The sequence below is a fragment of the Canis lupus genome, chromosome 3, assembly GCF_003254725.2.
Source record: "Canis lupus dingo isolate Sandy chromosome 3, ASM325472v2, whole genome shotgun sequence".
Classification (NCBI taxonomy): Eukaryota; Metazoa; Chordata; class Mammalia; order Carnivora; family Canidae; genus Canis; species Canis lupus.
The window spans coordinates 85062722-85206132 of record NC_064245.1 but is presented as its reverse complement, the minus strand read 5'-3'; the positions used below and the strand labels follow the sequence as shown (position 1 = coordinate 85206132).

At 41.1% G+C, this 143411-nt stretch overlaps 3 protein-coding genes and 1 long non-coding RNA gene across 10 annotated transcripts; 3 read left to right on the top strand and 1 right to left on the bottom strand.

Annotated features, from left to right (window-relative positions):
• The first annotated feature begins 7713 nt into the window (after positions 1–7713).
• On the top strand, positions 7714–33893 carry PI4K2B (phosphatidylinositol 4-kinase type 2 beta). 3 transcript variants are annotated; one of them, XM_049108728.1, is made up of 10 exons: positions 7714–8172; positions 16528–16664; positions 18773–18973; positions 19610–19741; positions 20355–20508; positions 21823–21884; positions 23880–23979; positions 26903–27036; positions 27602–27661; positions 31166–31483. In XM_049108728.1, exons 1-10 carry the CDS (start codon positions 7893–7895, stop codon positions 31241–31243), a joined length of 1338 nt encoding a protein of 445 aa, XP_048964685.1. In that variant the 5' UTR covers positions 7714–7892; the 3' UTR covers positions 31244–31483. The 3 variants fall into 3 exon arrangements, with proteins under 3 accessions (XP_048964685.1, XP_025293265.1, XP_025293264.1); XM_025437479.3 differs by lacking the exon at positions 31166–31483 and adding an exon at positions 31556–33893 and having other exon boundaries at positions 7716–8172; XM_025437480.3 differs by lacking the exon at positions 31166–31483 and having other exon boundaries at positions 27481–27619.
• Positions 33894–48876: 14983 nt separating this feature from the next.
• On the top strand, positions 48877–93619 carry ZCCHC4 (zinc finger CCHC-type containing 4). 5 transcript variants are annotated; one of them, XM_035714447.2, is made up of 14 exons: positions 48877–49026; positions 50546–50664; positions 51420–51502; positions 63005–63280; positions 63720–63800; positions 73215–73287; positions 77013–77163; positions 78688–78788; positions 86001–86122; positions 86351–86426; positions 88100–88151; positions 88672–88816; positions 91808–91964; positions 92632–92772. In XM_035714447.2, exons 1-13 carry the CDS (start codon positions 48900–48902, stop codon positions 91821–91823), a joined length of 1422 nt encoding a protein of 473 aa, XP_035570340.1. In that variant the 5' UTR covers positions 48877–48899; the 3' UTR covers positions 91824–91964; positions 92632–92772. The 5 variants fall into 5 exon arrangements, with proteins under 5 accessions (XP_035570340.1, XP_025293516.2, XP_048964683.1 ...); XM_025437731.3 differs by lacking the exon at positions 91808–91964 and having other exon boundaries at positions 92632–93619; XM_049108726.1 differs by lacking the exons at positions 51420–51502; positions 91808–91964 and having other exon boundaries at positions 48893–49026; positions 92632–93619.
• Positions 93620–96534: 2915 nt separating this feature from the next.
• Positions 96535–99274, bottom strand: LOC112653946 (uncharacterized). Its single transcript, XR_003132649.2, has 3 exons — positions 99177–99274; positions 98372–98628; positions 96535–97323 (listed from the first exon to the last, which is right to left on the bottom strand). It is a non-coding gene; the product is annotated as an uncharacterized LOC112653946 (long non-coding RNA).
• Positions 99275–99704: 430 nt separating this feature from the next.
• On the top strand, positions 99705–136127 carry ANAPC4 (anaphase promoting complex subunit 4). The gene is made up of 28 exons (XM_025437226.3): positions 99705–99974; positions 103052–103157; positions 105066–105198; positions 106616–106690; positions 106829–106855; positions 106947–106991; positions 107682–107766; positions 108630–108734; positions 110633–110716; positions 112263–112349; positions 112772–112836; positions 113576–113618; positions 113750–113826; positions 115245–115345; positions 115426–115477; positions 121373–121428; positions 123687–123733; positions 124955–125011; positions 125546–125602; positions 127480–127573; positions 131414–131511; positions 132080–132141; positions 132227–132265; positions 132366–132467; positions 133253–133327; positions 134180–134353; positions 135026–135149; positions 135768–136127. Exons 1-28 carry the CDS (start codon positions 99846–99848, stop codon positions 135993–135995), a joined length of 2427 nt encoding a protein of 808 aa, XP_025293011.1. The 5' UTR covers positions 99705–99845; the 3' UTR covers positions 135996–136127.
• The last annotated feature ends 7284 nt before the right edge of the window (positions 136128–143411 follow it).

Genomic DNA, 143411 nt, shown 5'->3' with positions numbered 1-143411 from the left:
TGGCCACATCACTCCAATCTGTGCCTCATCTTCACATCTGTCCCCATTTGTCTTCTCTCTCAAACCACCCTCTGCCTTTCTTTTATAATACACTTGTCATTGGATTTAGAGCCAACCATGATCATCTGGGATGATCACATCCCAAGATTCTTAATCACATTTGCAAAGACCCTTTTTCCAAATAAAATATTAACAGGTTCCAGGGATTTGATGTGGATATATCTTTGGGGGGAACCATGACTCAATCCACTGCAACCACATTATTCAAAATAGCACCTACTCATTCACACCACCGTTGTTCTGTATTCCTCACCTGGCATTGCCCTTTTTCATAACATTTGTTATCATTGTACATGCTAATCTTCTCTTCATTACTTGTTATTGCTTGTTTCCCCCATGAGAATGGAAGCTTCTTGAGAACAAAGATGAGTTCCCTCTTTTCACTCTAGCATTAGACTAACATCTGTCACACAGAAGGGGAATAAGTTTTTGTTGAATGAGTGAATGGAAGAACTAAGACATTTTGAATCTGTGTTTGTTTAGTAAGTATGGTTTTGTACTTAGATTAGGGTGCCTTGGAGGAAAGAGGGTTGCCAATGGAGCCTCACCAGTACCAACGAGCACCCATGGTCCTGTCACTTTATAGAGGGAAAGCAGATCTCCTGCCCACCCTAATCTCTAATCTCACATTCCTTTCCAGAGGCAACTATACACTTCTCTGTTATATTTCCAAAAGCATTCAATGCATGTATATGTACCTAAGATTAATCTTCAACAGTATTATAGAGTTATGTGTTGAGTTCACTTATTAGAAGAATCAAACTTTTGCTTTAAATCCCTTAAGCTGAGGCACCTGGATGGTTCAGTGGTTGAGCACCTGCCTTTGGCTCAGGTCATGATCCTGGAATCCTGGGATCAAGTCTCACCTCAGGCTCCCAGGAGGGAGCCTGCTTTTCCCTCTGCCTATGTCTCTGCCTCTCTCTCGCTTTAAAAATCTTTAAAAAAATAAAAATAAAAATAAAATAAAATCCTTTAAGCTATCTTAAATTACATTTAAGCAAAAGTTCTTATCTTTTGAAGAGGGCTATGGACTCACTGAATTTCCAATTCAGTCCAAACTCTACTCAGACTCACAAAGCCCAGCTTCAGAAATGCCCTAAATTCTAATCTCATTCCCCACTCTGTGGGTTCTAGCCAGAGAGCAGAGGAGTGGTCAGGATCTTCAGCAAGATCTCAGCATGAGATTTGTATTGAAAGCAACACAATGAAGCCCTAGACAACCTTTTAAACCTAATGTCTTTCTTCTCTCTCTCTCCTCCACTCTGCTCATTCTTTGGTGCCTGATCTTTGCCCTTCTTACATGCCCTCATAATACCCTGTTCTCCTTCCACATAGCATTTAGCATACCATATCATAATTGCCTGTTTGTCTGTAAATTCCATGTCCTCATAATCTCCACGAGGGCAAGACCTTGAGCTCTTTTGCAGAGCTCAGTGTGTTGTTCTACAAATTACAGAACCTGAGGGAGTTGTGGGATCCACCTCCCCCCTCTGGAATTTGTAGACAGTAGGTCATAATTCCAAGTGGCCTAGGGGCCCTGAAATGTGGCTGGCATCTGAAGTGAAGGTTGTTTTATGGAGGACCGACCCCCTTAATTCATGAATCTGTGCTAACCCTGATAGTTAGTGCCAGAATTGAACTGTGGTATACCAGTTGGTTTAGGAATATCTATGTTGAATCATCCGAGGCTCTTTGCTTCAGGGAGTAAAAAACCTGAGGCTCCCAACAAAGATTGGATTTGAAATACACATTTTGGAAAAGCCTCCTTAAACAAAGGGCCCATAAAATGGCAGCAGTGTTTCCTATATTTTATTAAAGGAGCATTATTTCAAAGGTGATGATGACATTAGACATGGTGCATTTAGGTCTGTTAGGATGTTCTGAGTGCATAGATATGGTAAAATGGGATTGTGGGAGTGGAGACAGGTTTCATTTACGGATCTTGTCTCTTCTAAACCCTGACTATTAAAAAATGCACTCCTAAGGGAATATTCCATGGGAAAAAGGAACTATCTGTGAGAAACACTGGGAGAAGGTAGCAGAGCCTTCAAAACTGAGATGTTGACACAAGGACATATTCTACATTGTTTATGTGAATTTTTAAAAGTCTGCTTTGACTGATCGATTTGATAATAAAGCCTGGCTTTACCAATGACCTTTTAAGTTAGATGTTTTACATACATTGAATGAGTCAAACCTATAGTTTCAAGGTTTTGATAAGACAAAAGCATCTCAGCAAACAATATCATATTGGGAAAAGTCTATAAAAATGATAATATTCTTATTTTCTCAATTCTGAGTTAAAAAATAAAGTGTCTTGAAATGAAGGAGTTATAGTACAATTATAAATAATTGGATAAGTCTTTAAAAACCTTTTCAATATGCTTCCTAGAAATAGAGAAAGTGGAAAACTCAAAGGAGGACCTAAACGAGGTACCGATGGCTGATCATAAAAATAATTTTTGGTAATAAGATAAAATACTCTGTGATTTTTAGCACGTCTTGAAAGAAGATCAAAGATTTGAGTGACATTGCTACTATAAAATATTTCCCATGTTCATCTATTTATTTGAACAGGTTTTCTCAATGTTTATGTCTATGAAAACTAAAACTACAAATAGAACTGATGCTGAATCCTGCCTTAACAAGCAATAAATAATAGTCTTGTACTAACATGTAAACCACTGACAAAAATACAGTACCATTTATCTCATTAAAGGATACATTTCCTTTTTTTTTTTGTATATTTTTATTGGAGTTCGATTTGCCAACATATAGTATAACACCCAGTGCTCATCCCATCTAGTGCCCCCCTCAGTGCCCATCACCCAGTCACCCCAACCCCCTGCCCACCTCCCCTTCTACTACCCCTTGTTCGTGTCCCAGAGTTAGGAGTCTCTCATGTTCTGTCTCCCTTTCAGATATTTCCCACTCATTTTCTCTCCTTTCCCCTTTATTCCCTTTCACTATATTTTATATTCCCCAAGTGAATGAGACCATATAATGTTTGTCCTTCTCCGATTGACTTTCTTCACTCAGCATAATACCCTCCAGTTCCATCCATGTTGAAGCAAATGGTGGGTATTTGTCACTTCTAATGGCTGAGTAATATTTCATTGTATATATAGACCACATCTTCTTTATCCATTCATCTTTCAGTGGACACCGAGACTCCTTCCACAGTTTGGCTATTGTGGACATTGCTGCTATAAACTTTGGGGTGCAGGTGTCTCAGTTTTTCACTGCATCTGTATCTTTGGGGTAAATCCCCAGTAGTGCAATTGCTGGGTCATAGGGTAGGTCTATTTTTAACTCTTTGAGGAATCTCCACACAGTTTTCCAGAGTGGCTGCACCAGTTCACATTCCCACCAACAGCGCAAGAGGATTCCCCTTTCTCCACATCCTCTCCAAAATTTGTTGTTTCCTGTCTTGTTAATTTTCACCATTCTCACTGGTGTGAGGTAGTATCTCATTGTGATTTTGATTTGTAAAGGATACATTTCCAATAAAATATGCCATAGGAGGTTATATCGGACTAACCCTTTTATGGACACAAATGATAAACTTTGGGGAAAATATGAAAAAAAAATTATTTGAAGGTACTGGAAAGCAACCAAAAAGCAGGCAGTAGCAATTGAAGGGATGGTCAATCTTCAAAGAACTGAAATATAACAAGTGTGATTTATGCTTATACATCTTTTCATGTGAGGGCACTACTCCATCTGTACTGTGAAAAGCACCTGGAAGTCAATCAGAAAGCCACAGTCTTAGTGGCTTAAGGATGGAATCTGGGGCTGCCAGAACAGCTGGAAATTGAGGAGGGAAATTCTGAAAAGGAAGGAGTAACAGAGGGAGAGAGCTCTAAAATCTATACATACACTACCCAAATCCTTGGTTGGCTAATGAACTCAGTGCACGAGGGAGACTCCAATGAGCCCAGCAAAAAAAGCAACATCAGGATTGCTGAAAGAAATGATCAAAAATTCCAGGTAGAACTTGACTCTAGCTGACTTAACTACTTAGGAGAACATATTAACACTCATCAGAGGAGGATAATTGAATCTAGAGACTCTACAATATATCATCCACAAAATCCAATATGTAATTTTAAAAATACTAAATATGTAAAGAAATGGAAAAATTGGACTCACAGTCAAGAAAAAAGTAATCAATAGAAAATGACTCTAAGATAACTCAGATGTAAGAATTAGCAAAAACTTTTAAACACTTATTATGCATATATTCAAGGTCTTAAAATATATATCATAATGAATTAACAGATGGAAGATGTTAACAGATATATAGAAACTCTTTTAAAAAAAGAGCCACATGGAAATTCCAGAATTGAAAAGTACAAAATTTGAAATGCACCTACTGGGTGGGTTTAACAGTTAATTAGAAATGGCTGAAGTGTTGGAGAATTTAAAAACAGATTAAGAAGGGAACCTGGGTGGCTCAGTAGGTTAAGCTTCTGCCTTCAGCTCAGGTCATGATCCCAGCGTCCTGGGATTGGGCCCCACATGCTCAGATGGAAATCTGCTTCTCCCTCTCCCACTGCCCCTCCATCCTGCTCAGGTGCTCTCTCTCTCTCTCTCCTTCTCTCTCTTAAATAAATAAATAAAATCTTTTTTTTTAATAAATAAAATTAAAAAAACAGATTAAGAGAAATTATATAATTTGAAAAACAGAGGTAAAAACTATTGAAAAAATTAATAGAGCCCTACTGACCTTTAGGACAATATCAAAGAGTTTTACACATATATATATAGTAGGAATCTCAGCATAGGACAGAAAGAAAGGTTTGAAAAAATAATGGCTGAAATTTTTCTAAACGCTGGAATACATAAACTTACAGATCCAAGAAACACAGCAAAGCTCAAGTAGGATATATATAAAGAAATGTATATCAAGAGCATCATGGTCAAGCTATTGAAAAAGCAAGGATAAAGAAAAAAATCTTAAAGGCAGCTAGAGAAAATGACAGTGCTAACTGGGCAGGTGGGTGGATGGACATAACTCAGAAACAATGAAAGGTAGAGGACAATGAAATTACATTTTTTTGACTTGAACTTGGAGGGGGAGCAGAGGGACAAGATAATTCAGAATTCTACTTCTAGAGAAAATAGCATTTTTTAAAATTATGGTGAAATAAAGATAATTTCAGATAAATAAAAACTCAGAATTTCTCACCAGCAGATCTCTATTACAAGAAATGCTTTAAAAAATTCTTCAGAGGGAAAGGAAATTATCCAAGTTGGAAACGTGGATCTTCAGAAAGGAATGAAGGGCACTGGAAATGGTTAATATGTGGGTAAACATAAGAAACTATACATTGTTTTCTTAATTTTCTTATAAAACATGTAATTGTTTAAGACAAAAATTCACTATGTTTAAACATATGTGGCTCTAATATATATATGACAATAATAACATAAAGGATGAGGGGATAAGTCGAACAATACTTTTGCGAGGTTCTTACACTTTACATCAGGTACTACAATATAAACTCTATGTACACTGAGATAATTTAAGGATATATACAGTAAGTGCTAGAATAAGCACTCAGAATTAATGTAAAGAGGTTTAGTAGGTCAATAGAATATTTAAGATGAAATATTAAGAAATATTGAGTAACCCAAAAGAAAGGAGGAACAAAAGAACAAAAAAGGATGAAAAAATAGAATATGAATTTCAAATGACAGTAAATCTACATCCAACCAAATTAATATTACATTAAATATAAGTAGACTAAAAACTCCAATTAAAAGGCAGAAATTATCAGACTAAATGTAAATAATAAAATCAAGAACTAACTATAAGCTATTTACAGGAGATACATATTTACAAACATGCATACATAAAGACAAAAATAGATTCAAAAGAAAAGGATGGAGAAAGATTTATCAGGCAAACAGTAAGCCTAAGAAAAGTGGAGTGGTTATATTACTATCAGACAGTATAGACTTCAAGGCAGGAGTAGAAAAGGAGGAACAGTTCAGGAAAATGAAAGAGAAGAAAGAAAGAAAGAAAGAAAGAAAGAAAGAAAGAAAGAAAGAAAGAAAGAAAGAAAGAAGGAGGAAGGAAGGAAGAAGGAGGAAGGAAGGAAGGAAGAAGGAAGAAGAAAGGAAGGAAGGAGGGAAGGAAGATCGGTCAAATCAAATCATCAGGAGGAAATAAAAACCCATCCGAAGACATAAAAATCCTGTGCATGCACCTAATAACACAACCTCAAAAACATATAAAGCAAAACCTCACCAAACTAAAAGAAGAAATAGACCAATCTACAATCATAGAGTGTAACCCTCATCTCTAGTGAGTGATAGAATAATTAAATGTAAAAGTCCGTAAAGATAGGGGCACCTGGGTGGCTCAATGAAGCACCTGACTTTTGATTTTGGCTCAGGTCATGATCTCAGAGTCCTAGGATTGAGCACCAAGTGGGGTTCTGGTTTGGCATAGAGTCTGATTGTCCCTCTTCCTCTGTTCCTTCTCCTGCTCTTTTCTCTCTCAAATAAATAATTTCTAAAAAATCCATAAGAATAATACTGATGGGAATAACACTATCAATACTGAATTGATAGTTATAGAACAATTGATAGTTATAGAACCACTCGACTGCAGAATACACATTCTTTTTCAAGAGGACATAGACCATTCACTGCGGTAGGTGATATGCTGGGTTATGAAGTAAGTCTCAATAAATTTCACAAAAGGTTGAAATCTTAGTGTATCTTCTCTGGCCACAACAGAATTAAATTAGAAATTAATACTAATTTCTAGAAAAGCCTCTAAACATTTGGAAATTGGGACGTTTGGGTGGTTCAGTGGTTTAGCGCCTGCCTTTGGCCCAGGGCGTGATCCTGGAGACCCGGGATCGAGTCCGCATTGGGCTCCCTGCAGGGACCTGCTTCTCCCTCTGCCTGTGTCTCTGCGTCTCTCTCTCTCATGAATAAATAAAATCTTTAAAAAAAACTTTCATTTAAAAAAATTGGAAATTACACACACACTTCAAAGAAGGGAGTCAAAGAAGGGAAATAAAAAACTATTGTGAAATGATGAAAATGAAAGCAGAAACAGCAAAAACTGTGAATGCAGATAAAGCAGCGCATAGAGGGAAAGGCATAGCTTTAAATACATATATTTTTTTAAAAAAATAGAAGGGTCCAGAATCAATAATACGGTCATCTACTCTAAGCAGCTAGAAAAAGGAGAGAAAAATCAAACCCAAATTCAGTAGCAAGAAGGAAATGAACAAAGCGCAAAATCAATGAAGTAGGAAACAAAATCAATGGAACCAAAAGACGGCTTTTTGGAAATATTTTTTAAAATGATGAACTTCTCGCTCTGTTAGTTGGAAAAAATAGAGACAAAATGCAAACAACCAAAGTCCTGAATGTCTGAACGAAAGACAAGGCCCCTTACTGCGGCGGGCCTGTAGGGGGGTAAATAGACGTACAGGTTGAGGATGCTGCGGTGAAGGGAGGCTGATCCAGGTGGGATGGGGGCTCCCCCCGCGCGCCTCGACGGCATCCAGCCCACCCCGCAGCTTCCCGCGTCCGGAGCTGCAGGTGGCGGCCCCGCCCCTCGGCCCTCGCCCCGCCCACCGCCGCCCTCGCCCCGCCCACCGCCGCCCCGCCCTTCCGCGCAGGCGCAGAGCAGGCGCGCGGCGGGGCGCGGCTTGGCGGCTGCGCGGGGCCAACCGGCCGGCGGGCGAGTCCGTGCGGTGTGCCCGGCCGGCCCCCGCCGCTCCGGTGCCCCGCGATGCCGAGGCCAGAGCCGGGCAGCTCGCCTGTGTGAGCCGGTCTGGACGCGGAGGGCGCCGAGGGAGGCCATGGCGGAGTCCCCCGAGCCCGGCCGGCCGGCGTCCGCGGGCGGCGGCGGGAGCCTGCCGGAGGAGGACGACGAGGAGCGGGAGCCGCTGCTGCCGCGGCTCGCCTGGGCCCAGCCACCCAAGGGTGCCCCGGGGAGCGCCGTCAGGCTCGCGGAGGCGGCGGGCGAGGAGGGCGCGGCCTCCCCTGCCGCGGCCGGAGACGACGAGCAGCTGCTCGCGGCCGGCGGCGCCCCCGGGAGCTCGCCCGCCCGCCCGGGCCGGAGACGCCCCCGCGCTGCAGGTGCGACCCGCGGCCCTCCCTGCGCGTGCGCGTCGGCGGCCCTCGCGGGGGTCGCGCCCCGGCCCCAGCAGCCCTCGCGGCGGGGACGGCGGGGGGGGCGGGGACCGCGGCCCTCGCGCCTCCCCTACGGGGAAGCCTAAACTTTTGGAACCCGGCGGCGTCGTGACGTCGTAGGCTGCGTGCTCCGGCGGGGGCTTGCAGCGTCGGGCCGCGAACCCGGAGCCGCCGGGACAGCTGTCGGAGCCGCGGGGGGCGAGGCAGGTGCGGGGCGGCGGGGAGATGCTCCGCGTGCGGGTGCGGGTGCCGGTGCCCCTGGGCGCGTTTCTAGCCCTTCTGGTTCCTGTGGTTATTGTGACGTCGGCCCGTCGGGTTTCTCCAGCTGCTGCCTCTTGTTTCTTGGGTCATTTCTGCGCTCGGGGTGGGGGTGGGATGGGGGTGGGGGGCACTTTTCCCCCACCAAGTGGAGCGGTGGCCTCAGGTGGGAAAGAGGGTGGTCGATATCGAGGTTGAAAACTAGTAAAAGCAAAGGCGTGGTCCTGCAGGCGTGGGTGTTTGTTGATAAAGTAAGGTTCTGGGGGCAAGTGGAGTGGAGGCGGCCACCCTGATGGTAAGTAAGGTAGGCTGGTGTGGATCGCAGCTAGAGGCGAGGGGGCTGCTTTGTGCAATTAGGATAACCTCTCCCTGTGGGTGGTTGGGACGGTTTCCTGGCCTGTGGTGGGACCCCCTACGGGATGGCTTAAAGAAAGGCCACAGGAAATGCAGTTTTGATGGATACTGCTTTGTTTTTCTGGAGTTTTTAGAGTTTAGGTGTCCTGCTGCCGGGGACTCTAACGGGGGCCTCCTGCAACGTCAGGAACTTTGGGTAGAATCGGTTCCGGAATTGGTGCCGCAGCTGAACTCAATCCAGACGTCCTCTCAGGCAGGTAGATTGGAGAGGCCCAGGAGAACCCGACTTTGCCATTCAGGCGTTTCACGAATAAAGCTTTGGCACACTGGTGTGACATGCAGGCCAGCTGCCATGGTGTTAGCTAACGGGTGCTTTGCAGTACAACATTGAGCAGAGCAAACATGGTGATCGCACGTGGGCCCGCATTCACCTACCTACACAGTTTGTTTCCGTATTACCTGGAATCCTCTCTGTAAAGTCACTAAGATCTGTGTGGCTAGCTTGTTGTTGTTGTTGTTTTCTGCCCTAAAGTTACCTTGGTAGCTAGATTTTAAAAAGAGCCTAAAACCTGGAGTGTGTTTATTCTTTGAAAGTGAGGTTTTGTTTAAAAAAAAAAAAAAAAGTAATTAAGGCTAGAAAAAGTAACAGTGGGGGCAGCCCCGGGTGGCTCAGCGGTTTAGCGTCCTGTTTGGCCGGGGGGCGTGATCCTGGAGACCCGGGATCGAGTTCTGTGTCGGGCGCCCTGCATGGAGCCTGCTTCTCCCTCTGCCTGTGTCTCTGCCTCTCTCTCTCATGAATGAATACATAAAATCTTAAAAAAAAAAAGTAACAGTGGGATAGACTATAGTAGTCAAATACGAATGGATTACAAAAGAGAATTCCTCCCTTTTTAAATGGCAATGATTTATTTATATCACAGTTTATAGTTTGCTAAGATCCTTTTTTGTATAGTTCATTAATTTTCACAACAGCAGGACAAGTTGTTACCCTCGTCCTTGTTGTGAGATTGAAAATGAATAAAACTGTAATGACTAGTAGTTCATAGAACTTAAGCGGTAAGCCAAAGTCAAGTATACAGGAAGTGGTAAAGCCACAACTGAGCCTCGTTCTTCTCTTTATATCCTGCACTTTTTCCATTTTGCCATAGATCCCAAATATTATAACTGTTACCTGTGGTTATTAATGGAGGTCTTATTTTTAATGGATTTAAAAATAGTTTTAAGTTGTAAAAAGTATTTTAATATTTCAAACCAGTATCCTAAAAAGTTTGTCAGAGTAATATAACTACATTTTTAAGTTATTTTTTAATAAGTCCATTAACTTCCTTTGTCCTTTACCACTCAATTTCCATGAAGCTACCTCTCTAGTTCTAAGAAATTCCTACCTTTAGATTGATATTAACATCTTTATCTTATGCTTAATGCATAAACATTTGTGCTTCACTATCTTATTTATGTAAATAGGAGCTTTATGTACTTTAGCCAGTGGAAGAATGTCTGTAGCCTTTACTTGATTGAGCAAGATGATGAGAGCCTAGAACTAGCATAAATATAGTGTTGTCAGGTCAGTGTCAAAGTAGAAAGATTAGTGGCATTCCTTGTTCTCGTTGTCATTTTAATCAGTGAGTTGGAGAGTAATAAAGATGATAATAGTCCATACCTAGGTAACAGTACGTGTAGGGCATAGTTCTGTGCACTTCACTAACCCCATGAAGTGACTACTATTTGTTATTCTCATTTTAAGGAGGCACAGAGAGATGAAGTGACTTCTCCATGGTGCCAGTTAATACAAACCGGGAGCACTTACCGGTTTTGTTGGAGAGCTTACAATTAGAGGCTGGTGTTAGAACACACAAAGAACTACCAAAGTGAAAGGAAGTGTGTATGTATAAGCCTTGTAATGATTCATGGTGGCTTATAAATATATGAACAAGATAACATCATTTAAGTGTAAAGAAGAAAGATTCGGATGGGACAAGGTGATGAAATAAGTAAGAGGGAGGCTAGAATAGGAGTACGCAGAATGCACGTTAAAAGCTTGGTGGAGGCTGCCCACAAATCTGATCTTTAAAGTTACTGAGAAGTCAACTTGAGAGGAGCGCAATCAATGTGCCCATGAAGTTAAACTAGTTTTTTTAAATCAAAACAGAACTGACAAAGGAAAACCTGTCATGTATCTTTTGGAGAAGAGACTGTATGATGAATAGTATCTTTGTAAAGAAGTGATGAGTTTCATAGGAGTAGTTCCTATAACTTCGCTGAAGCCCATTTTAATAGAAGAAATTGTAATGGGTGATGCTATCATCCAGCATCCAGCATTGCTGGATCGATCCTCTAGACACTGATAATCTGGCTGAATGTAGAGGAAGATACTAGAAGAGTAGGTGCCCTACGTGTCTTGACAATCCTCCATAACTGAGCTTTTGAAAGGTGGTGAGGAGATTATTCCTGAACCAGTGATTAGAAGAAGCCTATTCTTTGTTTTCCATTTATTGCCGAGATACATCATTCTCAAATGCTTGAGTACCTGCTGGGTGCCAGTGGATATTGAGGTTTTGGGGAGCCAGTGGTGACCAGATATCAAAAAGCATGTTCAGTCACCAGCCTTCTCCCCATATAGCTTTGTAGCCTAATGATGGAAATGGTCAATTAAGACAGTTCCAACGGCCCGTATATTTGGATAGGGAAAACTGGACCCTGGATTTAGGGGCCGGGAACATTCAGCAGAGGAAATAGTATCCAATTTGAGACCTGAAAAATGGACCAGCCCTGGAATCCCCCCAGGCAGGGTTCAGATCACCAAACTAGTGAGCTAACTACTATTCTTTTTAGAAAATATGGCAGTTGTGGTTTTGTAAAACAGAATCTCAATCCCTCAAGTGAGGAGCGATTCATTTTGGTTTAGTTATTTAAGATGAGAAATTGGGGCAGCCCCGGTGGCGCAGCGGTTTAGCGCCGCCTGCAGCCCGGGGTGTGATCCTGGAGACCGGTGATCGAGTCCCACGTTGGGCTTCCTGCATGGAGCCTGCTTCTCTCTCTGCCTCTCTGTGTCTCTGCCTCTCTCTCACTCTCTCTGAATGAATAAATAAATAAATCTTTAAAAAGAATAAAATGAGAAGTTGATCATTACCATGCGTACTTACATAAAAGGTTTATTAAATGGGTTCTCTTAACTCTTTTCATTTCTGGTTACTAAAGGACCAGTGATAACTCTTAAGTGTGGTCAAGGGGATCGTTTCTTAATAAATAATTGTCAGATTTATCGAGGGCCTGCTATGTACCAGGCACTGTTTTTAAGCACTGGAATATATCAGAGTAAAACGAAGATGTCTGCTGTTCTGGAACTTAGATCATTTTGATAAAGGGTTACAAGTAATCAGATGGAATTGAAGGATCATTTAGAATTAGCCCTAGGAAGGAAGCTTGGAATATACATGAGAAATAGCATGGGCAAATGTTGAGAGGGTGTGCTGGATATCTTGTGAAAAGTGAGGAGCTCAGATAGGACTGGAACTTGACTAGAAGGTCCCCACTTCTTAGAGAAGACCCAAAGGAAGTACACAGAGGTAGAATTGAGATTTTCCTCAGAAAAGTCTTTGATACACAAGCAAATCAAAACCTATAGTTTATTCCTTGAAAGGGATAGCCGTAATTTTACCTGGAAAAAAAGTTCTTTTAAAGAAAATGTAGTGTGACCAAATTCCTAAACAACAAATGCAATACTAGAGTGCTTCTTATTTTGGTGTACAGCCAGACACTGACAGGTGTTTGTGTTCTCTGCAATGGGCTGCTGGCTCGATTCTGGAGACAATATTTTAATGGGGCACCTTGAAAACCTGAGGCATGAAACAAGAAAACAACTTGCATGCTGAAACGACCGAAAACACTTCCATATGGAAGGAGGTAGAGAGTAGATGAGACTTAAGGGAACATGAAGTGATCTTCAGCTATGTGAAGGATTATCCCTGAGAACAAAGGAGTAAGTGGACTTTTGTTTTGCTCCAGATAGCAGGTCTAGGATATTGGGCAAAACTACAGGAGACTTATTTCCAGAAAAGGAAGGAGTTTATATTTGTTTCCAAATAAATGGAGCATGAAAAAAAGCAATGGTGTCTCATTGAAAGTGTTGAGATATTTGCCCAAAGGCCCCCTCCAGTGATTATATTATAAAAAGTATACTAGTGCTAGATTCTTGTTGAGAGTCTTGGCCTAGAAGAAATACCACTTGACTATTGATAATTATTACTAGCATATTCTAGCACATAATACTTCATTTATTCAATTAAACATTTATTAAGTACCCGCTAAATATTGATCCCTCATCCAGGTACCAGGGATATACAGTGAATAAAGAAAAAAGTTCCTCCATTCTTAACTACTTTCATGGGGTAAATGAGAATGATGAGGAATTAGCATGTCAATTGTATTGACATGACTAAAATACTTGCATTATTTATTCTTCTTTTAAGTAAGTTAAATATGCCTAATAGCTCTTTTTGTAGTATTTTTCTTAGTACATACTTTTAAAAATTAATAAATAACAGTTTTGTTTCTGTCTGAATTAAGGCAAATTTTAAATTAAGGTAAATTTATGTTTTGAATGTTCATGATGTTGAATGCATGTAATAGCATTTAAATACCTTCCAAAGTAAAGTATGAATAATTTTCTCCTTGTCTATCACTTTAAATGATTAATTGTTCATTCATTCTGCAAGTGTTTATTGAGTGCCTGTTATGTTCCAGGAACTATCAAAGTTCTGGGCATACAGCAGTAAAAGAAATCCTTGTCTTCTTATAGCTCACGAAATAAATAAATTTTATATTAGGTGATAAGTACTATAAACACAAAAATAAAGTGGAGGATAGGGAGGATTGTATAGGGCCTTGGGGCCATTATAAGGACTTGGATTTTTTCTTTTAGTGAGATGGGAAACAGTTGGGTTATTTTATTCAAGAGTGCCATGATCTGACATCATTTTTTATTTTTTGTTTTGTAAGATTTTATTTATTTGAGAGGGAGAGCAAGCATGAGCAATGGAACAGGAAGGAGGGCAGAGGGAAAGGGAGAAGCAGATTCCCCGCTGAACAGGAATCCCCATGTGGGGCTCGATCCCAGGATCCTGAGATCATAACCTGAGCCGAAGGGAGGTGCTTAACCAACTGAGCCACCCAGGCACCCCAGATCTGACACATTTTAAAGGAATTACTGCTATAGCTTCTGTGTTTAGTATAGAGAAGGCATGGGTGAAAGATGGAGAGCAGTTAGGAGACCCTTATAATAATCTAGGTGAGAGTTGATAGTCCCTTGAATCACATTGAGGGAATGGAGATGGTGAGAGGTGGTGGGACTCTGGGTGTTTATGTAAGGTAGAGCCATGCAACCTGCTGATGGCTTGGCTCTTGGGGTGAGAGTATAAGGTCATGGATGATTCCAAGGTTGTTGGCCTGAGCAACTGAAAGATTGGAATTGCCAGCAACAAATAGAGAAATCTGGAAGGGAAGCAGTCAAGAGGGTTGGCAAAGATATGAATTGAGTTTGGGGAAGTAAAGTTTGAGCTGTCCGTTAAACATCCAAGTAGAGATGTTGAGTATGGTAGTTTAGAGTTTAGGGCAGAAGTCAGGACTTGAAATAGAAATTTGAGAGTCGTCAATGTTGATGAAGAAGAAAAGAGGATCATAAACTGAATCTGAGGCATCCCAAAGAAAACCTGTGAGGGAAATATAAAGGGGAGCCAATGAAGTAGGAAAACCTAGAGAAGAGGGATCCTGGAAACCAAATGAAGGAGAAGGGAGTGGACAACAAGGTCATATGGTGGGGTTGGCCAAGAAGATGAGTTCTGACGTCAGATTTAGCAACTACGTACCCCCAACAAAAGTTGTATCAATGGAGTGGTTGAAACAGAAGCCTAATTTAAGTGAGTTCAAAGAACATGAGAGATGCCTAACTCTGGGAAACGAACAGGGGTGGTGGAAAGAGAGGTGGGCGAGGGGTAGGGGTGACTGGGTGACGGGCACTGAGGGGGGCACTTGATGGGATGAGCACTGGGTGTTATGCTATATGTTGGCAAATTGAACTCCAGTAAAAAAATAAAAATAAAAATAATAAATAAAATGAGTTCAAAGAGAAAATCGAAGGAAAATTGGAGATGGTAAATATAAATAACTGTAGAGGCCTGCTATACTGGGCGTCAGAGAAATGAGGGGGCATCCGGGAGTATCATGGGTTAGATTTAGGATGAGAAAAACTATAGCATGCTTCATTTGGCGATGGAAATGATCTAATAAAGAGGGAAATATTGATGCAGGAAAAAATTGCTGAAGAAATGCCCTAGAATCATAAGAGATAGAGTCTGGTACACCAAGTGGTTGAGTTGATCTTTGAGCTTAGTTGGTTCATCTATAGTAATAGGTGGAAGGCAGAGGATGTCGTAGGCAGATGTGGTGCAGAGGGCTGATGATTGGTTTTTCTGATTGCATCTCTTTTCTTTAGGATCATCTGAGAGAGAGGAGGCATTGGAAATTTGAGAAGAGAATAGGGTATGAGAGAGTTGCCCAGAATAGTGGGACAGACTATGCACTGGGAGTTGTGCTAGTTCAAGCTGTTAGAACAAAATACCATAGACCGAGTGGTATAAACAACACATTTATTTCTAAAGGTTCTGGAGAGTGGGAAGTCCAAGATGAAAGTGCTGGTATGATCAGGGCTGTCTGTCTGGCTTACAGATGGCCACCTTCTCACTGTGTCCTGGTGTGATACAGGGAGAGAGAGAGCATGCTCTCAGCACTGATCCTATTGTGGAGCCCTATCCTCATGACTTCATCTAAATGTAATTGTGTCCCAAAGACTCCATCTCTCAGTACAATTCCTTTTGGAGTAAAGGCTTCAACATATTTTGGGAGGACACAGTCCATAACAGGAAGGTAGTAGCTTCCCAGGCATCATGAAGGGCTCACCTGAGGTTTCTGGTGATGAATTTAAATTAAAGTGAGATATCAGGCACTGTGTTTGTGTATGTTTGTCCAGTCATGTTTAGCTGTCCCAGCCTAGGCATACTCAGCAGTTGAGTTTAACCAGGACTGGGATTTTTCTAGGCGACTAATGAGGGAAAGGAGGAAAGGAAGAGTGATTATATGATGATTGACCATAATTTAAGCTGGCCGAGGAGGGACATAAGGACACAAAGATCAGTGACAACGTGATAGATCAGTGCTTTGTAGGCCCTAGCAGGATGGAAGAATTGTTGGACTCAGGGTGCCAGAAGGAATGAACTAGAAGAATAGAAGGTGCTTGAAATTGAAAGATAGGGAGAGGTTGCAGGTATTGGTAATGACAGATCTGAAGTATGACTGTGCAATTGGAAGTTGAGATAGGATGAAGAACAAAATCACTGCAAGAGAGGAATTCAGAGTAATGTGTGGTAATAGTGTGATTATATCAACAAATAGGGATTTTGTTTTTCATGTGTCATTATTTGAAGTTTAAGGAGAAGAGGGGTTAGGGGGAAAAAAGGAAGGATCCAAGCAGCCCAATGCTTGATTACACTTATTTTTCTGTACCTTAATGTCCTAATGCTAATAACCTAACCCAGTATTACAGGTCCCTGTCATAAGCATTCTTTTAGCTGGGCTTTTTCTTCATGTTCTATATTAATATTGTTTTTTTTAATACAATAATTGTTGGTTCTTCAGCCTTGAATACATTCTTGGATGATCCTGCATTTGCTGATGTTGTGTTGAAAGCCGAGCAAGCAATAGAATTTGGAGTTTTTCCAGAAAGAATCTCTCAAGGTTCAAGTGGAAGTTATTTTGTGAAGGATCCTAAAAGGGTGAGAATTTCACAGATCTAGTATACATAGTAGAAATTTTGGAAAACACTAATGTGAGGTTCTGAAGGTATTTTCCTAATAAATGTGATTGCACCCTTTTAAAAAATAAAGGTCAGGGGGTTTTGTGGTTTTTAACGAAAGTGCTCTATATTTAGATATAGACCTATTCATTTTAAGGCATAGTTTACTGTCCTACTATTTTAATACTTGGTTTCAAGTATTTATGGAATACTCGTATTCAGCAATAAGTTTGTTCAGTTTGTTATTCGTAAGTTCTTACTTTACAGTAACTATATTAGCCAAGCAAAGTAGAAATTTAAACTTTCAAGATGTATTTAATGTCATTTTCAGATCTTTTTCATAGGCTTATTTTGCCTAGGAGTATTTTTTCCAGCAGAGGAGCCTGAGCAATCTGAAGATTGAAGGCATTGGAATGTGACATAGTGAAATGACCCAAAGTATAATTCTAGGGTACAAAAGAGAAGTTGATATGGGACTTTGTTTCACTTAGTCTAGAATTTTTCAGAAATCTCTATTACTATCTCTAAAAGCTTTCTGAATGATACATAGCCAGCAGTTCTTTTTTTAGGAGTAAAAAAGATTATTATTTTATCCAAATATTTTTGCAAAGATTAAAATTGTATTTTAAGACATAGTCTTTTTTGAGTTTTAAATATATATGTAGGTAATGTCCATGTATTTATTCTAAGTTTGATTTTGTAATTTGTTCGTGTTGACTTTTTTTACTGCTGACTTAGACTTTATTGCACTATAAAGCAATTATATACTTAAAATTATAGTAAGATTTTTATTTCTTGTCTAAGGATAATTCACTCTCTAAATTTAATATGAATATATTTTATCAGACTAGTAATAAAGATTATAAACTATAGACATCCATGAGCAATTTTAAGAGGAGAGGATTTATTTAAAATTGATTCATTTGGGGAATATAAAAAATGGTGAAAGGGAATAAAGGGGAAAGGAGAAAAAATGAGTGGGAAATATCAGAAAGGGAGACAGAACATTAGAGACTCCTAACTCTGGGAAATGAACTAGGGGTGGTAGAAAGGGAGGTGGGTGGGGGGTGGGGGTGACTGGGTGACGGGCACTGAGGGGGGCACTTGATGGGATGAGCACTGGGTGTTATTCTATATGTTGGCAAATTGAACACCAATAAAAAATTTATTAAAAAGATAGATAGATAGATAGATAGATAGATAGATAGATAGATAGATAGATGTATGTTAGCGCCACCTTTGGTCCAGGGCGTGATCCTGGAGACCGGGGATCTAGTCCTACGTCAGGCTCCCTGCATGGAGCCTGCTTCTCCCTCTGCCTGTGTCTCTGCCTCTCTCTCTCTCTCTCTCTCTCTCTCTCTCTGTCTCTCATGAATAAATAAATAAAATCTTTTTAAAAAAATAAATAAATTTGATTTGTTAAAAAAAAAAACAACTGGAAAAAGATTTGGGTAGGAGAATCTGACAACACAGATGTCACTGTACCTATCAATACCTTTGTATTGGAGACTACTTTTTGTCATTGTACTTATTAGTGTATTTAAGAAATGCTTGAATGCCTACTGTGTACCAAGCACTGTTCTGAGTACTTGGGATACAGCCCTAACAAGCAGAGTCTCTGCCCTTTAGAATGTACATCTAATGAGAAAGTAGATGATAAACAAACATATCATATTGATATTTAATAGATACTGAATAATAATATCGTTTGACCTAGAACAGTAGCTTTCAGGCATTGTAAAATCAGTGGAATCCTTTCATAACTTGGAAGTACGGTAATAAAACAGGTGAAGTCAGGGTTGATCTAGATAAGTGGCATGGAGTCTTAGAGCCCTACCTTCATCTCCATTCTCACCTTCCCTAGTGTTTCTTAGAGCACAGTTTGAAAACTACTAGCCCAAAGGATTACTGATTTTTGTTGTTGTTGTTGAATGAGGATGAATATAAAAATATAACTGGAACTTAACCTCTTAATATGTAAGGGTAATGTCCAAATCTGGTGGGAAGAAATACAAAATGATTTCTCAAAATGCATTTTATGGATTGTCTCTATCAAAATCTAACAACATTTCTACTTCTTTTATATAGAAAATTATTGGTGTGTTTAAACCCAGAACAGAAGAGCCTTATGGTCAACTGAATCCAAAATGGACCAAATATGTTCATAAGGTCTGCTGCCCTTGCTGCTTTGGTAGAGGCTGTCTGCTTCCTAATCAGGGATACCTTTCTGAAGCTGGTGCCTCCCTTGTGGATGAAAAGCTTCATCTGGGCATTGTACCTAAAACAAAGGTAAGGGAGAAATTGTTTTTAATTATGTACTTGTAATTGATAGCTTACTTCCCTGTGAACACTTTTTTTTTTTTTTCCCCTGTGAACACTTTAGTAATATTTCACATGAAAGAACCTAAAGTCGAGCCCTTGTTTTGGTAATTCAGAGTCATGAGTGACTAATAAATTGATTTTAGTGGAGATCCACAAAGCTTCCCAAAGGAATATCCCTTGCTCAGATGGTGCTGACAAGAAGAAAAAGAACTAATGTTTAAAAAGCAGAAAAATATCTAGGTTCTAGAAATTCTCTTGAAGGTAGAGATAACTAATGTGTTCAAAAAGACTACTGTTTTCTTTCTTTTTATTAGCCTTTTTAAATTTTTACTTGAAGACTTCCTCAGAATATTCATTCCTAATTCTACATTTCCAGACAATTCTTTCTTGCTTCCACTGGCCAGTTTTAGGCTGTCCCTCCCAGAAACATTTGCCATTTAACTGAGTTTGCAAAATCTCTGTGCCTTTCTATTTTGGATTCTGAGGCATTTCATATAGGGTTAAACTCTGCTAATTTACATTTTTAGAGTACATGAAGTATATGAGTAGAAATACTATAATGCAAATTCTAATAACCATTTTTCTAAAACTGTATGTTTCTAGGTGGTTTGGCTTGTCAGTGAGACATTTAACTACAGTGCAATTGACCGTGCAAAATCTAGAGGCAAAAAGTATGCTTTAGAGAAAGTGCCAAAAGTAGGTAGAAAATTCCACCGGATAGGACTCCCTCCTAAGGTAAATTACTGTAATAAGCTTTATTTGGGGGGGGAGATGGGGGCAATTCAACATATATGACCTGAGCACCGTGTGCTGTAGGCTGTGGATATAGTGGTAAAGAAAACGGGTTTTTCATCCTCAAAGAGCTTATAGTAGTGAACAGGCCATCTGAGTGCACTATGATAAGCTGTTAGGATGGTTAAATGTAGGAAGGTTGGAGAAGATTGGGGAGGAGTGTTCGTCCCAGTGGGATGACTAGGGAGTGTTTCCAAGAGGAGTTTGCATCTATGGCTTTATAAATGAAGGGTTAAACGCACAGGTCAAGAACCAGACCTGGTTTCCCTCGTAGCCTCTCCACCAGTTAGCTCAAACCTTGGGCAAGTCCTCTGCTTTCTAAGCCCTAGTCTCTAAAATGGGGGTGAGAAAAACCATCTCCTGGTGCTGTGAGATTAAATGAAGAAATACATAGTATTTCTTAAAAATAGTTTTGATAAATGTGGTTTATTTAAATTAGTATTAACTCTTGTTTTTCTTATGTTTATATAACATTTTATGATACTGCTGAGAAATTGAAGAAGTAATCCCTTTGTTCTTGTACTTTCTTTTCTAACTGTAGTTCTTAAAATTATAGATTGGTTCCTTTCAGTTATTTGTTGAAGGTTACAAGGAGGCTGAATACTGGCTTAGGAAATTTGAAGCTGACCCATTGCCTGAGAATATTAGAAAACAATTTCAGTCACAATTTGAAAAATTAGTTATTTTGGATTACATCATCAGAAATACAGGTATTGAAGTTCTCTTATTTGTTCTCTCAAATCTTGTTAGCTTGCAAATTGTATACACTATTTTTTTTAAGATTTTATTTATTTGAGAGAGACAGAAACAAACCACAAGCAGAGGGAGGGGCAGAGGGAGGAGAGAAACAGACTTCCCACTGAGCAGGGAGCCCAGTTCCTGGCTGGATCCCAGGACACTTGATATTATGACCTGAGCTGAAGGTAGCTGCCTGGCCGACTGAGCCACCCAGTTGCCCCTGTATTCAATTCTTGATGCAGTAGTCTCGATGCCACTTTTTCTCTACCTGCCTTGGAAAACAGAGATGCAGTATTGACTTCCCTGGCAAAGGTAATCCTGTACTGGAGGTCCTAACTCCTAGTGGGCTCCTGTCCAGGTGATAGAGGTCAGTTCCTGTCCCATCTGGGGGAGGTTCTGGACAGTAGGACAGAGCCAGAAGCGTTACCTGCATAATATGAATAATTAAAACTTGATTATGTAAATTGTTTTAGTTGCTTATTTTGACATTTGTAACTGCTAGTATAGTCTATAAATACATTAAACTATTAATTTTTTCTGGTCTAGAAGGGAGCAATGATGTAGATAATCTAAAAGAGTGCTTCCCAAATGCGGTTTCCTGGACCAGCTGGATCAGTATTACATGGGGACTTGTTACACGTGCATCTTCTCAGAGGAGTGTACCCCAGCCCTATAAAGCAGAAACTCTGCCTCTGGGGGCCATCAGTCTATTTTAACATGTCCTCCAGGTAATTCTGGTGCACTCTGAAGTTTGAGAACCACTGGTTCAAAATGCTCATTTATATTCGTTTCTGAAGAAGCATTGTTGTACTTTTCTAGAGTTTTCCTTCTTAATTAATATGGTCCTGGATTAATGTTAAAATTGATATAGAGACTAGAGTACTTCTATATGAACATGAGGTGAGAATCTACCCAGAAATTTGCCTGGTAATAGTAGTAGATGTTTTTTCTTCCTAAGGTGAAGATAAGTTACCTTTGATTTTAATAACCTTGATTTAATAGTTCTTGATAATAATTATACATACCTTACAGAGTGGTTATAAGGATTAAATGAATTAGTACTTACAACAATGCCAGAAACAGAGCAAACTCTAAAAAAGTACTAACATTTGTAAGTATTTTTTAGTTTTTATGTGTTAAAGTTGGAACTCTTAATATGTAAACATATGCCACAGATAACAATCAAGGTCTTGAAAATCAAAAGGTGACTAGATTTTTCCCTTTGATATTAAACTATGATACCCATAAAAAATGAAGTAACACGTTTGTTTTGTTTGTTTTGAAAGACAGGGGAAATGATAATTGGTTAATCAAATATGAAAAGCAGAAACAGGGAAAGGAAATTAAGGTAAGGAAATTTCAAAATTATCCACATACACAATTTCTATAAAAGGTCCCTTAAATTTATGTTATTCTTCATCTTTTTCCTTTACTTCTTCTATTTACATTGCATTTTTTAATTCTATTTTTCTAAATCTCTTTGTAGCTTTTTTTTTTTTTTAATGTTGTATTAGAATAGAAGAATGATACCAGCTTGGTACTTTTTTTTTTTTTTATTTTTATAGAACTTATGAAATTTGTTGTGGAACCACTAGATTTATTTTGCTTTTATGTAATAAAAATAAAGGCTTCTGGTATCTTGGGTCAACATGTTTATACTTTAGTAATTCACTTCTATCTGAGTCTTATGACTCAATAATGTGGATGAATCTCAAACTCCTGCTGAGTGAGGACCAAAGGGACCACACTGTCTGATTGTACTATATGAAAATCTAGAAAAGTACAAATAATCCCTGGTGACAGAAAGCAGACCATGATTGTCTGCAGGTGGGGCAGAGGGAGGGAGGCCTGCAAAGGATACCAGGAAATTTGGTGAAAATTTCATATCTGCAAATGCTTATCATATTTGTAAACTTTAATATGTAAAGTTTATTGTATTTAAATTATACCTCAGTAAAGTTGTGAATAGAAAAAAAGAAATAAAAATAAATGGTAGTTATAGCAGAAATAGGTTTAAAATACACACATAAATATACATATTCATAATAGTTTCTAAATACGTTTTATTGGTATACATTAAGCAATTAGATTTTACTGAAAACTTTATTCTTGGGGTGCCTGGGTGGCTCAGTCGGTTAAGCATCTGCCTTCAGGTCATGACCCCAGTCCTGGGATCAAGTTCCGAATCGGGCTCTATGCTCAATGAAGAGCCTGCTTCTCCCTCTCCCTCTGCCTGCCACTCTGCCTACTTGTGCACTCATTCTCTCTGTCAAGTAAATAAATAAAATATTTTTTTTCCCTTTCCTTTTAAAGATTTTATTTATTTATTCATGGGAGACAGAGAGAGAGAGAGAGAGGCAGAGACCAGGCAGAGGGAGAAGCAGGCTCCACACAGGGAGCCCAATATGGGACTCGATCCTGGGTCTCCAGGATCAGGCCCTGGGCTGAAGGCAGGCACTAAACCGCTGAGCCACCAAGGCTGCCCCAATAAATAAATTCTTAAAAAAAAAAATTTCATTCTTTTAAGTATTTTGTGCATTTTCATTGAGGTAAGATATTTGATATAAACCAAAAGAAACAAATCAGATATGTATCAAACAGCCCTTCATGTTAACACTTTTAATTTTACAATTATCGTTTTCACCTTTTGTTTTTATATAGGCCACTTAATAATGGCAGCTGTCTATCTTTGCATAATAAGTACTCTTTTAACATGAGAACTCTCTTGCTGGCAAGGTCTTTGTTTCAGCTATGCAAGAATGGAGAAGTTAGGAATGGCCTGCACTCTGTAATTAATAGTATCTTGAGATTCCTTCTACTGAAGCTTATTATATTTGTTCTTTGAGGAGTTTTATTTAGAAAATAAACTTTGGGAAGTTTTATTTAGAAAATCGTATTTTAGTCTAGGGGACCCTGGGAAAGACTAAATTTTTCATAAGGTAGTTTTGTTACATTCTCTTTAAAATATTCATATTTTGCATATGTCATATATTTAAGCAGTGCAACTAGCAATAAATTATCTGGAACAACATATTTTTAAGTTTAAAAATTCCAGGTGCTCTTCCCCAAAGAGAAAAAAAATGAAACTATTACTATCTAAATTTATAACAACAAATTTTAAAAACGATGATTATGAAATTCTTACTGATTTATAATTATAAGACAGTTTCTTCCTTTCATGGGTAAAAACTTGTATTTTCTGGCAACTTTTTATTTTTATAGGCTCTTCAAATAAAATGTCTTTAAACCTCAGTAGTTTTTTAAAATTTATTTAATACTTGATCTTTTGGAAATATTCATATAAATTTTTTTATCAGCAGACCATTTTTTTTTTCTTCTTTAGGAAACAAAATGGATTGATGATAAAGAATCACTTATTAAAATAGCTGCAATTGATAATGGTCTGGCATTTCCCTTTAAGCATCCTGATGAGTGGAGAACATGTGAGTATTTAGAACCACCAATCAATTCCATAATTACCCTTTTCCAGAATAGGAAGGGAACAAAACTTACAGATATCAGAAAAGGAGAAGAAAAACTGGGCAAAGGAGAACCATTGATTACGGCTCTCACCTAGATGTTGGGAATGCAGAGATGTGTACTGCATGGGCCTTGCCATGTATTGTTTGCTTAGCTTTGAATGACTGCATCTGGTTTGTTTTTGTTTTTTTCGGCTTGTGTTAGTCTTGTAGAGTAAGTTTTTAAATATTTACAATATGGAAATCATATCTATTTTAATATTGGGCTAGAATTTAACTTTTATGTTTTGGGTAGTATTCACTTACAAAACATTTTGGGCCTACCTCCTTCCTTCTAAGTGAGTAGTCTTTTAATTGCCTTACCAGTCTCTCTGGTTAATAGTCTGGCTTGCTGCATCTTCTGGAGCTAGTTTTAGATATTTTTATTTTGCTTAAAATTGTTCATGACATCTTGAGTTCTATATTTATGGGTGTATAATTTTTTATAGAATTCTCTTATAATTAAAAAAAGTCTTGGGATCCCTGGGTGGCGCAGCGGTTTGGCGCCTGCCTTTGGCCCAGGGCGCGATCCTGGAGATCCGGGATCGAATCCCACGTCGGGCTCCTGGTGCATGGAGCCTGCTTCTCCCTCTGCCTGTGTCTCTGCCTCTCTCTCTCTCTCTCTCTCTCTCTCTGTGACTATCATAAATAAATAAAAAAAAAAATTAAAAAAAAAAAGTCTCTATGCATATTAAGTATGTAGGGGTGAAAGGAAATGATATCATCTAATTTGCCTTAAAATATTTAGGGGGAGGAAAAGTAGAGATAGGTGACACGTTTTGCAACAATTTGGGAATTAGATTATTCAAAATATAGGAGTTCATTGTACTAGTTCTTAATTGTTTTTATATGGTTGAAATATATGTCAATATAAATAAATATAAATAATTATTTATATGTTAAATAATCTCTGTATCGGGATGCCTGGATGGCTCAGTCAATTAAGTGTCCAGCTCTTGCTCTCAGCTCAGGTCTTAATCTCAGGGTCATGAGTTTGAGTGGAGCTTACTTTAAAAATACATAAATAAATAATGTCTGTATCTATGACTATGCCTTTCTATTTTTATTTTTTAAGATTTTATTTATTTATTCATGAGAGACACAGAGGCAGAGAGAGAAGCGGGCTCCCATGGGGAGCCTGATGTGGGACTCGATCCCAGGACCCCAGGATCTCAATCTGAGCCAAAGGCAGCCGCTCAACCACTGAGCACCCTGGTGTCCCATGACTATGACTTTTTAAATTTCTACTGTTTTTAGTGGGCTTTTTTTTTTTTTTAATTATTAAGCTTGCCACAGACTTGTTGATTACAAAGCATTGACCTTTTTATATTTATTTATTTTCTGCTTTTTTAAAAAAATATAATTGACCTTTTATTGATCAGGTTTTCATCTTGTTTATTTGCTTTTTCCCTTTCACTGATTTGTGTTTTCCATCGTTATTCTTTTCCTCTGATTGTGTTCATACTGTTTTGCTCTCCTATATGTTTTTCTGTAGGTATCCTTTTGGCTAAACCATAGATTAGATAGGGGCTGCTCTGTTCTGCTCTGCATGTTCATGCTATCAGATTTTTCCCTTTGATGGGAGTAACTTAGGAAGATTTTGTTTGGTTTTAAAATTTCTCTCAGTTGATTTTTTTTTTTAATGCCCATTGTCATTTTGAATTTTACTGCGTTGTGATCTGTGAATGTGGCTGGGTGAATTCTGTTTGAAATTTGTTAGTAATTCCTTTATAATCTGTTAGATGGCCAGTTTGAAAGTACTTGAAAAGAATGTGAACACAAAGTTTTGCATCTGTCTGTTGATTAAAGTTTGTTGTTAGTCAAATCATATTATTTTTTTGGTCTGATAATTTTTGAGTTGAAGTTCATTGTAATTGTGATTTTGGCAATTTCTTTCTCCATTTCTATACCTTTTTTTGCTGTGTGTTTCACGTAAAGGCTCGGCATTTTATTTTGCTGGTGGCTTATTCTTTTATTAGTGTGAAATATATCCCATTTTATTCTTCTTGATGGTTTTTACTTATTTTATCTATTGTAACATTGCTACACCTCATTTCTTTTTATTAGCATTTACCTGGTATTATTCTATACTTTTATTTTTGACTTCCATCATTTTGTTTTAAGTATATGACTTATAAACAACACTTAACTGGATTTTTTTTTTCACCCAATTTGAGATTCTTTTAATAGGTACACTTAGCTGTCCTATAATTTCCAAACTGAGGAACCAGAGATTCAGATATATTTTTTGATGTAGGGCTGTTTGAGATAGACTCATTATCAAGATTCTTACTCTTTGCTATCTAAAACTCAGGAACTGGGGATCCCTGGGTGGCTCAGCAGTTTAGTGCCTGCCTTCGGCCCAGGGCATGATCCTGGAGTCCCGGGATCGAGTCCCACAGTCCCACGTCAGGCTCCCTGCGTGGAGCCTGCTTCTCCCTCTGCCGGTGTCTCTGTCTCTGTCTGTGTGTGTGTGTGTGTCTCTCTCTCTGTGTGTCTCTCATGAATAAATAAATATTAAAAAAAAAAAAACAAAACTCAGGAACCTAATTAGTTTTAGTAGTATCTTACTATGCTTTACCATCTAAATTGACCATCCAGGGGATGCCTGAGTGGCTCAGCGGTTGAGCGTCTGCCTTTGGCTCAGGGCATGATCCCGGATCGCGTCCCACACTGGGCTTCCCCGCGAGGAGCCTGCTGCTCCCGCTGCCTGTGTCTCTGCCTCTCTCTGTGTGTCTCATGAATAAATAAATGAATATTTTTAAAAAAATAAATTGACCATCCAAACTTGGAATCAGGATGATCATCCTCTGATAACTTCTTCCTCTCTTTCTCTCTCTTTTGTTAGATCCATTTCACTGGGCTTGGCTTCCTCAAGCAAAAGTTCCTTTTTCTGAAGAAATAAGAAATTTAATTCTACCATATATTTCTGACATGAATTTTGTGCAAGATTTATGTGAAGATCTTCATGAACTTTTTAAGGTAAATAAAATTTTAGTTAATTATTGCAGAAAATGAAATAAATCTTAGAGGAGATTTTCTTAATAGAGCTAATTTACAATTTACTGCTTCTGGTATCACTACTTACAGTAGAACCTAACCTAAAAAGGAATTAACAGTTTTACTTTACAGGAGCATAAATTTGTGAACTGATTATGAGTGCTCTCTGAAGTGAGACTATATTAAAACTTCACAAGTTGTTTTCTTCAAAAGTTGAATTTTTACAAAAGTACTCTATGAATTATAATAAATGCTAGGTGAGCTGCTCTGATTTAATCCTCTTTAAAAAGCCTGAACCGTTGGCTAGAAGTTCATTTTAAATCCTTTTGGAACCAGTTGTAGTATAGCTAAACTATTCTTGTATTCTAGAGGCATCCAAAAATAAATCAAGTAAAAATGCTCTTTAAACGTTATTTTATCTATTAGGAAGGCTTTGACATGGCCTTACGTGCTAAGTTGAAGAGTTCATTTATTCTCAAGTATTTGCTTCAAAGATCTTGATTTTTGGAATTAAAATAATGTGAGGTTTTTTTCCATTCCATGAAAGACCGACAGAAGATTTAACAAAGCCACTTTTGAAAGTCAGATGTCTGTGATGAGAGGTCAGGTAAGTTAACCTTCTTATGATCTTATTCATTAAGAAAAAAGATCTCTCTTTGAAACAGTTGTTAACTTTTTTTCTCCATAGTGACCCAAAAATGCAATTCTATCTTTTATGCCGAACCAGGGCTCATATGATTAAAAATGAAGTGGATTTCAATATCATCTTTCCTCTTGTTCTAAATTAGATATTTTTGGCCTTTTTGTATATTGTTTGTTAGCCTGTTCCACACACCACCCCACCCCCATGAATTCTTTGTCCTCATTTTGATAACTGTTTTCCTGAGTGTTACTATATTTTTCATCCTCAAACATCTACTTGGATGTTTCAGTACCAAATTCTGTTTCCTGTTGATGGTTTTTCTCATAGAATGTGTTTGGTCTTTGCTGGAGCAGTGAGTCACCATGCCACCCAGGTTGAGCACTGATTGGGGCATAAAAGTACTAACTGTAACTCAGTGGCCTTCTATTCAGTGATTTATAAACCAGAAGCTCATTTGCAGAATCAGTAATAATTGATGTTGAAGAAAATAAAACTAATGCTTTAGTACCTCCTGAATACTCTACCCTTGACTAGATATTGTGATGTTTGGTATCACTTGTCTTCACAGCAGCTCTCCATAGTTACCTGCATTTCATATGGAGGCAATTTGGCTCAAAGGGGTTAAGTAACACTTAATCTGTACATTTCTATTATCTATTTATATTAATCTATACACTTCTATGCACTATTAACATTTAATCTATAAAAGTAGGGGCTCTTCGTCTGGCCCATCAGCTACATTTAGACGTTGCCTCTGCCTGAGACCCCTCTCATCTCTTCTCTGCACTTAATCATTTATAAGTGGTGTCCTGACCTCTTTTCCTATCTCTTTGACATTAAACCAGAACCATCTCTCTAATAGCAAATCTGATCATGTCTCCTGCAGCTTACCATGTTCATGACCCCTGGGTGTGCATAGGCTCCAGTGCCGACTTAGAGCACGGTCCACAGGACCTTTTGCACTCTTCTTTCGTTCCTCCTATGCACCTGCCTTATCGCTTGTCAGTGGTGGCTTCCCCTCAGCCTGGCCACTCCTAAGTCCTTCCCTCCTGTTTCCCATTTCCCAGGGACGCCCTTATGTGCATTGCTGCCACTCTTCAGTGCCTTTTCCTCCTCCTCTGGGGGACGGTTTTCCTTCAAACTCCAGTCTTGTCTTCCCAGGCTCCTCCTGGCACTCAGAGTTCTGTTGTCTGCAGCATCCCTGGAAATACACTGATGTTGCAGCCAACTCAAAAATTAGATGTTAAAACAGTATGTTGGGCATGTTACTGTTGCTTGCTACAGCTTAAAGTCAAGCATGAAGTGAGTGTGTGTGGTTTTAGATAGTGCAGTAATTTCTTAAACCCACTAAAATTTGAGGACCAGGGAACTAGTCTAAAGGAAAGCAAAGTCTGTATGTGGAAGTGTGGAAGTCTGTGAGTTTATACCACCTGCCTTTGGCTTAACCATCACATCCCTACCCAGGTCTCAGATGTGGCATCGATGGAGACTAAATGTTTCTCCTTGTCTGCAGTGCTTAGTCTGTTTCTAAAGGTAGCCTTCTCTGAATTAAACATATAATAATAGATTCGTTTGTTCTTTCAGGAAGGAAAAAATGGGTGATCTCTGGGGAGGGGCTGGTTAAGATTATGAGTCAGGGCACAGATCCACTGTTGTTCAAATATTTATCACTTTTTATTCCAGTTGTTTGTTCACATGGCTCTTTGTTTCTGGGATGTGTGTACTTTAAGGGCTCACATGGCTTTTTTTCCCCTCACTCAGTCTTCTCTCCTCCCCAACACAGTGCATGTTCCATAGATGTTTCTTTAATAAATAAATGCAAGATCATCAAGTGTTTACTCAGCTTTCAAAGAAACATTAATATTTAGGATAGTTTTAGGATTGAGTAATTTTTGCTTATACATATATATGTATAAGCAAATTATATATAAATAAAAATTCTTAAACATGTAGAATGAGTTTAATTTTCTTTGTACTATTCTGTTTTCCAGATTCTCTACAACAATCACATCTTTAGAGTCAGGAAAACATTAGATATTACTTAAATTAGTGTGTTTAGACTTACATTTTTAGAGTAGAATTCTTTAAACCAGAAGAAAAAACTAACCAGAACATTTCTTTCCTTAACCATGCTGGTGCCCACATGGATTTTCATGATAAAAACAATACTTATAAATGTGAATTTCAGGAATTCTTTGTGTAATTATCCAGATATAGCCAGCCTAGAAGATTTTAAGGGAAGAACTTAAAAGGGATCCTAAAATGTAAATTCAATGAGTTACTACTGTAGCTGGTAAAGATTTATTTCCCTGAGGTGTTAAATACTTAGCATTTGCTAGGACCTAAGCCATCCAGTTTATACTATTCGAAGTATTATGAATTTTATTTATTAGTATGGCTTTATGTTGAAACCTTTATGCTATGACTATTAAATAGTCTTTACAAGAACCACTAAAATGTGTACTATTTCTATATCAGATATCTTCAAATACCTGAAGGAGACATCTTTATTTCTAAAGTACATAACAAAGGAAGTTTTTTACCTGATGTGCAGGAAAAAAAGAAAATGAATTATTAAAATTTTATTTTATCTGAAACTATGCATTGTTTCATAACCTTATTTATGCACTCAAAGTAGCAATTCTGAGAGGGTGTTTAAACATGGAATGTACTATATTTATGTACTCTTCCTAGTTTTATTTTTTCTATTTAAGAGTAAACTCTTAAATGGAACTTTATTTTAAATGGCAACTTCCCCAAATCTCTAACCTCCTTGCCTTGCATCATGCTTTCCCATGGCACTTTTACCCTAAAATACATGGTATAATTTACTGAATCATACTTATTGACTCCTCCCCCTGCTAAAATGCAAGCTGTGTGGAAGCAGGGCTTTTTGTTATTTTTGTTGCTCCAGCACTTAGAGCCTACCACTACCAGGTAGTAGGCATGCAAAAAAAATTTTTTTGTAGAATGAGTGGATAAGGCAAGTATGTGGTTAAAAGCACACTATTTTAAGTTTTCATTAAATTCCAGTTAACATACAGTGTATATTAGTTTTGGATGTACAATTTAGTGATTCAGCACTTCCATACAACACCTGGTGCCCATCACAGCAGGTGCCCTCCTGTTTCCTTCATCCCTGTTTCCCTCATCCCCTCACCCACCTCCCCTCTGGTAACTGTCAATTTGTTCTCTATAGTTAAAAGTCTGTTTCTTGGTTTACTTCTCTTTTTTTCCCCTATGATCATTTGTTTTGTTTCTTAAATTCCACATAATGAATGCAATCATGGTATTCATCTTTCTCTGACCGATTTATTTCACTTAGCATAATACCCTCTAGCTCCATCCATGTCATTACAAATGGCAAGGTTTCATTTTTTCTTACGGCTGAGTAACAATTCCATTGTATCTATGTTCCATGTCTTCTTTACCCATTCATCAGTTGATGGCTATTTGGTCTCCTTCCAGACACTGTTGGTGGGAATGCAAGCTGGTTGCAGTCACTCTGGAAAACAGTATGGAGGTTCCTCAAGAAGTTCAAAATAGAGCTACCCTATGACCCAGCAATTTACACAAAGAACACAAAAATTCTGATTCAGAGGGATACATGCACATTGATGTTTATAGCAGCACTATCAACAATAGCCAAATTATGGAAAAAGCAGACTGTTTAGACCAGTCTTTGTTTAGCTTCTATGTCAAATGGAGAATATGAAACCATTCACTTTATTCAGTCTAATGGGCATAAATGAATGAAATAAAAATTATAATCATGAATAAATGGTTAAAATTAGGTCGGTGAACTGAACAAAGGTTTTATCTTATTTGAACTGGTGAAGATATCTCTTCTTTCCACAGATCTTAAATCTTACTCAGGCACTGAAAGACGGGAAGAGTCCTGTGCAGCTGGTACAAATGCCTTGTGTGATTGTGGAGCGCAGTCAAGGTGGAAATCAGGGGCGAATTGTCCATCTGAGCAATTCATTCACCCAGACTGTCCACTGCAGGAAGCCATTCTTTTCCTCCTGGTAGCAGATGTACTTTTACAACCCTTTTGGCATTATTATGTTATTAAAACAATACAGTAATGCAAATCTGTTAAGCGCTCCAGTTACAAAACCTCAAATAATGTAAGTCTTTAAAAGGTTATCTCTTGAATGTAATCAGAAGTTTACAGTTTTTTTTGTCCAAATATTAAATTTCTATTTCAGGGAAGAAGCAATATATCTCCTATATTGTATTTTTGTAGAAAAATTGTATTTTATGTTGTCAATGTTAGTATAAGAGGTAATTTCGTGGTTTACATATTCTGAAATGACTGTAATTACTTTAGAATTCCCAATAGAAAAATAAGTGTTGACTTTGAATAACTTTTTATATTCTTTTTAAACATTGAGAAGGATGTTCATATTCACTGTTCTTGCATCATAAAAGGCCTTAGAGGATGAAACTGCTCTTGTGAGCTTTAATAAGTGGTTAATAGAAAAACAGGTAAGAATAGAGCAATGTTGCCTTAATTGAAAAAGCTGCTATTTTAGAACTTGAAGAAGTGCCCCCAAAGTGACTGTGGTTAGGGACCAGAAAGTTATATTTTGGTTGAGTAAAAGGTGACCATTTTATTTTCTGTACTTCAGAATATTTTCTGTCAATTATTTTGTTACAGTAAAGAAATACGATGAAGATATTCCCCCTTTTTTAAAAAATGGAAACACTGAACTGAGATGGAGGGGACTAACATGAAATTAAGGCAGATCCCCAATATTTTGAAATTCCAAAGTCACAGTAAAAGTCCCTTTTATTTCTTGCATGGGATCAGTTACTTAATCAATTAGTACTTTAGTATTGATCATACTCAGTTTAGTGCTTCAGTTAGTATTAACTTCACTGAAAAATAAACCATACCTCAGAGTGTATGTTGGATTGCATTTTGGGGTCCTAGGGCAATAAGCCCTTAAAAATAACAGATTATAGGGGACTTGAAATTACCGGTGTTACTATAATTAACAATCAACTTTAGAATATCAGCCCTAACTAAAGGGGAACGTGACAGAGATAACCATAAAGTCATTTATATTTGATTTTGAAAATCCGTATGCCTTGCACCCTAGGACTTCATAGCACTTGTAACTCACCAAATGATTTAAGTTGAGATGAGCCCAGTATGAATATGTGATTACAAGGAACCAGAAGCTTCGTTCTCTTCTTCAGGCCCCAAACAAGTAATAACATCACCACTCAAACTAAACTGGCAGTTTGTGGTCTGGGCCTTTCGGTTTTTTAGCTTTCTTTCTTGTGATTCTTTTTTTAATTAGATATTTTTGTGTAAAAAATGTTCACGAAGGTTAAATTAGGATGGGAGACAGATCTGCAGATCCCCCTTCCTTCACCTCTTTCTCATGGTCTCCGTGGATGTGGCAAGTGAGAACACTGCTGCCTTAGTACCAGCTCCCTGGATACGTGTGTTCTCCTGCCTTCCCTGACCTTCCGTGATCTTCCTGCTGAGATCATGGGAAATTGACTGGAAGTTCAAAACTCAACTACTATCTTTAGATAAATACTAGTAATTAAAATGTGCCTTTTGAAGATGGGTTCTTAAAGAAAATAAGTTGTTTTGATATGGGTACTGCTTTCATAAAACAGTTTTTTCAGTATTTTGAGAAATTGCTAAATTAATTTTTATAATGGAAAACTTAGTAAATTCCTACTGTTTTATATCCTGAAGTTAAAATAGTGTGGAAATATTTTTAAATGGCCTGACCAGGCTAGAAGAGTAAAGTTGAAATATTTAAAATATGATCATAAGTCAGAATACATTGGTTATATTTTGTAAATTTTCATGAACTTGTTTCTTATTTAAATATAGTGTTAATTTTTTCAGTGAGTATATTTATAGTGTCAAACTTGGTAGAGTAAAGGTAATAAAAATCATTGTCTTAAGGTCACAGTTCTCCTGAAGTATGTATATTGAATATTTAGAATGTTTGTGAACACATTTATGTTTATAAATGATGCCAAACCACCGTTTCCCTCCTATGTTAGTGGTATAGTTTAATTCTTTAAAATTCCAAAAGCCACTGAGGGGGCCACTTTATGGGATGAGTACTGGGTGTTATGCTATATGTTGGCAAATCGAACTCCAATAAAAAAATATACAAAAATAAAAAAATAAAATTCCAAAAGCCATATTTAACTGGAACCTTTGTAATTGGAGACTTTTTTTTAATTTTAATTAGAGACATTTTAATTTTGTTTAATCATATGCTTTCTAATTCTCCCCCGAATTTATCAGGAATTGGAGGCTGTGGAAAACCTGTGGAAGGTTTTTTGCAGACTTGAAAACAGTTTGAGTTACCAGTTTTTTTTTGTTTTTTTTTTTTTAATTTAAAGTCTTGTACTGATGGAATTAAAGCCTTGTTAAAGCCAGATAGTGAGTGTTATCTAATCACATTACATCTGAAATCCTCTTACAGGTACAAGGACAGGCAGGCAGCCCTATGCTTTAGAGTAGGTCTTTTCTCCCAAATTGCTTGGCCAACAGCACGGAGCTTCTCGGTGTCGCCCTGCCTTTGCCAGCCTCTGTCGTGGTTACTAGTGCCGGCCAGTCATAGACGTGGCTCCCGGGCCTGGCGAGGAAACTTCACAAGCAGTGGTCATGATTGACCACTTTTCTCTTCCTGTTTGGACATAAGCAAAGAGTTTGCAAGATGGAAAAGCCAGGACATGTCGGCCAGCGCTTGCGGGACTACCCGGAGAGCCCGCTGCCTGAGCTGAACTGTGACATGAGCAAGAAGTAAATCCCACCTGCGCCTGGGATTTATATGTGACTGTACCACAGTCTGCCCTATCCTGGGCATTATAATATAAATAGAAACATACAAATCATTTAAAAATAATCAGTCGTATAGGAGGCACAATGGTAGCAGCAGCGGGTGTTTTTTAGTCTCCCCGAGCCCCCAGGTGCTATCCTATTGCAGGAGAAAAAACTGCAGTGACACCATCTACGCTAAAATTCGGTGGTAAGAGTAACCCTGAAATCCCAGAAGCTAAGCAGTTGGGGCTAAAACCATCGATAGCAGAACAGCAGCTTTGGAGGAGCAAACAAGCAAAGCTAGGGGACCCGTGGAGTGGCACCTTCGGCGGGGGGCCCCCAAACCACAGTTGAAGTGGACAGGACTGTTGAGCATTCAGGGGCAGCTAGGAAGGGGAGCCCACAGGAAGGTCCCAGGGTGCGAGGGCAGCCCAGAAGCACCCTGGAGAGCACGGGGCCTGCCCAGAGGGAGACGATTGGGTGCGGGGCCCAGGCTGACAAGGAAAGGCCTCAAGACAATGTTGAAGGAAAAATACTGCCAAAGTATGTACCTGTCTCGTTTGTGTAAACACAGAGCCGCACCTTATGTTGTGTGCAGCCTTCCGAGGCGTAAGTACACACCAGGGTGCGTGGGAGTGCCCTTCCCCGCCCTCAGAGGAGTCCCGGCGGGGCCGGGGGGCCGAGGCTACGGCAGCAGACCTACAGGGCACCGAGCAGCCCACTTGAAGTATAAGGTTCATTTCTTGCTGACCTGGAGCAAATACACACTGTCCACATTTGTTAGATTCTGAGTGGTGAGTCCAGGTGTTTTCTTCTAATATTATTCTGTTACTTCCTGTATGTTTCAATTCTTTCATTTTTCTAAAGAAGCGTTTACATGGGAGCATATTTAAGTGAATGCTCTGTTGGCCGGCCTTTATTAGGGTGCAACGGCCACTACCACAGAACACCACTGACTGGGTGGCTTAGCCAAGCCAGCGGGAGTTTATTTTCCCACAGTTCTGGAGGCTGGGAGGCCAGGATAAAAAGGTGCTGGCAGGATCGGTTTCCGGGAGGCATGCCTCTGGTTGACAGAAAGTCACCTCTCTGTCCTCCCGGGCCTTTTTCCCTGTGCCCTCCCCCTGGGTGTTTCTTCTTCTAAGGACGACAGCCCAGTTGGATTAGGGCCCCACCCACATGGCCTCCTGTAACCTTAATTACCTCTTGAAAGACTGTCTCCAAATATAGTCACGTTTGGGGGTTCAGACTTCTGAATACGAATTTGGGAGAGGACACAATCCTGTACATAACACCACCCAAGGTAAAAAAAAAAAGAAAAAAAAAATTTCTAAGCACTTGCATTTGTTTTTCTTAACGTGGCTGGGATCAGCCTCCACCCCACTCACTCCAGCCGCCTTCTCAATCATACACCTGATAGAAGACTAAGATCATCGGGCGGGGAGGCCCAGTGGGTTACGCGTCTGCCTTCAGCTCAGGTCATGATCCATGGGTCCTGGGACTGAGTCCCAAGTCCTGCATCGGGCCCCCTGCTCAGCGCGGAACCCCTTCCTCTGCCTCTGCCCTCCCCCTCCCCCCTGCTTGTGCTCTCGCTCGCTCTCAAATAAACTTAAAAAAAAAAAAAGACTAAGATGATCATAAATACCTTCTGAAAGGCTTTCTTAGTACCGTAGAGACCTTCTCGACTTTTATAACTTCTAATAATAATTATTTTGACTACTGAGATAAAGTTCTTGCTTACTGCCAGACTCTGGGCTCTGTTCTGCAGAGTCGTGGACCACAACAGCTCATTGCTCAATCGGGGCAGTCACGTGAATTTACTTTGGCTCTTTCTCACTTCCTAAAACCCCAACTCCTGGGTGGGTGACAGTGTGCGTGGTAAGTATAAATCACTCATCAACTTCAACAAACATTTGTTGAGTACGCCGTATGTCGAATTCTCTAAAAGACAGTAGGAATGCGAAAATCCGTAAACTACATTTTCAACTCTTGGATTCAGCTTCAGGTAATGCTCAAAGGGAGAAGAAAAACCTGAAAACGGTAATAGGACTAAAATCAAATATTTTCTGGGGAATAATGTTCTAATCTTTGTGTATCTTGCACCCACCCTTTTCTACCTTTGCCTCTTAGCCTGTAAGTTCCTTACATACAAGGGAGAGAAAGTAAATGCTTTGTAGACTGAATGCTTGACTGCATTTGGCTGGAGCTCTCAACCGATTATTTCTAATAGCATGTTTGCAACGTCTAGATTTCACTTGGACTGTGGAGGGAGTGGCTTTTGTCCTACAGCTTGATATATTTGTGTTTTGCAAGTGGGGAGTAGATGGTCTCCAAGGATGGCTGTCCTTGGTTCCTTCCCGCTGTAAACATGAGCCACTCCCCCCATCAGGAAGCGCAGCCTGCCTCTCCTCCTCTTCAGTCTGCACTGGCCTTGCAACTTGCTTCGAACGTCAAAATGGTAGTGAAAGTGAAGCTATGCCAGTTTGGGGGTTTTGCCTCTGTCCCCCACCCCCGGAAGTCACCCCTGTAAGACGTCCAACTCCCCCGAGTCCATTACGCCATGAGGAAGGCCATGCCAGTTATGCCGAGAGACCACATTGAAGGAGAAAGACAACAATGTAGGCGCCTGGGTGGCTCAGTCAGTTGGGCATCTGCCTTCGGTTTGGGCGGTGGTCTCCGGGTCCTGGGGTCGAGCCCCGAGTTGGGTTCCCCGCGCAGGCAGGAGTCTGCTTCTCCCTCTCCCTCTGCCCCTCCCTGCTCCTGCTCTTTCTCTCTCGTTCATGTGTTCTCTTCCTAATCCTTAAAAGAAAGAATATGGTCATCCTATTTACCACAACATCATCTGTCTGAAAAATATCAACAAGTGTCTATATTATATCAAGAATATTCAAGTATCTTCAATGATTTGCCAACTACATAATTTTACAGCTAGATTTCCTTGGCTGGGGATACTCAGATTTTATTCACTGCATGTGTTTGTTCCGTCTTCTAACTTAGAACGATTCCTTCCCTCTCCCCATGACAGCAACTGCTGGGACATCCCCCACATCTGAATCTGCTTCCTCTTACTGTTCAGCTTGATCTTCTATCCCCTGTATTTTCTATAAACTGGAAGTGAGATCTGAAAGCTGGACTAGGTTCAGGTTAAACATTTTTGACAAGAATATTTCCAGGATGATTCTGCATACTTCATACTGCATGTACATCAAGAATTAGATAAAAGGTATTTCATTTTTGTTGAAGAATTCAACATGGTAGGGGAGGAAGTCCCACAGGAACCAGAGAGCTATGGCAGTAGGAGCCCTGCTCACAAATCAAAAATTATTCTTGTCTAGGGACGCCTAGGGGGCTCAGTGGTTGAGCTGCTGCCTTTGGCTCAGACCATGATCCCGGGGTCCTGGGATGGAGTCCCACATCCGCCTATCCGCAGGGAGCCTGCTTCTCCCTCTGCCTGTGTCTCTGCCTCTCTCTGTGTGTCTCTCATGAATAAACAAAATCTTTAAAAAAAAATTCTTGTCTGTGTAGAGGACGGTTCGATCCCCTCCATTTCTTTGAAAATTTAATTTTTGTCCCATCTTCATCAATGACTTTTTCTAAGTGAGCTGTCTTTTTTGATGATGATGATGCTGATGAATGATGGATGATAAAGAGTTGGTTTTAATCAAGCAAATGTACTAATGACATTACCAAAAGAATATTGCCATGAATGATATTAATTAAGCCTAAAATCTCAAGAATGAAATTCATAACTTAGAACAAAGGTGTATTTCACTTCCGTGAGCTTTCATTCTTCGCTGTGAGCTCTTTTGCTATTACTCGTGGCATTTGCTTTTCATAGGAAGATCCCCAAATATTAAGTGGGCTCATGGATTGAACGGTGAAAGTATATAACAAAAGTGAATTTATCTAAGCAAACTGCATTATTAATCAGCATCATTCTTATTCAGTAAGTTTTAGCCTGTTTCAAAATCCATGTAAAGAGCTCTTTGAGAAAGTAAATCCTTAAGCTTTAACATTTTTATTCTAACACCAAGTAATGCAATAGACTTGACTTTCCTCATTTCAAAACATGATAAACTTACTTAGGCGCTAATATCACTTATCTTCAATAACTGGCTCGTGCGCCACAGTTCTCCTCTATGAATTTTAAATTGGAATAGACCTGTTTTCAAGCCCTGGTTCTGCCCCTTATTCGCTCTGTGTCCTGGACGGATATTGCAATCTCCCAAACCAGCTTTCTCTCTGTGTATAAAGCACACAGCGGATGGTCACCTCAGAGGTTTGTAACAAGGACACGTAAGGTACAATTTGTGAAAAGCCTGGTACAAATTCTGGTAGCTGGGGGCTCCCGGGTGGCTCAGCTGGTTAAGCGTCCGCCTTTAGCCCGGGTCATGATCCTGGGGTCCTGGGGTCAAGCCCCTTGCCGGAGCCCTGCTCAGTGGGGAGCCTCTCTCCCTCTGCCCCAACCCCTCTCTGTGCTCTTCTGCTCCCTCCCTCTCTTTCTCTGTCAAAATCTTAAAAAAAAAAAAAAAAAAAAAACAACAACCACAAATTCTGGTAGTCCTAGGTTGGGTCTCTCTGTCCAAGCACCTGTCTGCACATGGTGCAAATTAATGGCAAATTAATGGCATTTGAGGATTTGGGGCTTTAGATGATGGAATAAGGCCATGTATCCGTGTCTGTGGCTTTGGATTGCTGCAGAGAGACCATGTGTGCAGGGCACTTGCCTGGAATACATCGAAAACGTGTTTCCTGGAGCCTGGCAGCAGGTCTGGAACCAAAAGGCCACCCTGACCTCCTCTGCGGTGCGGGTGCGGGTTGACCTGGGCTGGGGAGCGAAAGTCACCCGAGCGCACTGGACACAAGTCGGAGATGAATCCAAACCCCATCCTGGGAAGGGATCCGACATCTCAAAAGTGGTTTGTTAGGAATCCTGATCCCCCCAACCCCCCCCCCAGTCCCCGCCAGCGCAGCGCTCTGGGGCTCCCCGGCTGCCTGCGGGGCCCCCGCTGGGCCCTGAGAACTCAAAGCTTGGGAAAGCAAAGAGCAGCGCGAGCCCCGAGCCCCGTCTGTGCCCCAGACGCGCGCCTTGGGCCTGGGCGGCTCCGCGGGTGCACCTGCGGGCGGTGGGGCCGAGCCGGTCACCCCGATGCGGAGAGGCTGTGCGCTGAACCCCTGTGGCTTGGGACGCCTCCTGAAAGCTAGTCCACCCTGCAGGTGCTGGCTTTACATCGCGCCACTTAAAGTGGTCGGGAACTGCGTTTGAACCAAGGGGCTGGTTTAAAGCAAGGTCCCCCCTGCCCTAGCACAGCTGCTTTTTCTTTTTTAAAGATTTTATTTATTTATTCATGAGAGACACAGAGAGAGGCAGAGACCCAGGCAGAGGGAGAAGCAGGCTCCCTGCAAGGAGCCCGATGGGGGACTCGATCCCGTGACCCCGGGGTCACGCCCTGGGCCGGAGGCAGACGCTCCCCGCTGAGCCCCCCAGGCGTCCCCTTAGCATAGTTTCTAACTTGCCATCGTGCTGTGCCTCAGGACTTGCACAAGAGCCGGAATCTCTGGCTAGAATGCTGCTCATTTTTCTGGATAGGATCCCCCTTAATGTTTCGAGGGCAACCATCGTTATCTTTCCACCGTCTGCGGCTCCGAGAGGGGGAAGTTATCACGCTGCTGGCACAGCAATCTGGCATGAGCCGCAGGAGAATGCAGTAAAAAGAAGAGGCTTGGACTCCGGCTTGAAAAGGTTGAAAAGTAGCAGAATTTTGTGTTGCTCCCAAATACGGCACTTGGGCCCGAGGAAGATTCTGAGCCGAAGCGGATAGTTGAGCCCTCTGCCTTCCCCTATACCTGCCTAAAGGCAGGACAGAGTTTGTCAAGATGCCCCCCTTCCCCCCCCCCACCGCCACCTGCGACAGTTCTAGACTCTACCATCAGTCTCCCCATATCCTTGCCTTCCCACGGCCCGGTGCCCCTGGAAGCTCAAAGTCCGTTGCCTTTATCTGGTCACGTCTCTAAAAATACACTGTTCTCTTGTTAGGATGCCCTGTAGACCTGCGCACTAACCAGCCCGTGGCACCTGTTCCTGAACTTCCTGCTTGTTCTTTTCTCTTGTTAATCTGCCTCTTGTTAGTCTAATTTACGGACCGAGGGCCAAGGCCGGAGAACCCAAGGTGGGTAGAAGGAAAAGGGTTTTTTCTCCTTCCTCACCAAGGTCAACCAGATTCTAGTGGAGCTTCTAGTCATCACCTGGGCAGGTATCCGAGTTTCCCCTGTGTGGATGCCTGTGTTTACCTATTTATAAAGTCCTCGCTTTGCCTTGCGCTGAGTGTTTTCCACGCTGGACCCCTCCCAGTTGCCCATCGGGATCTGCTTCCCGTGTTTCTCCTCCTGCTTATGCCCGGGCGGCAGGTGCACGGACGTCACCGACAGGCACCTCCACATGTCACCTCTGGCTTTGCCAATAGGAGCCCCTGACGGATGAGCGCTCCGAGGCCCAAGGGAGGAGAGCGAGGTTGGAGAATTCATCCCCCGGCTCCTGCCCTGGGGGCTTGTGATGGTGACCGAGGCCCTGTGCCCTGCAGGGCTGCCCCTGCCCTGTCTCCCCTTGGCCTGTAGGCCTAAGAGTGGGAATGGCTCCCTGCTGTTCATAGGCCCCAGAGAAGGCACAGTCCCTGGGGAGCCGGACGGAACTCTGCCCCCAAGCTGGTGGACAGTCCCCTTATAACACTGCCCTCAACGTCCCCACTCGGGCGTGCACCTGTTCCTGCCAGGACCCTGACTGTCCCGCACGTGATCTCACCTGCCAAGCCGGACCATGGATATGATCCCCGTAGTACACCTGAGAAAGGCCCGGAGATATTAAACAGTTTGTCTCAACTTACACCACTCATTTTCCTTGTTTTGTTTTTTAAAGATTTTATTTATTTATTCCTCAGAGACACAGAGAGAGAGAGAGAGAGAGAGAGACGCAGAGACACAGGCAGAAGGAAAAGCAGGCTCCCTGCAGGGGGGTCCAATGCAGGACTCGATCCCGGGACCCCAGGGATCAGGCCCTGAGCCGAAGGCAGATGCTCAACCACTGAGCCCCAGGCGTCCCTCCAAAGGAATTTTTATATGTTAAAGCAGACTTCAGGCTCCTGGGGGTCGGCCTAAGAGTACCCGTTGCCCTCAGCAATGTAGGACCGAGCAGGCGGTTGAGGCCCTAGAGGAAGGTCCCTCTGCCTGTTTCAAGGACTTGCAGTGGGCTGTAGGCAGTAAGGAAATTTAATAATTTTTCTTCTGCCTTTGTTCCCCACATCAGGAAAGGCGTTGTGACTCGATCGTCCCGCCCGCCCCTCACCAGCCTGGACAACGTTGCATTACCTCTGTGGTCCCACCCTTTACCTTTTGTCCTCTTTCCGTAAAAAAGGCTTTGTAGACCCTCTTGACTGCCTTAAAATGAAATTCATAGATAATATAATCTACCTAAAGACCTGGTTTTAAATAAAATGTGTAACATGTCTTTTCTTTTTTCTTTTTTTTAAAGTAGGCTCCAAGCCCAGGGCAGAGCCCAACGTGGGGCTTGAACTCACAACCCTGAGATCAAGACCCGAGCTGAGGTCAAGAGTCGGACGCCTGGCCGACTAAGCTACCCAGCTCCCCTGTAAAATATTTTAAAATAAGAGGACAGTCACTTAAAATAAAACATGTGTTTCGTATGTAAACACTTAGCATGACCTCATTGTTATAACAAAGTAGTGAGATGCACATACTTTCTTATAATGAGTATGCTTGGATTTAAGAGAAGTAACACAAAATTCAATTTTTTATTTATGCAGGAGATTTTATAATCGGAGCTAAATTAGGAGAGTCCCGTGGGGTCACTACTAAAGTGGATTCCTTTTTGTTTTGTTTTTGTTGTTGTTTTTTTTTTTTTTTTTTTTTTGCTAAAAATTATTCACTACCCCTCCACCTCCAGGGGAGAATACTTTCATTTTTCCATTTTTCCACCTGTTGATTTTTGGGCTTGCCAACGTGGTCTGCTTTGGCCAAGAGGAACAATGGCAGACAACTGACCTGAGGCTTGAAACATGCTGCGCAGTGGGAATCGCCCTCTGGTACCCCCACCATTATCACGAGGAGAGTTTCTCCCCGGGGTGAGATGCCTGGAGCAGACCTGAGCCCAACCCAAGTGTGAAGCCCAGCCCAGCTGACCCAAGTTTGAGGCAGAACCGCCCAGCTGAGCCCAGCCAGGACCAGCCAACTTCCCGCTGACCCAAGATGCATGGGGGCGAATGACTGCTGCTTTAAGCCTCTTTCTTTTGGACTGGCGTGTTACCCAGAACTTGCTGACCAATACAGTTTGGTGACTGCAAAAGCTATAAAGGCAGATACAGAGGGGCTGTTTGGGGGACTCAGATGACACGAGCCATGTTGCTATCACTCATGTGAGTTTTCCACAATGGGGCATGCTTTTTTTTTTCTTTCTGGGCAAAGCAAAGTATAATTTCCCCCTTAATACACAGCAGGTGCATTCCCAGCGTATTCAGATATTTTACAATTATAGAAAATTATTTTGTGTTTGTGTAAATCAAAGTTGGATTCTAGGTTCAAATGAGTAGGAAAAGGTTATTCACCTCCCAAAATGTCTTTCCAGATTTTCATTGCACGGGACTGTGCCAACTGTTACAGATCATTCGGCACCTAACCCCTACCCTTCAAATTCCCTCCAAACCCAATGACAACAAAAACAGCCCCACCTGTTTCCAGAATGTTCCCTGGGAGGTGGCATGGTTCTTGTTGGAATCACTAGATGAAGTGACTCAGTGGTCCCTTCTGGGTCTGATTCTAATTGTCACTTACCCAGTAAATATGTATTAAGTGTCTGTCCTGTGTTAGTTATGGGGATGCAATAATAATGCACAACCATTGCTGTCCAAGGGGTTACAGTGTAGAGGGAAACACCAGCCAGCAATTAGGCAATTTTGGTGTGGAGCGATGATGCAAACCACTGAGGCACATTCGGGCTGCTGCAGGAGCATCTCAGGGGAGCATCTGACCCGATTTTGGGGGCTCGGGCTCTCCCGGAGGAGGTGATGTCTAAGCCACTCTGAGGGAGGACTAGGTGTTCACTGGGTAAAAGGGTAAGAGGGGGTTGGGGGGGGCAGGCGGGAGGCTCCATCCCAGAAGCTGAGCCTGCGGGACCCTGAGCGCTGGGCTCCCAGAGATCTTAGTTCAAACCCTGTCTCAGCTCTAATCCTGAGCCACTAGAATAACTGAGCTTCTTAAATTGCTCATTACATTCCAGGCATTTTGGGGAGTGCTCTTCATGGATTCTTTCTTCTATTTGTTCTATTTGTAATTTCTTATAAAGATTTATTTATTTTAAAGAGAGAGAGAAGGGGGAAGGGGCAGAGGGAGAGGAAGAGAGAATCTCAAGCAGACTCCCTGCTGAGCGCAGATATTCCCCCCTCCACTGTCCCCCAGCCCCTGCCACACGGAGCTGGATCCTGCAACCCTGGGATGCAGGATCCAGCTCCTGAGCCAAAATCAAAAGTCAGATGCTTAACCGACTGAGCCACCCAGGCGCTGCCTGGGTTCTTCCTTTTAATCCTCCCAACGGTCTTTATAACCATCCCTCTGCTACGGAAAGAGAAACTGAGGCACAGAAAGGTTAAGGTTGCCCCAACTAAGGAGCGGGAGCCAGATTGGAACCCAGACAGCGTGACTCCAGGGCCAACGATCCTTGCTCACTCCTACCTGCATAACCTCAGACCCTGTTCCCTCATGTGCAAAATGAGTCTGACAACAGCTCCTGGGAATTGATAGATGGGTGAAATGTTTACAGATTTAGGGCACTGGACACATGGGTGGCATTTTTTTTCCAGTCATTTATCCAAGTTCAATCTTTCCCTTTTTAAGGGAGAAGCATCATAATCTGGAGAGTATATTAGTGTATTTAATTTGAGTTGCGAATCACATTTTTGAAACCCAAAGTGCCATTTTTAAAAAAGCCTATGCTAAGGTTACGTTGGATTGCAAAAAAGGAAAAAAAAAAAAAAAACAAAATGCAAGTTGCCTAAGTAGATGGGGGTTTATTCTCACCTTAAAAGAAGTACAGTTAGACCAGTTCCTCCTACCGTTTCGCCTTCTGCCTCGCACTTACCGCAAGGTCCAAGAGGGCTGCTGAAGCTCTGCTCGTCACACCTGCATTCCACCGGAAGGGGGGACAAGGAGCAAAGAATAAGACAAATCTCCCAATGGAGTCAGTTCCTTTAAGGATCTTCTCTGAAGCCCCACAGAGGGCTTGTGCTTAGTCTGGGATTGGGATTGAGTGATGGTGGGGTACAGGAGGCCCCCCGCCCCCCGCAACGTAGGCAAGGCCGACAGGCTGGTCACACACCAGAGCTGCATCAGGCTGAGGATCGACTCCGACCGTGACTTCTCTGCCTCGGCTCGGCCCTTGCCCTTTCCTGCTCCTCTCACTTCTGCATATTTTTCCGTCCAAAGACCACTCGCAAAAGCACCTGCACCCCAGGCTGTCTGTGCAGGAACCCCATGTTCTTTTTTTTAATATTTTATTTATTTATTCATGAGAGACACAGAGAGAGAGAGAGAGAGAGAGAGAGAGACAGAGGCACAGGCAGAGGGAGAAGCAGGCTCCCTGCAGGGAGCCTGACGTGGGACTTGATCCCAGGACTCCAGGTACTGGCTTTGGGGCAGCAAGGAAGACGGGTCCCGGGACGGGGCAGGGGGTGGCGGAAGAAAGAGGGGAGGAGGACAGTGGGCACAAGGACAGGGCCTGTGGCAAGGAGAAAGTAGAGCAGGGCTGGCGGGTCTTGCCTGACAAAGGGTTTCAACACCTCTTAGCCCACGGAGAGACCCGTCCCCTATTAGGGCCGCAGCCGTAGAGCCATAGAGCCGGCAATCTTGGCTGGAGTTTATAGAACCGACCCCAACTCAGACTGGCTCAAGGAGACAGAGGAATTTTTGACCCATAGGAGTGAAAACTTCAGGCATGGCTGGATCTAGGTGCTCATATACTGTCCTCACACATTCCTGTTTCCTAGTTCTGCTTTCCTTTTTCTTTTTTTTAAAAGATTTTATTTATTTATTCATGAGAGACACAGAAAGAGAGAGGCAGACACACAGGCAGAGGTGGAAGCAGGCTCCATGCAGGGAGCCCGACGTGGGACTCGATCCCGGGTCCCCAGGATCAGGCCCTGGGCTGAAGGCAGCGCTCAACTGCTGAGCGAGCTGGGCTGCCCCTCTGCTTTCCTTTAATTGCCTTTTCTTCTTCTTTTTTTATTGCCAAGGCAGGTGCTCCTTTAGTGGTGGGAAACCGCGACACCCACAACCACCACAAATGCCAACATCCGCGTGGTTGCCGCAGTGAAGGTGCTTCGGGCCGGATCCTACTCCCGGCTCCACTTCTTCACCCCCGCCCCACGCCCTTGGCCGTGTTCAGAATGCTTGGCCCCCTGACTTGCCCGAGCTGAAAGCACACGGTGGAAGGGACAGCGGGGCCCCGAGCCCGGGCCTCGACGCCTCCAGACGCCTGTCCCTTTCTTCTGATTCCTGTGCTCCTGCCATTCCCACGAGGAAGGCACGTCCAGGCGGGCGCACCGGTTCCAGGAGGAGGATGAGAGACACGTGGGGCTGAGCCGGATGATCCTGCCAAGGGGACCCTGGACAAGCCAGTCCCCCAGGCCCGCCAGGATGGGAAGGCCCAGCCCGTGTGCCACCTGAAAGAGCAGCATGACAGGTGCCACTACGATGACAACATCTGCCTCTTGCGGTCTCTTCCCTGCCCCCCGACGTCCGCGCAAACCCAAGCCGGTCCCTCTGGCCCTGTGGACGCTCCCACCACATGGGCTTAAAGTGGAGAGGGTTGGCCTCCCAAGGGAATCGGGGTCTGGTGCACAGGCAGGCTGCTCAGGCCTCACAGCGACATGCTCCTCGGGCTCCCAGCCTGTCTCCGCAGTAGGTCTGGAGGCTGGGGTGCTTGTACCCCACTACCAAAGCAGGGGGCAAGCCCTCCGGGTCCCTGTGGGAAGCTCCATGATTTGTCCACATCCTCGGGGAAGGGGGTCACCGAATCGGGCCCGTCTTAGTGGCATCAGAGATTTCCCTCTGCGGGATGGAGAGGCCTGAGCCCGGCTCTGCGCGTAGGCCTCGGGGACCTGCGTCCAGCTCCGCCGCTGGTTTCCCTTGAGCATCCTGCTATGTCCCCCGACGTCCCTCCGCTCAAGGATTTTCCTGTGCAGACACACAATAAAAAGAAATATTCTCAGCTTCTTGTTATGAGCCCCTATCTGGGCCCCTCTCAGCAAATATTCAACACGCATGACTTTTACTGTGTCTAACTGAATATTGGGTGAGTGGTTTGTTTGTTTGTTTTTTCTTCCCCAAATTATCTCCCAGAAAAGAGGGAACCGCCTTATTTCTGAAACCTTCAAATCCTCTGCCACTAAGGAGTACTCTCTCATTTGCCTTATTTGGGTCAACCGTTGTTGTACTTTTACTGTTTGGGGAAGGTTACCTGTGAAGGCCGCAAATCCATACTGGTTTGGCCTGCTCCTACAGGGTACCCCACAGACTAATCAGAGTTATTGAAGAGAGAACCACAAGATGCAGATTCAGTGACTGTTTTCGGTGGTGTGATTTCACGAACTCAATTGCAAACTTTGTGACGAAGTCTTTCAAAGGTCACCAATCTGTACCTATAAGACATTTTTAAAAAAAGAGACTGTATTTATTTGAGAGAGAGCAGGAGCGAGCGAGAGCACAGAGGGAGAGGGAAGCCGACTTCCCGCCGAGTGCAGCGCCCAACGTGGGGCTGCGTCCCAGGACCCAGGGGGCAGGGGCTGCGCAGAAGCAGACGCCTAACCGACTGAGCCACCCGGGAGCCGCTGAAATTGTGTTAAACTTGTACGTGCAGTAAACCCGGGGAGGCCTGACAGCTTCACTGTGTCGTCTTCTTAACGTAGTAACACAGTTCCTATGTTTATCCAGATCTTTGATTATTTTTTTTCATTTAGCATTTTGTAGCGTTCTGCGCACGAGTCCTGTACGTGTTCTGTTAGATTTACACCCAAGGATTGCATTTCTCTGAGCGGTGCTAAGTGGCGCTTTATTTCTAGTTTGGGCGTTTGTGGGATCATTCCCGGAACATAGCATGATTGGTTCCCAGATGTTTGTTCACCTGCCCTCTTGCAGCCCTGCCGAACTCAGTTTCGGCGGGAACTATTTTTGCAGATTCCTTGGCATTTTCTATGTAGACGATCATGTCATATGCAAAGGGGGGGGCAGTTGTATTTTTTTTCTCTGTCTCTGATGCATAAATGTCGATAGATATGTGACTCTATCGTGCAACTGGAAGCGCTGCCCAAGTGGTAGAAGAGGACAGTGTGACTCTGACTTTGGGAAAAGAAGAGCATGTTTTTTCTCAAATGCGGTTGCTGCAGGTGTTTCTATGGTCATGGGCCGGTGGTGGTGACGCTGCCCCTTCGGCCTTAAAACCCCACCAAATCTCTGCTCCCAAGAGTCATCTCATCTGGCTGTATTCCTACGAGAGGAGACGAGGAAGCTGAAGAAAAGGCTCCAGTAAAGAAATCTATGCGGAGATACTCCAGCCAAAAATGCACAAAAATCAAACCCGGAATGGAAAAGACTCAAAACCATCAACACCAAGGTCAAAAGGTCAAGAATCTTGCAAAACAAAAAACAAAACAAAAAAAAAACAGGAAAAGACTCCCAAAGCACCAAACGGCCCTAGCTCTGTAGAAGACATTAAAGCAAAAATGCAAGCAAGTATAGAAAAAGGTGGTTCTCTTCCCAAAGTGGAAGCCAAGGTCATCAATTATGGGAAAAATTGCTTCCGGATGACTCAGCAAGAGGCTATTCAAGATCTCTCTCTCTCTCTCTCTCTCTCTTTTTTAAGGGAAAACATTAATTTTATCAGAATTTGAACAAATGTCGCACAAAGAAAACATGTCGACAAAATCATATGGTGGCACAAGAAACCAACAAAAAAGCAACCAAAGATGTGAAAAAAGAAATACAAGGTGGAAAACCGTTAAATATCTCAGGATCCAGTGTAGAAACAAGAGATCTCGGCTTAAACACCAAACGAGCACAACCATAAAAGAAAGCGCTGCTGTCCGCGCTGCTGTGCGGGAGGGGCTGAGGGTAGCGCAGAGCCTAGGTGAGCCCATTGCACAGGTCCGGTAAGTCGCCCGCGCGCCGCCCACGCCCTGAGCTCCTCGGCTGGGGCCGCGGGGCGGGGCGCTGCCCGACGGCGGCGGCCTCCGCTCCTCCTGGGCGCGAGGGGGCGCTGTGCGTCGCCGGGCGGCGCGGCGGCGCTCTGTCTCGGCCTCCTCGGCTTGCACTGGAGGCTTTCGGGACGGTGGCGGGAAGATGGCGGCGCCCAGGGCCGGGCTGGGAGCGGGAGCGGGAGCGGGGGTCCCGGGCAGGCAGGGGAGCTCGGGGGTGGAGGTGGTGTTTCCCTCCGAGCCCGCCCCGCCCGCCCCGCTGTGCCCCCACGGTGGGTGCGCGTCCGGGCGGCTCGGGGCTGGCGGCTGTTTAGCTTCCTCCGCCGCACGGCGTGGGGGGGGCGGGCTCGCGGGTCCCTTAGGCGGCGGCCCGCGGGGGGCAGGGGGCGGGCGGGGGGGGGGGGTTGGGGGGAGGGGCGGGCCGGGGGCGGGGGTCTGGGGGAGGGGCGGGCCGGAGGCCGCCGCCGTCTTTTCACCCTAAAACCTGAGGGACGAGGGTGGCGCGAGGGGCTGCCTGGGCCCAGCCCCGGTGCCCCCGGTGTGGGGGAGGCGGCCCCAACCCCGACAGCTCAGGTTTTCCCCAGAAAGGCGGCCGGGGAGGAGGGAGGGGGCGGCCCGGGGGAGGGGGAGGGAGGAGGGAGGGGGCGGCCCGGGGGGAGGGAGGAGGGAGGAGGGAGGGGGCGGCCCGGGGCCCCGAGACGGCCTTGCCGTCTGCGCAGCACAGTTCTCTCTCTCTCTCTCTTTTTTTTTTAAGATTTTATTTATTTATTCATTAAATAAATAGACCAGTTTTCTTTCTTTTTTTTTAAGATTTTTTTTAAGATTTTATTTATTTCATGAGACACCAGTTTCTTTTTTTAAGATGCTTTTTTTAAGATTTATTCATGAGAGACCACTTTTTAAAAGATTTTTAAAAAGATTTTATTTTCTCATGAGAGACCATTTTCCCCTTTTTTAAAAAAGATTATTTTTTAAGATTTTTTCTGTTTATTTATGAGACCAGTTTTTTTAAAGATTCTTTTTTTTAAATTTATTTATTCGTGAGAGACCAGTTTTCTTTTTTTTTAAAGATTATTTTTTTTAAGATTTTGTTTATTCATGAGAGACCAGTTTTCTATTTTTTAAAGGTTCTTTTTTTTAAGATTTTATTTATTTCATGAGAGACCAGTTTTTTTTAAGATTCTTTTAATATTTATTCATGAGAGACCACTTTTTTAAAGATTTTAAAAAAGATTTTATTTATTTATTCATGACAGACCAGTTTCCCTTTTTTTAAAGATTCTTTTTTTTTTAATTTATTTATTCGTGAGAAACCAGTTCTCTTTTTTTAAAGATTCTTTTTTTTTAAGATTTTATTTCATGAGAGACCAGTTTTCTTTTTTTTAAGATTCTTTTAATAAAAAAAATTCTTTTAATATTTTATTTATTCATGAGCGACACACAGAGAGAGGCAGAGACACAGGCAGAGGGAGAAGCAGGCTCCATGCAGGGAGCTCCACGCGGGACTCGATCCCAGGTCTCCAGGATCCCACCCTGGGCTGAAGGCGGTTGCACAACCGCTGGGCCACCCAGGCTGCCCAAGACCAGTTTCCAAGAGTAATGTCTTGGGTCATCAGTGCCTGAATGGGACAGGAAAGAAAAAAAAGTATTTAAACAGAGTGATGGGTTTAATCACGACAAGTTGTGCATAACACCAAATCAAGTTTTATGTAAAAGCATCGAAAACTAGGAACCTGATGTACACGACTGCTCTTTGACATGCTTTTTCCCCCACTCCTGTTCCAAAACTAGGGCCCACACTTCTGTTCGTAAAGGTGAACCAAGGGAAAGAAGAAACGCGGAGATTCTATGCCTGCTCAGCCTGTAGAGATAGAAAAGACTGTAATTTCTTTCAGTGGGAAGACGAAAAGGTATCTCAGCTTCGTGGACGCGCATTTCCCAATTTTTTGATGTACGTGACAATTTGCAAATGCCCAAACCGGTAAAAACACGCGCAGCCTGAGCATTAAACGAGGTGAATGTCTTCAGACAGATGAAGATAGGCTGGGGTTTGTGTTCGAAAGACTGGAGTTGATACACCTCTGAGTACTGACGTGAACAGCTGTCTCCAAGACCATTCCCTTTAAAGACACTGAGGTGTCAGTACTGGGTGGCCGGTCCTTTATTGGCAAATACAGATTTATCCCTAAACAGTTTAGGTTGTGATCAGTCCAGGCAGTGTCTTAGAAAAAAAAAAAACAACACTTTTTTTTTTTTAAATGTGTATTGAGCATCCTTTATAGAGCTACCGTATGATCGATGAAGGTGCTTAGAGATACAGTTATGAGCTTGGTATCCTCTCCAGGTAAAGTTTCAGAAGGTTCTGTCTACAAAAATTTCAGCTTTGTTAGTCTTGTTGGGACACAGTTGTGTGTATGACTCTTCCGCACACCTGTTAAAATCACCGTGTGTGGGATAATCCCTCAGTGCTTGAGGATGTTAGGTTCGGCATCCTACTGCTCTAGAACTTTGGCAGCTTAGTGTGTTTTGTTTTTGTTTTTCCCTGAAACATAGACGCCCGTTTACAGCATTAAGCTGCGGTAATTGGCTTCTTAATGTCAGGGTGTGATACCACTGGGACGGTAGTAAGGTTGGTCTATTAAATGGCATTCTTATTCCTTTCCAGTTGTCAGGAGCTAGACTTGCTGCCCGAGAAGCTCATAACCGAAAATGTCAGCCTCCTCTCTCCCGAACGCAGTGTGCAGAAAGGTGCTGATGTGGTGTCATTTTTATGTATTATTTTTGTTTTGTTTTTCTGTATGCCTTTGCATTTACTTTTTTTTTTTGATTATTATGGTAAAATATATATTGCATAAAATTTGCCATTTTAGTAATTTTAAGTATACAGTTCAGTGGTGTTGATTATATGCACAGTGTTGTGCAGTTTTCACGATTACACTTCTCCAAAACCTTTTCATCACCCCAGACAGAAACTCTGATATTATTAAGCAGGAACTCGCCATTCCAATTCCTCCCAAACCCTGAAAAGCTCTATATACTCTATGTCTCTATGGTCTCGATTACTTTAGCTGCCTCATATAAGTAGAATCTTATATTTGTCCTTTTATGCCTGGATTATTTTATTTAGTGTGTTTTCAGGATTCATCAATGTTACATAGTACATATCAGAACCCTGTCTTTTTTATGGCTGAATAATGTTCCATGATACGTGCACATACCACATTTTGTTGACCTGTTCATCCATCCATCAGTGAACACGTGGGTTGTTTTCACCTCTTGGCTCTCATGAATAATGCAGTGAACATTGGCATACAACTATCTGTTGGAGTTCTGTTTTCAGTTCTTTTGCATATGTATCTACAAGTGGAATTATTGTATTATATAGTAGTTCTGTGTATAGTTTTTTAAAAAAATATTTTATTTATTCATGAGAAACACAGAGGCAGAGACACAGGCAGAGGGAGAACCAGGCTCCCTGTGGGGAGCCAGATGTGGGACTGGATCCAGGACCCCAGGATCACGCCCTGAGCCAAAGGCACACACTCAACCACTGAGCCACCCAGGTGCCCCTCTGTAGTTTTTCTGGGAACCACCAAACTCTTTTCCACAGTGGCTGCACTGTTTTACATTTCCACCACCAATGTACAGGGGTTCACTCTCTCCACATCCTTATCAACACTTATTATTTTCTTTTTTTTGAAATTATCTTAATAGTTGTGAAGTGATGTGTCATTGTGGTGTTGAATTTTGGTCCCCTAATGAGTATTATCTTTTCATGTACGTATTGGCTATTTATGTATCTTTGGAGAAATGTCTGTTCAAGACCTTTGTTCATTTTTAATAGGATTGTAATTTTTGTTGTTGAGTTGCTGGAGTTCTTCATATGTTAAGGGATCTTACGTTCTTAACAGATAGACAGTTTGTATGAACTTTCTTCTACTCTGTAGATTGCCTTTTCACTTTCTTGATGATGTCCTTTGATACACAAGAGTTTTTACTTTTTTTATTTTTTTATTTTTTAAAGATTTTATTTATTTATTCATAGAGACAGAGAGAGAGGTAGAGACTCAGGCAGAGGGAGAAGCAGGCATCATACAGAGAGCCCAACGCGGGACTCCATCCAGGGTCTCCAGGATCACGCCCTGGGCTGCAGGCGGCGCTAAACCGCTGCGCCACCGGGGCTGCCCCACAAGAGTTTTTAAATTTGATGGAGTCCAACTTTTAAATTTTTGCTTTTGTTTTCTTTGCTTTGGATGATACAGCTAGTAATCCATTGTCATATCCACTATTATGGAGATTTACCATATTTCTTTTCTGAAATACTAAGAACTAAAACATTTTTTGAAAGCTGTGAACATATCTTTTTGAGAGTCTGCATTGTTGAAAAATGTTTTTTTGGGTGACTGGGAATTGAATCCTAGATTTAATTTTTTGGAGACTTGTGAAAAGCCACCTCCTCCTGTGTCATAGGGCCTTGTTCGTATGTGCTGGTAGAAGCCCTTTAAGAAGCCCCTCGTCTGGGATGCTGGTGACAAATAGGTTTTTACTCTAAAGTCAACTCCTTTGGTTACCTGGACTGCTGTGTTTGAAGGATTCTGGGGTCTTGTCTATGTTAAGTGGAAAGGAGGAACTGGACTCTATTAAAAATATCTTTCTTGAACTTTTTACATTTTGAAGTCTTTTGATAGAGGAGGCTGTTTCTTAAGATAACTTGAACACTCCTTTTTTTTTTTTTAAGATTTTATTTATTTATTCATGAGAGACACACACACAGAGAGAGACACAGGCAGAGGGAGAAGCAGGCACATTGTGGGGAGCCCGATGTAGGACTCGATCCCAGGACCCCGGGGTCACACCCTGAGCTGAAGGCAGATGCTCAACCGCTGAGCCACCCAGGTGCCCAACTTGACCACTCCTAACCAAAGTACTTTGTCAGTGATGACTACTTAATATATGGAAATGCAATAAAAAACAAAAAATATTTACAAGGGAATTAATGTAAATTGAGCACTGCCGTGAGCCGGCTCATGCTCTGTGTTAGACATGAGAATTATTTAATCTTGCTAAGGTGGTTTACTTAGATGAGAAAATTGAGGCCTGGAGAAATTGAGTGTCTTCATTAAGCTCTTACTACTAGAGTGACTTAGCAGTGACTCACACTTACACCTCTATTCTAAAATGTTATTTTTAAACATAAAAGTAGATAATGATTAACATATGATGGGTAATGATTTAAGGAGATTTAAGAAGGTAGATAAAATGTGAGTAATATAGGGATATGTCATAATGAGATTATCATAATGATACAAAATAGAATATCAAAGATGCAGAAAGTAGAAAAACATCCACGGTTTCTCCCTTTGAACTGATCATCACCTTGTTCATTTTGTAGTGTTTTCTCCTAGCTTCTTTTTACCTGTGCCAAAGTTTGTTTTACAAGGGTATAGCCTAATGTATATATATAATCTCTTGTCCTTTGGCTTACAGATTTTATCTGATAAGCCTGTTTTTTATGTTATGACATAAGGATATTGGTGATTCAATTAAACTCTGTAGGAAAATCTAGATGATCTTGTTTCCTTGTGTAATAAAATTTTAGTCTGGAGCTAAATCATTGTTCTGTCTTTGTACTGCCAGAGTATGGTTTTTTGATGATAATTTTTGAGATTCATTTTTCATGTTAATTAGAAAATAAAAACACTGGCTAAAATGTGGAGTATTAAAGAATTTTCAAGAGGCCATTTCTTGGAGGTCATACTTTCATCTGTAATCTAGTGCTGATTCTTGAGAGCGTGTCTTAATAAAATAATTTTCAACATTTTAAATCATCTGTAACCCATAACCTTGGATTTTGTTGGCCAAGCTCCCTCCCTCCCTCCCTCCCTCCCTCCCTCCCTCCCTCCCTCCCTCCCTCCCTTCCTTCCTTCCTTCCTTCCTTCCTTCCTTCCATCCATCCATCCATCCATCTATCCATCCATCCATAATCATTCTTTGTTGAGGGCTCAAAAAAACCTTGAAATGTTAGTAGTGGAGTTGAAATATGCAAAGATAATGCACTGCTAAGAAGGATGTGCTAAACGTAGAAAATATTTATAGAAAAAACTGAGTGTTCTGGAAAGTCAGCCGTGATACAGATACCTCATGCCTTCACTGATCGGTACAGTTTAAGGGCATGAGACTTGAACAGATTTTGGAGGATGGGGAGAAGTTGAAGCTTTCTGAAAGTTGAAGTGAGGCTTTCATGGCCTCATTTTGTGATGGATGCTGTTATGCTTTCTTATAGACTTTCTGTGGAGTAAAACATTTGAAATCTGTCATTCCTCTAAAAATTTATAATTTTGGCTTTTTAAAATCAGAGGCTTACTAACTTATTATATGTTAGTAAGTTACCTATTCTCTGAGGTGAGAAAATTGAGACTGGCAGTTCATCCTCATGTGAAAATGAACCTAAGGATGATGTATTATTACTTGAGACTAATTGTTTTCTAAGTTAACTTTCTACAACTCATTTATAAATTATCTTATGAAATAACTACTCCATTTGAAAGTATTAAAATGCATTTCAGTATAATTCCTATTCTGCAATGCAAACCTTCATCTGTCACTGTGGAGTAACAATAGGTTTTCATTGATAATTTCTTTTCCAAATTGTTAGAAAGGAATTATGGTAGCTAGCAAAATAAATTAGCCTATGTTACTTGATTTTTATTATGGAACTGGTAGTGCTGCACAGATGTCTAGGTGCTACAGAATAGGATTTGATAATCGTTTTTTTAATCTCACTCTTTGAACCATGCTTTATATTTCATGTGTTCAGTTGACAGATTTACATTTTGTGTCTGAGATTTGACTTTCTTATAGTTTTTAGCTGCCTGTTAACGCCCTCAAATGTTATTTTATTATGTAGTATGTTGGCACCTTATTGTGACCTATGAAGTCTTAGAGAAGATATATTTTAATGCTAAAATAAGCATTAATTTATGTGCATCCATATAGTTTTGCTCAGTTGATATTTCATTTCGTTATGTTTTTTTCTGAGCTCATTTAAACTCAGATTTTCAAGGTCTGCTATTAGGGGAATGCCATAAACATAATTCGTCTACTCCAGGAAAGGCAAATGGAACATCAAATGGAGATCAATAAAAATGACATTTCAAAATGCTAGCCTGCAGTTTGTGAATCATGCTGAGCCATGCGGCAGAATGAATTTCTTCTGCCCCGGGGTATGTGTAGAAAGTACGAATGGGAAGGAGCGCTGAGTAATCCTCAGCCTTTCATGTGCCTCCTACCGAACTTCTAAAATACCTTGTTTCCGAAAGTTAAATTTAAAGCAATATACTTGAATGATTATGATATGATTTTGAATAGAAAGAAAAGGTTAACAAACTAGCAGGGAAGCTCTCTGAGGAACAATCCCCACAAGACACAGAGATGTGCAAGTGGAGGTTCGTTTAATGATACTTCTCTTTTCCTTTGTTTAAAAGTAATTAAACTTGGTGCCCTCAGTGCCGGTAGAGAGTCCTGTGTATGAGCGAATTGCGCACCAGTCCGTCATGGTTTTGAACCTTCTTCTCTTCCTGGTGATTTGGCAGCTTCTCCCCCTCAGCTGGCATCGCCTGGTGAGTGATAGGCAGTCCTTCTGATTGTGTTTAAGGAACAGAACTTGACACAGCTTTATCCGTGGGGATCTTGCTTCTCCTTTTTCCTGCAAAGCCCTTGATCGTTGCCATTCTTTCAACGTTAGTATTTATTTTCCCGATATCAATCATAGGCTCTATTGCTCCGTTTTAGCTCCTGACTGCACATGTAATACCTTTGCGTTTTGGGACTGAAATCGTAGGTGGTGGCAGGGACACTGGAGTGTGGTGGTAGCAGTGGCTGTGCCGAGCCGAAGAGGTGACAGCATGAAGGGCCAGGGGAGGTTTGCACGTGGGGGGACCATCCTGGCTACGCCATGACCCCCGTCTGGCAGATGGCATTATGTATCATATCTCAGTGTCATAGATGCTAAAGTGTGAAAACATATGCGTCTTACAAGTGATGAAATGGGATGGTGGGGATTTGCTTTGTGATCCGTCTGACGGATAGACTTCTTTTAATGGGTAGACTTAGTTCAGTTGCATGGTGGACATAATAGATGTGCTTGGTCTTGATTTTGCTGTATTATTTTATGCTTTCTGGTTTTCTTGCTTCTCTGCTCCCTTTCACTGTGTGGTGTATATTTCCTTTTTTTAAACATGTATTTCTTCTATTTTTTTGTTCTTACAATTGCCTTTGTAGCTTTTTATGCTATATTTAATCTTTTTTTTTTTTTTTTTAGATTGCCTTCTTACATCTAAAAATGAAAAATGATGGACTAGTATATTTCATCTTCCAATCTCTCTACAATCACTATCCAGTTCTGGTTGATTATTTTTTTTTAGGGATAACCTTTAATGCCTTTGAGTATTGCTTAGAACTCTTACTTGGTTTTTCAGTTTTAAATGATATCTTTTGCCCTTTGACTCTATCACATGAGAAAATCAGTATACTTCTACTATTTCCCACTTTTTCTAGGACTTCCCCCCACATTTTATATTTGGATTTATATTATTTTTATTTATTTATTATTTTTAAAAATATTTTCTTTATTCATGAGACACACAAGAGAGAGGCAGAGACACAGACAGAGGGAGAAGCAGGCTCCCTGTGTGAGCCCAACATGGGACTCGATCCCAGGACCCTAGGATCATGCCCTGAGCTGAAGGCAGATGCTCAACCACTGAGCCCCCCAGGTGCCCCATATTATTTTCATTTTTACTGTAACTGTAATATCCATATTGTTCTGTTTTTATTCTGTGGTTAAATGATTTCAGTGCTTACTGACAGCCCTTTTGCTGTAATTCCTTCATTTATTTCCTATTTGGCTAAAATTCATCCTCTAGTGGTTTTTTGCTTTTTAAATAAAAGTCTCCTATTAATCAGAAATTTTATTTATTTAATTTTTTAATATTTTATTTATTTATTCATGAGAGACACAAGAGACACAGGCAGAGGGAAAAGCAGGCTCCCTACAGGGAGCCTGATGTGGGATTTGATCTCAGGACCCCAGGATCACGACCTGAGCCGAAGGCAGATGCTCAACCACTGAGCCACCCAGATGCCCCTTAATAAGAGATATTAAATCAAAATCCCTATGTGGCTATTGTATGGTTCCATTTATGTGAAATATCGCAAGCAGGCAAATCTGTTGAGACAGGAAATAGATCAGTGGTTGCTAGAGGTTGGGGATTGGGGTTGGGGAATGAGGTGTGACTGTAGATAGGATACAGGGTTTCTTTTTGAGGTGATGGAATTGTTCTGGAATGAGCTTATGGTGATGGTTTCCTCACTTCATGAACATTCTAAAAACCACTGAATTGTATGCTTGAGAAGGGTGATTGTATGGTATGTGGACTAAATTTTAGTAAACAAATAAAATCTGTATGTGGCAATGGAATCAAATAGTTCAAAAAACCAAGTAGAGGTTTTACAAAGAACAACACCCCTGTCTCCACCTGTGTATTTCTCCCTCTCCAGAAGCAACGATAGTCAACCCTTTTGGCTAATTATTTTAGAATTTACCTTCCTGTCTGTGAAATACAAAACATGCTTGTGTTGCTTGTTCTTCATTTATCAAGTTTTGAAGTTATCTATTTTCTGTGGAAGATGAGAGTTTTTCTTTTTCTCCTCTCCTACCCTCTCCCCTCCACCTCTAATCCCCCACTATAATCCATACCACTTTCCTACCCTATTTGTTATATGGTTATGTCATAACTTGATTAAATTCATATTTTAGTATTTGCATTATTATAACCATGTAAGTGCTGCTCATAACTAAACCACGTAATAAAACACGTTTTTTTTTTTTTTTTCTTTCCTACACAGCTTTTTGTTTTCTTTGGAGTTAATAATCTTGGATTTTTTTATTATTATAGCTGCTATTTGCTTATTTATGTGCTTATCACTGCTTCAACTGCAAACTCCCTGCCAGTTGTCTGAATCTTTTAAGAACATTCAGATGTACCATAATCCATTAGTTTCATCTTCTTAGAGAAATCTGTCCTAGGGCTTTCAGAAATGCCCCAGTCTGGCATGGTTGCCCTTTCTGCCTGGCATTCAGTTCTCCTGCAGTTTCTTTACTAAGGACCTAGATTATATCACTAGATAACCTGAGTTCTTCCAAGTCCTCAAATATTTGTTTACCTCCTTTATTCTTGAGTGGCACTGATCCAGCTATAAGATTATTTAGATTATATGTTTTCTTTGGGACAGTTGCAAGATTGCTTCATGTCCCCCAGAGCAGTACTTCTTAAATGATCTCTTTTAAAGAATCAGTCGTTTGTTTGTTTGCTTGTTTTATATTCTTGTTTTTATTCTCTACCCATTAGGATTAGATAACTCTGTAAATAGAATGAAAATAAATTACTAGGAAATAAAATGAAAAAAAGAAAAGACATACAGACTACAAGCCCACATTTTTTATTAATTCGAACAGACAGAAAAGTACTCTGTTTAAGTGGTATAAAAATTTCTAAACACATACTCTTAATATCTATCTTTGTCTCATCGGGAACTGGTAATAGGTGACTGCCAGCACCGGTGCATGGCCACTCTGTGAGGAACACTGTTCTAGAGTTAAATTTGGTATTGAAGTCTGAGGCCAACCTGATTTTTACTATCCAACAATTCTGAAATCTGTGTTTCTGAAAATACTTTTATCTGTGCTGATGCTTGGTGGATACCTATGCAGATGATGGAATTCTAGGTTAGAAATCTTTTTCTCTCAGAATTTGGAAGGCAGTGTTCCATTTACTTTTGTCTTCATTATAGGTGTTGAAAAGTTCAAGTTCAGGAAGTTCATTCTCAAGCACATAAATAATCCGTGACCTGTTTGATCCCTCTGTCATTTTTTTTTAGAATCTTATTATTCCTACAAGTATGACATTTCATGATTGCCTGTCTTGCTGTGAGTCTGTTATATTCTGTTTTGCTGGGTAGTAGGTTAATCTTTTCAAACTGGAAACTCATGTTCTTCAGTTCTGAGAAGTTTCCCAGATTATATATTCCCACTGCAAAAGAATGAAAAACCAAATCGCACACAACTTTGGACTGAGTACAGCCTATTTCTTGCTTAGTATTTTTCTGAGGTCATCTTTGCTTATTTTTGTTGTGTTTAATTACTGCCTTTTATTTAAAGCACTTTTTAAAGTCTTTTATTATGGAAAATTTCAGACATGCACCAATGCAGAGAGAAAAGTATAAAGAATCACCTACACCCACACCCGGCTTTATCACTCATCAATGTGTGGCTAATTTTATTTCACCTGTACCTTCTACCCTGACCTCCAGGGTTGATATTATATAATTTTATCCATAAATACTTTACGTATCTCAAGAAGTAAGGCCTCAATTCAGCCACAATTTTTTCAAAATTATTTCTGCCATTTTCATGTATTTTGGTTCCTTGGTATTTCATTTTGGATAATTTCTGAGGCTGTGCCTTCATATACGCTAATCTTTTTTCTGTAATGTCTAAATTGCTGTTAATCCTATCCAAGGTATTTTTCAGCTCAGACAATTAAAAAAATCTTTAAAATTCAATTTGAGTCTTTTTAACATTTTCTATGTTTTTACTTAATAGGCTCATGCTTTTTTCTACCATTTGAACATATGGGGTATAGTCCTAGTAAATGACGCTCATGTCTCTGTCTACTGATTATAGCATCTCTGTCTTTTTTTTTTTTTTAGATTTTATTTATTCGTGAGAGAGGCAGAGACATAGGCAGAGGCAGAAGCAGGCCCCCTGAGGAGCCCGATGCAGGACTCGATCCCAGGACTCCGGGATCACATCCTGAGCCAAAGGCAGATGGTCAACCACTGAGCCACCCAGGTGCCCTCTGTCATTTCTACTCAATTTGAACTGATCTTTTTCTCTCCGCTAGTCATGGGTCATGTTTCCTGTTTCTTTACATGCCTGGTGGTATTTGATTCATTGCTGAGAGTGTCCATTTTACCTCATTGTATCCTGGGTATTTTTTATTCCTTTATGTATTTTTGAGCTTTGTTCTGGAACACCGTTGTTGCTTGGCTATAGTTTGATACTCTTGAGCAGGATTTGGCAAACTACAGGTTGCAGGCCGACTTTAGTCATGCCTGTTCATTTACATTGAATCTGCAGTTCCTTTTGTGCTACAATCACAGAATAGGATGTGACAGAGAAACCAGATGGCCTGCTAAGCTCAATATTTATTACCCAGTCCTGTACAGAAAAGGTTCATTGTCCCTTGCTTTTGAAGACTTATCTTTAAGCTTTCTGGCAAGACTAGAGCACCTTTGGGGGTAAGGCTAATTGCTCTCCCGTCCTGAGGTGGTTACCCTTCTCAGCGCTGTACCTGATGCTTGTGTTTCGTGAGGTTTCTCACTTGGACCCGCTGGTAGACAACCATTGTGTACCCTGTTGGCTATCTGGTGATTATTCCATCTGTTCCTTTCCAGTGATTTCTCTCCCTCACTCTGGGTACTTTCTTCACATGCATGGGCTGCTCAGTCCTCAGCTACAGACTTGAGGGGAGTCATGGCAAACCATGGAACGCTCTCTCTTGCTTTCTGATTCTCAAGTGCTCTGCCCTGGGAATTATAGCTGCCCTGGCCTCTGGCACTTCTCTGCTCTGCCTCATGAGTTCATTGAGCTGTGTTTGGGCTCTCTGTCCCCGTGTTGCCAGCCCTCCACAAGCAGTAAACCAGGTAGGTGTACCCACCTACTGGGCAGGTGTACCCACCCCCTCATCTCTTCCCTTCTCTTGTTCACCGTTCGGGCTGCCAGTTGTCCCATTATGTTACAGCTGTACTTTCATATCTTTTGTCTGTTTAGAAAAGGTTTTAAGGGGCAGGATGGTGAATCTGGTCTCTGTTACCCTATCAGGGATGGATGTGGAAGTCTTTAGCCCTTAACATTTAATAACAAAAGGTAATAGTAGCAAATTCAGTGTTTCTGTTGTCAGAGAACGTACTGGTTCTTTTTACCACATTTTGTGTCTTAGGAGCCCTTTTCTCTCCTGACATTCTTACTTTGAATTACTATAAAAGTTTCCTCTAATATCTCTTCCCTTTTTCTTTCCAGCCGTAGATAAAGCTGTCAGAAGCACAGTTATCATGGAAATAGAAACATTTAAATTACTGGCACGATAAGCTTATTTCTTGCTGTAGCCATTCAGAATATCGATTTGTCACTGCCTTGGGTGCTTTGAAGTGAAGCTGTGCTTAGATATAAAAAGTTTTAAAACCCACTTTGATTCTATGTGAAGTTCACAGTTTTTACAGTGCAGTTCTAGAGGTTAGTTCAGTTGAAACCATGTGACTCTCTTCTCAAACTCAGAATCCTTTAGTGTGGTATTTGACATGCTTAGATTTTTAGACATTGCCGACCTGCTACAGGCCTCAATAATGTCATTTGTTTTTCTTTAGTTTTCTTACCCTCATTTCATAGCTGGTACTGCTATGCAAAATCAGCAGTTTTAAAATAATGTACTGTGATTATTTTCTCCCTCTAATTATCTCTAATAAAATGAAAGAAAAAAAAAACCCAAAGTGGTAACTTTGATATCAGATAGGATGTCTTGGAAGAGATCAGATGGGCTATCAGTATTTTTTTTTTTTTTTTTTTTAATGCTTTGGATATTGTCTTGCTGTTTGGGGGTTGAGCTTTTTCAGAACTGCTTCCCTTAGTGCTGCTAAGAATAGAGGAACTTTGTAGGAACATTTTTTCTTTTAAGAGGTAATTTTTCTTGCTAAGTATGCCATAAAAAATTGAAGAATGATCTTAATTTCTCATTTTAAAATGACTGTCATACTGAGCCAGACTATTTAACACTTCAGAGTTAGGACACATGGATTTGTCAATAAATTTAAACATGATAGTAGACTCCATTACTACTAAGTTGTTTGAGTAATATATTATATTCACATTTTAAATAGATATTGATCCTCATTCAGTGACTGAATTGGAGCATCTCAATTCTTATAGAATTGCTGATTCTTTTCTACTTTGTAGGTATGCAGCCAGACATAAATTCTAGTCAACAGTCCACAGATTTTCCTTAACCTTTGTTTCTTTACACAGTACTCTTAGGAAGTAATAATATTTTTTGCATACTAAAAACAACAAAAAGAAATAGTCTTTAAAACAACAAACTTGTAATATATTACCTTGTGTTTAATTATGTCTTGAAGGTACTTGAAGTTTATTGAGTTGCCCTTGTCTCAGAGAAAGTTTTGTCAAAGATGTCAGCAGTTGCTGTTGCCAGACGATTGGGAGAAGCATCATGAGCATCGGGTAGTAGGTGATATTTCTATCACCCAGTTAAGAAGGCCCAGTCAGCTTCTTTATCCATTGGAAAACAAGAAGACAAATGCCCAGTATTTGTTTGCTGATCGGAGCTGTCAGTTCTTGGTAGACCTACTTCCTACCCTTGGATTCACAAGAGTGCTCTGTGTTGGAACACCAAGGTATGCTATATATTTTTTAAAAACTTCTACTATTCCCACTATCTAAGCTGTAAGAAAAAATAATCAAGTAGTTGTTTGCTATGTTCTGGAACATGGCATACAGTTTTAAATATACAAAAGAAGTATAAAGCATGATCCCTCTCTTGAGTTTGTAATCTATATTACATTTGAGAAAAAATCCTTACAGATTTCTGATAAATGATAGGAGATTGCTTCTGATTTGATTCTTAAATTGTTTATAACTTTAGAGTTCTCGTTTTCAAATAAGTTCTACATTGGAAAAGCTGAAATCTTGGTTATATCTGCCAAATTCTTTTCAGTGTTTCATTGAAATACTAGAAATACCAGGAGAACATCAGTGGGATTTTTTTGGTTTATTTGCTTATTATCTATGGCGTTTCTAATTCCTTATTAAGTTTGCTTTCATTAATTGTTTTAGGTTACATGAGCTGATCAGATTGAAAGCATCAGATGACAAGAAATCTAACATTAAAAGCCTTTTATTGGATATTGATTTTCGGTAGGTTTATAGAGTATGATACTTATTGTCATTCATTGTCATCTGTTTCTGTTTAATGTTTTTCTCTTATTAATTATTACTTATTACAATCCTCTAACATTCAGAGTAGTAATTGGTTAGAAGCCACCTTTTTAGTCATATAAACCCCCCTTGTAATCTTCTGTATTTCCAACAAGATGGCAGTGGATTTCTTTTTTTTTTTCTGGATATGCTTCCTAAATTTTTTCAATGAATGTGTCTCATTGACTTGGGCTTGTAATTTAGAGATAAATTCTTACTGAATGAAATTTCTCTTCATACACTTATTTTTCAAAGATAATTCTGAACTTCTTCAAGGATTTTATTTCATCATGATGTTTTAATATATTTATTTTAATACTTATTTAATATGTGTTTGTTTTTAATTTATTTTAATTCTTTCAATATATTTTATTTTAATGCATTTTATTTATCCTAATTTATTTTAATATATTTTACAAGATGATGTGCATATTGTCTTTCATTGGATGTAGCCTAAAATCAAGGGAGTGCCACCAGGGAATAGACAGGTCTTAAAACAGAGGATTAATGAATAGATCCGAGTCTGTGGGACAGGGTTAGAATTAAATGGCATCTGATGTGTTGGGACAAACGGAGATGAAACTGGCAGAGGAGCACACCTGGTAGCTAGCTCCCTGCAGGTGGTAATTTAGAAAAGCTCATGTGTCCATCCACAGTCTCTGGGATCCTATAAACTTGGATTACTCTTCCTACTTTCTGTAACTGTTTGAATTCCATGAGATCATGGTGAGTCTACAAAACACTGTGTTCTTAGTATCTTTTACCTGTTCTTGAATACATTGAAGGAGGCAAGCACTGCATTTCTTTTTACTTGATCTGATAGTCTGTTTGGCCAGTATCCCAATATTTGTTAGAGAGAACCTAGGAAATTACATGTGCTTTTCTCTCCCCAAAAACAAGGTGGACAGAATTCTGAAGTGTAAAAAGTCACAAGATGAAGTACAGCTTTTTAATTAATTAATTTTTTTTTTAGATTTCCAGGTCAACTTTAGATTGTCTAATAAAAGTAACTGTGTTTCTCAGAAATAAGCCACACTTTCTGTAGCCTCTCATTCCTTATTAACAGGACTAGTACAGTTTACTAATCTCCACTTAACATGAGTAATGCTTAGTACAGTGGAATTCCATAGGTGATAAAACAATTTTTTTTAAGATTTTATTTATTTATTCATGAGGGTCACACAGAGAGGCAGAGACACAGGCAGAGGGAGAAGCAGGCTTCCTGCAAGGAGCCTGATGTGGGGCTCAATCCCAGGACCCCGGAGTCATGCCCTGAGCTGAAGGCAGACGCTCAACACTGAGCCACCCAGGCATCCCTAAAACAGACTTTTTAAAGAAAAACTCAATTTCCTTTTCTTAAGTTGGGATATAATGCACTGAAAACCCACCAAGTTAAGGTATATATGCCAGTGGTTTGGGGTATATTCATTACATTTTGCACCAGTCACCCTTATCCAATTCCGGAATGTTCCCATCACACTGAAAAGAACCCCTCTCCCCACTTCCTCCGATGATCTGTCTCTGTGGTCTGTGTGTTCTCTGTGTGTTCTAGAAATGGAATCCTGCCGTACGTCCTAAGTGTGTGGCCTCTTTCACATGCTGCTGTGTTCATCCAGCGCATACTATCTAACAGGGCTGTATTAACACTCCACTGTATAGATGTATCGGATTCATGTTGTAAATACCACATCTCTTTCCTTAAGAGACTGTCAAATTACCGTAAAGGTATTATTTTAAGGGTAGAGGTTTAACTTTGGCGTTCTTATCAAAACAATATGGACAATAACTGGGGTTGGCGCTGAATGCTTGTCCTGTGTCAAACCCTGCTCTGCCTTAGTGCTCACAAGAGCCTCCCCTGTAAGGGAGGTGCTGGCATCCTCCTCATTTGCTGACGAGAAACCCGGGCTGTGGAGACGTGAAATAACTTGACCTCACAGTTCTGAGTGGCCACGTCAGGGTTCAGACTCGGTCAGTCTGGCCCCAAACATTAAGATGCCCTCCGGAAGTAACCTGTACATAAGCGTTTTTCATACAGCCCGTTTCTCGGTTGTCGTCCTTCTGTGTCTCCCCTTCTCCACCTACCCCCGTGCCTGTTCCACGGAGGTGCATGTGAGTCAATAGTGGCTTTGCAGGTTACTCACATATTTAGAATAAGGCACTCTGTAGTCAGGCCCCTTACACTGGAGCCCTGGAAATCTGTGTCTGTCAGAGAGCCTAAGATACAGCAGGCCTTGGCGCAGGCGAGCTCCTGGGCCTTGCCCACTGTTGTTCGCGCTCCATCCTTCTCTCTCTACCTCTTGTTCTGTCTTTCCCTGGATTAGCTCCAGTTTACTTCACGCTCACTGCCAGGGATTTTGGCAGCTGCAGCTTTCAGCTTATGTAGTCCCAGCTCAACTGTCCAGGAGACAGAGGCACTCTTTCCTGAGCCCCAGCAGCATAGCTTCAGGGAGGGATGGCTCACCTGGAGTCATATGCCTGTTCCAGAGCCTTCTCTGTGGCCTCGCAGGTAGGATGCCCTGGCAGCCCTGACCAACTACATAGAGTGGGTTCACCACAGGAAACCCTCACTTACATAGTTGCATGAGAAACAGCAAACAAAAATAATAATCACATGTCCACAACCAAATTATTTAACATAATGTATGTCAGTTGTCAGCAGCACCCACTTCCTACCGTTGGGACTTTTACCTCAGTGAAAATGGTACAGTGTTGTCTTTCTAATAGTATGGTTCTTTGAAGTTATCATACAATTTGTATTCTGATTTTGTTTAAGTCCAGTTTTTTTCAAGGTTTAGTTGCAGTGGGCTGGTTTATACACAAACTAGAAAAAAACTGACTCGACTTGTTCAAATTTGAAGGATCCTCTGGTTTACTTTTTTTTTTTAGCTTTCTAAAGAGACATGATCTTTAATACTGTCACCCAAAACATTCTAGATTTTGGCTTTTTAGACCTTTTTAATGCATACAAACATTTTAAAAAGTAAGAATCATATAGTCTTTTTTTCCCCACCATATATCAGGCATATATATATTTTTTTAAATTGAGGCATATTTCACATAGAAAAAAGAGGTGTTTAGTGTTATTCAAAAGGTTGCACAACTGTCACCACTATGTAATTCCAAAACATTTCCTTTAATAAGTGATCTCTTGGGATGCTTGGGTGGGTCAGTGATTGATTGTCTGCCTTTGACTCAGGGCGTGATCCTGGAGTCCGGGGATCGAGTCCCACATCCGGCTTCCTGTGTGGAGCCTGCTTCTCCCTCTGCCTATGTCTCTGCCTCTCTCTCTTTCTCTCTCTCTCTCTCGTGAATAAATAAATAAAATCTTAAAAAAAAAAAAAAAGTGATCTCTTTTCCTCTTTCCCCAGCCCTTGGCGGCCACTAATCTACTTTCTATCTCTATAGGTTTGCTTATTCTGGATATTTCATAAAAACGGAATCATACAATATGTGGCTTTTATTATCTAGCTTCTTTCATTTAGCATGATATTTTCAAAGTTTATCCATGTTACAGCATGTATGAGTACTTAATTCCTTTTTATAGCTGAATAAATACTCCATTATAATGATATAACAGATTTTGTTTATATGCTCATCAATTTATGGACATTTGTGTTTCTTCCATGTTTTTGCTATTTTGAATAATGCAGCTATGAACATTTGTGTACAAGTTTTATATGAATATAGGTTTTATTATCTCTTGGGTATCGGGTTAATTTGCGAGGGCTGCAATAACAAAATAATCATATTGAGTAGCTTATACAACAATAATTTATTGTCGCCATTCGGGCGGCTAGAAGGAGAGAGAGAATCTTAGGCTCAATGCCCAACACGGACCCCAACGTGGAAGCCAACACTGGGCTTGATCTTATAACCCAGAGATCATGACCTGAGCTGAAATTAAGAGTGGATGCTCGGGATCCCTGGGTGGCGCAGCGGTTTAGCGCCTGCCTTTGGCCCAGGGCGTGATCCTGGAGACCCGGGATCGAATCCCACATCGGGCTCCTGGTGCATGGAGCCTGCTTCTCCCTCTGCCTATGTCTCTGCCTCTCTCTCTCTCTCTCTGTGACTATCATAAATAAATAAAAATTTAAAAAAAAAAAAAAAAAAAAGAGTGGATGCTCAATCAGCTGAACCATTCAGGCACCCCTATTGTCTGTCTTTCTAATGTGGTATCTCATTGTGATTTTGTTTTGCATTTTATCAATGGCTAATGATGCTGAACATCTTTTCATATGCTTATGGGCCATTTGTTTATCTTTTTGGAGTAAGGTCTATTTAATCTTTTGCCTATTTTTTAATTGGTTGTCTTGTCTTTTTGTTGTTGTTGTTAAATTGAAAGAGTAGTTAATATATTCTGGATACTAGACCCTTACTAGGTTTATGATATATAAATATTTTCTCCCTTCCCATGGGCTATCTTTTCACTTTTGTGTCCAATTTTTCTCCTCTTTCTTTGGTTACTTGTGTTTTAGGTGTCATATCTAAGAAATGATTGCTAGATTGAAGGTCATGAATATTTCACAATGTTTTCTTTTAAGAATTTAATGATTTTAGCTCTCACATTTAGGTCTTTGATCTATGTTGAGTTGTTTTTCATTTACGGTGTGAGGTAAGGGTCCAACTTCATTCTTTTGCACGTGAATGCCCAGTTGCCTCAGCACCATTTGTTGAAACAATTATTTTTCTCTCATTGAGTTGTCTTGGTACCTTACTGAAAATGAATTGACCATAAATGTATGCAGGTTTTTTGGACTTTTTAATTCTGTTCATTTGACCTGTGCTTGTCCTTATGTCAGTTCCACACTGTCTTGATTACACTTGCTTTGTAGTAAGTTTTGATACTGGAAAGTGTGAGTCTTCCAGCTGTATTTTTTTTCAAGATTGTTTTGGATATTGTGGGTTCCTTGCCTTTCTATATAAATTTTAGGATCAGCTTGTCAACTTCTATAAAAAAGCCAGCTTGGATTTTTATAGGGATCTCATTGCATTTTTTAACTTGGAGGCTAGTTCTATCTTAATATTAAGTCTTCCAGTTCTTGAACATAAGAGGTCTTTCCATTTATTTAGGTCATTTTTATTTTTATTTTTTTTAAAGATTTTATTTATTTATTCATGACAGACACAGAGAGAGAGGCAGAGACACAGGCAGAGGGAGAAGCAGGCTCCCCACAGGGAACCCGATGCGGGACTCGATTCCGGGTCCCCAAGATCACACCCCAGGCCGAAGGCGGCCCTAAACCGCTGGGCCACCGGGGCTGCACTATTTAGGTCATTTTTACTTTCTTTAAATGATATTTTGTAGTTTTCAGCATACAAGTCTTAGCGTGTCTTATTCCTAAATATTTTATTGTTTTTGCTGCTATTATAAATTAAATTGTTTTTCAGATTTCATTTTGTACCGTTCATTGCTAGTGTCCTGATTTTTAAAAAAAAACTGTAGTAAAATACACATAGGTTAAAATTTACCATGTTATTAAGTGTACAGTTCAGTAATGTTAAGTAAGTTAAATACCTTCACACTGTTGTACAACCACTTACTGGAACTCTTTTCATCATAGCTGAATTCAAATTTTAATTTGAAAGATTTATTTGAACCCTTAATTTTTCATTTAAGCTATTTGTCTTATAGTTTTACATTTCTTGGGACTGTATATTTAAATCTCTTGGACAGAGTAGAGGATGTGCATAAAGTTATTTTGTAACTTATTGAACGTACTGATACTTTTTTCTTTCATATCTATAAATGTGTGTTTTGGAAACAAAAAACTGAAGGTGTTGTATTAATCAGCTTAGCTGCTTTTATACTGAGTCAGTTCTGTAAAAGGTTGACATTGGGTATTAAGAGAGAGCTCTTTGGGGCACCTGGGTGGCTCATTCCATTAAGTGTCCCAATCTTGATTTTGTCCCACATGAGTGTCCCACTCATGGCTCAGGTCATGATCTCAGGGTGGTGAGATTGAACCCCATGTTGGGCTCTGAGCTGGGTAAGGAGCCTGCTTGGGATTCTCTGTCCCTCCCCCTTCCCACAATAAATTAAAAAAGAGAGAGAGAGCTCATTTATTAAAACACAGTAGTGATCAGAATGAACTGTATCTGTTGCCTGTACTCATGATATTACAGGGTATGGAGTTGATTTGTATTTCTCGCTAGGACCACAGTTAAATCAGGAATAAGTTCCTATGTGATACAGAGTGAGAGTGAGTAGTTACTTTTCACACTTTTTTGGTTTGTTGCCCTACCAAAGGTCTGTCCAAGGCTTCAGAGAACTGCCTCGACTCCAGTGTTACATATGCTATAAATATTCTCTTTGTTGGGGGGGGGGGGTGGTCTAAGATATGAAGTTAACATTTGCTAAGATGGATTTTTAAATGCTCCAATTTTAGCATGAAGGATGTGAAGCTCTATTTGGCAAACTATCATCCAAATGAAGTTATATCAAAAAAATGAATTTCTTAGGTTCATTTCATGGACTAATTTTATTCAGCTCTTGATTACATTTCCTGTGTATAGAGCATGTTTCACACTTGGTAACTGACTCTCATTTAAAGAGAATGAATGGCCAAATTAAATGAATGTCCTTTTGCAGTTTTCAAGTGCATGCATTTCTGATTGGTTTTGTTTGCCTTATTCAATAGAGAGAATAATTCTTTGAGGCCAATTTCATTTTAAGAGGGTAATGTTCAGTGATTTTTCATAATTTAAAATATGTTGTAATTGTTTGTCTCCTTGTTTGTATCTGATGGAAACTCAGAGCTGAAATCTTGGCTTTATTCTCTCTCTGACTCTGCCCACTGCTGCCCTGAATGATTTGGACAAGTGTGCTAGGCTGAATTTTATGTAAATAAAATTTTCGTTTTTAATTTTTAAAAAATGACTATTGTGTCTTTGAGAAGCAATACAAAAAGGTGAAAAGGGAGTAGGAATATATTTTAAAAGGGATTGTATTTTCTTTTGTTACAAAGCAATGCAAGAAAGAAGAAAATCCTCAAATGATAGTTGATCCACAGTGGTACTAATATTGAGATATACCTATACATAAAATAACTGATATTATGTATTATCAGTTATTTGGAATTTAGTTTATTAGGAAGACATTTGTTTATTAATAATTGACATTGTCCACAGTTTTTGGAATGTTCATCAGGTTAAAATATATAGTTTGAATGTTTTTCAGTTACCCAAACCTCTTATTTTTTCAGTGCAAATTTATGTTTTATGGAATCAGCAGATGTACTGTCTCAAATGATATTAAGGGACATTGTACTTAGAATGAACAGCTGTTCTTCTGTCTCTACAGAACAAGAAGAAATGGGTTTAGACTACAGGAGGAGAAATTTTGGTTGGACATAAGCATAATTCCCTAATATGAGGGGCATTAAGACATAAATCATTATAGCTGATATTTATTAAAATAGCAATGCCTAACATTTCAGTATATGCTATGTAGCTCCTTTATATTAAGCAGTTTACATACATCGTTTCACTTACACTTAAGTTCTATGCAGTAGACACTATTATTTATTCCATTTTGTGGATGAAAAACAGGCTCAGATAAGTTAAATAACTCACCAAGTTTACTTAGGTAATAAGTGACACAACTAGTGTTTTCTTTTAAAGATTTTATTTTGAGAGAGAGTGAGCGAGCAAGAGTGATCACAGGGAGGAGCAGAGAGGGACGGCAGAGAGACAAGCAGGGAACCTGCTTGGAGTCCTATGTCTCGCTCGATCCCACCACCCTGATTTCAGGACCTGAGCCAAAATCAAGAGTGGGATGCCTAACCGACCAAGCCACCCAGGAGCCCTGAGACCCAGTGTTTGAAACCAGACTGACTGTAGAGCCTGTATTTTTTTTAAGATTTTATTTATTTATTTGAGAGAGAGAGCAAGAGAGAACATGAGTGAGGATGGGGGGAAGAGGCAGAGGGAGAGGGAGAAACAGGCTCCCCTCTGAGCAGGGTGCCTGACATGGGACTGGATCTTGACCTGAGCAGAAGGAAGGCAGACACTTCACTGGCTGAGCCACCCAGGCGCCCCCTGGAGCCCATTTTAACCACGGTGTAATAGGGAGAGGATAAAGCAGGGCTTTCCACTGGGGGGTGAGTCAGTTATGAACAGTAAGGGAGGACAGAGCAGAAGTAGAAGCAAAGTACCACTCTCATGATTTGGTTAAAAAAGTGGTATAACTCAGCATGGGTCCCTGATTTTTTCCACTAGGTTATGAATTCTGTAGAAGGGTGGTGTGGTTCTTACGTGAATTGTTTATAGCAAAATTTTAGAAGTTCAGAATTCTATCATAATAAAGAAGTTTCTATATTATACAAAAAACTCAGAATTCAGCAAGAACTAACAAGACCCATATACATAAATATGGGAAAGATGTAAAGACAGATAATACAAATACAATTAAAGAGTATAGAAAATTCAGTCTTGTAAGAAATCAAATAAATGCCAATTTAAACCATAATGTGCTATGAATTTTTAGTAAATTAGCAAAAATTTACAAAATGTTAATGCACAAAGCTGGTACTCTCATTCATTACTTTTTTTTTTTAATATATCATTTATTTATTCATGAGAGACACAGAGAGAGGCAGAGACACAGGCAGAAGGAGGAGAGGCAGGCTCTATGCAGAGAGCCCGATGTGGGACTCGATCCTGAGACTCCGAGATCACACCCTGAGCCAAAGGCAGATGCTCAACCAGTGAGCCACCCAAGCATCCCTCATTCATTACTGATGCATTTTAAAGTAGGATGTTAGAAGAATAAAATGGTTCAGTCAGTAAATAAATATCTCTCTTTCCTGGCACTAATTCAGTAAATATGAAATGTACATACTTATTTTTCTTATATATTGAGAAGCATATTTTATAGAATCAATCTGCAATAGACAAGAAATGCTTTGTATTAAACATTTTTTTTGTTAACCACAGAAGATAATTAACAGCTGTTGAGCAGAAATGTTGATTCAGTATTTTTCTTAAAATTATTAAGTATGAGAGATGTATTTTAATTGCCAACCCATCTCGAACTTAAATTGCATAACAATCTATCAGTAATCTCATTGTTTCTGTATAATTCTATGGTCTGAAGGTACGTTGTACATTTTATATTTGTGTCTTCTGTAGTTTTTTTCACTGGCTTATTGGGAACATAATTTAAGTTTGATACCCATTCATTATCACTGACTCCCTGGGATTTGGGGAAAGTATCCTTTATTTCAAAAAACTAAGGAATGATGAAGTTGCTTAATTTATTAAAGGTGTGATTTCATAGTTTAAAATTTTAATTTGTATTTACTTACTGTATAGCCATAACTGGACAGATAACTACAGTAATAAATTATTTTACAGGTATTCACAGTTTTATATGGAAGATAGCTTTTGCCATTATAACATGTTTAACCATCACTTCTTTGATGGAAAGGTAAGAATTATGATCGTTATCCTTTTTATTGTGGAAGAGCAAATTTAAGAGTACCTCCTTTCTTATTTGCTTAGAGTTCTTCAAGATCAAATCATGGCTGTTCCACCATTTATTGGTATTTATTTTTCTTCATCCACTGTGTGTGTGTTGAGCATCTAGAAGTGATTGTGTTATTCTTCTTCTGTGACTTTTTACCGCTTTTTGGATACAGACCCACTTTCCTACCGAGGCCCCAATGGCTTGGCCCTATCTGATCTCTGTCGCCATCCATCTTATTGTTCCATGCTCTGGTGTTATGTTCACGTTCAGGATGTAGGACTTTCACCTGGAACTGGCTTTTCCATCATGAAGGCTTTTGCCCATGCTGTTCCCTCTGCCTTCTAGTCTCATTTTGCCTTGTTAACTTCACCTCATCTTTTAGAGCTCTCCTCTACGTCACTTTCTCCAGCCTCCTCTGAGCCCCAAAGTCACGTTCTCCTTTGTTGCTATATGATGCCGTAATTAAATAATTCTGTGGTTAGTTGTTTGATGTCTGCCTCCCTTGTAAATTTCATGTTGCAGTTAAGGGGATTTATAGTTTTATTAAACTAATTCTTAAAAATTAGACAGGGTCGAAAGTGAACCCTAATCTGTGAACTCTGGGTGATAATGATGTGTCAGTGCAGGTTCATTAGTTGTGGAAAATGTACCACCTGGTGGGGAATGTTGATAATGGAGGAGACCATCCATGTATAGCAGGGGTAGCTTCTTTCAATAATACGTTGTTAGTAATGTCACTATAAATAAACAACATAGCAGAGCTGATACTTCTAGTTTGAGCTCTTCGCCAGTCCTATTATAAAATAAAAACTATATCCAACCAAGTAATCATACCTGACAGGAAGTTGGCTGCAACTGTTTGAGATGATCAAGACTACCAGAAGCACATATCCTTCTATGCATGTATATCAATTTTTTAAAAAACTGTGAGCCATGTAGAAGTATATGTTGTTTTAGGTTATTAACTAATAATAGGACAAAAACCAAGCAAAACTAAAAACCTGTGTATCCAGACAAGGAAAACAAATTCTGAATTGTTGGTTGGGATTGGAAAAGAGTCTCCTGATCCAGTCTAGCCAATGGTGTACTCCTTCCATGAGCCTCAGTCAGCATTGGGATATATATTTTTTAGCTGCGATAGCCGTGGAAAGCAAATATGAAATAAGCAGCAGTTAGAATTAGACATACTTCACAGTTTCCCAAAGGGCTTATGTGGTCGATAATCTCTAGGATTTGAGAACCGATTAGATGAGTGTGAAGGAGAGAGAGAGGAATTGCAGACTCACTTGACAACAGACCACAGTGGACTTCTCAGCTAGGCCAGTAGCTGTGGGGAAGAGAGAGGTGGATTCTATAGTCATTTCACAGATGGAAACGAGATTTGGTGGTACGTGTACTGGATGAGAAGTCAGAGATGACCTTGTGGTCCGGCCTGGCTTTGTATTTCATTCTTCTATGTTTTTCATGCCATACCATGATTTTGCTTTCTATCTTGAACAATAATGGTGAGATAAGAGTAAAATGACATTTGAATACCTAACAGCTGACTGTTGCTTCTATTTTAAGAATGTAACATGTAATCAGCCTTTTCCTAGGAAATTCTTTTTAACTTTTATTGAAAGCTTGTGGAATTACCTTATAAGTTTCTAGAATAATGGTTGGAATATGCTGCCAAGACTGAGCTCCACTTTATTTTTCCCAGAAGAAAATAATCGTCTAGCCCAGGTTTTCCTTTCTCTATATTTTAGGAGCAGCCTTAAATAGCACTGCAACTGTAGAGATTGATCTACAGAAAACTGTTGTCTTGGATGATTTTACTATCTGCCCTTTTTCTGCCTACTTCCTGAGTCAAGGTTTTCAGTGGAGCCTTACCATACACTGATCAATCACTTGAGTATTTAAGCGTCTACCAGGGGCCTGTGAAGGTGTGCAGGGCGCTTTGGGGGACATAAGCCTCCATTGATGCCTATAAGCAAGCACTTCACAGCCCACTGAATTAAAAAGCAGGAGCTCCCTGCACAGGATTTTCTCATAGAAAATCATACAGTCTTTAAGGTAATAGAAAATGTCATACGCCTTAATGGTCAAGGAAGTTGAAGTATGTATAGGGGATGGTTATTTAAAGTACCAAGCATTTTGGGGCTCCTGGGTGGCTTAGTTGGTTAAGTGTCTGCTTTTGGCTCAGATCATGGTCCCAGGGTCCTGGCTTCCAGCCCTGCATCAGGTTCCCTGCTCAGCGGAGAGTCTGCTTCTCTCTCTCCCTCGCCTCCTACACCTCCCTTCTACTTGCGGGCTCTCTAAAATAAATAGATAAATAAATAAATCTTTTAAAAAGAAAAATAAAGTACCAAGCACTTTTTAAAATGATGATTGAAATGAAGGGAAGAGTTAAAGTACTGTCAACACTGGTGGCATAAGCAAGCCTCCGTTTCTATAGGTGGTCAACATTAGGACCCTCAGCAGGTCATGACAGGACCTCACACCATTGATTCTTACCTGCAAACAGACATACTCTATTGGTTTTTTAATTTGGCCAAGAGTCTAGGTTTAGTTTACTTGTTTATTTTTCTTTTCCTACTTTTAAGTCTAAGGAATTGGAAGTTTTTCAATAACAATGTCTGTACTTTAAGTCCTTGTTTGTGAAGGCAGGTTAAGGAAGTGCCAGGCAGCACTTGAAAAATGATTAACCTTCTTGACACGCCATCCCTTGCTCTAGGACTTCCAGTAGGAAGTTAATAAAGACTCTCCTAGGGAAAGGGGATTAGAGTGTTGTGTTTTTTTTTTTCTCTCATCAATTGAGTCTTCTAAATTGATTTAGTGGAAGAACAATATATATTTTATTATAAAGTACATATGGGTTTATTAAAATTTAAAATGCCATTAAGCTTTAAAGTCTCGGGCTATTTTGTATACTGTGTTGATTTGCTTTTTATAGATGAGTACTCGAAAACGACTACAAAGTCAGTAGACTGGAGTTAGTATTATAGGTATATCTCTTATTAACTTCTCCCAAAGCAGAAAATAATAAATATCCTAGACAGTGCGTAATGTTAATTTTACAATTACTAAAAACACTTCAGTTAGTCTGTTGGGAAAATGTGTTAATTGCATGGTTTCATGGCCTGGATAAGCTTTGTTATTTGTGGACTTTCATTCATTTCCTCACCGTGCATGTCCGAATATGTCTGTCCTGTACCTGGTGCTCAAAAACATGTGTGAGGTAACTGGTAACGTGTAGCTCTTATTAACCTGAACTTGTGGTGGTGGACAAACCAGACAGGAAAAAAATAGGTCGTATTTGTCTTTGTGTCTCCAGTGTTTGGCTCAGTCCCTGCTTCTGTTTGTGGGATTGAATTTAGCGTTTTAGATAGTCTTCATGGGTAATGAGTTTTTCTCTCCTAGGTTACTAAATTTAGTTTTTTAATTTAACCATTTGAAATGTGTAGTCCTCTGATAGTGATGGTGTTTGAATTTGCAATTTTAAAAACCCCTTATCAAGGAACCCAAAGATAAAATCTCATGGGGGCCGAATGAGAGAGGCTTCTGGATGTCACTGAGGGACTCTGGGGTGGCAGGATGGATGAAGTTTCAGTAGAAACAGTGGGACCGAGCCTCATGTCTTCTCCAAATAGGATGAAGTGCCTCCCTCTAGTCCTCATTTAAAAATGAATTTTTATTTGTTCCAGGCTGCCCTTGAAGTATGCAGAACATTTTTACAGGAAGATAAAGGTGAGGGAGTCATTATGGTGACAGATCCTCCTTTTGGTGGCTTGGTTGAACCTCTGGCTGTTACATTCAAGAAGTTAATTGCTATGTGGAAAGAAGGTCAAAGCGAAGGTGTGTAATTTATTACTTACTGCAAAATAAACATGTATCTGTGTATCTACTTCCTGTCAAATATTAGCAGAGCTCAGTGAATCAGAGCACTGATAAAATATACATGTCTTGGGTTCTTGTGTTTTTAGAAACAGGCTTGTTTGAGGAGGTAGCAGACTTCATTAGCATGATACACTTTGCACTATTCTAATCATGTGTTTTCAAAATGACTCATAGGTGAACGTAAGGGAACATTATGAGGAATAGCAGTACACTGTTGTCATTTATTCAGTAAATATTTACTGCGTGGCCCCTGTGTTCAGATACTGTTTAGGTCCTGGAAATAGAGTACTGAACTAGATGGACACATGTTCCTGCCCTCATGGATCTTACGTTCCATGTTCCTAAAGTCTCGTCCAGAGCTCCAAGAGGGCCCCCAGCCTCTGGCTCAGAGCTCTAAACTGTGCCATGGTTTGGGTAGGATGACTGGGTATGCGCTAGCCATGAGTCATTATCTGTGACAAATAGATACCACAGAGATAGAGGTGGGTTAGTGGCTGGGGGTTATTATTCAGCTCAAAAGTGCCTTAGGCCTTCAGAGTATTTAATTAATTGTCTAATTAGCTGGCACAGTCATTTTTTTAGTTTCTCGCTTGCAAATTGAAAAACTGTAGGAGTGTCAGGAGTTTGTCATCAAGCTTCTCCTTTAATTGTGCTATGTGAATAGTGTGCTTTGGAGAGAGAATGCAAAAGAAATCTGAAACATGACTCATAGTGTTAAGTGTTCCACTTATTTTCAGTTCTTAAGTCCACTTATTAGAACAGGTAAGGTCAGTGTTAATTGAGGAAGCAATGAAGTGCTCAGTGGGCTTGAATTTGAGTTCTGGCACTTAATAGGTGCCTGAACTTGAACAAATTCCTTAAATCTTATGGCATCAGTTGCCCTGTCTGTAAAATGGGATTATTAATGCCTAACTCTAGGGGTTATTGTAAGGAGGTAATATATAGAAAGTACCTGGCATTGGGCTACATAATAGCTACATCTTGTATCTGTCATAAAGGTTATTTTTGACTAAGATTGTTTTTTAAGAATCTCCCATGCTTCAGGAAAGATTGACTCATCCCTGAAAATGGATATAACGAGTCGTAGCAGAGCTGAGATCCTGACCTAAGGCCTTCTGCCTTCTAGCCCATACTTCTTGCCACCGCATGACAGTGACCTTGGGGCTTCCAAGCAAGGCTCCTTGTCATTTCCCACTTTATTGGTTATATCTTTGCCTTTACTTAGACTATAGTGATATGCATGTAAGGATTGCTTTTATATACCCCTTATAACTGTGTTTAGTTGTAAAAGCACATTTCCATTGACTTTTGGGAAAGGTCAAGTTGTAAATGACACTCTGGTAAACATTCTCTTCTTTTGTATGATTTAAGTGCATTGAAAACACTTGCAGTTTCTCCTAATATTAGAGGGTTTGCAGTTACAGCTGTTTTATTTTTTTTAGATAACAATTTATTTTCTTCTCCTTTTTTGTGATCCATTAGATAGCAGTCACAAAGAACTACCCATATTCTGGATTTTCCCCTATTTTTTTGAATCCCGAATTCGTCAGTTTTTTCCAAGCTTCTGCATGCTGGATTACCAGGTATAGTAAAAATTCTGTTTTCTGACGTGGTTGACGAATGGATATTCCACTTACATAAATATTCTGATCAGACTATCCATCAATTTTAGTAAATGAAAATATTACTGGCTATATTAAGCACTAAAATTGTACCATATGTAAATTAATCCCGAGGTTCCTAAAGGTAATTCTTAAGGTGTTTACTAAAAATATAGATTCTTAGGTACCAAAATAAACCTACTAAATTAAAATAAGAGAGTAAAGCCCCAAGAAGCCACATTTTACCAAGCTTCCCAGGTGATCCTGCAGCGCAGCTAGGTTTTAGACAGACTGACCTGACCTTTACCATCACCAGAAGATGCCATGGTACCCCAGGGTTATTGTTATGAACAGGGGTTTTGTTCAGAGGTTGTAGAGAAGTCAGTCGCTTCTTCTGGTCAGTGGAATGTCATGTACACTCTACTGTGCCACTCAGAGGATGCCAGGAGCTCTGAAGGGAGGTGTGTCCGTGGTGGCAGGGTGTCGGAGAAGCAGAGATGCTGAGGTCTGTGTGGGTGAGTGTGCTGATTTCAAGGTAAAATTGACCGGCTCTCCTTCCCGTCTCTGCCCTCAACTCCTTCTGCTTTAATGTCCACTTTCCTGTATTCATTTCCTTGGGTTCTGAAGTTAACCTCATTGTCACCATCACCATGTGTGGTCACCGAGTGGCCACTGCTTCCTCTATTGTAATAACACTTTGCTACTTGAGCTTTCTGAGCAATGGACTGCCTTTATGAAGGCTTTCAGCCCTGGCACGGAAAATATCTCCACTCCTTGTTCCAAGCTAGCACTTGGATCTAATCTTTCTAATCTTGAAGGCATTTACCATTATGAAAATTATTTAGAGACTCTGAAAGAAACAGTGTTACTTCCACCCCAACTAGCAAATATCATAATTTGACACGTAGGTTTTTAATCATAGCAGATGAATCCGAATTCTACTTTCCTCACTATGTCTTATGCAGGTGTACAGTTTTAAATGTAGCTCCATAGTCTTTATGCTTTTAAACACTTTATTTTTTTTTAAAGATTTTATTTATTCATTTGACAGAGAGAGAGCACAAGCAGGGGGAGTGGCAGGCAGAGGGAGAGGGAGAAGCAGGCTCTCTACTGAGCAGGGAGCCCGATGTGGGACTTGATCCCAGAACCCTGGAATCATGACCCCAGCCAAAGGCAGACAGTAATCTGACTGAGCCACCCAAGTGCCCACTGTTAATCACATTATATTATTTGATTAGCAGGTTATATTTTTTTTTCTTAGATACACAGGTTGCTTTACCTTAAAGTAGTATAAATAACACTACCATAAACATCTTTTATTCATATAATTTTTCCATATTTTATATAACTTCCTTAAGATAAATTTCCAAAACTGAAATAGAATTCCAAAAATTTCATTATCAAATTTAATGGACATTTTTATGGCTACTGAAGTATATAACAGGTTCCTTTCCAAAGTATATAGCACAAGTCATTTTAACCTGACTTCTTGAGTTCTGCATTAGGCAAAGTCTAGATCATAATTCTTCCCAAATCTGGTTTACTTTCATTATTAGAGCACATGGTTTTCTGTTTCTTGTCTGAGGGGTACTTCTCGTATTGAGGTTTGCAGTGCTGAAATAGCAGACATATCCTAAAGATGTTAACTGAATAAACTACAGTTGGCAGGAGCGCCTGCTGTCTTTGACAGTGAATAATCTTCTAGTACAATGTCTGGCACAGAGGAGGTGCTTAAAACATTTTGAATGAAAAACAGCATGAACTCTGGAGTTGAAAAGGAACTGGGTTTTAATCCTGGTTCTGCCACTTACTCGTTAGGCCTACACATTTTATCTAATTCTCTGCAGGTCATGTGACCTGCTAAATGAGCAGAATAATAATATATCTGCCTCATGTGGTTTTAGGAATTATGTGAGACAATACAGGAAAAGGCATAGCCTAGTCCCGGACACACAACAAAATAGACTAAAGATAAGTGCTCCCAGCATTGTTGAGACCATTGGCATAATGTCACCGTTCAGATAGTCTCTGAGTGGGGGGTAAAACTCTTCTTTGGGGCTTTTTGTTTCTTTGTGTTTTGGTACAGTATATGAAACATTAAAATTGCAAAACATAAGATCCCTCAGAAGACTGTCCTATGTACATTTAGAAATGAGTTTTCACTGCAGGCAAGAGCTTGAAATGGCGAGGAGGCAAAGGCAGATCCAGGGCAGCCTCGGTGGCGCAGCAGTTTGGTGCTGCCTGCAGCCTTGGGTGTGATCCTGGAGACCCGGGATCGAGTCCCACATCGGGCTCCCTACATGGAGCCTGCTTCTCCCTCTGTCTGTGTCTCTGCCCCTCTCTCTCTGTGTCTATGAATAAATAAATAAAATCTTAAAAAAAAAAAAAAAAAGGCAGATCCAGAGTAGAGTGGATGAGAGGTTAATATGGAGAAACCAGCCATGGCTTGTTTTGATGGCCTGAGTTACTAGAACGGAACTTGGGGAAGTACTGGAGTCTCAGTTTTGAGAAATAGTCCCAAGGTCCAAGCTTATTAAAAATAATTATACAATTCAGTGTATTGGTGAAAAAAGTTTCAAACTAGGCCATATCAGATAGGCCATATCAAATAGGGTGAAAAGCAGTCTTTTTTTTTTAGTAAAGAGAAAGCCAAACTCTGAAAAGAAAAACTAGAATAAAAGCTGTGAAACAAATCTTCATTTTTCCTAAAAATCTTATCTTTCTACTAAAGATAAGAACACTTACTGCCCATTGCATGCGCAGTTGGAGAAACTGATTGTACCATATCTCCTATTGTGTTTATAAACCTTATTTGTTGTACCTCACCTTGCTAATCTATTTTTCTTTCTCTTTTCTTCTTTCTTTCTTCCTTGAAAATGTCTCTGGATGTATTATTATTATCCTTTCTGAAACTTATTTTCTTCCTTTTCCTTCTTGTTATTTTAACCTGGTTTTGTAGCAGTTCTTTGTTTTGAATATTAGCTGTCTTCATCAAATGAAAAATTTGAAAGTCTCTTGTCCTCCTTCACAGGTTTTTGCCATAGACTGTGATTAGACCTTCTTTCTCACATTGCCTAAGATTATTATAAGCCCCCTAAACCACAATGCAGAAACAAACAAACCCAAATCACTAAATCTCTTTTTTCAAAATACTTTTCAGGTGAAAGGAAGGTAGAAATGCTGCAGATCTTCATAAAATATAAATTACGTAGACTTCTTCAGTGATAAAGCACTTGATGAGTACAGAATAAAACAATCATCAAAGACCTAGAAAAGCAAGAGTTTTATTAAGGGCAGAGTAGGAAGGAAGAATGTGATAATATAAGAAATTCTGACTCAGAGTCAGAAGTATGCGTCCTAGCCCACTGACTTTTAGAGGCTCTTTAATCTTGGGAGAAGTCAGTGTATCTCCTGGTCTCTGTTTCCTTACCTATAAAATAAAGTGATTGAATCAGGAAAGAGATGGCAGGTACGTTCCACTTTTAGTGCTTTAGTGGTAAGCCTGATAAATTGGTAGCGACTTTCCAGAGAATTTGTTGAGAGTATCAGGCCTGGTGGCAGGGAGTGGTGTGTGATGGATTAGTGGTGTCCACCACAGGGGCCGGGTGGGGGTGTGGTGGCATTCAGGTCCTGTACTTACCGTATCTGAACTAGGTGGCCTCACTTCCCTTCCACTGTGAACGTGCTGTGATCTCTTGTTTCTCCCTAATGTTGGACATTTGTCTAGATTGTTGAAAGTAGAGCTTTGGGTTTTATTTTTTTACAGCTATCTTTTAGAAAATCCTCCTGTGTAGAAAACTGTCTTTCGAGGTTAGTTTCACGTTCAGAAATGAAGATATCTTGACAGGGCTCTGGTGGAAGTTGGCTGATGGCGATATTTTGATACACTGAAACTAAGGAGAACACAATCCCGAAGGAGTTAGCGAACTACAAGTACTCTTGTCTTATTTCATCTTTGTTTCCCAGCAGGATGCCTAGAACATAGTAGGTGCAAAATAAATGTCTGTTGACTTGAAAGTCTTGGTGGTTTCCTTATAACTAGTTTCAGTCTCATGTCACAGAAGAAATTTGCGTATAGATAAAATTAAAAGTTAAGAATCGCAGAGATTTTGTGCTTTCCCTCATTTCTATACAGTACTTCATCACATTAATCAGTTCCATGGGAGAAATTTTCTATTTGAAAATGCCTCTCATCATCATTGTGAGTGAAATGTCAGAGATAATGATGGGAAAATGGTGTATCAGCTCTACCACTAGTGATATGCAATTTGCAAAATTGTGTTTGCTTTACAGCGCTTCCATAGGACGTTTATTTGTGTGGATGAAGCTATGAAATATGGATGTATGTTAGAGGTACATTAATTTACCCTAGCAGCATGCGTTTTACATACCATATGTTTATAGTTAATTAGCACAACAAACCCACATTTAAAAATAATAATAATCTCAATTAGGTTATGCAAAATCAAGCAATCAACTACCTTCCTGACACATACATTTTCGACTCCTTGGGTAACCATAAAGAAATTGTTCTCTCTTTCCCTCTCTTCCATCTGCTGTCTATTGTATTACATGGGATATTCCATTTACTAGAAATCTTTCTAAGGCCCTCTCTTCCAACATTTGAAGATCTTCGAAAGGTTCTCTTGGGAAGATTTTTTTTTTTCCTATGACATCCATAAATGTTCAAAATATCTTTGTTGAATTTAATAAGGTGTCATATATTTATTAAATACATAGAGGAATGCATTAGGGAATAATTGGGAATTTAAATCATTTTTAAAGAAAACTACTTACATTAATATTTTAAGGTAGTTTTGAAGTAAAATCTGCTTTTGTATTTTAGCCTCTAATAGGTAACATATATTCATAGAATTTTAAAGTTGGAAAGAACCATTAGGGGTGTAACGTAGGCTAACTTCCCACCATAATAATCCTCTCCACTAAATTCATGACAAGCAGTCGTCCGGCCTCACTTGAATGCTTTCAGTGAGCCAAGTCCTGCAGACTTACAAGGCAACTCTATTTAATAGCTCTAATCGTTAGAAAATTTTCTCATATTGAGATAAAATATGCTCCCTATTAACTTCTAACCATTGGTCCTACTTCTCTTCTCCAAAGCAATAAAGGCTTAGTCTAATTTCGAATCCACTGACACCCCTTCAGTTATAAAATAGTTATCAGATCCTTCCAGTTTGTGCTTTTCTGAAAAAATACCCCCAAAATGTTAAACAACAAATCCTATTTATTCCCATTACTTTCAGTAGAAATGAACTGGTTTTATCAGTGAATGCAGGACTTCAAATGTGATCTAACCTCATGCTTTCCTTGTTAGGATGTTACACTTCTGTGCAGGGCAGCTCTGGGCCAGCGCCAGATTTCATACGGTACGCTAGACTGTGGATTCACCATCCACAGGAACCAGAACTCCCAGGGTTTTGCTTTTGGTTTTGGGTTGGTTTTTCCACACTGTCCCTTGTCTAGCTGGGTCTCCCCGTCTAGCACTTACCATGTTTATAAAGTGCTGTCCCACACTGTCCCTTGTTTCTCTGGGTCTCTAGCACTTACACCCCCACCTGCCCCTGCTAAAGCTTGTTGATCAGTCTTCCTGAACTTGTTCACCTATTAATGTGGTAGGGCATAAGGAGAGCTTCAGAATTTCTCACTAAAGCCCTCTCTTTCCATTATCATTAAGTCCTTACATGTTTATGATTTGCTTATTAAATAGAGCTAGTGTGCAAGCCAGTTCTTCTGAAAAATTCTTAAGCGTATTCTTGTCTGGAATCTAAACAACTCATTATAACTTACTTGAACATTGGGCTCCTGCCTGTACCGACTTCATAAAAATCTCATGGTATTCTTGTGGATAATCTAGAACAGTGGTTCTCAACGTTCAGTGCGCCAGGAGGGCTTGTGAAAAATACAGATTGTGAGGCCTGACTCCCAAGAACTTCTGTTTTGTTAGGTCCTTGACAGGGCGAGAGGCTCTTTCCTAACAAGATCTCAGGGGTGATGCTGATGTTGCTGATCCAGACCCAACACTTGGAGAATTATTGATCTAAAGAAAGACGGACTTAGTGACCAAGTGGGTTCAGAGCAGGTTTCAAAGCAAAGTGAGAACATGTATGGGTAACCAGAGAGGTTGGAGAAGGAGACGAGAGTGAGAAGCTAATAGAAATTGAGCCTGTTAGCTTCAGCATCCTTTCAAGATGATCAGCCAAGCCTGAAGGCTGAGGTTGGGGTCTTGAGGAGAGGTAGATGTTTGAAACAGTCACAACTCATCTGCATCTTTCTGCTGCTACCGTATGCCAGGCCCTGAACTCGGCATTTTACACACATTATCTCACATCACCTTCACAGCATCTCTGGGGCAGGGCTCACTAACCTCCTTTTCTGGGTGAGAATTACATAAATTTGCCTCACATCACAACAAGTGAGCGGCACAGCCACGCCCTGGTCCCCAACCTGTGCCCTGCCAGGATGTAGAGGTCAAATAGCGAATGGTAGGGGGTCAGAGTAAGGCTGTACCAAGACTCGTTGACCTGAGAACTGACATGTAGCGGATTTCACACACAGTGGTGAAAAGCCCCAGCCAAGCTGGCACACATCTCCAAGGGTAAAATTCTTAATTGTGTAATAGGCCTTCTTGTGAAGTCTTTTGTATTGGTTAAAAGATTATAGTTGTTTTCTTAATACCAGGCAATGTGAATTTATCATAACCAGGTTACCTTTTATAGAAAAATTTACCTTTTCTATAACCAGTTTACCTTTTATAGAAAAGTTTACCGGGATCCCTCGGTGGCTCAGCGGTTTAGCACCTGCCTTCGGTCCAGGGCGTGATCCTGGAGTCACGGGATCGAGTCCCACATCGGGTTCCTTGCATGGAGCCTGCTTCTCCCTCTGCCTGTATCTCCACCTCTCTCTCTCTGAGTGTCTATCATGAATAAATAAATAAATCTTTAAAAAAAAAAAAAAAAAGAAAAGTTTACCTTTTCTGTAATGAAATTTCACTCCACAGAGGCTGTTCTGAGTCTGTTGATGAATAAGCAAACTCTTGCTTTTAAGAATTTCTTCTTAAATACTTTGGTTTAACTCTATCTTAGCATCAGCTTGTTCTTTATTGGTTAAGAAATCTTCATCAATGTTGACTCATTTGAATAAATTTTCTTTTTCAAATTTTTTTAAACTTTCTAGGTAGATTATGATAATCATGCACTTTATAAACATGGGAAGACAGGTCGAAAACAGTCTCCTGTGCGTATTTTCACCAATATTCCGCCCAACAAAATAATCCTTCCTAGTGAAGAAGGGTACAGGTAAGATCCTAGTGAGGCCTTGAAATACATGAGTCACTGAAAATAAAGTTCTATATATCTAATATCAAAATGCTGTTAATACTGGCTCATATAGCTCTTCTGTTACTTTTAAATTTGGTCTATAATTTTATATTGAATTTGGATTACACTCAATCTTTATAATAATTGTCTACTCTGTGAGTCTTCCTGAGAATATGCAGCTGATTTATCTGTTTCTTTCCTCCCTAGATTTTGCCCTTTGTGTCAACGATACATCTCCCTAGAGAATCAACATTGTGAGCACTGTAATTCTTGCACCTCCAAGGTATAGGTTTCTATAGAATGCATTTTTATTAAAACATATTCAGTTTATTTTAGCTTACTAGTTTCATTACATTTGCTTACTGTTATTTTGATGATATAATTTGTATTACCATATTATCATTTACTAATTATACTTCAATACAATATTTTATTTCTAATTATAAAGTACAACAGGCTTTAAAAAATAGGTACCTCCATCATCATTAACAGTTGTTTGAATTCACTTTTTTTAAAAAAAGATTTTCTTTATTTGATCAAGAGAGAACACATGGGGAGGTTGGGAGGCAAAGGTAGATTGAGAAGGGAGCCTGACGCCATGGACATGGGATCATGACCTGAGCTGAAGGCAGACGCTAGACCAACTGAGCTACCCAGGCACCCCTGAATTCACTTTTATGTGAGGCATCTATGACTGCTAAAGTAGGAGTATTTCAGATAAGGCACGAGAGGAATGCTAAACTTTGTTGAGGGTAAAATTAAGATGCTTCAAATACGGTACTGAACCATAAGATACTCTCCCTATTCTGATGAAATAATAACAACATATTCTACGTACTTTTTATGTGCCAGGATCTTTCCTACCATACATGGATTACTCAGTCACTCTGCACAAAGCCCGAGTAGATAAGTATTTCCCAGTTTTTATAGATCAGGAAGGACTACGGGGACATACCTCCTATTTATTGTTTTAAGGAGGTGGGATGGCCCTTAAGGGGACCTGTTTATTTTAGCTAAATCCAGTCAGGAAGAACATGTGAGGTTTAGTTTGGCTCATACGCACAAATAATTCTCCAAAGGAAACGCTGTATTTTTATAACTATCATAAAGTATATTTTTCATAACCTCACAATTTTATGACTGGTTATACTTGTTTTTAACTGTGGTAGTGCATCTGATTACATGTAATTTCAATCAGTTTAGAAACTCTCTGTGTTCTTTATTTTAAAAAAAAAATATGCCCAGGTCTTATAAATCTCAAAATGAGGAAAACAAAGCTTCTTTATTTAGAGGTGCACACACAAATGGTAAAAATAAACAAAAGCAAGGAAGTGTCCATCACAGAAACCAGACTAAGTGTTACTTGGTGGGGAAGGAGGAGTGCTGGATTTTGAAGGAGCATGTGGGAGAGTGATGGGGGAACAGTATTCCTTAACCTGTTGGGATTCATCAGTGTGTGCTATATAATAGTCATTAAACTGGACATGTAAGTGTCTTGTATAGTTTTCTAGGTAGTTTCATTTCACAGGTTTAACATTACCCAAACAGTAGCCTATAATCTCTATCTTTTAAAATTATCTAAAGTTCTCAAATATGAATTTCACAAAGGATTATGCTGCATAGACACGTAAAAGTTATGAATCATTAATTCTCTTGAAATTTTCATCAAGTTCTTCTTTGTGTAGATTGGGTTGCTTGAACTGGAGTGGACTTTCAAGATCATGTAGATAAATCCCCTAGTTTTCCAGTTAAGAAAATTGGGGCCCATCAAGGAGACGTTTGAGTTGAGTGGAGAAATGCATAGATTAAAATCAAAGTATTTAATTGTGAAGCCCAGGAAAGTGAGAAATAAGGAATGAATAATTTACACAGATTTTAATAAGACATTTTAATTTTTAATTGTGGAACTTGATTTTTAATGATGGATTAAACATAATTTAAAAATTATTTTTGTAGGATGGCAGGAAATGGAACCATTGCTTTTTCTGCAAAAAGTGTGTAAAACCTTGTAAGTATTTAAACTCAGTGTTTGAGAGCCTATGAAAACATTTCAGAGTTTTTCTTCACCTAAATAGGATTTTTATTTAATTGTATTTATAAGAGGAAAAAAAATAATATAGAGACCGGCATTGATTTACTTGCTTTCTAATTTTTGCAGTTACCAAAGTGCACACTCTCTCCTTCATAGGGAGACATGACTTTGTAACCTGTTTCAGTGTGGCATTTGGTTTGGCTTATTTTAATAGGGCTTTGTGTCACTCAGCCAGCCCCCATTGTGTCAGTGGCTCTCAGCTTATGACTCATTGAAGAAGGGCTGCATTTGTTGCCACATATCAGAAAGAAGTTAGCTGGGTTATGTGGGATTCCGACCTCTTAACCTTGGCCTCTTTAGCCAAATTATAACCAGCAATGCCAACTGGTCACATTATCTGAACTAAACACTATTCATGCTTCCCTGTCATAAGGGCTGATCAAATGAAAAATTATATTAAATGAACTTCTTCTAAGACTTAATTTTTATTTTGTAGCCTGGATCCACTGTAGCATTTGTGGTCACTGTGCGCTTCCAGATCATTCTTGCGGGGGCCCTAAAGATGGCTGCTTTATTTGTGGTGAATTAGACCATAAACGTAGTACTTGTCCTAAAATTACTACATCTAAGAAAGTGAACAGGTGAGTTGACTTCTTTTATTGCCTAGAAAAAAATTTTCCTTCTGTGATTTGTATAAAGCAGTCTATAAAAGTATGCATTAAGGATTCAGAAGTGCTGAATTATTTGCTGTCTTACTGTTATTTATTGTTTGCATAGATGGGGGGAGTGTGAATAAAAGAGCTTAACATTTTTATAGGTAAGACATGAAAATCACCGAAGTATAAGGTAGAAACTGATTAACTTTATATGTCCTGTGGGTCATGTGAAATTACAATTTGTGGGGAGAGAGCCCAAGCTTTATTGATGGACATGATATTCAAGTCAGGATAGATCGGGTGCAGACACATGACAGCAGGCGAGGCTAGAGAAGGCATTTCAGATGGAATGTAGTGTGTAATCCCATGGTGAACACATTGGAAAACGAAGATATCTCTAAATTATATCAGACTTCAAAAAAAAAACATTTACTATTTAAATATGAAAATTTTAATTTTTACCACTTTTTTTCTATGATTATTTTTACTTCTTTCGACCAATATTTGGTATTGGTTATCACTCAGAGCAAAGTTATACCGATGACAACAGCATATTTAGAAAAATCATTGCTATTTCAACTGGGCTCATTTGAATGATTACACTTAGAAAAAAACCTAAAAGGGATGATAGTTATTGAGTCTTCTTGTTTTATTGTTATGAAAAGCACACATTAACATTATGTGATAATTGGGCAGCCCGGGTGGCTCAGTGGTTTGGCGCAGCCTTCGGCCCAGGACGTGATCCTGGGGACCCAGGATCCAGTCTCACGTCGGGCTCCCTGCATGGAGCCTGCTTCTCCCTCTGCCTCTGTCTCTACCTCTGCCTCTGTCTCTACCTCTCTCTCTCTCTCTCTCTCTCTCTCTCTCTGTCTCTCATGAATAAATAAATCTTAAAAAAAAAAAAAAAACTTGTGAGAATTGAGGTCAGCATAACATTTTTGAGCTATCTCACGACTTCTGATAAAAAAAATTCTTAGTATTAGAAATATCTAATGTTATTTATGATTGTATTAGAATTCTTTTCCCTTTGTTAATTTGTTTTTAGTCAGTGGCAATTAGTTTTTGCCAGTAAGGTCCAGCTATTTAAATTCTGCCTACTGTTTTATTTTTCCATCACTTTTCATCAAATTTACTTTAAACAGTTATTTCCAGTATGTAATCCAGGGTAGAAATTAAAGTTTCTAAATTAAGTAGTGTATAAAAGATTTTTTCTTAGAAACCTTTAGGAATAAAGGACCACCTAATAAGCTAGTGGCATGGGATTGTTGCCCCATGCACGAGGTAATTGTGGTCGCAAACAGAGTTAGTAATATGCTCAGACTTTCAGTGTGTGATCTTATGATACATGGAAACTTAATTTGCGTTTTGCTAATGTCTTATAAGCTCCTTGTTGGCTCCTCTGTAGCTTGGGCTAGTTTGCTGAGTAGTATGCTATTGTTTTCATTGAAGGAAACCATTTAGTATCTTTCAGTACTAGATTTTATCAAGTTTAATTCAGGGAGCAAGTCCATTAGGATGTGGTATACCTGATAAGTCTTAAATAGCATTACTTTTTTTCTCTCAGAAGAGACTCCTAAACTCCTGCAAACAGTTCTCTTCAGGGATGGCTTTCAAAAAATTTTCCTAATGAAATTGGCAAGGCAAATTTTTTTCTTTACAATGATAAAAAATAATTTAAATCACCTTTTTTAGCATATATGGCATAAAAGATCTCATAGCTGTCATATTAATTTGTTTTTCTTGAGTTTAATTTGCCTTTGCTCATGAAGTGGAATGGTGCTGGCTCCCTCTTGTGGTTAATCATTTTTATCATTACATAAATACCTATAATTTAGAGGACAAACACTAGGTCAATTCAATTTTAAGGCAAAACAAAATAATGATTTATACTCAAGGAATGCAGTTTATACTCAGTTGAAAGACTTTATCTCTGGAAAGTTTGTTTATTCATATTACAAATGAATATTTTCTTCTGCTTTTGTTTACTGTGTCCTTTAGTGGGGTCTGCTGGTTCATGTTTAGTTCTTTTTATAAGTAGATAAGCCGAAGAAAATTTGTTTAAATTTTCTTTACAGGCACATACAGCTTCATTGTGCCATCAAGAGATTATACTTAATAAATTTGCTAAATCATCCCTTGTCAGGACATTAGCCTACTTAAAATAATGGCTGGAGGGAAAGGAGATTTATATAGCATACAAAAGAGTATAAAGATAGCTGTGGTATTTGTTTTATTTTTGAACTGATAGGTTACCCACTGTATAATCCAAAATCTAAATAAGAAAAAATGGAAAGTTGTCAAGCAAAATTCTGAAGAATAGTCATGTGGAGCTACTAATAATAGCTAATGTTTGTTTAGTGATTACTCTATGCTTAGCACTTCACATATCTGAATAATTTAGGAGAGTATATAGTATCAAGGTAGTTAAGAACACAGGTTCTAGCATCAAGCTGGTTCTGCTGGTTCCTCACAGAGGATTTCATAGCCTCAGTTTCTTTCCCCCCAAAAAATTAGGGGAGGGAAATGATAAGTGACATCTACCTTGTCTCAGTCTCCCAGATCCTTGGAGTCAAAGACTATGCCTCTCATTTTTGTATTTCCAGCCCTTACTATATATGTTGTGTGAACAAAAAGCGAGGCCTGCGTTTGGTCCACTGAGGGATCATATACTATACATGAAGGCCCTTTGCCGGATTTTGGTCTTGGGAAGATGAAGAATAAGCTTCTCTCTAGGACTTGGGGTTTAGGAGGAGTGAGTCTAATGACAGATATTGCTGGGTACCCGTGGGGATCTTCCAGGTTTGCCCGTGGTGGCAGCCCCAGCCCTTTCCTTGGTTTGTGATATGATAAATGGCATGATTCTGCTAGCTTAGAGAAAATGAATGAACCGACCGGTAATCTTTCTCAGCTATAGATTGTCTGGAACCTGGTTCAGAGAGCACCAGAAGCTTAAGGATCTGTTTTGTTCTGGTGTAGTGTTCTTAGAGCGTGAGTTCCAAGTCGATCATTGTGAAGCTCGTCACTCAAGAAGGCAAAGACCACAACATGTGGACATCCTATGTGGCACTTGTCTGGACTTTTAGACCCATCGAGGAAAGGAAAATTAGCTGTAGAGCTTACAAGATGGGCCTCTGTAAGTGCTGCCCATTTTTCCATTGTGCCATTTCATTTCTCTGCCTCTGCTAACTGGCACATGTATCGGTCCTTTTCCTGAAAAATGTAATTCAAGGATTTGAAAATTGAAATGCTGAGTTGAGCAGTACAGATGTACCAATACCAAAATAGCAGCAAAACACCCTCGGACCTCATTGGCCTTACTGTTTTTAAATTTTAAATAATATATGTCCCAAATATTATTTGAACACACAATCGATATAAAAGTTATTGACAAAATATTTTGTGTTCTTTCTTCAATATCCGGTGTGCATTTTATGTGTTAGAGCACATATTCTCACTACATTCCAAGTGCTTGGTGGCCACATGCTGACCAGAGTCTACCATATGGTTAAGCACAGTGGGTGGCTTTTCCTGGCTTGACTTTCTACCTCTAGTGGGCTTGTCCCAAATAAATCTGTAGTAACCGTCTTTCAGAGAAATTTCTTTACTTAAGCATTTTGCTTAGTCAGGCCTCTGATTGTCTCCTTGTTATTATGGTGAGGATTCTGAGGATTTATGCTTATGATACAGTAAATTCTTCTCCTTCTGTTTTCTTATTTGGTCAGCTGGTTAATTAAATTCCAACATAATTACATAATTCACTATGCTTATTCTACAAAATAATTTAGCACCTTGTTTTTCAGAGCTGTCAGAAAGCAGAAGCAAAGAAAAAGTAATAAGATGAAAATGGGGATCACTAAAGGACAATCCATGAATCATACATCTGTTACAAGGAAGAAGAACAGGAGAGAAAGAGCCCATCAATATCTTTGCTCTTAAATGTCCAGTGACTCGAGAATAAGAAAGATTTATTGTCCAACCTTTGATGCCATTTTCTGAAAGGGCCACATTGGACTTAAATTCTGTTGCTTTCAAAGGTATGCACCTTTCTAAGCCAGATAATAGGCAGGTAGTATTTGCTGGTTTATGGACACCTCAGCAGCCTCTCTGGGGACATGGGGAGGTGTTCCATCCTGAGATGGTTGACCAGATCTTTCTGTGTGCCTTTTTTCTCACTTTAAATCTCTCCCAATCACATGATTTGGGCCTCTTTTGAACAACGGGCATGCAGCATTCTTTTGCAGAAAGTGTCAGAAGAAAAATGAAAGTGAGAATGTGAAGTCTGGTTTATGTTAAACACAAGAATGTTAATTTAGATACAGAAATGTTCTAAGTATCAAAATATTGTATGATGACTTAAACCCCTCTTGCAAAGAAAAGTACAATGAACAATTAGTTTTAGACAAAAATCTGAAGATGATGGAGAGAATTTCCAAAAAGTAGTCTTAAGATACAAAGATTATAATTATGGTTTTATTATTAAATACTTGTCAAGTCCTTTTTACAGTGTCCTTTGATGGTGTAGAAGCACTTAAATGTTGTAGAATGAATGAGATGTCTAGAATTATGACTCGCTCCATCAACTCCATGTCTTTTAACTGAGGCAGTAAATTTATTTCTTTGTAAAAGTAGTAGCAGAAGGCAGGATAGTTTGGAGACTAAAACCTCTCGTCCCTATTCTGATGAACCCTTCCTGACTGTATGTCCTTGGCCAGGTCATTCACTCACAGCCCATTTCTTTGTTATTATGTAATTATCTTATTACAGGCTTGTTTTTATGGTTATGTTAAATGAGGCACATGTGCCTGGCTCTCATTTCCGTGAGTGAGAAATGTTAACAAGGGCAGATGGATGGGTACGGGGCCCTAATGGTAATCATATGGTTGTCCAGTATCACTGTAGTGAAGGGGCTGGGTTTGAACTCTGAGAACACACAGGCCCTCTCCCCTTTCTCTGCTGGGTATCTGACGTGTGATCTCCTTAGGATTGCATACTTTTGGTTGCTTTCATTTGCATAATGACTTTTCTCTTACTCCCAAACAGCTGCTTTAGAGCAGGTTTGGAAGCATGCTTGCTTGGGCTTAGCTACAGTCCTGTGAGTGAAGGTGCAAGAACTGCACCCCATCTGGCAATGAAATTCCATCTGGTCTTTAAGTTAGGACTGTTTGATGCCTGGTGTGGAAGGCATTAAGCGTGGCCCTGATCAGTGGATGGGGCTGTATATCCAGCGATATCAAAAGATGAGCTAAGCCCCCTGGACTAAACAAGAATCAGAAAACACTTCCCTTGGTATGCCGGGGGTGGGGGGGGTGGGGGGGGTGGGGGGGGTGGGGATGCTCAGCAGTTGAGCGGCTGGCTTTGACCCAGGGTGTGATCCTGGAATCCCTGGATCGAGTCTCATATCGGGCTCCCTGCAGGGAGCCTGCTTCTCCCTCTGCCCGCCTGCTTCTCCCTCTGCCCGTGTCTGCCTCTCTCTCTGTGTCTCTCATGAATAAGTAAATAAAGCATTAAAAAAAAAAAAAAAGCACTTCCCTTACCCCCTTTTGCACATGGGCTGCTATGGTGATCGGAACGGTAGATTTAGAGGTGACTGGGTGAGATAGGAACCTTTTGCAGACCATTGTGAGTGTTCCCCTCCCTGATTCGATTTCAGCTCAGGTCATGATGTCAAGGATGTGAGATTGAGCTCCTCCTCCTCCACCCACCGTGTCAGGCTCTGCTCTCAGCAAGGAATCTGCTTGAGATTCTCTCTCTCTCTCTCTGCTACCCCCCCAATAAATAAATCTTTAAAAAATTTTGGTGATTTTGCTTTTGTGTTCAATTAATACTAATTTTAAGAACTAACTGCTTCTTTCTTTTCTCAGGTAGTAAAGAATAGGATGTAAAAATGTCTCTGGGATGTAAAGTGTGATGGGAGATGAGTTTATTTGTTCTAATTAAAAATATGCATTTCTGAATATTAAGATAGCTACCTACTCAAAACAGCAATTGAGGAAAGTCCCTAAATTAGACACCTAAAATTTTCTAAGCTTTTTAAAAGGATGTTTTTCTTAAATTATTACAGCTAAATTTCATTAAACTTCTTGCTTATATTACAAAATTCAAGGAAATCCAGAGTCACTTTGTAGGCCCTGAGTGATCATATTTCAAGTTTTTTCTTATATTTAGTTTGATAGACTAATTCACTTCTGATTTATTTCTCCAATATGCCCACTGTTTTCACCTCTTCCTCTTCTTTATGTTTCCAGGAGTATTTCCTTCCATCTGGCCACCTATTAAACCCTTATGGAGCCTTCAGGCCCTGGCCGGAGTCTCACTGTCTTCTGGGAAGTCCAGGCTGTGTCCCTGCTACCATCCCATACCTTCCTCTCTGGAGGTGTTCTGCAACCACATTTCAGGCACTTTTCGTGTATTGTTCTGTGATTAGGCTTACAGATTGTGTTTCCCCACAAGATTTCAGTTTCTTAATGTCCGTACCCATTTTATACCATCTTATATCTCTCATGCATTATGTAGGTGCTCAAAAAAATTTGATGAAAGCATGGAATCTTCTAGAAGTCTTCATATGGTAGGTGTATTCGTGTGCTAGGGCTACCATAACAAACTATCAGAGACTGGCGGCTTAAATCACAATAATTTATCTTCTCACAGTTCTGGAGGCCGGAAGCCCAAGAATGAGGTGTTGGCAAATTTGGATCTGCTGCCTCTCCTTAGCCTTCCGTGGTGTTTCCTTTGTGCATATGATTCCCCGCTATCTCTCTGCATCCAGGTTTCCTTTTTAAGGATACTAATCAGATTGGGTTAAGGTCCACTCACATGGCCTCATTTTACCTTAATTTCCTTTTTAAAGTCCCATCTCCAAATACAGTCCCATTCTGAAGTACTGGAGGCTGGGCTTCAACATCTGGATTTAGAGGGTACCGTTCAGTTCTTAACAGGTGTGCCTAAGACACGGAGAGGTGTCTTTCCTCTTTGTTTCATTTATTTATTTTAATCGTTATTTATTTTTGTAAAGTGGGCTCCACGCCCGGGGTTGAACTTAACGACCCCGAGATCAAGACCGGATTGCTGAGATCAAGAGCTGGATGTTCAACTGACTGAACCACCCAGGCTCCCCTCGGTCTTTTCTCTTTCCTAGAAGGACTGAAAAAAGGACAACAGGCTGAAACAATATTGGAGGACTTAGAGTCAGTAGGAAGACGGTCTTGCTACTGAGGGTTTAGGTGTGTGTTAATGATTGGGATGTACTAGGTGAGCAAGACTGAGAACCTTTAAACTTCGAATAATTCAGCTTTCGAGGTAATTTTAAGAAAAACACGTAGGTTGATATCTGACCCCCTCAAAGTCATCTACAAAATACTAGGACATCTAGGAGAAGTCTAATTTTTAAATAAAATCACAGCCCACAAAGGGTCCTGGTGTGATGCTGCCTCCCTCAAGATGTCCCCATTGGTGTCTCTCCTGGAATAGTATGTTTCTTGCCAGTGAAATAAAAACGTGCATGTCGGGATCCCTGGGTGGCGCAGCGGTTCAGCGCCTGCTTTGGCCCAGGGCGTGATCCTGGAGACCCAGGATCGAATCCCACGTCAGGCTCCCGGTGCATGGAGTCTGCTTCTCCCTCTGCCTATGTCTCTGCCCTCTCTCTCTCTCTCTCTGTGACTATCATAAGTAAATTAAAAAAAAAAAAAAAAAAAAAAAGTGCATGTTTGTATGTCTTTCATTCCCATTCCTACTTTCTTTTTTTTCCCCCTACTTCTTTTAAGGTACTTAAACTATGCCCTGTATTAGATCGACTTTTTTGTACTTACTTCCCCTGTCCAGATAAGCTCGTTGGTAGCAGTGGCCTGTGGACACCGTGGTGTGTGTTCACTAGCTCCTGGAGCTGTGCTTTGCACACTAATGTCAGAGACAACAGCTGCTGCACGTGTGACTTCACTAATTCTCCCCATGACCCCAGGAAGTGGGTGGCTGACTAACACCCTGGCTCACCCACCAAGTGGTAGCTGCTCATAAATCAGGACTGAGTGAGTGGAGATGCCATGTAATATACTGTGTGAGGTCTCAAAACCCTAACTGGGCGACCTGAGTAAGAACCTAAGACGCTTAGAGCTGCCGAGGTAAGGAGAGCTTGCACAAAATGCAAAGGAAAATCTAATTTCACCTATTTGATGCGATTTTAATTGGAGCATGAGGACAGGGGTTAAATTAGTCAAGGGTCAGCTAAGAAGGTCATTGCAATCAGGTGAAGATGTGATCTCGACAGTTTGATTTCAGGCGAGTTAGTATAAATGTTAACTCAGCAAGACTTAGGGGGGGAAAAACACCCAAAGTGAGCAAGCAGATCTCGGAGCTCTGAGAGGTGAGTATTATCCTGTTAGCTGGACAGGCACAAGATTCTCACACTATTTGGTTACTTAATACCACTGCAGATTAGAGGCCTAACATCTGCTGGTCTCTGAGAGACTAGGCCTGAGTAGATGGGCCAGTTTCTTTACCTGTGAATGTAGGGGCGAGGAGTAGGAGAAATCAGAGAAATCAGACAATATTTTACGTGCTTAATGAGGACAGAAAGACAAAGGGCTTACCTGTTGACTTTACAATTAATGCACGAGCCAGGTAAATCAAAACGAAAAGCCTCTCCAGTCCCCTACCTCCCAGAGATAACCACTGCCACAACTTCTGTGTATGTTCTTCAAAAATAAATTTTTGCATAAATAGCTATATAAACACACTCTAAAATATCCCCCACAAAAAATGGAATGGGGACTACCTACCATTTTGTAATTCTTTTTTTCATAAACATCTGAACATCAGTTTATATTTACAATAGTATTATTCTTCAGTATGGGCATAATGTACTTTTTTAAGTCAGCCTCTTATGGTTGGACATCTAAGTTGTTTGCATTTTTTCACTCTTGTAAACAACTTGTAAAAGTGCTAACCACACTGATGACTTTCCTTTGTTTCCTTAGGAGAGCTTTCGATACCTGTGAATACTGGTTCTGTAGCTCTTATTAGAACTATTCTTCAGATTGGAATCACATGAGTTGGTCTCTGAATTTCTTTCGCAGAGACAGACAAAACACCCCGGATTTAGACTCACTCTGGCAGGATGGACCATCTCCCAAATACCTTTATACTTAAAACTACCCTTTGGCTAGTTGTGATTGAGTGTCCTGTTGAAGTGTTGACTGGCTGTGTCGGCAGGATCTTTCCCACCCTCTCCAACGTGTGCCTGTCGTGGGGTTTGGGAGAGAGATGACCGACATCCTCACCAGCTCTTGGGGAGGACTTTTTTTTTTTAATTTTTTTTTTAATTTTTATTTATTTACGATAGTCACACAGAGAGAGAGAGAGAGAGGCAGAGAGAGGCAGAGACATAGGCAGAGGGAGAAGCAGGCTCCATGCACCAGGAGCCCGATGTGGGATTCGATCCCGGGTCTCCAGGATCGCGCCCTGGGCCAAAGGCAGGCCCCAAACCGCTGCGCCACCCAGGGATCCCTGGGGAGGACTTTTTATGGGGCATTGTTCCATACTCCGTACCTGTGACTGATTGCAGGTTAGGCTCATGATAGGGCTTGGTCTAATCACGGCAAAGCTCAGGGCTTTGGTCTTGTGATTGGTGAAGAGGCCTTCGTTCTCTCTCTGAATGCAGAAGCGCGTAGATCCAGTTGCTGATGGCAGCTTTCCTCCGACCCCGGGGGGAGCCAGCCTCATGATGGTGTCCGCCCTGAGCTTGGTCCTCGATGTCTCCTGAGTCCCTGGATCTAGCCTGCCCTGAGGTCGGCTCTGCTTCTGGACTTGTACATGAACCAATACATTCTAGTTATTACTTCTGCCACTTTGAGTTGGGTTTTTTTTTTTTTTTTGTCATTTAATAAATGCAACCCTCGTAGGATGAGAGATTCCAACACCGATCTACGTCCATCTCTTTCCAGCCAATTTTTTACTTTGTATGTTTCACCGATTTTATGACTTGGACCCCTCCAGATGACAGCCTCTCGCATGGCCTAGAGGAGTCACAGCCCACATGGTTCCCGCTTCCATTCCTGAAGGTGCGCGGGCCCGGCCTTCTCCCCGTCACACCTGACCTCGCAGGGTCCTGTGGGTCGTCACGGACTCGCACTCCGCCCCGGACACCCGCCTCGCTCCCGCCGCCGCCCTGCCCGCCTTCCCTCGGCCCTTGACACGTAGCCGCGTCAACCCGCATCTCCGCCCCGGCCGAGCGCAGCCTAAGCCTTTCAGGGCGCGGCCCCCGCCCCGGCCTCGGGCCTCCTGTAGGTCCTCTGCCCCGGGAGGTCCTCCGCGGGAGGAGGCCTGGGTGAGCGCGCAGCCCTCGCACTACCACCTGCTACCGCCTGTCAACCGCCGGCCTTACTGGGACAGTCGAGCTAGTTGCCCGCTCAGGGGGTTTGGAGCTGGGGGGCCCCGCCGCGCGCCCCCGCCTCCGCCCCCCGCGCGCTCCCGCTCCCCTCCGCGTGCCCCCGTGTCCCCGCTCCCTCCGCGCGCTCCCGCCCCCGCCCCGTGCGCGCCCCCGTCCGCGTGTCCTCGCCCCCGATTCCCGCCCCCCTCCGCGCGCCCCCGTGTCCCTGCCCCCCTCCGCGTGCCCCCCGCGCGCTCCCGCCTCCCGCCCCCCTCCGCGCGCCCCCGTGTCCCCGCCCCCCTCCGCGTGCCCCCCGCGCGCTCCCGACTCCCGCCCCCTCCGCGTGTCCCCGCCGCGCGCTCCCGCCCCCGCCCCGTGCGCGCCCCCGCCCGCGTTCCTCGCCCCCGCGCGCCCCCGCCCCGCGCGCCTCCGGGTCTTCTCGCGAGGAAGTCCGGGCCCGGAAGTGCCGGCAGCGCGCGGCGGCGGGCGGCGGGCGGCGCGGGGGCTCGGGCGCGCGGCGGGTGGAGGAGCGGGGAGGCGGGGGGAGGTGGTCCGGGCGGCGCGGGCCGCGGAGAGGGACCCCCGGTACCGCCTGGCCGGGAGCCCCCCCCCCTCGGCGGCGTCCGACCGGGGAGTCCCCGCAGGGCCGCCCCCATGTTGCGTTTCCCGACCTGCTTCCCGTCCTTCCGGGTGGTGGGAGAGAAGCAGCTGCCGCAGGAGATCATTTTCCTGGTCTGGTCGCCCAAGCGCGATCTCATCGCTTTGGCCAACACGGCCGGCGAGGTGAGTGAGCCCGAGCCCGCCACGGCGAGCGCGTGCCGCCGGCCCGGCCTCAGTTTCCCCGCGGCCGCCCCGCCCTCCCCCCCCCCCCTTCGCAGAGCGCGTCGGGAGCGGCCGCGGGAGGCCCCCAGGATGGGCCCATTTCCCGTATTGCGAGGCGAGAGCGGCGGTCCTCGCGCAGCGGAGTCGCTCGGCCGGCGGCCCGGCATCCCCGAGTCTGAGTCCCGTCGAGTCCTTCATTTGTCAAATGGGCGTTTGGGAAGCCCGTGGCGTGTGGCGCGTCCCCTGGGCATGCTCGGGCCTCAGACGGCGCGTCTCACGGCAGGTTCGAAGATCTAGACTCTCTTGGCCAAGTGTTCATTCTTATTTATTATTATTTTTTAAAGATTTTATGTATTCATGACGGACACAGGGCGAGAGGCAGAGACGCAGGCAGAGGGAGAAGCAGGCCCGGTGCAGGGAGCCCGATGCGGGACTCGATCCCGGGACCCGGGGTCACCACGCGCCCCTGAGCGCTGAGCGCCCGGGCGCCCCTTGTCCAAGCTTCCTCCTGCGGATCGCGGGGCCGACTCCTACTAAGAACACCTGTAAAGCAAGGGAATGATGCTTGCCTGGGCCCACGGGGCGCACCTGAGTGTTGTCACCTGGCGTTTCTAGTTCCCAATCACGTTCGGCCTCATCACGGGTAACCGCTGCATCTACCTTTGTCCTGAGGGCCCCGGTCACCCGGCAGCCATTTTGTAAGGAAACCCTCAGCCCTGCAGGTCTCCTCCTTCCCCGGCAGGTAGGAGTTGTGTGCAGACCAGCTGGGACCCAGGGGTAAGGAATACTTAGCAGCCTGCAGAGCCGCGGCGCATGCCGGCTGCTGCTACCTCCTCACCCGGCGTTGCTGCCTCCTTCCTCAAGGCCCTCCGTGTTACCTCCTGGCCGCTGCCCTCTGCCACCGTGCCCTGGAACCCTTCCTGCTCCGGAGGGGGGTGCAGATAGTACAGCCGCGGCAGTAGGACGGAAGGGAGAGCAGGGATCCGTGGGACTAGATGTGTAGATGTCATAGCGGGCCTTTGTGCCCCTTTCCTCAGTGAAGGAGGAGCACCGTCTAGGAGTGAGGGCGGAGAAAATACTGGTAGTTGGAGAAGTGCGGGGTATGAAAAGCTCATGAGGCAAGTGGACTAGGGAAACTTAGTAAGGTTGCTGGTCAGGGGACACCTGGGGTGCTCAGCGGTTGAGCATCTCCCTTCAGTTCAGGTCGTGAGTGACCCCAGGGTCTCGGGATGGAATCCCGCATGGGGCCCCCTGCAGGGAGCCTGCTTCTCCCTCTGCCTGTGTCTCTGCCCCTCTCTCTGTCTCTCTCATGAATAAATAAATAAAATCTTCAAAACAACCAAAAAAAAAAAAAAAAACAAACACACAGATTGCTGGTCAGAATTAAGAGCCACAGGAGGTTGGTTGTCTTGTAGTTTGGCGGAATCTAGTGAGCATGGTTGTGTCTCTGCTGTTCTGTTCGACTCCGTGGGTGTAGGCATGGTTGGGTCTCACCAGGGTGTTGTTTTGCAAGTGTGACATAGCGACAGAGATGCAAGGGAGTTAAAGTTACATGTAAGAGGAGCGATGGTATTGGTGGTCCTTGGATTCTAACACAATTAAGTATGGAAGTGGGGGGGGGTTGTGAGTGAGGGACAATGAGTAGGTGCAATCGTGTGTTACATGGCTTGGTGAGGTTGAAGAACTGAAGTTGAGTGTTAGTAGGAATGAGCTAGAAGAGTAGAGGCAGTGATGGAAAGTGGAAGGTTTGAAACTTTATGGCAGCACTTGTAACTGTAAGGACAAGGTCAAGGGCATGACCCTGGGAGTGACAGGTGAGTAGAAGACATGATCACGGGAAGAAAGGTAGTTGGGAACTGGAAAGCCAGGACACCGTAGCTCTTGAAATCACCAAGAATGGTGATGAATGGTGTTGGAAAGCATGACACGAGTCCCGATGTTCCAGGCAGGAGGGAAATGGCCAAGGGGCTTTAAATGATTAAGAGGGGTAGTGGGTGGTCTTGTGTGATTGCATATGATTCAGAGTTGGAGGATTTTAGAGAAGAAAAGTCATCCAGAGATGTCATCGGACGTCAAGGAGGAAGCCTACTTCATCTCCTGGCCCAGTAGAGTGGGGAGCATGGGATAGGGAACAGCTCTCACCTGAGAATCCTGCTGGAAAGCAGTGTCTCTGGGTGACAAGCACTTTTTGGAGAAGAGAAGGAAGATATGGGGATCTTGGTGCTACCTGACCATGAGGCAGCACTGTATCCAGAAGATACAGAAGGAGGGTTTCAGAAGTAAGGGATGGCAGAGATGGGCTCAGACAAGAGCGCTGAGTCTAGGGAATGAAGGATTCCTTGGGAGTCCTGGCTTCCCTGTGGGGCCCAGTGTGCCCGGAGTGAAGGAGGCTGCGAGCTGAGGCCGGGAGAGGAGCCGCTGTAGAGTGGCGCCCTGAGAAGGTGTGGGAGGGTCTTCAGGGCCACGTGCAGTTCTGAGGCTTTGTCTTCCATATTTTCATTGGTTGTGTAGAGCGTGGAGTAGGGACAGCCTTATTTTTAAATCACAAGGCACTGTGGGGCACATCTTGACCCTCCACGGTGGGGATTTTCCGTGTGGAAGTGGAAATTTAGAATGGCTAAGTCACTTGTCCCAAGATCTACCGCCAGTAAGTAACAGCTGAAATTCGATCCCAAGGTGTCTGATTCCAAGTTTGGTGTTACTTGGGTGTTACTTGGCTATTACAGCTACCTTTCTAGCGCTACTTACGTTCCTTATTTTTTTGTCACCATCTTCTTGGACAACTGTATTTCTTTCTAAAAGATAAGTCTCTTGTTGACATAGGAAAGTGTGTAGAGTACAGGGTTAAATTAGGTCTTGTTTCACCCATCTCCTTGAATATACCTTTAGTTCATTCAGACCCTGTTGTCTTCTAATTTCTTCTGATAGCTAAATATGCTTGAGATTAGTTTTGAAGATTTTTATAGTGGGGATCTAGGTTTATTTCATTTTTGGAAATGGATTTTTAAATTTTTGCCACCCTATGTGTTTTGTCTTAGGTTTTACTTCATCGACTTGCAAGTTTTCATCGAGTTTGGAGTTTTCCACCAAATGAAAATACAGGAAAGGAAGTGACCTGTCTCGCTTGGAGGCCAGATGGCAAACGTAATGATAGGATTTTCTAAAAAATACTATATTACTGTTTTTATTATTATTTTTATTCACAAAAAGTATTTTGTAGAGAAAGCTTATTTCCAGAAAGAATTTATTGTTCTTATTATATTCTTATTGTATACTAAATATCCAGTTTGGGAACTTTCTTTTTGGAAGGTTTAAAGTGTTTTCATTGAGCTGAGATTAATTTTATTATTTTATTTCTTGGCTGAGATCGCTCTACAGTGAAATTGGACTTCTTGGCAAAGATAATGCTAGAATGAAATCTGATAGAATATACAAAATACTTAGGCTTTGCTTCTTTGCACTGTCTTGTCCTGCACTGATGGCTCAAGTCCTATCTGCTGTTTACTAGTCTGTTCAACACCACTGTGGTCTTTTCTCCCAGAAATGTATGTTAGCACTAAACTTGTAGCTCATACTCTCTCAGCACAAATGCATGCTTCACCTGAAGGACTGTCAGTTCTGACCACATTCTTTCTGTTTCTCCTCATGCCCTTTATTTTGTAGCTTCTTATGGCTTTGACGACTGAACTCTATCGTCCCCCTTGTTATTTTTATAATGAGAGTCTTTATTTGAGCTCTTGTACACATACAGTCAATAAAATAAAATGCTGTAAATTATACAGCTTAAAATTAATCTGTTATCATTGGTGCTTTTACGCAAAAACTGAATTGTTTTTGTAAAATGGTATGTACTCCTCATTGCTTAATTTTTTTCCTAGTGAACATAAATGAGTTTGTAAAAACGCCCTGAAAGCCTCAACTGTCTGTCTGTACTCAATTTGTTCAGCTCTCGTTTTATATTTTATATAAAAAAAAAGATATGTGTAAAATTAGAGAGCTTTTTAAGTAACATCATGAGATCTTGCACTCTTCATCCAAAAATACCAGAATCTCAAAAAAAAAAAAAAAAAAATCATGGAAGTCCATGAGTATTGAAATGTATATGAGTAGATGAATTTTTTATCATTAAAAAAATATGCTGGGGATCCCTGGGTGGCTCAGTGGTTTAGCGCCTGCCTTCAGCCTGGGGCATGATCCTGGAGTCCCGGGATCGAGTCCCACATCAGGCTTCCTGCATGGAGCCTGCTTCTCCCTCTGCCTGTGTCTCTGCTTCTCTCTTTCTCTCTTTCTGTGTCTTTCATGAATGAATAAATAAAATCTTAAAAAAAAATGCCTTGTGTTTTTGGACAGTGAAATAAGGTTTTTTAGGTAATGAGTATTCAAGACTGCTTTAAATTGTTTTGAAGAAGAGGAGATGTGAGTTGCCTCACATCTCACAAAATTGTGTGTCTTGATACACAGTGAAATGCATAGCTCTCTACTTAGAAATTCTTAAATTTGATGTATTAGGAAGATATTAATAATGTATGTATCTGGAGAAACTACTAGATAATTCGGCCACAGTGAAAGGAAGAAGACTGATCAGCATTTGATGGCCTCGTTTCCCATTAAGGGTTAGGAACAAAAGGGAATACTGAACCTTCTAAGAACCAAGTAGATAGAATTGCTTCTTACCTTGTAGACATGTTTGCTAGACCAGCATATCTTGGTGATAGGATATTACTGTTTGTCTGTTGAGACCTGTTCTGTATCTTCTGCTTGGAAGCAGGGCTCTAGTCCAGAGGCTCTGATGTGTCAAATGTGAAGTGCAATACATGAGAAAGTAGCAGGTCGCTCATGAGATTATGAGCCTTTGGAAATAAGCTTAGATAACGGCATAACTACATGTAAATATATCTTCCCATTTTTAAAAATAATATTTAAAGGAAGGATTTTTAGGTTAAATAATTTCTATGATTATGATGCATTTAAAATAGTAAAACTGGGCAAGAAATGAAATAACCATCTCCTTTTCTCAAATGAATTAGTCCTGATTGTTTCTTCTTGTTTCAGTTTTGGCCTTTGCTCTTGCTGACACCAAGAAAATTGTTCTGTGTGATGTAGAAAAACCTGAAAGCCTGCACTCCTTCTCTGTGGAGGCCCCAGTTTCCTGTATGCATTGGATGGAAGTGACTGCAGAAAGCAGGTAGAGGAGTGGAAAGAGAGCTCCCAGTAGCCACAGTGGGATAGTCATGCAGTTTCCGTGTTTTACAATGGACGCTGGGGAGTATCTGAGTGTTGAGCATGGGCAGGTTGCATTTAACTTCGGGTTTTCAGATTATTGAGATGAAATTTTGTAATGCTTTGTTAGATTTTTTTTTTTCCTTCTGAAAAAAAAATCTGTTTTCTTTATTGGAGCAATGATGCCTGAAGGGCTAAGATGTTTCTTAGTGGTTAATGTCACTGATTTGTACTTAGTTTCTTATTTATTTATTTATTTACTTAAACTTTAGGGAGTTAGTGCAATATTGGTTTCTGGAGTAGAATTCACTGATCATCACTTAAATATAACACCCAGTGTTCATCACAAGTGACCTTCTTCATGCCCGTCACCCATCTAGCCCACCCCCCCGTCCACCTGTCCACCTCCCTCCAGCAGCCTTCTGTTCTCTGTCCATATCTCCTCTCTGATGGCTTGTTTCCCTCTCTCCTTTTTTTCTTTCCCCCTTCCCATGTGTTCATCTGTCTTAAATTCCATGTATGAGTGAGATCATATGATAGTGATTTGTACTTTTAAGTAATAGAAACTAAAGTTACTTATTAGCAAGTTGAGATTCTTCTTTTTTTTTTTTTGCCGTCTATTTCCTTTGGAGTTTTGGGGGTTTTTGGCATCTTATTAGTAAACATCCTCAGTACAAAAAGTGTTGAGTACTCTGGGTTTTTGTTGTTATTGTTTTTGGTTTGTTTAAAGATTTTATTTATTAAAGCTAGAGCACAGAGGGAGGGGCACAGGAAGAGGGAGAAACAGGCTCCCTGCTCAGCAGGGAGCCTGATGCAGGGCTTAGGCGCAGGACCCTGAGATCATGACCTAAGCCAAAGGCAGCCACTTAACTCAGGTGCCCCTGAGTACTCTGTTTTGATGCTGAATGAGTTCTTTCTGTGTCTGTGGTCCTGACACCTTCCTGGTTTCATGAAAATAAGTTTCCCTTACTCTGCATTCAAGTCATATACCAGGTTTGCACTCAAGATGGCCTAAAGGATGAGTGGCTTTAGCTAATACTGAAAATAAATGTGGAAATGTGATAATTTTCTTAACAGTAATTTTTCTTTTCTAATTAAGTTTTAAGTTAATTTCAAATTAACTAAGGGGGTTGATAAAAAATTGAATAATAAGGATCTAGCTCAGTGTTTGAAATTCATAGATACAACAGTTGCAAATAGTCATGTGAATGTATCAATGCTTAGAAGAGCTTTACCATTTTAAAATACGTGTGATATTTGTTTACTTGGTAATATATATAATGTCTAAAACTGGGCAATTTTTTATAAAAGTATTTTTTAATGGGAAAACAAGTAAAATCTTTGGTACTTTTGTAATGGCTCTTCTTTGCTTTTCTTCTCAGTGTTCTAACATCTTTTTATAATGCTGAGGATGAATCAAATCTTCTCTTACCTAAATTACCCACACTGCCAAAAAAGTAAGTATCAGAGTTTAATTTCATTAGAATCTGTCTTGTAGATTTCTCTTTCCTTTACCTTGAACACTGATAATTTTCTCATGTGTTTTAAAAAATATATTTCTATTGCTTTTTACACTAGTCTCTGTTTTTCTCCAGTTACAGCAACACCTCAAAAATTTTTAGGCAAGTATACCTTTTCTGTTTTCAAGTAAAATAATCTTTTATTAATTGAAAGATGTAGTTGAAAGGTAACACAATTCTTTTTATATTTTAGTGAAGAAAATTCTGATGAAATTATTAAGCTTTTGGGAGACGTCAGGTAAATCTTGCAAATATCTTAAATAACAAGTCTAACTTCTTTAAGGTGATGTTTGATACTTGTGACAGAGTTTCAAGGGCAGTTTGGAGTTTCAAGGGCAGTTACTTTATGTGCATCCTTTTATTTTTCTGCTTACAAACACCTCAGAATAATATACAGACATTAGCCTCTGTTACATACTTGCTTTTATCGTATGGTCTTTGTGTCAAGTTCAATAATACTATACTGCACCTTTGTTTATTTTAATAAAAAGTAAAAGAGGATAGAAGTTATTAGAGTTTCTAAAATTTAAATTTAAATATTCTAAGTTTTTTTAAGCCCTTGTAGAACATTTAGTATCAGAGCCATGATACAACTGACGGCACTTTGTATTAACTGGGAAAAGGATCGTGTTATCGAGAGTGTATAAATACAGTCGTTGTTAAAAAAAAATACACTCATTAAAATACTGTGGCCTTGTTTTACTATAAACTGATGTTTTTTAAGCTAGAGCAAATTTATGTCCCTTTGAGAAAAAGAATAAGCCCTCTATGATTGGATATTGAGAACTGGTGAATTTGTGTGGTGTTTCAATTTCCCCACAGGGGAGCCTTAGCATGCAGATTATCTGAGAGCAAGAACAGTTTATATCTTGGTTTAAGAACTCAATCTTCTCTGTTGTCCTCAGCTTGTTACATTACTTTTAATTAGGCTTAATATTCTTGTCCTTGGAGGAAGTTCTGGATTTATCGAGCTTTATGCATATGGAATGTTCAAAATTGCTCGAGTCACAGGGGTAAGTTTTCCTTTAAAATTTTCCATATCATTTCTCTTAGAATGTACTACCTGATTTATGAAAAAAGAATACAACATTGGGTTTTTTTTTTTCTTGTTTCAGTTATTAGAATTATTCATTTATAAATGTTAAGAGGCTAATTTTCTTATGAAGATAAAATAGCCGTCATACGGTATCTGTGCTATTAGTGGAATTAGTCAAGTTTTTCTATTCTTTTTTGTTGTTGTTGTTAAGATTTTATTTATTCATGAAAGACACACAGAGAAAGGCAAAGACACAGGCAGAGGGAGAAACAGGCCCCATGCAGGGAGCCTGATGTGGGACTCGATCCCGGGACCCCAGGATCACGCCTTGGGCCGAAGGGCCGAAGGCAGATGCTCAACTGCTGAGCCAAGTTTTTCTTAACAAAAAGATTGATACAATACACTTGATTATGATGTAATGTTTTTCTAGCCTGTAGTCAGGGTGAGAGCTACAGTTTTGATGGGAATGTGATGAACATCATGAGAAGCGATCTTATACTTAGTACCAGGTCTGTCACTGTTCCTAAGTCTTGGTCTTCTCCTCATCTTTTCCATCCTACTCTTGCCATTCCTGAGGGGGACGAAATATACTGTAGGCTCTCCAGCATCTGATTTGGGACCCTTGATGGAGGGGTCTGTGTGTGTGTGTTTATGTCTGTGTCTGTCTTTCTCCATGTGGACTGGGTGGATACACACCTTGCATCTCCTACATACACATGGAAGGCGTCAGGCATGAGTGTTTCTGCTTTGTAGGATTCTGTGAATTTTTGTTTCTGTATGGTAAGCAGCTGCAGTCTAGCAATAATATTAAGTAGACTGGGGAATTTGACTCTTTTACAGATTGTTGGTACTTGTCTTGCATTATGTTTATCCAGTGATTTGAAATCATTATCAGTGGTCACAGAAGTTTCCGCTGGTGGTGCTTCAGAGGTCTCATACTTTCAGGTGAGTGTGGAAATCTTGTAGTAGCAGAGAGTAAATATATTTTTTTTTAAGGTTTTATAGGTTTTTATTATCCTTATCTTTGGGTTCTAATGGTCACTAAAGCAAAAAAAGAAGAAGAACTAACTTGGAGCTTCTAAATCTCAAATATAGAATCTTACTCTAGTGAACACTTTATTATTCCCAGGGCCCAGTGTATTTTTATAAAAACAGTATTTTAATAGTTTATTAATGACCATGTTAATTGGTTGCTGTACAGTTTACCTTTTACCAAATGTGTGTGTGTGTGTGTGTGTGTGTGTGTGCTTTTAAGGTTTATTTGAGAGAGAGTGTGAGCAGGAGGAGGAGCAAAGGGAGAGGGAGAGTGTCACAAGCAGACTCTGTGCTGACAACAGAGCCCATCACAGGGCTGGATCTCACCACCCATGAGATTGTGACCTGAGCTGAAACCAAGTTGGATGCTTAACTGACCGAGCCACCCAGGCATCCCTATACCAGATATATTCTTAGGAGTCTGATCCAAATAATAATAAAAGCTAAGATTTCTTAATTATTTAATATGTACCAAGTACTGAATGATTCAGTAATAATTCATTTGAATCTTCACAGCAACCTAATAGGTCCTATTATTATCCCCATTTTATAGATAAGTAGATACTGCACAACTTGCTCGGTATCACTCATTTGGTAAGTGATACTGGGCAGTATGGCTCCAGAGTCAGTTCTCTTAACCAACACATTGCCTCTTGTGTAAGATGATCACTTAATTTTGGGAAAAATCTTTTGTACTGTATGCTGTTTGTATTGTAGATTGTGGAGACCATGTGATCTCCTGTAGAGTATTTAGATTATAGCCTTGCCTTTAAGAAAATATTCCTTAGATTTCTTTCTTTCTTTTTTTAAGATTTTATTTTTAAGTAATCTCTACACCCAACACAGGGCTCAAACTCACAATCCTTTTTTTTTTTTTTTTTTTTTTTTTTTTTTTTTTTTAAATATTTTTTTTAATTTTTTTATTTATTTATGATAGTCACAGAGAGAGAGAGAGGCAGAGACACAGGCAGAGGGAGAAGCAGGCTCCATGCACCGGGAGCCTGATGTGGGAATCGATCCCGGGTCTCCAGGATCGCGCCCTGGGCCAAAGGCAGGCGCCAAACCGCTGCGCCACCCAGGGATCCCTCAAACTCACAATCCTAAGATTAAGAGTCACACACTCCACCGACTGAGTCAGCTAGTCACCCCTTCCCTAATTTTGATGCCAAATAACCACATAGCCTAAAGATGCATGAATTCTCAAACAAGTAGACCAAAAAGATGCAAGATGCACTGTGTATGATGCTTTCAATATTCATTGTTATATTCAGAGCATCAGGTACTCTTGACTTCCTGATTCCCCATAATAGTTGCTCTTCATCTTAAAGTTCTGTGAAAACACAATATCTAGGATTGCATTTGGTGCTATAATAAAGTGATTCACTATTTCTTTGAAGTTTGTAATGTATATTTTTTTAAATAACCACTTTACTGAGATATAATTCTATGGCATTGTAATAGATATTAACTTGTGTTTATCAGTAGCCTATAGTTCTTTAAAAAGTTTTTAAGTATATTTTTGCAATCATTTTTAAATTTCTCATAATAGTGTTACAAAGTAGATTATTATATTTATTTAGCTAGGGAGATAGGATTGCTAACCGGGGCGGGGGGGGATCTGTGCACAGGTAAACATGACAGATTAGAAGATTTCTAAGATTCTATTCTGTATTCTAAGATTCTATTCTGTAATCTCCAAAGTATTAATCTCAAAGGGAGCAGTTTTTTGTTTTTTGTTTTTAGCTCAGAGGGACTGATTTATCCTTAAAAGAAGTGTGTCTGATTATAACTCTATTTTGATCTCACAGCTTGAAACCAATCTATTGTACTCTTTCTTACCTGAAGTAACTCGGATGGCTAGAAAGTTTACTCACATTTCAGCACTTTTACAGGTATTATTTATAGCTTGTTTTATGTGAATATATACTCTTAAGTTTCTAACAGTCTATAAATAAAACACTTGCAAATTTTGTCTGTGAAGCTATCTGGTATAACGTGTCTCTTCTGGTAATCTTATGATGTCCATTAATCAGAAAAGGGAAATTTTTTTTTTTAAGATTTTATTTATTCATGAGAGACACAGAGAGAGAGAGAGAGAGAGAGAGACAGAGACCTACGCAAAGGGAGAAGCAGGTTCCCTGAGGGGAGCCCAATGTGGGACTCGATCCCAGGCCCCTGAAATCATGACCATAAAGGCAGATGCTTAACCACTGAGCAACCCAGGCGCCCCAGAGAAAAAGGAACTTAATTGAAAATCTCTTCCCACCCATCTGTTTCTCTGGAAGAAAAGAAAAAAGTAGTTTGAATCTTTTTAAAATATTCCCCTAAGTAAACTTACATTTTGGAATTTTAAAAGTCTTATTGCAGATAAAGTGTTATTAAAAACAGGCCTCGGGGATCCCTGGGTGGCGCAGCGGTTTGGCGCCTGCCTTTGGCCCAGGGCACGATCCTGGAGACCCGGGATCGAATCCCACATCGGGCTCCCGGTGCATGGAGCCTGCTTCTCTGCCTGTGTCTCTGCCTCTCTCTCTCTCTCTCTCTCTCTCTCTCTCTCTGTGACTATCATAAATAAATAAAAAAAAATTAAAAAAAAAAAAAAGATTTAAAAAAAAAAAAAAAAACAGGCCTCATATCCGTTCACTCTTAGGCATAATAAATCCAATCCAAATTAGCCCATGATTCTGCAGGTCAGTGTCTTACTCCACAGTTTGGGCTGGGCTCAGCTAGAAGGTTCTGCTGATCCAGGCCAGGTTCAGCCCATCTCAGCTGGGCCTGGTCATGCATCAGTGGCCAGCGGGCTGGTTTGAGTGTCCCTTAACCATGGTGGCTCCATGTTTGCCATCTCCTAGCAGGCTAGTCCAGGCTCGTTCGTGAAGTGGTGGCCGCAGCAGGGGTGTCAAGAGTGCAGGTGGGAATGTGCAAAGCCTTTTGAGGCCTTGGACTCCGTGTCACTTCTGCTGTGTGTTGGTCACAGTAAGACACAAGGCCAGCCCAGATTGAGGGACTGGAGAGGATGGACTCTGTGTCTGGATAGAGGAGCTACAAAGGACTGTGGCCTTTCTTTTTCAGTCTGCCACAATCCCAGACTTTACTTGATGTCAAAGATTTCTGGAGATCGGTGTCTTTTTAAGGATTCTGTTTGAAAATGGAATAGCTGACTAAACCAGCATTTTGACAATGTACATGAAAAAAAATATATATATATATAAAGCTGGAGGATGTCTGTTTTACCAGATAAAAGCTGAATTTTGGAACGTTTGATAGTTAAGTGGTTATCAAGCATTAGCTGTGGTCTCTTTCGCAGGCTGAGTTAAAAATGATTGGAAATAAATTCTGGATTTCTTTGAGATAGTTGGCAAGAAGTATGTATTACTTAGCACATTAATTTACGTAGTTTTTATTTTTAGTATTTTAATATTTTTTCCTTCTTGTTAATAGTATATAAATTTGTCACTCACGTGTATGTGTGAAGCATGGGAAGAAATACTGATGCAGATGGATTCTCGTCTCACCAAGTTTGTGCAGGTAAAGTTTGTGACATTTTCCCCTGGAAGGAGTAAGAGGAGACGCGGTATCCTCATTGACTTGATGAGCTGCCTGAGGGATGGGGTACTGGTCGGGTTTGTAAAAGGCAAAGGTCAAGATTTCTTTCAAATGGCTCAGTCTAAGCTCACACCATTTCCCCAGGGAGGAAGGGCCCTCATGTTGGGACAGCCCAGGCCAGGCCAGGATTGTGGGGTGAGCCGGTGGGGCTTGGAGAGGAAGAACAGGTGTTGGAAGAGCCCACTGGCTATTTTCCATTAACTGACATGCACAGAATCAATTTGAATAAGGATTTGAAGGAAGGTTAGGGGAAAGGGAGTCATGCTCCTCTAGTTTTAATTTTGAATTATACATATGGTTATGATTTTTAAAATACATGTCATGGTTTTATCCATTTTATCTAGGAGAAGAGCACAACCACTTCAGTACAAGATGAATTCATGCACTTGCTGTTGTGGGGGAAAGCAAGGTAGTAAAACTCCTATTAGGTGCTCTTGCTTTTTCTTCTTTTTGTACAGTAGTTTTTTATTTTGAAAGTAATTCGTATTCATTTAAAAAAAAATTCTAGTGCACAAAAATAAAAAATAGGTATTTTTCTAGACTTTTCTATGCATTTTTGTAAATGTAATCATTTTCTGTGTCTGTAATATATGTATTTCTAAATGTGTAAAAAAAATTCTAATATTTTATGACCCCATCAATCTTTTCCTTTATGGTATCTGCCTTAGTAGATTCTTAAATCTTAGTGTTATTCTTAAAAAGACCTTTCCTATCTTAAGAGTATTCAGAGATTGTTCTGTATTTTCTTCTAGAGTTTTTTTTTTTTTATGGTTCATGTTTTATTCCATTTACATGTTCCAGATTTGATTTATTTGGTTGTATGCTATGGAAGACTAACCTGTTTTTCCCTGAAGGTTTAGATAATTGCCCAGCATAATTTATTGAGTAGTACACTTTCTCCTTATGGATTTGAAATGCCCTTTTAGCATCCAGTACATCTTGAATATATTTCAGTCTGTTTCCGGACTTTATTGTTTCCTGTTTTCTCTCTCTTCCTTTGTGAGTACAACAAAGTCTTAATTTTTGTTAGACTGTTTCTTTCTGTTTATTTGGTTTAAAAATGTTTTTATTTTGAAATTTGCAAGTTTTAAGTGATGCATTCACATTTTGGATAGAGAAAACTAAAAATACTTTCTTTTTCATTGTAGTGCTGAACTTCAGACCCTCTTAATGAATCAGTTAACAGTAAAGGTACAGTTAAAATACCTTTCTATTTAAATGGCTATGTGCACTTTCTTGATTTTTTTTTTTTTTTTTTTTTTTTTTAGAGCAGCACACAATATCTTACTTATATGCTAAATGTATTTTTTCCTCTCACTTAGGGCTTAAAGAAGCTTGGCCAGTCGATAGAATCATCATATTCCAGTATCCAGAAATTGGTTATAAGCCACTTACAGAGGTATGAAGGTGATGTCGAATTTTTGGTATTATGTCTACATGTACTTGCTGTTGGTGTTCTTCATCAGCTGGCATTCTCTTTTTGAGCTTTTTCTAGCTAAAATTGTTGCATTGGTACTTGAGGGGAATCTTGGGGTGCCCAAGGTTTAAAGAATCAATAACGGTAATTCTGCTTTATGAAATAATTTTCAAACATCTTTTCACCGGGCTGAGCTCTCTGTCTGGGATTTCTTTTCTCAGACAAGCAGGAGGTGTATTTTGAAAAGGCATATACCCCTTTTTGAGCACAAAAATTCAGTATTTTATCATTGTACAGTTTACAAGGCATGTTACGTGTTTTTGCATTTAGCACTTTGGCAAGGTGTTGATTGTGATTATCCTCCTTTTACACAAGAAGAAACAAATTCAAACCTGCCTGAAGTTACTGAGCATCAGTCACAGCCAGACTCTCTCCGATCTTCAGGTCTCCTCCTATGTCTATCCACAGCTCCCTCACCACAAGCAGTGTGCTTGTGGCTGCTCAATGTTTGACTTAAATTTTGATAAATCCCTTTATGCTGAATTCCCTAGCCCTCACTACATCACCTCAGCCTCGGATCACTACAGTGCCCTTCAGCCTGGTTTCCAGTCCACAAATACATTTGTGCCCCTCGAATGTATTCCCCACAGCAGGTCTCATCAGGTTATTCTTACTGCTCACAGGACCAAGACTCTTGCATGGCCTTTAACACACCTTCCTCTCTGCTTCATGCACACTCGTGGCTTTATCGGACTTGACCTATTTTCATCCTACCTAGGGCTTTTGTGCATCCATCTTGCCTTGTGGATCACTCCACCCTGCTCTTACTCGAACCCCTTAGCTCGGATATCACCTGTTCTGAGAGGCCTTCCCTAATTCCCCAGATTTGGTCAGGTATTATTCCATTACACTCACAATTGTGAGCATTTCCTTTGAGTCATTTATGATTGTTGGAATGATATACTATCTGACTGTGGTTATGAGTGTCCTCCCCACGTGAGACTGTCCATGCCATGAGGATCCTTTCATTTTGTCCCCAGTATCTAGTGCCTGGTTTAAAGTCAAAACTTAATGTTTGTTGGATGTTATATACACAGCTCGGGTGAATAAGATGACCATCTGACTATCTTTATTTAGAGTGCCAGGGCTAACTGTAAAACACAATGTGATCTTGTAAAATTTAATTTCATGCTCATGTATTCATCTGAGTCAGTCAGTCGTAACGATTCTGTTACAGTTTTTAGAGAAAATTTCGAAAAATGATCACTTCCCATAGAAAAAAATTAAAGTTACTTTCAGTTTTTATTTCTGAAAATTTGGAAATGTTTAGGTCAGGTAGTAGCTGCCTGCCACCTTGAGGATAGTAATGATGAGAATTTTTTTCTGTTCTGTTTTGATAGTGGCTCCGAGTCTTTATTATACCACTTGAGTGAACTGAAAGGAATGGCTTCATGGAAGCAAAAATACGAACCTCTTGGACTAGATGCTGCAGGAATTGAAGGTAGTAATTTATTTTTTCAATAGAATACATTAAACACACTTGAGTTACTTGACAAATGATATTTATTTACTTCTCTTTAGATGCTATTACTGCTGTGGGTTCTTTCATACTCAAGGCAAATGAGCTGCTTCAGTAAGTATTGGGATACCTAGAATCACTGGATTGAAAATATTTTATTCTCATAAGCAAGAACCTAGCAGACTGTGATTTTCTTAAAATGGGTCTTTAAATTTTTATCAAAATTATTGCCTTCACATGATTAAAACAAGCCAATAACCCAGCAGTTTCATCAATCAGAGTGGTGTTTTACTCTCCCTACCCCCATCCTCACTCCAATCCCCTCTCAGAGGGAATCCTTTTAATTCCTTTGACTGTGTCTGTTTTTAGTTCTTCTGAAGGTGACTTCCCCACTTCTAAGTTGTATAATAACTATACCGCATTTCTTTTATTTACTCAGTTTTAGAAATTCTTATCTGTGTTTGTTTTTCCTAGACTTTGTTTTCTTTCTTTTTGCGTTGTCTGCCTTTGTCACATCCTCAGATTCTTCCCCTGTCTCAAGGGCAGTATCACCCCCTGGACTCACCCTCAGTCCCTGACATCTCCTCTGACCTACCCTCCCCCACCTTGACACCCATCTGGATGTGCTGCTCCAGCTCTCCTGGCAGCTGTCACATAGGTACTACAGTGCTTTCACGAGTTAGGTCCAGACTTAGGATCTCCTTTATTGCTTGCTTTCTTTAATCATTTTGTTGGAAAACATCCTCCAGTAACTTACTCAGAAAATAGCTACAAAACAACAAACTCTGGATCTTTTCTCCTTTACACATAATTGATGGTTTCCAGTGGGTATAGGGTGATGAAGGGGAAAATTCGTTTGCTCAAAGAATTTTGTAAGTATTGCTCCTTTGTGTGCCAGCCTTTTTGTGGCTAATGGAAAGTCCGGTGCTTCTGATTCTCATCCCTCTCTAGAGTTTTTTTTTTTCTGTTTGTTTCTCATCTCTAAAGTTTCATTTTTTATCCTCGATATATTGAAATTTCACAGTAGTGTTTTTAAATGTGGGTCCTTTCATTGTGCTGAGAATAAGAAAATACCATTAGAACCTGAATTCTATTGTGTTACTATTTTGGTAATCTCTTTTTCTCTCTCTTTTTTTAAATTAGATTTTTGTTCTAGAAACTTGGGTCAGGTATTAAGCCATTAGCTAATCCTTGTCTTCTGTTTTTCCTCACATATTTCTCATATCTATGTCTTTTCCGTTTCATGAGAAATTTTATTACCCAACATTGTCATTCATCATAGACATTTATTAAGTACTTAACCTATATTTTAAACATAATTCTAGATGCTGAGAATATAGCAGTGAACAAAACTGATAAAATCTTTATGGATCTTACATTCTAATGCGGTGGGATAGACAATACAGAAATGAATCATTAAACTATATAGCAAGTCAGATAGTATAAGTAGTGGTGAGAAAAACCAAGGATGGAAGAGGGACCTAGGGGATGTGATTTTATATAGGGAAGGCTTCACTGAGAAGATGATATTGAAAGGAGTGAGTCGTTGGTATTTGGTAAAAGAGACAACAAATGTGAAGATGCTGAGTTTGGAGCATGCTAAGTTGGGAGCCACTATAGCTAAAGTGAATTGAATAACAGAGCGTGAGAGATAGAGGATGAGTTAAGAGAGGTCTTGGAGGATAGGCCAGATTGTGTAGAGCCTATAGACAATTGGAAGGACTTTGGGTTTTACTCTGGATTTGAGACGAAGCAATCAGGGTCATGGAGCAGTATATGACTTAGGTTTTTAAAAGATTCTCTTGTTATTTACTTAATTCTGAGAATAGATTATAAGAGGGCAAGGATAGAAGCCAAAAGAGAAATGGTGGCTGGAATCTAGAGAGGTCAAAATCTGGGTATATTTTCAAAGTAGAAATAATAGGATTTGCTGAATGATTCTATGTGCATGGTAAAATAAGAGTCATGGATAATTATGAGTTTAGGTTCTGAGCACCTGGAAGAGTAGGATTGACATTTACTGAAATAGAGAAGACTTGGAAGAGAATATATAAAATATATATGTGTGTTTTATGTTTCTCAATTTGGGTTTATCTGGTATTTTTATGATTAGATTCAGGTTATACATCCCTGGCCAGAATACTATATAACGGTGGAGTGTCCTTCTCAAGGTGTCCTATCCAAACGATGCCTGTCTGGCCCCTCCTTAATGATGTTAATTTTGATGACATGGTCAGTGTGTTAGCCATATTAAATTTGAAATGTCTGTTAAATACCCTCATGGAACCGTCCAAGACATTGTTGATGAGATAAGATGAATATTCAAGGGAGGAGTCCAGGCTGGAGATGTTAGTTTGGGAGCCATCAACATGTTGGTGTTATTTCAAGCCATGAGGCCAGATGAGGTAGTGAGTGTGCTTAGAGAAGAGGACAGATAAGAAGACTGAGTGATGGGCCTTCCAACATTGAGGAATGGGGTTGATAGAGGGCTCGCAAAGGAAATTGGAGAGGCAGAAGGACCAGGAGAGTAGGTCTCCTGTAGGCAGAATAAAGGCAGCATTGTAAGGAAGAATGCTAAGTCAAGATTAAGATCAAGAATAGAACAGATAATCAGAGTATTACTAGGATTGGTTATTGGTGACCTTGATCAGAGCCATGTCACAGAGTCATGGGTGCTGTTGGGATACAGAATGATAGCAGGTGCAAAGAAAACAGCAAATGTAGTCTCTTGAGTTTTGTTATAAAGGGAAATGGCCAGTCGTGGGAAATAGTTGTTGGGTTTTTGTTTTTTGTTTTTTGCCTTACAATGGGAGAAATTAGAGCATATTTATATATAAGGGGTGTTCTCCAGAAGGGGAACAACTGATGATGGCAGAGAGAGGAGAGGAGTGTTGGAGTTAAGAGTATGGGAGGGGACGGCCATGTGCATTGGGGAATTGGGCTGGAAAGATAGTTTATCCATGATTACGGGGGAGAAGCCTACAGGAAGAGTCACAGACACTAGTCTGTGAGCACACAGGGGCTGGGGGAGGTTCACTTCCAACTGTTCATTGTCTTCATGAAACAGGAAATGTGCCAGCAGTTGGAAGGTAAGAGTGGGGAGGTGGCTTACGAATGAAGGAGAGGCCGCGACCCGGTTGTGTAGTGCAGTGGGAGAGCGAGGGGCGGGTGCTGGTTAGTGCTTACGTGAGTGTAGAAGTCAGACACAACTCTGTCTTCCCCTGCTGGGGTCAGCTGGCTGCTAGGGCCCAGGACCCGTGAGCGGTTGGATTTGCTGGGCTTGGTGACCAAGGTGAAGCAAACGTGGGACGAGGGAATTCAAGCCAGGGCATGATTAAAATGAACCTGGAATTGGAGCTGGTTCAGGAGGGAAGGGAGGACGCGGAGTGAGTGAGGCAAGAGGAGAGGTGGCAGAGGCCGTGGGCAGCAGTCTTGGTGACACGAGAGCTGGGGTGCTGGAGAGCAGTCGCTGGGAAGACTGGGGTTGTTGGTGAGTGGCCTGCTGGACGTTGAGATTTAGAGGGTTCCAGTTGCCAGTGCCGGGGTCTAGGCTGTAAGCTCTGGAATAGGCGGTCGAGCTGAGGTGGAGGGCGTGATGTGACCTGAACCGTCGCGTCAGATTCTTTGTCATGGCAGTCCTTGTCTTTCAGTTTCCCAGAGTGTCTTCCAATTTCTTTAATCATTTTTCAAAGCTGTGCTCCTGCTTTGTAGGTGACGTTTTCGCAAATCTCGGAGGACATTAATTAGATATTTTTAAAAGTCTGCCGTTGCCTGAATCATCTCTACTTCCTGGGTCACTTTTCTGTTTGTCCTGGTCTCTTGTTGCAGGCTTTCTTCTCATATCTGATGCTCCCTCCTTTACTGATCTTTATTCAGGAGGCAATTGCAGGTTGGCTTGGAATCTCTGAGACAGGGCCACAGAAAGCCGGCTTGAGTCCTGGAGCGCCAGAGCTTGGCTGTGGGCCACCAGTGCCCACACCGACCACCTCAGCTCTTCCCAGCTTGTTCGGTTTCCTGAAAGAACCCCGTTCGTTTGCTTTTGTTTGGAAGGTAGACCCCTAGGCATTCGTGTTGTGGGGGAGAGAACATACTGACTGCTCTGTATTTCACTTTGCGCCGGGTCCAGCCCAACGTCATCCCGGGGCTGCTATGGAACTTGACATTTCCAAGTCTGGGTGTCCCTGGGATTCTACAGGGCAGGTGGCTCCTTCCGGACTCTTCTGCGTGTCCTGCATGTGGCCGCCTCTGTTGTGCAGCCTTCCTGACATTTCTGAAATTTCTTTCCTACTGTCCTTTTTGTTTTAGGGAGTTTATAACACACCCCTCCCGCCACTCCATTATCATTTTAATGGGGTTTTAGATGGTAGAGGTTGCGCTCAGAAGACAAAACGAGAGGAGAGATGACTGCTTTTCCTGTATGTTGAATTATCTTTTGGTTCACCATGTTTGTAGAGAGTAAGCATAAAATATTAAGCTTTCTGTGATCACTTTCCAACATGAACAAAAGTAGTTTATTTAAATTCTTGCTCCTTTGAGGTAAGTTGAATATAGCATTATTTCAGGTTGTAGACAGAAATTGAGGCAGTGAGAATTTTGATGTTAGCCTGTAGCAGAGTAGGGATGGCCCAAGGCAGGGGAGGGGAGGTCCAAGTATTGATTAGGAAAGACAGAAAGGAACTTTCCTTCTCTTTTTTCATTTTTGCCACAAGAGAATTTTTGTTTTTTGTTTTTTTTTTTTTTAAGATTTTATGTATTTATTTATGAGAGACAGAGAGAGAGAGGCAGAGACACAGGGAGAGGGAGAAGCAGGCTCCATGCAGGGAGCCCGACATGGGACTCGATCCCAGGTCTCCAGGATCAGGCCCTGGGCTGAAGGCGACGCTAAACTGCTGAGCCACCCAGGCTGCCCCAAGAATTTTTGATCATATTGCTTGGTAACATAAGAGACGTCAGTCTTTTTTTGTCAAGTGTTTTACTCTAAGAGCCAGGTTAACAAGACCTACCTCCCCAATAGTATGAAACTTCTTGCTTGGAAGGGGCTTTGAGGGATCCCTGGGTGGCTCAGCGGTTTAGCACCTGCCTTCAGCTCAGGGTGTGATCCTGGAGACCCGGTATCGAGTCCCACATCGGGCTCCCTGCATGGAGCCTGCTTCTCCTTCTGCCTCTCTCTCTCTCTCTCTCTCTCTCTCGTGAATTAAAAAAAAAAAAATTGCAACATCCTTTGGAAAAAAAAAAAAAAGGAAGGGGCTTTGAGATTTATGAAAGAAAAGTACAGGTGTTCTTAGTTGCTTAATTATCTTGTAGATGTGAGCTTAAAGAGATTTTTAAAAAGTGATACCCCTGTCCATATTTAGAGATTTTTTTTTTTCATCAAAATGAACAGGACTTCCACTTAGAACACTTAAATTTGGGTTGTGCATTTCTGTAAAGCCCAAGAAAATTCAGTTTTTGAGGTCAGTTACTGAAAGCATCAAAAATTGATTTCCAAAAATCATGTCCACTGATACCAGAGGTAGCAGCATAGTACAAATTTATGATGATTTTCTGTTGGTGTTGATGTTTTTTCTTCTTACTGACCAGTGAATATTTTTTTAATCTGAGAATAATGCTGAAAACGTTTTTTCTGACTTCTTTTATTTGCAAAGTTGGAAAAGAATTTCATACTTTACTGAATGCTGGAAAGACTATTACACAGTTTGTGGCAAGGCTGTTATAACTAGTTGGAATCTGACTTGCTTTGTTTTTGAAAAGAACCAGGATTTGCTCTTCTGAAGCTTTATTTTTAGGTATGTGTTTGATTTGTAAAATCAAAGGTTTAAATGTCCTCCAGATAGGATAAAATAGAATGGTAAGGATTATTATATCCCACAACAGTTGAACGATGATACATGAACCGCACATAATTTTTTTTCTGATTTCTTTTATTTTTATCTTTTCAGAGCTATAGATAGCATGAAAAACTTCAAAGCGTGTTTTTTTTTCTGATTTCTTTTATTTTTATCTTTTCAGAGTTATAGATAGTAGTATGAAAAACTTCAAAGCGTTTTTTCGCTGGCTTTATGTGGGTAAGTTAATTGAATGAAGCATTCTTATTACTTTAACACTTCTTTTAAAATTGTGGGAGTACCAATTTAGAATATTTCAGTTACTCTGGTAAAATTTCAAGTAAGAGGAAGAGAGAATGGCCTAAGTGACCCCTCTTCTGTATCACCAGCCCCAGCTCCCCACAGAGATAACTTGTAGCATCAGCTGTCCCTATCACTCATTGATGGTTAACCTTTTTTTTTTTTTTTTTAACCTTGTAGTGTCTCCTTGGGTGAAAGTAACATTTTTGAATCTCTGCTACGTACTAGGCACTGGTAGATGTTAGGTTTTTTCAAAAGAGAGGGGGAAAAATAAGATAGAGCCTCTGCCCTTCAGTACTGTATTTTCTGAGCTGTTCCTTGATCTTCTGTTTCTATATCTATGCCTTCCATTATGGTGTCCCATAGCCACCTATGACTCTTTAAATTAGTTGACATTATGTAAATTATACATTCAGTTCTTTAATCATGCTACACACATTTGAAGTACTGAGAAGCCACACACTGTTGGTGCCTACCACGTTGGACAGCACTGAACGAGGTTTGCAATATCCTTTCTGTCAGACACTAATGCCCTAGCTAACTAGAATGCGGACCATTTAGTGTTTCTTTGGATCTCCACAGTGTCTTTTCATTCATTGTAGGTAGTTAACTGGTATTTATTAACTTGATAGTAAGTGTTTTATTGCTTACTCTACAGTGTGTGCATATTTTATGGAGGTCCCATTTGTACTATTTTTGTAAACCACCCCACCTTAATATCCTTGAAATGATCCAACATATGCTCCCTTTCAACACAGGAAAATTTAGTTACAAACAGGATTTATCCCATGTTAAAATTCTAAAGAGTAAAATAGAAGGTAAATTATTTGTAATATGCTCACAGCTTTTAAACAAATGCCTAAATCTTCAATTCTGATATCTTATAAACAGACTTTGTATTTGTCAGCCTAATGTAATTGCTTGTGATAAAAAAAAAAAAAAGAATGGGATCCGCAGATGTTGGCATTTGAAATTCTTCATTTTTTTCTCAAAACCGTACCGAGGCTAGCCAGAATGGGGAGCCAGAGTGTTTATCAGGCCAGCCTGTTTAATATCAGGGACGCTGATTAGAATAAATTACAATATTAAAACTGAATGAGATCTTTGAAATAATTTTCTTTTACAGAAGAGGTTTGGTTTTACTTGTAATTACTGGTGTAGTTGAGGCAGTTTATAGTCTTATTGCATGTCCTAACTCTAATGAGAAGCCTGATTAGAAGAGAAATGAATTACTGCTCAGTCCTTATCATTAGAGCGGAACATTGCAGAAAGCACACTGGATGGGAGAACGAGAGGTCTAATTATAATCCTGGCTCTGCCATTCGTTGACTGTACTGCCTCGGTTTGCTCCTTTTTGAAAGGTAGCCTCCATGAAGGCAGGAACTTCTTTTATACTGCTGTGTCCCCAGCACCCCTGCTATGCTCAGTGAGTAATTTTTGGGCGGATAAATGAATGAATGAGTGGACTAGATTCTGGCTTGTTTTTCAGATAATTTAGAAGTTTAAACTAATTGAGAACAGTTTCTAAAATTATCTGTGCAGAATCACATCCAGCATGCTCACTCCTGACCGAACGCAATTAAGGGAGATATGCAAACACTATGCAAAAGTACATGCAGCATTCTCCTTGACTCTGGTGGACATAATACAAAAACACAGCCCTCTGAAAGGACAAAATGAATCAGCCGCAGAAACTAAAGAAAGTCTATAAATATACATGTATGTAAGTGTAAGTATATACACATAAGTCTAAGTACAAATATCTTTGTGTAGCCAAAACCCAGGAGAAAGAAACATGTTTGTTTGGTATTCTAAGGCTTTTGGAGGAATGAGTTGCTTGCAGATTTTAAGAGAAGAAACATCATATGTTAGGAGAGGAATGAATCCCTGCATACATAGTCTTCACACAAGGCGGCAGTCACATCGAACTGTCTGGAGTGGCAGTGGGTTGAGTTGAAGGAGAAAATAAAAAATACTAGTTTAGAATTGTTAGACCAGCCATTCTGAACCTGAGAATAAAAGTCAAATTTAAAGTCTTCACGCTTTGGTTTTTAGAAGGAAAATCTGTTTTCCTTGGTGAAAAGATTTCCTTGACTCTTGAAGACTTAGGCCAGTGAAACACATTTAGTCTTTGAAATGTATCTGTAATAACGTCTGTAGCTTTCCTTTAAAGATTGTTTTTTAATTTATATTTCCAGCAATGTTGAGAATGACGGAAGACCACGTGCTTCCAGAGCTGAATAAGGTAGTAATGTTTCCCAGTGTGCTGAATATTGCTCTGGCTGAGCTCAGCTTTGCTGCTCCTCTTGGTATTCTTACACCATTGCTAGTTTCCAAGATATCAGGCTGTAGACGCTAAAATACATCTTAGTGAGCCTTTGATATTTTCTTTAAAAAATTTGTTTTACTTACTTTTCATCTTGCAAAATACCTTTACCATGGTTATCTAATTTTATAATTTTCATGTTTATAGAAGATTTTGTATTCTGTATCATGTAGGGTGCTTCTGTTCCATATTTATAACTTCCTTAAGTTTTGAATGCACTTTTATTTCCTTGGAAATCTGGTACTTTAGATATTAGTCCCAATGCTGATATCTGGTAAACAGTAGTTTCTCCGACGGTAAGGATTGTGACAATTGGCAGTGGAATTTGCTTTAAATGAGGCCTTTCAGACTAGGGCAAAATTCCCACCTGAATTCTGTGGCTCACTCATCCTCACCTCTGCCCGCACTCTGATTCAGATAGGTGAGATAATATGGGGCCTGAGAAAATGGAGAGCATTAAAATTAGCCTCAGTGGACTGCATGAATAAGGGCTTGCCATTCTGGGACTCTTACAAGGAGCAGGTCTTTTATGCTAGGATGACTGGCCTGGCAAAACAGGGTTCACGGTAGCTGTTTCTCTGATATCACGGTTACTTTTGTTTGGGGAAATAAAATGTGTTAATTGTTGGGGAGAGGAGTAACCTCCTTGTATAATTTTGTGAGGCCTGAAGAACTGGAGTGGGGTGGGGGCAGGGTCACTGCAGGAAGCAGACATCGACCCCGAGGCAAGCATCACTGTTGAGTTGTAGGTCTTCACTCAGGTCAAGACTCCTTCTCTGGACATATAGTCTCCTCTTCCAAAGCAAGGACCCTGCACACACAGTCTTACCACGAGGCCTAAAATAATAAACCAAATTTAGACCATCAGGAATTCTGTAGCTGTTGGATTAGCTGATTGGAAAATGGGTTTAAAATGTTCGATTACATGCTTGTCAGAGCCTTGAGATTTCATATTTTCACAGTTGCATAATCTTTTGGATTTCTATTGATATTTCTTTGAAGGAACTTTGCCTCCTTGTACCATGGCTTTTAGAAGATAGTAAAAAAGGTCACATTTATTATTACATAATGTAGGTTATATCGAGAAGCTTTCTTTTGTCTTGATTTGTTTTTCTTTTTGTTCCTTTTTGGTTTTGATAGATGACTCAAAAAGATATCACATTTGTTGCTGAATTTCTTACGGAACATTTCAATGAGGTAGGAAATTGGTATTTCTGTAATGCTGTTTTTTTAAAAAGAATTGAAATAAACCTGGGTAATGGTGAGAAGTAATCACATTTAATCCAACTTAGTTGACATTTTTAGCAGTTGTGCTTTTTAAACTATTGAACTAATTAATGGAAATAGTTACTTTAGAGGCTTTATAAACTCAGCTTTTGTTTGGATGTGTGTTATACAATCCCTAAAAAAAAATAGGATAACTGCTACTAACAGCTCCCTTAAAAAATTAAGCTTTTCGGGCAGCCCTAGTGGCTCAGTGGTTTAGCGCCATCTTCAGCCCAGGGTGTGATCCTGGGAACCCGGGATCGAGTCCCACATTGGGCTCCCTGCATGGAGCCTGCTTCTCCCTCTGCCTGTGTCTCTGCCTCTCTCTATCTCTGTGTCTCTCATGAATAAATAAATAAAATCTAAAAAAAAAAAGTTAAGCTTTTCATTAAGTTTAAGAATTTTTTCTTTATCTTTTGTGAGTTGACTTAAGAGTTAAACTATGCTTATGCTTATTCTTTCTAGGCTCCAGACCTTTATAATCGAAAAGGAAAATACTTTAATGTTGAAAAAGTTGGTCAGGTATGGGCTTTTGGAACTTAGTTATTACTGTTTTTAGAAATTATTAAAAACTAATGTTAAAACTTTAGCAGTGTTAGTCTTTATTATCCAAAATTTCTAGAAAATAATACAATGCCGGCTTACACATCAACTCTTGTACTTTTAGTAAAGGACCAAAAAGAGGAGCCATTTTTATGCTTCTGGTCTCAGAACTCTTAATAATGATTGAAGACCCCGGAGAGTTTTTGTTAATGTGGGTTATATTTATCAATGGTAGATATTAGTAGGCATTGAAAATTATGGTATTAAGTACAAAATTATTTAAAAGTAGCAATAATTCTACTTAAACATTACATGTTAACGTAAATATTTTTAATGAAAAATAAATGTTTTACAGAACAATTTAGTGAAGAGTGGCATTGTTTTGTAGTTTTGCAAATCTCTTCGATGTCTGGCTTAATAGAAAACAGGTTCTCAGAGATGCTTTTTCAGTCTGTTGTGATGGGTTTTTTTGGTTTATGTCTGCAAAGAAAATCTGGCCTCACAGGGGTGTTAGAAAGGGAGAAGTATTGTAATGGCTTTTTCAGGTAATTGTGGATGTTTTTTGTTATTATACCAAGTCTTGATAAGAGATAGTGTCTTAAAGATTGGCTTTAATGTGGAATCTAAAATTACATCAGTGAACTTTTCATACTCTGATACATTAAAATCCATTCATCTGTCTTGGGCTTTGAATGGATCTTTTACCCCTGCGTGATTTTGTAATATTATGTATTGATCATTTGGAAAATACTGGTTACTGAGTTATGCAGATCTTCCAAATGCTGACACCTTTCTTCATGCAGTATCCAGAAATCTGATATTATGAATATCCGTACCAATATCATCAGAAAATCTTTAAGTGCTATGGCTGTCAAGCACACAGTGGCAGATACAGATTTTCAGAAATTTTAATTTTTGCTTAAATGTTTAAATTTTATCGTTGGCAACAAATACTGTCAGTTGTTTTGCTTAAAGTGACAGGCTTGCTTTATTTTCAAGAAAGCGTCTACCAAATGCCCACATACGAATAATCACAGCTTATCTGCCAGTCATTCTTTCAAATAAAAATGGAATTCCGTTAACACCAACAAAGGGCCTGGCTTAACTCACAACTAAAACAATTTCTTAAATGTTTTTCCTCAGGGTAGCCATCGTATTTAGGTATCAGCAGACGTGCTTTGTGTATACTTCCAGTTCTGTCACACAGAATTTTTAGAAGATTTGTACTTCAGGATTGAGATTTAATAAAATTGATCATTTTAGTAGCTCCATTAACTAAGAAGTGAAATTATCAGTTTGCTGCAAACAGGAATACGCTGCCCATAGTATGGCCTGAGGCTTTGCCACCTGGCCCCAGCAGTTATCCCCACTTGTGCTTTTGACCATCAGTGCCAAGGTCCACACAGTTGAAAGGGCAAATCACATTTTGAAATTCTCAAAATAGTATTGACTTCATGGATCCTAGCATCTTTGGAGCTCCTAGGGGTCTGTGGACCATACTCGGAGGACTCCTGCCCTAGAGTAGATTGATAGTTGATACTTTTAAAATTCATTTATAACACGTGCATACACACGCGCAAGATTAAAATGTACTTCGTGAACATGGAACACCAAATTTAAACTCAGTGTGTGGTCTCTGCATCTGTACCATTCTGACTTTCAGGGGTTTGCAGTTTGCTCAGTGGCTCAGCATTTAGTGAATTTCGGTCACTTTGCATGAAGTAATAGCAATATAGTTTCAGAGCCCTTGGCAGTAAAACAGAATCATTTAAATAGAATAGTGTTAAATATAAAGTCTTTGAAGCCTCCTTCTTTGGTTTACGACATTTAAAATTTTGATTCTCTATTAATTCTAGTACTTGAAAGATGAAGATGACGATCTTGTGTCACCCCCTAACACAGAAGGAAACCAGTGGTATGATTTTCTTCAAAATAGCAACCACCTTAAAGGTAGTTAATGAACCCAGTGGATTTTGGCTGTGTTTATACTTGATTTGAGAGCAGTATATTAGCTATGAGTATTGCCGGACAATTATTGGATATTTATCTCTGCTCTTTAGATCATTTGTGCTCTGTTGCATTTGATTAGAGAAGTAGCAAAATAACAAATAGTATATGACATTACTACAGTAGAAAACACTCTGAAATGAACTGTGATGTAGGAAGATTGCGTATTCTCAGGTATTCTCATACTGTCTGTTTTGTACCCTATAAAAAGTAGGATATTGGGAAGAAAATTATAGAGCCTGCTGGTGAGAGAAGTCTTTGGCCAGTTCCAATTTGTGAACTCCTAAAAGCCTAGTGATGCATAACACTTCTCCTGAGATTGTAGTTTTTCATGTATACTACTTGTGCCTCTCATTCTCTAGGATCTTGAAATGTTGATTGAGTAAAATGATCCAAAATTATTAGAGATGCAACACAAAATAGCAACCACTAAGTAAGTCCGAGCTTCACTATTTTAGATACAAGTATATTTGAAGCAATATTTCTTTGCTTTCTCAGAGTGATCTGATTAAAAAAAAAAAAAAGCGTGCTCTGATTACAGTCTATCAGTTTCTTAGATCCCTAGGGTAATGGCCCCATGCACATATTTCCTCCCTGAATGCTCTGAGAAACCCAGGGGGTAGGCACCCGTTACCATATTTTCTAACAAGGAAGTTGAAATTCAGAGAAGGTCCAAGATCACAGAAGCTAGTATATAATGGACCCACAGGTTCTGCTGACCTCAAAGCCTGAGTTTTTAACTCGACTCAGTGGTAAACTCTGCTACTTCTATCTGGTTGCTGTTTATCTGAATAAATGAATGACTGAAGATAGATCGGGGAGGATAGAATTCTCTGAGGCCCAGAACTTGGCTTATTCCTCTTTTGTTCTAACCCTAGAAGTCCAAATTCTTTTTTTTTTTTTTTTCCCAAAGGTTGTATTTATTTATTCATGACAAACAGAGACACAGAGAGAGGTAGGACACAGGCAGAGGGAGGAGCAGGCTCTGCTTCTCTGCAGGGAGTCCGGGTCTCCAGGATCATGCCCTGGGCCGAAGGCGGTGCTAGACCACTGAGCCACCCGGGCTGCCCCAAATTCTTTTTCAGAGAAGGACATTCTGTATTGCTTGAGATCTATTGGTGTCAGTTAGTTATTGAGTAGAGGGAGAATAAAGGTACAGCTGACTCAGCCCACAGCTGTGTTTCTTCAGGATGCCTCCGCAGCCTGAGGAGGGCTGACAGCAATGTGCCAGCAGCAGTGGCACCTGGACCCTGTCTGGGAGTGGGCTGATAATGGTCCTGAGAACTTCACTGAGCTAAAAATAGACCCTACCCCTTTATTCTTCACATCTCATTTCTGTGGATGAACAGGAAGGCCTAATCTTAGCTATGGGCCCCATGTTTGTTTGTTTTTAAGACTTTACTTATTTATCTATTTGAGAGTGAGAGAGTACAAGTGGAGGGGAGGGGCGGGAGGAGAGGTGAGAAGCAGACTTCCTACTGAGCAGGGAACCAGACACAGGGCTCGATCCCGGGACCCTGGGATCATGACCTGAGCCAAAGGCAGACACGTATCCTACTGAGCTACCCAGGCGCCCTATGGGGGTCCTGTTTAACCAAGGTAACACTTCATATTATTAACTCCATATCTTAAATCCTTGAGGTTTTATGTGAATGGGGAGAAACTCATTAATTCTCTAGTTTCTTAGTGTGGAGAAATATGGGCTCTCATTATGAACATTTTAAGATTTATTTATTAGAGAGAGTGTGTGTGCACAGGTGCACTGGGAAGGGGCAGAGGGAGAGAGAATCCCAAGCTGACTGCACTGAGCCCGACACAGGGCTCCATGCCATGACCCTGAGCCATACCAAGAGTTGGACTCCCAGCCAATTGCACCACCTAGACCCCCCATCATTATGGAACTATTAAGAAAACCTTCATGAAACGTCTGTCTAGCACTTTGCAAAAATCACATGCTAAGTATTTTGTACATTCTCAGGATAAGTGAAGGAGAGCCAGTGTTGCATGATGGGTAAAAGTTGGTGCTCTGGGCAGCAGGGTTTGGAATCTGCTCATTTTACTGATGAGAAATGAGCTCATTTTACTGGGGTTCAGAGATGTGAGGCAATCTGCCCTCAGCCACATTGTGAGGCAGTTGTAGAGCAGAAAAGCAGTTGTGACGATGAAATAAATGTGGATAAAGCACTTAATGCCTGACGCTCAGCTCCCGAGCAGTCAGCATGCTAGCGTGTGACACTGACACTCCCGACAACAATTCTGACACCCACTGGGTGTCCTGCAATTCAGTCGTGATGCTAACTACCACAGGTTAGTGTGTGCTAAACCCCACAGGTTCCCTGGCTCGGTCCCCGAGACTGCCCGCGTGTCAGACTTCAGTCTTAAGTATCAAGTCCCTGGGTGGCCCACACTTCTGTCCCCACAGCCACCCCCTCTTTGCAGGTTGATAATTTGCTAAAATGGCTTACAAAACCAACACTTCATTTAGGTTTCCTGCTTTATTATAGAGAGACAAGTCAGAACAGCCAAGTGGAAGAGATGCTAAGGGCAGGGTTTGGATGGGCTCAGAGCTTCCATGCCTGCCCTGGGCCTGCCACCCTTCCACGGCCTGGACCCTCTGAAACCCGCTTGTCAGGGCTTCTTTGTGGGGTTTTCATTATGCCAGTTGATTGAGGAAACCATTGAATATCGGTGATTGGACTCAACTATAGCTCCTCTCCCCTCCCTGGAAGTTGGTGTACAAGGGCCGAAAAGTCCAGGCTTCTCATCGGGACTTAGTCCTTTCTGGTGACCACTTGTCATCCTGAAGCCATCTAGGGATCTACCCAGCCTCACCTCATTACAACGAAAGATGTTCCTGTCACCCTTATCAGTCAGGAAATTCTGAGGATTTTTGAAGTTCTGTGCCAGGAGCCAGGGACAAAGACCAAAAATATCTTTCTCTGCTCCCAAAGCATCTGTCACCTGTGGGGAGGTTAAAATGTTAACGTGATTAAAACTCATTTTGTCCAGCATAGCTGTGCCATGAGATGCCTCGAGTCAAGGAAGCCTACAGAGCTGAGTAGAAGAGGTGGGCTTTGGGAGTCTGAGGGTTGGATTCACGGGTATAGATTGTTTTGTCGTTTTCACGCTGGGCATTTGCCAAACCTCCTGGGTAAACCTCATTTTTTTAATCTATAAATTGGAGCTTGCGATGTTTACTTCGTACAGCTGTTGTGAGCAATAGAAATAACATATAAAGGAATCTAGCATAGTTGCTCTCAGCGAACAATTATTTATCACTTTCTACTGGTAGGGTAGCCTTTTGAAAAGTAAAAAAAAAAAACACAGCTTTAGTTTTTGCCTCCTGTTTCTGTTTTTATTATTAACCTCTCCCAAAACAATACTGGACTGCTTTTGTCACCCCATTGTGGCAAAGAGTAGAGAAGAAAGAACTCTGTTTTACCCTGTGTCTTGTGGTTCCCAAATCATCCCTTCTTACACCCAGCGGAAGCACAGCGTTAGAGTTTGGTGGGGAAAATAGACTAGAGTACCAAGCTGCGGGACTCGGCTTGTAGTAAGCGTGGTGGGTTTTAGTGGGCTGGCAGCAGGGGATGATGGAAGAGAGGCGGAAGGCCACAGTCATTGTCATGAGGTCGTGCAAAGGGATAGTGAAGCGGTCAGGGGACTCTCCACGGCCACAGAAGCTGTGCGGACTGGCTCTGACAAGAGATTATTTTCTCCTAATCATTTGGTTTACTATAGCTTCGTGGTTTTGTTTCTGTTTCTCTTTTTGGTTGAAACCAGAAAGTCCTTTGCTGTTTCCGTATTATCCTCGAAAATCACTGCATTTTGTGAAAAGGCGGATGGAGAACATTATTGATCTGTGCTTGCAAAAACCAGCAGTAAGTTTGAAAAACAAATGCATGTCTTTGTGTAGGAGGGAGGGTGTCTATAACATGTGACTCACGATCATAGTCATTAAGGTGAGCCATATGAAAATGCCGGGATCCAGCTTTTGGCTAACAAAATCGCCAGGTTCATTTGGTTCACCCTAACATTTCCTCTCTTATTGTTAGTTTCTTACATAAATTAAAAAGTAAACAAATAACAAGGCTATCAAAAGTGTTGGCAACCTTATTATTTTATGTGTTCCTAGAACAGACTTTTTACAAAGGGTCTTGGTTACAGAGCTGTTGTGTCTCATTCTCAGGAAGGAAAGTCGGTGCCGTGAGACTGGGGATGGGATGGGGGTTCTTAGTCTGGCATGCACGCTTCTCCCCAGCGTCCTTTTCAGCTCACAATTTCTTCTGCCTCTTTTCCTTGCTGTTACGACTGTCACTGAAGTCTCTTGTGTGAAAGCTTGGTGATCTAGATGGCTTTTTACTAGATTTGAACAGTGATGGTCAGGTACTTTCTGTAGAGTATCTGTGTATGTAAATATTTTCATTGTATTTTTAATGTTTTATTTAGGACGTAATTGGAAAATCGATGAATCAAGCAATCTGTATTCCATTATATAGGGATGCTAGAAGGTAATTCTGTTTACTTTTTGGGTGGTAAAATTCAGCAGCCAGTTTAATTTTTCTTAGCCTTTTTTTTTTTTTTCTTTTGTTCTAGTCAGGACTGTACACGCAGATTGTTCAAATTTCCTTTTCTGTAAGTATGTGTTTCTCCCCATCTCATGTGAGCAATACAGTCTTGTTCTCTGCAGTGATAACTAAAAATCAGGTTTTGACATTACATTTTTTTCCCTTAGGTGGAATAATAAAACCTCAAATCTACATTATCTTCTTTTTACTATTCTGGAAGATTCGCTTTATAAAATGTGCATCTTAAGGAGACATACTGATATTTCCCAGTAAGTATTAAAGTTTGAATTAGAGAATGAGATTGTATGATTTTTAATAATAAAACCTACAGCTTCCTTCCCCAATGTTTTGGGGTTCAATGAAGCTGCCTTACGACTTTGACTTAGACTTGCTCTTAGGGTGTTTTCACGTCATTAGGATGGTAACGCCAAATCAAGAAGCTGAGTGATCCCCTCTGATGCTAGATGATCTTTTGTACAAGTGTAGCTGTGACATGCGGGATTTCTTTAGGGTTAAAAAAAATATGACAATGGAACCCTCAGGATGGTATCTCATGAACTTGGAGCAGTTCAGAACTTTGGTTTGGGTTCCTTATCGAAAGGATTTTTGCCTCAGGCTGAGTATGCCTTTCATTAAATGAGAGGCCTGCCTATAGAGACTTCTTTGAGAACCCGAAATAAAAGTTCTAAAACATAAGATCATGTACAGAAATACTGATAGTATTTTAATCTGAATTTGAAGGAAATGTTTTGACACCCAAGATGGGGCCAAAGAGAAATAATTTGGTTGTTCCAATCGTCCTTAATTCTGTAAGGTTTCTAGCTACTGTAGTGACTAAGATTTTAAGCCAAGTTGTAATTCTGATGTAGGGTTGTCTATCTAGGTGTTTAAATGAGTTGTCAGTGCTGCAGAGTGAGCATGACGTATTTTGGTCGGGGACGTGCTGTGTGGGTGAACATACTAACAGTGGCTCGTGTTCTTTCAGGCATTTAGATGATTGGCTATCCAGGTTGTCTCACACAGTCTCTTTCGTACCCCCTTTTTTTTTTTCAAGATCTGTAACTAATGGACTAATTGCTATTAAATTTGGGAGCTTCACATATGCCACAACGGAAAAAGTGAGAAGAAGGTAAATCTTGGATCTCGTTTGGATGAGATTGTGTACATGTGCATGCATATGATGGGTGTGTATGTTTAATTATAGAAATGTGGTTAGACTCTGGGACAGTGATGTTACGCTTAGCAGGCCATTGTAACTTGCAGCTCGGGACAGGATCGCTTACGTAGGTTATACTTTGACTTACTGGTCAAATAGAACCATCCTGCCTTACAGGAATTTATGTAGCTGTGGTTTCCTGTGATTGATACTCTTGAGCTCCCCTGTCTGTTAAAAAAGCAAGGTGGTTCCAGGGGGCATGTGGGCCAACGATCATGTGAGGTGGCATCATTCTCACTGCTCTGGGATGTTCTTAGGAATAAAAGGCTAACAGTACCAGAGTCGTCCCTGAGGCTGTGGAATGGACGCTAATCACAGGCCAGTCCTTCTCTCACTCACTTTTCCTTACATAAAAGGAGTTTTTTATGATAATATCTCTGAAGTTGTTGTGACTCTTCATCTGTAAATCTTACTTTTCAGTCAAGTGAGCCTGCTTGTTTAGCCAGTATATCTACAAGGGGCCATTCATGGAATTTCCATAGGCTTAAGGCCTGACTTGGTGTCAGGAGTGTTCTGGAACCGTGAATCACCTCACCCTCACGGGTTTTTCTTTTTCCATGATGACGTATTTTTAGAGCCTAGTTCCGTTAGTGAATAATCACTATTGTTGGTAACTGATTTTAGTGCAAACCAAGGATATATTTTAAATGTAATTGTACAGAATGTCACGTGGGTTTTGTTTCATCCATTTTTTTGCGTGGTACCAGAGTGTTTTCTCAGTAGTCCCGATCACTTGTGATATAACAGAAAGTACTTCACTTCCAGCACCTACAGCTGCTTAGACGCACAGTTTTATGATGATGAAACTGTAACCGTGGTTCTTAAAGACACCGTGGGGCGCGAAGGAAGAGATAGACTCCTGGTCCAGCTGCCGTTGTCTTCAGTGTATGACAGCGAGGTTGCTGCAGAGTATCAGTTCACTGGGGCTTACTCCACAAGGTGACTCACTCATTCATAAGAGCATCTTTGGGACACAATAGTTAGGTGCTTTTTAATGCGTCTTGTACATTCTAATTCTAATTCCTTAGGCATGCTAGACCATGTTTACGAGGGATGGCAGTAAAGTCAGCTGAGCAGAAGTACCATTTTTTTCTTTAAAAAAATACTGGCTTCAACAGCTCTTCTGCCCTTTTGCTTTATTAAAAAAATCAAGAAGTACTTGGTGAAATCAAGCAGAGAATTATTTGGAATGGCAAATGGGACTTCTGTTGTGTTTTCAAGGGTAGCAGTTAACCCCAGTTAATAGTAGAACTGCTCTCAGTGGTTTCCTTTCAGAATTAGAATCTCAGTAGCCATATGGAGGGGACACAGCCAATTCCAGAAACGACTTTGGTTTTCTTAGATTTAAGTGAGTGGGTCTCTTCTCTAATTTAAAAATAGGTCTGTTTTCCTTGAAAAGGAATCAGAAACCTCAGTAAGATGCCATTCTGGCTATTTGGAATCGCAATATTTTCCTAGGATACAGGGTCGCAGCTTTTTACACAGTGGCTGAGAATTACACTGGAGAGGGGAATATTAGTAGAAGTCGAACCCATGGTGGACAATGATACAACCCTTCATAAACCAGGGAGATCGCTTTTTCATTCTGGGGTTGGTTTTTCCCTTCTCCAGGCTAGATGAACAGTGCAGTGCTATTCCCACACGTACCATGCATTTTGAGAAACATTGGCGATTATTGGAAAGTATGAAAGCACAATATGTTGCTGGGAATGGTTTTCGCAAAGTGTCCTGTGTGGTAAGTATTTACAGATTGTTTGCTGACCAAGAATAACAGGAGGACATGACTTTGGAGCTATCGGGTCCTTTTAGGAAATGTGAACATTTCTTGATGTACTGCTTTTTTTTTTTTTTTTTAAGATTTTATTTATTTATTCATGAGAGACACAGAGAGAGAGGCAGAGACACAGAGGGAGAAGCGGGCTCCTCACAGGGAGCCTGATGCAGGACTTGATCACTGGACCTGGGATCACGGCCTGAGCTGAAGGCAGATGCTTAACCACTGATCCACACAGGCGTCCCTGTGGTGTATTGCTTTTATTGATTATGAACATGTTGTAGTCTTGGCTGTGTAGCTTTCTCATTCTGAGAAAGCTTAATGAGTCGTACAATTCCAGATATTATTTGTTTATTTAAAATGATCTCTACTTGAAAAAAAAAAAGTGATCTCTACTTGAGATCACTGTGGTATATGGAGATCCTTTTGCAGCAAATGAGGCTAAGTGAGGTGATTTTGTTGTGAATCCATGGGAAAATAACTTTCATCAAAAACCATTCTTCAGACTTCTGACTTCTTGTATATTATGTGTTAGTTAAGCTATTAATTTAAAAATTCTATGCTTGACCTTTTCTCCAGTTGAGCTCAAATCTCCGCCATGTGAGAGTATTTGAAATGGATATAGATGATGAATGGGAGCTCGATGAATCTTCAGATGAAGAGGAGGAAGCCGGTAATAAACCTGTGAAAATAAAGGAAGAAGTGTTGTCTGAGTCGGAGGCGGAGAATCAACAAGCTGGTGCTGCTGCCTTAGCTCCAGAGATCGTCATCAAAGTGGAAAAACTTGACCCTGAGCTAGACTCCTGATCTCACTTGCCATTATTTTGTATGTTCTCATCACGTCAGGGAGGACATGGGAGACGGACTGAGGTGTTTTGGACCACTTTTAATTTTCTTTGTATCACAAGGAAATAAACCATACGTTTTAGTTTTTCCTTAGTCCTCTTCGTCTCTCTCGGTAGTATAGTCACTGTGATAGACTTTCTTTTTGCTAAGATTTCTTTTTAATACTGTGTGCACAACTCATGTTTAAAGAAAACATAAATCGAATGTGAAGAATATTTCAGTCTTTTCTGTTAAAAGATAGGTGTCAGGAATCATCCCTCTCTCCAGAAGAAATTACATTTAAACAGTCATTCATCATGGGAGGTTTTGATGCATTTAGTATTTTAAACGTGTAGATAACATTTATTCCTATTTTTCCGTCTTCCCCTTTTCCGTCTTCCCCTTTCTAGTTGATTCTTGGGTCTCCATAATGCTTTCAAAATTATGTTTTTCAAAATTATACGGCTTTACTGTAATGCTAAATAAGATGGATACTGTCTTTATTATCTAAATAGCAAAAACACCGCTTGACACCTACATAATTATCTTCTCATTTTGTTACTGGATTTGAGCTCTGAATTCTTCGAATTGGCAGCATTTAGATGTGTCATTTTACTGTTCAGAATTGATCAAAGACACACGGTGGCTTTCTATGTCACACCTTAGGAACATTAGAAACATGGATCAACGAAACCTAATTTAGCTTTTGTGCACATGTTGATTTCCTGGTGCTCGTTCCTAAAATGAGTCATATTCGATGAGTTTCTATTTTATATATGAATTCTAGTATCAGTTCACCATGGAATGAAAGCATCACTTTTTAAAGCTTTAAATATTTTCAGGCAGGAAAATATACTATATCCACAGGAGTGGGTAACTGCCTGGTCCCGTATCATTCACCTGTTTCTTCAGTAGTACCTGTTGGGCTAGGATTTGAGGCACATCATGCTTTAGGTGCCCCAGGTACCTCAGTGGGGCTGATCTGTGTCGGTGTTGAAGGGAAAACTGAAGAGAAGCCACTGTTGTGTGGATGAGCTCGGTGACTAGAGCCATCATCTTCAGGAGAGCGGCTGTGCGGCGGGCAGCCTTGTGCGTAGCAGGCCTGGAACACGATTCATCTGTAATTTGCATAAATGCTTCTTGGTGGTCGGTCAGTTTCATGGCGTAGCACAGATGTCTTGAATTAGCTTTTGTGAGCAAGACAGGTAATCTCTCAGGCAGCATTACAGCTTATTAGAATGAATTACAATTTCACAATGAGCAACCAGTTCTTTATTAGACAGTAATCTGTCCCATGTGACTTCAGCATGAAATTTATAAAGATTTTCTGACCTGGGCACATTTGCTTTCTGCAGCTGCAGCCTAGGGATGAATTGAAGCCAAAACTCCCAAACTCTGCGTTCATCTCGAACCAGGCATCGGTACTAGTTCTGTTGCTGTACTAGCGACACCTTAACATTGAGTTAAATAATTGTGAATCATTCCTGATTTTAGGAGGATAGTTTTTTCATTAATGATTTTAATGCATATGATAGATAATTTAGGAACTGGGTTTATATTATGTCAAAGGAGAAGAGTTTGAACTGATAGCCGAATTCCATCTTAACTTTTATTTTTTAATTTTAATTTTTTAAAGATTTATTTATTCATAAGAGGCATAGAGAGAGAGGCAGAGACACAGGCAGAGGGAGAAGCAGGCTCCCTATGGGGAGCCCAATGCTGGACTCAATCCTGGATCCCGGGATCATGCCCTGAGCTGAAGGCAGATGCTCAATGGCTGAGCCACCCAAGTGTCCCTGGGTCTTAAGTTTTAATAAGTGTGGTGCAGATAATCTGTTTTTTTTTTTTTCAAATAATATGTTATCATTTTATTTTTAGATCTAGGCTCTGATTTCCACACCATGAGAAACTTTGCTTTTAATATTTAGAAATAATTTGAGCAATAGAGACTATCGTTTTATTTCTAGTTTATTTAGCAGCTGATGCTGAATGTGAGTTTTGAATTTAGTGAATGACCAGCAAAGTGGGGCTTGGAGGACCCTGGGCGGTGGGCTTCCCCCCACACAGCCTGTGTGGGGTTTCAGGCCCTGACCTTCACACAGCGGGGATAATCGAGTACCTGTCTCAGGGTTTGAGGACTAAATGGGTGTTGTAGAGCGATGTGGTTGGCACATATCAGACACCTGATAAAGATCAGCACTTATTAAAATTCTGTACTGCTCTCTTCAAGGATAAAATGTGTTGATATTTTAGGAATTTAAATAGCACTTTTTTTTTTTTTTTTTTTTTTGTGCCTTAATGGGCACTGTGATAATAGTCTTGCTAATTCTCTGGCTTTGTAGGTTTCTTTTTTCCTTCCGTTCTTGATTTTTTTCCAAAACAAAAATTTTACACTTAGCAAAATTCTAAAACATTTTATCTTCTTTATTCAGAGCATTTGAATATAAATGTGAAGAAAACTATGATGGTATGTAACCTTGGGTTTATGACCCCGTAACTAGGGAATCTCTCTTAGATACAGATATAGATATAGTTGTCTGAGTTAATCTAAATACTTGCAATTCTTGAGGAAATCTAGCAAGCAAGTGTGCTAAATACTTCTAAAGACTGCTGTAATTGAAATCATGGGTTGTATGAATTCGGGGCAAATCAGTTTCTTAGGCACCTCTTGCATTTGTAGCAATTATTATAGACTGATTGCATTCATTAGAATATATATTTGACTGTCCAACATATCATTTTTAGTTCTCACTGAACAAAGGGAGAGGGTACTTAGCATTATGTGAAGTCAAGGTCACAAAAACCTTATCGTATGAGAGTAAGGATTATTTTACAGCAGGAAATAGTATTTAAACTCTTAGGAATACTCTCTTTCTGTGTCTCTCATGAATAAATAAAATAAAATCTAAAAAGAGTTCTTACAAAAGAGTGAGACTATTAAGTAATCATTAAAAAAAATCAACCTCTAATTACTAAAAAACAGCTTCCATAGACTATAGAGAGAGACGCAGAGACACAGGCAGGGGGAGAAGCAGGCCCGACATAGGACTCTATCCCAGGTCTCCAGGATCACAACCCAGGCCAAAGGCGGCGCTAAACCGCTGAGCCACCCGGGCTGCCCAAGAACTTTTTTTTTTTTTTTTTTTTTTATTTATTCATGAGAGACAGATTGAGAGAGAGGGAGGTAGAGACACAGGCAGAGGGAGAAGCAGGCTCCATGCAGGAAGCCTGATGTGGGACTCGATCCCGAGACTCTAGGACCAAGTCCTGGGCCGAAGGCAGGCAGCAAACCACTGAGCCACCCGGGGATCCCTAAGGTCGATCATCTTTTAATTAAAAGCCGCTCCCTTAGATGCATTGAAAATGGATATATTTTTTTACTTACAAATGACCCCTGTGCGATTAATTTTACATGCAACACGCTCACCGTCCTGTAAATCTGTTTAAACGATGGTGGGCCTAATTATGCCGAATCTATGCACTGCAGCCTGTACCACTGAATCCCAGAGGGCCACGCTTCAACCTTCAGCTCACGTCCCACCGAGCAGTGGATGCCAAGGTGGGTCTGCATGGGCCAGGCAGCTTGGCTAACAGGTGATGACAACTCATAAATGTCCCCTTGGCTCTGGGGGGTACAGGGTGAACACACAGCACCCCCAGACGCTAAGTGTTCTGCGTGGTTATTGCTGTACAGATGATCAGTCCTCCGGCCACATGACCGCGTGACGCCGAGCCCACCCGCTTGATAGACGTTTTCAGTGTCAAAGCAAGGAGACAAGTTTGTAATCTGTGCCTCAGGCCCTTCCAATTCCAATGTTCCCATATCTCCTCAGCCAGGCTGAGAACCTTAGGAACTGTTTTTATTCAGTTCTGATTCTCAATTCCTGCTACAGAGCGACCATTAATATTTTGATTTGTATTTTTTCCACTTTTCAGATAGTAGAACTGGGTGTTTAGGAGCCCAGCTAGATGCTATAAACTGGCATCCGTGACTGTCAACATGTCAAACGATGGTGAAAACCGTTCTAAAGTTGACAACATGTTACTTCCTGTTTTCCCTTCCACCACGTGCTTTGCACCACTTTGTCCTGCCTACCTTTCAGGAAGAGGTGTGGAGGATTAAAAAAATTTATATATACAATACACCTCTCTTAGGCTGTAAAGTCAGGATGTCTACATAACAGAGTGGGCGTGGAAGGGGCAAGGACCATTGCTGCGGGGTCCTCCGGGGTGCAGAGCCCGTTTTCTCCCTGCTGGAGGAGGAGCTATCAGAGGACACTTGGAAAGAGTGGCCGGGGAGGCAGGAGGACACCTGGGTGACATGCTTGACGGAAACCCCGTCAGGGGAGCTTTCTTCATGTCACATGCTGCCAACAAGTGGAGGAGGGAGGGATGAGGATTGGCTAGTATGTCTGAGAAAACTTGAGCCCTTGAGCACTTTTCCGTTTGTGAGCATGTTCCCCACGGCTCTGCTGGCCTTGCCCCTGAAGTCTTCCCTGCCATCGTCTTGGGGCTCCCCCCGACTCATACTGGCTTTCTTTCCTGTTCTTTCTGCCCCAGAGCTCTGAGACGTGCCATTTGCCAGGAACAAGCCCTTCCCCAACACCTCATGGGCTTAATCCTCACTCTCAATTCCTCAGCCTATGTCTTCCTCGGAAAAGGCGACAGAGATTTTAGGAATCTCTCCTCCCCCTCCCTTTCATGCCAGATGTCACGATTTGCTGTTATGTCCTCCTCTGGTGCCTATTTTATTGCCTAAATTAGGTTATAAGCCCCGTGGCCGAGATGGTGCCCAGGTTGTTTACTTCCTCACACCCGGTGCCTGGCACGTGCTGGGTGCTCCAGAGATCCTGCACGATCGGGGTCACCAAACATGCTGGCAACAGCAAAGTGGACACTGGTTTGAGATATGAAAGAGAAATTATCCTGAGATTTTAACAATATTACAATGAGTCAGATTCATTCACAAATGAGTCGTACCCCCAAATTTGCAAACTGATTGACAGATTACATTCCTCTCCTTAAGAAAAAAAAAAAACCCCCGTCGTGGTCGGTCCAGTCTGTGCCCACCGAGAGTAACAATCCCGGTCATCCTTGAACCTCCCCCCACCCAGACACCGCCGCCTTACACCTAGATTTCCAAATCAAGATCCCTTGTTTTCAGCCTCCGCGTAATTTTCAAGGCCTTTGTTTTTGTGACCCTAAGAAAGCATGTATGTAAAAGATGGCTTTTAGTTAAAAAAAGAAAATCAGTCACGACACCGACAGGATTGGGTTCCTCGGGTGGCAGTGGCCGGAGCCCCGTGGGAGCGGGGGAGGAACAGGAGGGAGGGGAGAAGCAGAGGCCACCAATGCGGGCAACGTGTGAAGAATTTTGCTGCAAGAGTGGGAGGGGGCATGGATGGCAATGGGGAGCTTAAAAAAGAAAAAGATCAGGGCGCCTGTGGTTAAGCATCTGCCTTTGGCTCAGGTTCCTAGGATCGAGTCCCACGTTGGGCTCTCTGCTCGGCGGGGAGCCTGCTTCCCCCTTTCCCTCTGCTGCTCCCCATGCTGTGCTCTCTCTCTCTCTCTCTCTGTCAAATAAATAAAACCTTTAAAAAAAACAAACATTGATGACACGAAGGCATATTTATATGTCCCCAGCAGTGATGTGCTGAAGGAGAAGGAACTGACTGTTTCCAGAGAAAAGGAGAAGCGTGAGAGTGAAATCCTTGAGAAGGCAGAAAGGTGGGGAGGGCTCAGCGTTGGCTGGAGCACCCTGCCCCTTGCACCCTAGCAGGCTAGCAGGGGTGCAGTTCCCCCCGTGCACGAGGCGTCGAGGCCTCCGCTGACACGAGGAGCAGCGACTTCCCCCCACTTGCTGGGGACCTGAGGTGTCAGCTGAGAGGGGGTGCGCTTCCTGGGATCATTTTCTCCTGCTGGCGTGTTGGGTGCAATCTGGATTGGGGGTTTGCCCACCCACTTCGGCCCAGGCAGCGAGGGCAAGGGGTTGGGAAGGTAGTCACGCGGTGACTGGGGCCGGAGGATTGGAAGGTGGAGAATTGTGGAATCTTGGAATTGGGGTGCGGGGGAAGACAGGGAAAGGCAATGGCCGGTCAGGGCCATTTGCAGGGATGGCGCCAGAGGTGCCCCAGAGGGCCTGGCCCTGAGGTCCCCCGGGAATGGGGAGAACGGGAAAGGCCTGGCGGGGGGCGCCGGGGTGGCTCAGTCGATGAAGCGGCTGCCTTCAGCTCAGGTCGGGGGGGCCCCGGGGTCCTGGGATCGAGCCCCACATCGGGCTCCCTGCTGGATGGGGAGCGGCTTCCCCCTCTGCCCCTGCTTGTGCGCTCGCCCTCCCTCCCTCCCTTCCTCCTTCTCCCTCCCTCCCTCCCTCTCTCTGTCAAATCAATACGTAGAATCTTTAAAAAAAGAATAAGAAAGGACTGACTTGGGGTCAGTAGGGAGGCAGCGAGGCTGGGATTGAAACTGGGCCGGGATCCCCGGGGTGCTCCGCGACAGCGCGGGGAGGACGGCGAGGTCCCCGCGATCCTCAAGGCCTCTGCGAGCAAGGGACTCGCTGACCTTGTACAGAAAAGGAAATGCGTGCAGGAGTTTCGCTGCGTGTCAGTCACACTCGTGGGGGGCAGAGCCGGGGTACAAGGAGGGTGATGGGGCCCCATGACAGCGACGGCTCACAGTGCGTGTGGGCCCGTGGGCGGCGGGCCCCTCGCCGCGATCCTGCACGGCAGGTGCTGTTACTGGCACCATCCCCACTTCACAGATGGAGAAACTGAGGCGCGGGCAAGTTTTCTAACCCGCTTGTGGGAATGACAGGAGCAGGGCGGGGGGAGAGGGCATGAGCCAGGCAGCGGGGGTGGGCACCGAGCGGCTCAGAGCATCGCGGGCCAGAGATCCGGTTCCCGGCCCCGGAAGGGGGCTTGTTGGGGGAGCCAGTCGGGCCCCGGGGGGTGCACAGTGCGGCCCTGAGAACGCAGCTTCCCTTTGAGAAGCAGGAGCGAAGGGACCCGATGTGCAGATTGGCTCAGCGTGGGTTCCCCCCTCCAAGGGCTGCGCCCCCCACCCTGCCGGGCCTGGGCTCCCCCGCGGCCTGGGCCTGTCTGGGAGGCTGCAGCGCCCCTCGGGCCGGGGAGTCAGCGTGCAGCTGAGCCATCCAAGGTGGGGGCCGCTCCCCACGGCCACGGCCACGGGGGTCTGAGGGTGCCCTGTGCCACCGCCTGCAGCCGGGGAGCCCGGGCCCGGCCTGCGCTGTCCCGCTAACGCCCGGCGGCCCGCCAGCCCGAGGTTGTGTGCCAGGGTCCCCAGCCCGAGGTGGGGTCCCCAAGTCCCCCGACAGGGGTCCTGTCGCTCAGGGGCTGGGTGGGACACCCCTGCAGCGGGCGCTGGCTCGCCTGTGCGTGC

What these genes read in the sequence shown, in the direction of transcription:
- ZCCHC4 (XM_025437731.3), top strand. Translation starts at nt 48,900, where the DNA reads ATGGCGGCGCCCAGGGCCGGGCTGGGAGCGGGAGCGGGAGCGGGGGTC. An exon ending in CGCCCCGCTGTGCCCCCACG is followed by an intron (nt 49,027 to 50,545) that starts GTGGGTGCGCGT and finishes TTCCAAAACTAG; the next exon opens with GGCCCACACTTCTGTTCGTA. An exon ending in TCTGCATGCTGGATTACCAG is followed by an intron (nt 78,789 to 86,000) that starts GTATAGTAAAAA and finishes TAAACTTTCTAG; the next exon opens with GTAGATTATGATAATCATGC.
- PI4K2B (XM_025437479.3), top strand. Translation starts at nt 7,893, where the DNA reads ATGGCGGAGTCCCCCGAGCCCGGCCGGCCGGCGTCCGCGGGCGGCGGC. An exon ending in GCATTGTACCTAAAACAAAG is followed by an intron (nt 18,974 to 19,609) that starts GTAAGGGAGAAA and finishes GTATGTTTCTAG; the next exon opens with GTGGTTTGGCTTGTCAGTGA. An exon ending in TGTCTGTGATGAGAGGTCAG is followed by an intron (nt 27,662 to 31,555) that starts GTAAGTTAACCT and finishes TTCTTTCCACAG; the next exon opens with ATCTTAAATCTTACTCAGGC.
- ANAPC4 (XM_025437226.3), top strand. Translation starts at nt 99,846, where the DNA reads ATGTTGCGTTTCCCGACCTGCTTCCCGTCCTTCCGGGTGGTGGGAGAG. An exon ending in TTATATAGGGATGCTAGAAG is followed by an intron (nt 132,142 to 132,226) that starts GTAATTCTGTTT and finishes CTTTTGTTCTAG; the next exon opens with TCAGGACTGTACACGCAGAT. An exon ending in TTGTTCAAATTTCCTTTTCT is followed by an intron (nt 132,266 to 132,365) that starts GTAAGTATGTGT and finishes TTTTTCCCTTAG; the next exon opens with GTGGAATAATAAAACCTCAA.